At 42.9% G+C, this 144,179-nt stretch overlaps 1 protein-coding gene across 1 annotated transcript; it reads right to left on the reverse strand.

Moving 5' to 3' along the window:
- Positions 1-4,342: 4,342 nt before the first annotated feature.
- LOC126252735 (solute carrier family 22 member 7-like) lies at positions 4,343-96,029 on the reverse strand. Its single transcript, XM_049953638.1, has 9 exons — positions 95,988-96,029; positions 85,482-85,741; positions 67,605-67,847; positions 44,231-44,388; positions 41,352-41,520; positions 35,835-36,056; positions 19,596-19,810; positions 15,878-16,065; positions 4,343-4,531 (listed from the first exon to the last, which is right to left on the reverse strand). Exons 1-9 carry the CDS (start codon positions 96,027-96,029, stop codon positions 4,343-4,345), a joined length of 1,686 nt encoding a protein of 561 aa, XP_049809595.1.
- Between the last annotated feature and the right edge of the window lie 48,150 nt (positions 96,030-144,179).

Here is a 144,179-nt window from a genome sequence, read left to right on the forward strand (position 1 = left end):
CATGAAATTAATGTACTATAAGCAGTTGTTCTTTAAACCCATGTCATTTATGAATGTGATTACATATACTCTACTTGTTTCATAATCTTGATACAGCTGACTCATGACGAATGACGTTACACATCTTCATTTGTAGCAATAACTCAAAAGCAAATATTGTTATTAATTATAGAACCCAACGCAATGCATTGCTAGCACAAAAATATGCTTTGCAACTGGCAAATGAATGCCACTGATTAATGTAATAAGATGAACTATGAGGACAATGTTTACTATAATTAGATTAATTATGCCATTTATTAACTCATTTCAATGATGACTTCTGATGGTTTGTAATTAGGCAATGAGTGCCATTGTTCTCTGTAAATGACTTGTGATGGTTTGTAATTAGGCAATGAGTGCCAATGTTCTCGGTAAATGATTTCTGATGGTTTGTAATTAGGCAATGAATACCAATGTTCTTTGTAAATGACTTCTGATGGTTTGTAATTAGGCAATGAATGCCAATGTTCTTTGTAAATGACTTCTGATGGTTTGTAAGTAGGCAATGAATGCCAATGTTCTCTGTAAATGATTTCTGATGGTAATTAGGCAATGAATGTCAATGTTCTCGGTAAATGATTTCTGATGGTTTGTACTTAGGCAATGAGTGCCAATGTTCTCTATAAATGATTTCTGATCGTTTGTACTTAGGCAATGAGTGCCAATGTTCTCTATAAATGATTTCTGATGGTTTGTAATTAGGCAATGAGTGCCAATGTTCTCTGTAAATGATTTTTGATGGTTTGTAATTAGGCAATGAGTGCCAATGTTCCCTGTAAATGACTTGTGATGGTTTGTAATTAGGCAATGAGTGCCAATGTTCTCTGTAAAGTTACTCATGAACATTGTTCTGTAATACTACGTACATGGTACAGAAATGTTCAATGACTGGGCAATGAGTGCGACCCATTACTAGTGTAATTCTCAATGAAGACTAGTATGTGACTTAATGTCCTTCACCTTCTAACCTAATTACCTGGAATTACTGCAATATCCGTTTGTCCTGTATATCCTCATGATCATGGAGCACTATATTTGGTTTTTGCACTAATTCTACGTTGCTGTAACAGACAAGAACGTGGTGTTGACACGACATGCTGTCCACCACAATGAGTGATGAGATGCTATTATGGTCCCACTGTTTGGTGTACCTAATGTACTACCAAAAGGATAACATGGAATATTACTATGGCATTTCAGTGTCTTGGCTACGCTGATTAATACTTCTGGGAAAAGAACTTTATTGCCTCACTTGGTGTTGTGCTTCTGTAGAAATATATGGACTTTCAGTGCGGCTGCGTGCAACCTAAAGTGCTACAACCATGACGCAATCCTTCCCTTTCCTATCCTAATTCTTGTGACATAGTAAAAAAAATCATTTTGTTATTATGATTTGTATTTATGGCTTATACGTTTTGTCATTTAAAAATACGTTCTGAACTACAGTGCATGTGCACTTTTGTCATTTTGTTAACATGATTTCTACTCATTGCATATATATTTTTTGTGATTTGCTGACATGTTCTGTACTCATTGTATATATATATTGTCATTGCCTGATATGTTCTGTACTCAGTGCATGTGCACTATATTTACTTCATGTTCTACACCTATATATTTGTATATTCTGTGATTGTAAAGTTAGTTAGTTAAGAAAAAATTTGTTGCTCATGGCAAGTCCAAATGAATCACCATCGCTGCCAAATTTTTGCCCCCCCCCCCCCCCCCCAGTGGAGGTTTATGAAACACGTATGTATTCATTACCAGCGATGGCGAGGCATGACAGAATCTCTGACCAGAGAGTTATTTATCGTTGCTAGTCTGCGCTTGACCGCGCGTGTCGACAGTTGGAGAGTAGTAGCAGTCTGGAGCAGTTGTGTGTAGCGAGTCGGCAGGAGTTGCGAGTTGTACTCTGTCTTTAGTAGTCTATCGGCAGTTGTGTGTAGCGAGTCGGCATGCGTCCGCGGTGTGCTCTGCCCACGAGTCTGGTCAGGAATGTGGTGGACGATATGTATATTATTGTAGAAGGTAATGAAGCAGCATTGCGCTCAGCTAATAACGTATGTTAATTGTAATTAATTTGTTCAAAAAATGCCCCAATAATAATTTCTCTATAAAGTAATTTTTTTAAAGAAAAATATTCATTTCAAGTTAAATAATATTTCCTATGCATTCCCTCCAAGAATCAAAATTAAATATACGCCAGCATTGCACAGAGCTGTGCCGAAAAATAAGAGCAGATATAGACGCAGTTTTACTGAGGTAAGAATTTATCAGGTTTAATTGTTTCACAGGTCCGAAGGTCAGCGTTGCTGCCCTTATATGATTTATCAGGTTTAATTATTTCTGTTAGGAAGTTACATTTCCTACATGGTTCATTAGTTAATTGACATTATTGTGGTTTTTGGTCAATTTTCATTTATCAATTTTGTGGGGAGTTTAAGCTTGGTTCCATTTTGCATTTTTATTATTCACTTTTGTGGAAAGACAACATTTGGCACACATTTTTATAATCATTGATTTCAAGATATTTTGTGGGGAGTTTACATTTGCGCAATTTTTATTCTTTAATTTTGCAAGGAGATTACACTTGGCTCATTTTATTATTCAGTTAATATTGACTAACTTTATTGCGGGGAGGTTACAGACTTCATTTCATTACAGGTACAGAAACAGTAGGTGAGGGGAAGACTGTTTCCGAAAAAATGTGGGAGTCAAGAGATGGGGGAGAGGACCCAGAAAAGTGGTAAGGGGCTGCGAACTGCAGCGCTGTCATCGAGAGCAAGAAGAGAATTCTGCGTGGCCGAGCGGTTCTAGGCGCTACAGTCTGGAACCGCGCGACCGCTACGGTCGCAGGTTCGAATCCTGCCTCGGGCATGGATGTGTGTGATGCCCTTAGGTTAGTTTGGTTTAAGTAGTTCTAAGTTCTAGGGGACTGGTGATCGCAGAAGTTAAGTCCCATAGTGCTTAGAGCCATTTGAACCATTTGAAGAGGATTTTGTTAAAGCTGGAAGGATGGGTAGATCTCTGGGCGAGATTTCCTGGGCGCGTTGTGGGAGGTGATTAAGTTTTGTTGGAATAGGATGTGGCGAGCATGTTGGTGTAACAGGCGGGGAGGGGGGGGGGCAGGGGGAGGGGGTAGTGGACGGGTACAGCGGGCGAGGCGGGTTGCATAGCATTAGAGTATTTTTGGAGTTAGTGTTAAAGTCAAAAGTGCGGGGGGGGGGGAGGTGGTATGAATGCAGACGACGTTAGCGTAAGAGGATTAGTCGTCTGATTAGGCCTTTGTTAGATGAACATCAACAAAAGCAAAACGAGGATAATGGAATGTAGTCGAATTAAGTTGGTTCATGCTGAGGGAACTAGATTAGGACATGAGACACTTAAAGTAGTAGAGGAGGGAGTTTTGCTATTTGGGGAGTAAAATAACTAATGATGGTCGAAGTAGAAAGGATATAAAGTGTAGACAGGCAATGGCAAGGAAAGCGTTTCTGAAGAAGAGAAATTTGTTAACATCGAGTATAGATTTAAGTGTCAGGAAGTCGTTTCTGAAAGTATTTGTATGGAGTGTAGCCATGTATGGAAGTGAAACGTGGACGATAACTAGTTTGGACAAGAAGAGAATAGAAGCTTTCGAAATGTGGTGCTACAGAAGAATGCTGAAGATTAGGTGGGTTGGTCACATAACTAATGAGCAGGTATTGAACAGAATCGGGGAGAAGAGGAGTTTGTGGCACAACTTGACTAGAAGGAAAGATCGGTTGGTAGGACATGTTCTGAGACATCAAGGGATCACCAATTTAGTACTGGAGGGCAGCGTGGAAGGTAAAAATCGCAGAGGGAGACCAAGAGATGAATACACTAAACAGATTCAGAAGGATGTAGGTTGCAGTAGGTACCGGGAGATGAAGAAGCTTGCACAGGATAGAGTAGCATGGAGAGCTGCATCAAACCAGTCTCTGGACTGAAGACCACAACAACAACAACAGGAGTGCAATATGTAGTTTTAGTCTATTGTGAGGGTTTTTTTTTTTTTTGGGGGGGGGGGTAACTCAGTAGGTGCTGTTTCCATGTCAGTTTATTTTGGCGTGTAGCATTTACTGGATAGAACGGCCATCAATTATAATCTAATCCAGGTCAGGCTTAATTTTCGTGAAACTGTTTACAGATTAGAAATAGAGCTCGAAGTGCACTGTTATTCGTTCATAGCAGGCCGAGTAAGTCAGGCGCGACGTCAGTAAACAGAACTCGAAGTTTGCCAGCATCGCATTAACATTCCTTCTAAACTTCTGTAGATGTTTTATCCCTTGGCGTACTCTGGTGTCGGTTTGGGTTTCCAGCTCCAGTAAGGCTGTCCTCTGCCAAAGACGGCACCATCCCTTAACGTCTCCGGCAATCGCTGAAGCGCAGATTCCGGCAGGAACGACACGGAAAACGCTACCACCAAGTTCAGGGCTGCGAGGATGGCGAAGGGAAGTCGCTTGTCGTCCTGTGAAAGGAAAAGATATTTGTAAGTAGTGAGAATGAAAGACACCAATCACAGATATGTTTCCACGTGAATTATTACGAGTCTAAAGCCTCCTTGCTAACCATCCAACAGAAAGCCCGCACCAGACTGATATTACAAAATATATTAACTGGGAAAAAAGGTGATTGCACTCCTGCTCTATCCTCCACATGTACCATGATCTGACCTATAGTTTGCTATGCCAGTGTTGCACAGATGTACTCTCCACCAACGTTCTATTACTCGCTCTAAATGCTTGAGCGTCATGCACTCTGTTCTCCCTTTCAACACCTGTTTAGTTTCCCTCTACCCCCTCATCAAATTCCCACCACTCCTAACATACAATGAACACCTAATCAGATCCTAAACTATCTGCAAACTAGACTTCAACATTTGTATACTCTCTAATTTGCAATCCTGCTACGCCTTCGCGCCTACATCGACATACAGTTCGATCCATATAAACATGAGCTACTTTAATAACTTAGAACTTCTCAACCAATAATGGCACACATTTGCAATTTTAGGAGATGATAAATACCATACATACATACATACATACATACATACACACGAGGGGGGACCCAAAAATAACCGGAATTTCTTTCTAGAAAGCATATACTTTATTGTTTTCAAATACAACCTTAATATCCTTCGAAGTACTCTCCATTAGCATTAATACACTTGTCCAAACGTTCATTACAGTGTTCGAAGCACCTTTTAAATTCGTCCTCTTTGATACCTGCTAGCACTTTCATGATATTGCGTTTTACGTCTTCCACATCCGCAAAACGCTTCCCTCTCAAGTCTCTTTTCATCCTCGGGAATAGGAAGAAGTCCGAAGGTGCTAAATCCGGCGAATGGGGCGCGTGGGTCAAGGTAGTTGTCTTCGTTGAGGCCAAAAACTGGCGAACGCTGAGAGCCGTGCGCGCGGGAGCGTTGTCGTGATGCAGGAACCACACGCCAGAATCCCACAAAGCCGGACGTTTTCGCGGCAAACTTCTGCGAAGCCGTTTCATAACCTCCAAATATAATTGTTGGTTTACTGTCTGGTTTTCAGGAGAGTAGGATCCCTTTGACGTCAAAAAAACAGATCAACATCGTTTTCACATTCGATTTCACTTGTCGAGCTTTTTTTGGTCGAGGTGAGCCAGGTGGCTTCCATTGTGATGACTGTTGTTTACTTTCTGGATCGTACCCATAGCACCGTGACTCATCACCGGTAATGATTTTGTTGAAAAAATGTGAATCATCTTTGAAAGCGTCCTTCATTTCGAGACAGGCTTGAACGCGACGATCCCTTCGATCTCCGGTAAGAAGCTTCGGTACGAATTTTGCTGCCACTCTTCACATCCCCAAATCGATGGTCGAGATGCGCTGAATTGAGCTCCAGGACAACTTGGACAAGTTCTCGAGTTGGTCGATTGTCCTGCGTCGATCTTCACTGATGAGATCATGGATTTTGTCGATGTTGTCTTCGCTTTGAGCAGTTGAAGGTCGACCGGAATGGGGCTGAACTTCAACCACTATTTCTCCCTTTTTAAAGCGAGAAAACCATTCGTACACTTGCATTTTACTAAGAGCATGGTCTTTGTAGGCTGTCTGAATCATCGCAACAGTTTCTGCTGCTTTCTTGCCGAGCAAGAAACAAAACTTCACTGCCACACGTTGTTCGTAAGAACTAGCCATTTCCTCGTGTCACGTCTGCACTGCACGCACACTCAAAGAACTGCCAAAGAAACCACACTTCTCATTGTTTGGTGACGCCGCGTGGCAGAATGACTCAGCAGAGCTCCTGCTACAACCCTCTGGCGGCGCAACCTGCTACTACAAGTACACGGTGTGCAGCATTACGATTCCTGTTACTTTTGGGTCCCCCCCCCCCCCTCGTACATGCAAAATCCTCACAGCAAATGCTGGAAGTGCCCTTCACCAGCAGAGATGTGCAAGTGCACTAGTGCATTCTTTTCACTGTATTCCGTGCATTATGTGAAATGTGACCTCGCTAGTAGTGCTTACTTCGTGTGCCTTGGCCGCACGAAGTTATGCAGTCGTCCGTGGTCTATGACTGTACACTCAGCTTTTAAGATACCGCCACAAGCGCGGGGAAAAGTGGGGGGGGGGGGGTGTCGGTTGTTCGGTCATCATAGACACTTGTTACAAGTTACATGGAAGCGCTAGGCGTGCGGCACGCTGCTCCATCTTGTAATTAAGCTTTTATAAGTTCGATGTCACCCAGCTGCTCCACAAATGTACTGAAGATGTCTGTATAAACTGTACAGTCTTCAGTCATATCAAAGAAAATGGGGCCAGCATTCCTGGAAGCTGACATTGAGCACCACACACCGACCTTTTCATCATACAGTGGTTTTTCATGGATAATATGGAGGTTAACACCATCCCAGTATCGACTGTTTCGTATGTTGATGTAACCTGGAAGATGCAACCATGCCTCATCTGTAAAATAACGTATGCAGAGGCTGAACCATCGACAGGTACGCATTCTTTTCACATGATCTGTTTCTTGCACGTTTGCAAGAAGTGCACTCTGTATGCTGGCAATGCCGATTTCTTCGGAGCTCTATCCTGGCTTTGCCGGCCGGAGTGGCCGAGCGGTTCTAGGCGCTACAGTCTAGAACCGCGCGACCGCTACGGCGCAGGTTCGAATCCTGCCTCGGGCATGGATGTGTGTGATGTCAGGTTAGTTAGGTTTAAGTAGTTCTAAGTTCTAGGGGACTGATGACCTCAGAAGTTAAGTCCCATAGTGCTCAGAGCCATTTGAACCATTTTTTATCCTGGCTCAACGACGAAATGATTTCCTTGGAGAGTACTTCAAGCGTCTTTGAACATTATCAATAACCTCTGCTTTCAACGACTGTTTATGCTCGCAACTGACACTCTTTATTCCATCAGTTGTCTACAGCTTTCTTACGATTGATAAAATTGCTAGATTCGCTGGAACATCGCGCAAATTGAATTCTTTCTGGCTGTTGTAACCAATGTACTTTCACAATAGAAACTCGTTCTCGAAGTGTGTAATGCATCTTCCTGCCAGTTAAAGTCTGCGAACGAATCACTGATTTGCTCGAACTACGCACTCACTAGACTTCACAAACCGTGACCAACGAGGCTACCAGCGAACTAACACGAGCCGAGCAAGCGCGGCATAACGCCGGACGAAGAACAACAAGCGCAAAAACGAAGGTCAACTTGCCAACAACGGGCGGTAATTCTAGTTGTCCCAGACAACTTCCCCGTATTTACGATCTTTTGGAGGAAGGAGATCAGATTTACGAGGGCAGTTCAATAAGTAATGCAATACTTTTTTTTCTCGGCCAATTTTGGTTGAAAAAACCGGAAATTTCTTGTGGAATATTTTCAAACATTCCCGCTTCGTCTCGTATAGTTTCATTGACTTCCGACAGGTGGCAGCGCTGTACGGAGCTGTTAAAATGGCGTCTGTAACGGATGTGCGTTGCAAACAACGGGCAGTGATCGAGTTTCTTTTGGCGGAAAACCAGGGCATCTCAGATATTCATAGGCGCTTGCAGAATGTCTACGGTGATCTGGCAGTGGACAAAAGCACGGTGAGTCGTTGGGCAAAGCGTGTGTCATCATCGCCACAAGGCCAAGCAAGACTGTCTGATCTCCCACGTGCGGGCCGGCCGTGCACAGCTGTGACTCCTGCAATGGCGGAGCGTGCGAACACACTCGTTCGAGATGATCGACGGATCACCATCAAACAACTCAGTGCTCAACTTGACATCTCTGTTGGTAGTGCTGTCACAATTGTTCACCAGTTGGGATATTCAAAGGTTTGTTCCCGCTGGGTCCCTCGTTGTCTAACCGAACACCATAAAGAGCAAAGGAGAACCATCTGTGCGGAATTGCTTGCTCGTCATGTGGCTGAGGGTGACAATTTCTTGTCAAAGATTGTTACAGGCGATGAAACATGGGTTCATCACTTCGAACCTGAAACAAAACGGCAATCAATGGAGTGGCGCCACACCCACTCCCCTACCGAGAAAAAGTTTAAAGCCATACCCTCAGCCGGTAAAGTCATGGTTACAGTCTTCTGGGACGCTGAAGGGGTTATTCTGTTCGATGTCCTTCCCCATGGTCAAACGATCAACTCTGAAGTGTATTGTGCTACTCTTCAGAAATTGAAGAAACGACTTCAGCGTGATCGTAGGCACAAAAATCTGAACGAACTTCTCCTTCTTCATGACAACGCAAGACCTCACACAAGTCTTCGCACCCGAGAGGAGCTCACAAAACTTCAGTGGACTGTTCTTCCTCATGCACCCTACAGCCCCGATCTCGCACCGTCGGATTTCCATATGTTTGGCCCAATGAAGGACGCAATCCGTGGGAGGCACTACGCGGATGATGAAGTTATTGATGCAGTACGACGTTGGCTCCGACATCGACCAGTGGAATGGTACCGTGCAGGCATACAGGCCCTCATTTCAAGGTGGCGTAAGGCCGTAGCATTGAATGGAGATTACGTTGAAAAATAGTGTTGTGTAGCTAAGAGATTGGGGAATAACCTGGTGTATTTCAATGCTGAATAAAACAACCCCTGTTTCAGAAAAAAAATGTGTTGCATTACTTATTGAACTGCCCTCGTATATGGATCGCCCTCTATTTCACAACTGCAAAATGACCTACGAACTGACTACGTTAAAACTGAAGCTCAACATACTCACTGAAAATACTAACGAGGAGAGGCCATGAAGTTTGGCTCACAGATTTACTTCAAACTTTGTGTGTCTTTAGGAGGCCACTAAAACAACAAAATGAGAGAGTAGCTAGATGTACTATTGTGGAAATTCCGAGAAAATCTCAAGAGAATTTTTACGCATCGATTATGTAACTGATGTACATGTACGAAGGTGCTGGTCGTTCGAATTCGTGGTAGTCAAGTGATTAGCGTTCGAGCTTCGAAGACGAACATGTATGAGGCGACGATTCGGCTCCTGCTCAGACTTATTCGTTATTCTATTTTTTTCATCACTGGTCATATTACTTAACTTATATGACATTTGAGAGGTAATGTAACTAAAAAAACCAAGTGTATTTCCATGGAGTTTTAGTATATTTCATGTTATTTGACTACATAATAACTTTAATTACATTCCATTGTACATCAACAGCTTCCAGCACCGATATTTGCGAAAATGTCGCGTTACGCATAGTTTGCAACCAAACTATCGCAAGAAAGAGAAATGTTTCAAAATGTCAACGAGGTATGCTTTTCCTTAGAAACTCTGAATATTCCCTGTAAATGCTGGAAAACTGAATTCATTCGAAGTAGTAGATACCATTTCAATTTGTTTTCCACGTCTGTATGACAAACACCATCCTGCAACATGTGATCTCGAGAGCACATCCGACGAGTAACTGTACATTACTCTTGTATTCCGACTCATTGTGATTTACTATATTAGTGACTGTGAATAACTTCATTCGCATCATTATTTATCGAGTTTTGTCTAGGCTTTCCAAGCCCGTACCCCGTCGTTGAAAATTTAATTAAAAATAGTAAATAGTCAAATAACATACGAAATTCACAACAACTTCACGAAAATGCACGTGGGATTATTTTTTTCATTATATTAGCTCTCAAATGTCATATAAATTAAATAATTTCACGGGTGACAGGAAAGACATAGATTAAGAACTAGCAGTCACTGTAGCTGGATTCGAACCGTCGCCCCGCACACGTCCTTCTTCCTAAGCGCGAGATCTAACTACTTTTTTTTTTTTTTAGCTCATTTTGTTCGTTGCAATAGTTCGAGGCGGGAGTCCCGCGATACTCGCTCAAGTTCGTCGTTGGTCCATTCACTCTGTTTTTTTTTCTTTTTTATTGCAGAGGGCAGCTAACCCTCTGTCCAAACACGCTGAGCTACCACGCCGGCTGTACCATTTGCCCACGATTAGTTCTTTCCGCCAGCATTTTCGCACAGGCACATAGAGGCGTAAAACTTCTCTTGCGAATTTCTCGGAATTGCCAGGATAGTGCACCTTACTCCTTGTACATTATGTTTTTTTAATGGCCTACCGAAGTTGTACAAAGTTTGAAGTAAATACGTGATCCCAACGTAACGGCCTCTCCTTGTGAAACCACTCCCAGACATGACAAGAAAACTCTAGACAGCGTCGAATTCACGGTAGTGAGACGAGTTCACTACAATTATTACCACATCCATAAAATTATTATTAACATTTACACTATAAATTGCAATAAATAACAAATGACAAACATATGTAATATATCCATGTTACACATACTTACGTAGATCTTGATGTCAACTAGAGAATGACCTATTTCCAGTATTATCCAACAAATGCACAGTTATAAATTATTTATTGACCGTTCCATATACGGGTGCTAAAACAAGTACCCAGTGGGTATAATTGGGTGCTAAAACAAGTACCTGGTGGGTATAATTATAGTGATGGTGTTCCAAGAGCTGCAGTGCAGGTTGTAAACGTCGCTGGACGCTGAAACATCGTAGGTACGTACATTAATCGCTGAGCTTGCAAAGCATCCAGAAAAAAAATATACCTGTAGTTCTACTTTCTGCCACCAGTTGAAAATATGGCACTGTAAGCAGTCAGAATGTGAAATGTCTGTTGTTTCGACGTCAATATGCTGTACGTCGCTAGGCGATGCGTGTTGATTTCTTTTATGAAGTGGTAATTGGTGTAAGGGGTATATGAAACGCAGTGGCCGTTGAGAAAAAGACGTACACTGCTGGTAAAGTTGTTTTATCACAACGACAGAAACAACATCGCTGCAGGGTGAGTATATCACCGATAGGAACAGCTGTGAAGAGGCCCCATGATAGTAAATGGGCTAAGGAATACGATCAATTAACTTGAAGAAACAGGTGAACAATGGTGGTGCAGATGGGAAAGGGAAGCAGCCCATTCCCATGGCAGTTGTTGATGAAATGCAGCACTCGCTTTATTAGCATCCACCGCTCAAGTTATCACATAAATTCTCTCTTCCCTGGCCAATTGTTCTAAAGATTTTGCAGCGCATTTTACAATGGTATCCCTACGAGATACAGAATGTGCAAAAAATGAAGCTCCAAGATAGGCTACAACGTCATGACTTCGCCCTTCGTTTTGTGGCATGCACAGAACTGGATGACATGTAGTCCAGTAGAATTTCTACAAGAGGTTTTATTGTTTTAATGGCTGCGTTTGTGTACCAGTATGACTATCCTAGGTTTTCCCCCTCGACGGAGCTGTGGAAAAGTGGCGGGGGGCAAAAATGTACCCGAAAAAGGGGTATTTTTTCGGTTTTGTGATTATATCTCGTAAATAACTCACAATATCGAAACCGTAGTGGAATTAAAAATTGTAGGGCATGAAATTCTGCATTGAATGAGACCATCCGCATATTTTTTGTATCACCCGTTTCCACAATAGTGCTCTTCATAATTGGACCAATTTTACAAGTTCATGAATGTGGCTGGTAAATATTCTTTCCCTGCACCTACATCACATTCTGGCTGCTTGTAGCTCCATATTTTCACCTGGTGGCGGAAAATGGAACTATTATCTTTTTAGCACACTCCGCGAGCGCACCGGCTGATGGATGCACCTACAATGTTTCAAAAAAATGGCTCTGAGCACTATGGGACTCAACTGCTGAGGTCATTAGTCCCCTAGAACTTAGAACTAGTTAAACCTAACTAACCTAAGGACATCACAAACATCCATGCCCGAGGCAGGATTCGAACCTGCGACCGTAGCGGTCTTGCAGTTCCAGACTGCAGCGCCTTTAACCGCACGGCCACTTCGGCCGGCTACAATGTTTCAACGTCCTGTGATATACGAGTATATAGCCAGCACTGCAGCGCTAGGAACACTGCCAGTTCAGTTATGACCACCCAGTATTTCCCCAAATGTACAGAATTCCAGTACAGCTGAACTATCAGGCGATGTACAAACAACTCGCTGAACTTCAGGAAAATACACTCCTGGAAATTCAAATAAGAACACCGTGAATTCATTGTCCCAGGAAGGGGAAACTTTATTAACACATTCCTGGGGTCAGATACATCACATGATCACACTGACAGAACCACAGGCACATAGACACAGGCAACAGAGCATGCACAATGTCGGCACTAGTACAGTGTATATCCACCTTTCGCAGCAATGCAGGCTGCTATTCTCCCATGGAGACGATCGTAGAGATGCTGGATGTAGTCCTGTGGAACGGCTTGCCATGCCATTTCCACCTGGCGCCTCAGTTGGACCAGCGTTCGTGTTGGACGTGCAGACCGCGTGAGACGACGCTTCATCCAGTCCCAAACATGCTCAATGGGGGACAGATCCGGAGATCTTGCTGGCCAGGGTAGTTGACTTACACCTCCTAGAGCACGTTGGGTGGCACGGGATACATGCGGACGTGCATTGTCCTGTTGGAACAGCAAGTTCCCTTGCCGGTCTAGGAATGGTAGAACGATGGGTTCGATGACGGTTTGGATGTACCGTGCACTATTCAGTGTCCCCTCGACGATCACCAGTGGTGTACGGCCAGTGTAGGAGATCGCTCCCCACACCATGATGCCGGGTGTTGGCCCTGTGTGCCTCGGTCGTATGCAGTCCTGATTGTGGCGCTCACCTGCACGGCGCCAAACACGCATACGACCATCATTGGCACCGAGGCAGAAGCGACTCTCATCGCTGAAGACGACACGTCTCTATTCGTCCCTCCATTCACGCCTGTCGCGACACCACTGGAGGCGGGCTGCACGATGTTGGGGCGTGAGCGGAAGACGGCCTAACGGTGTGCGGGACCGTAGCCCAGCTTCATGGAGACGGTTGCGAATGGTCCTCGCCGATACCCCAGGAGCAACAGTGTCCCTAATTTGCTGGGAAGTGGCGGTGCGGTCCCCTACGGCACTGCGTAGGAACCTACGGTCTTGGCGTGCATCCGTGCGTCGCTGCGGTCCGGTCCCAGGTCGACGGGCACGTGCACCTTCCGCCGACCACTGGCGACAACATCGATGTACTGTGGAGACCTCACGCCCCACGTGTTGAGCAATTCGGCGGTACCTCCACCCGGCCTCCCGCATGCCCACTATACGCCCTCGCTCAAAGTCCGTCAACTGCACATACGGTTCACGTCCATGCTGTCGCGGCATGCTACCAGTGTTAAAGGCTACGATGGAGCTCCGTATGCCACGGCAAACTGGCTGACACTGACGGCGGCGGTGCACAAATGCTGCGCAGCTAGCGCCATTCGACGGCCAACACCGCGGTTCCTGGTGTGTCCGCTGTGCCGTGCGTGTGATCATTGCTTGTACAGCCCTCTCGCAGTGTGCGGAGCAAGTATGGTGGGTCTGACACACCGGTGTCAAAGTGTTCTTTTTTCCATTTCCAGGAGTGTATAATACTCCGAGGATTGTAAATCTTCTTTTTCCATCCCATCCAGGGCAATAGGACAGGTTTAAATTCTACATCGCCAGACAAACTTGATGGCAATGAAGATGTGATCCTTATTTTTTTACGCTGGTTTATGAAAAGTATCAACGAGAGAGAAATACATCTAACAGAAAGGTATCGTTATTTTTTGGAATTTATCCGTCGCATTGGACCTATCGTCTAAACTTTTACAGTTTTTGTCTCAAATTCGTTATTATACTGGTTGAAACCTTACAACAAAGTGATCACACTTGCTTTGGATTTTCTGAGACATATTTGATCTGTCGTTTTGATTTCGTCACATTTGGTATCAGATTCATCGTCAATGCAGACCATTGTTTACCTCATGTTAAGGGAATGTAAGCGACAATATTTGCATCAATCTGCTATATCTATATTTATATGAACATCTCAAAACGATATTGTGGTGCCACTCTCCCCTCCTACAGTTCAGAATGGCGCTCCGGCAGAATTACTGCCGAAATATCTCGGAATGGACTCGAATACAGTATCTCTGATTTTAACGCAATGTTTTTTTTTTTCACGAGATTTACACTGTCTTATCAAAAGTATTCCGACACCTATAAGTGGAAGTTAATAATGGATGTGTCCCCCTTCGCTCTTATCAACAGCATGATTTCTAATGAGGACACTTTCAATGAGCAGTTTGAACGCCTGTGGAGGAATGGCACTCCATCCTTCCTCAATAGCCGAAACCAGACAAGATCTGGAGCGAAGTCCAAGTACTGTCTCATCCCAAAAGTGATGTGTTGGGTTCAGGTCCGGACTTTGAGCAGGCCAGTCCATTTCAGGAATGATTCTGCCTACAAACCATTGCTTCACAGACATTGGTGAATTGTCATGTTGATCCAGTCATCGTTTCTGAACTATTGCGCTAGTGTACACCGTATACAATGGTTTCCTTAAACGCAGTAAGGGGACCACACCATAACCACGGAAAACGACCCCCCCCCCCATATCTGGTAGCACCACCTCCTCCATACTTCTCTGTTGGCATTAGACATTGACGGCAGATAATGTTCTCGAGGAATTCGCCAAACCCGAACCCTCCCATCGGATAGTCACAGAGTATAGCGTGATCCATCACTCCAAATTACTCGTCTCCAGTCATCGAGTGCCCAGTGGTGTCATTCTTTACACCACGCCGGGTGTCACTTAGAACTGAATATGTAAATAGATGGATTATGAACACCTGGTCGACAACTGTATTCCATTCTTTTGACTCCATATGTGCAGTCACTGTGCTAGCTGTATTGCTGAAATCACTTTGAAACTCCCAAGTGAGTACTTCCACCGATTTCTTTCGACCACCCTCCATAATGCTCGATGGTCCCTGTCCATCAGTATATGAGGTCTGATCTGTCTGATTTTGGTTTAGCTGCGATTGTTCCTTCGCGTTTCCACTTCACAATCACATGACCAACAGTCAACGTAGGCAGCTTTAGAGGAGTTGAAATGTCCCTGATGATACGCTACTCAGGTAATAGCCAATGACAGTCCACGATCGAAGCACTGAACTCTTCTGAAAGTCAAATTCAGCTGTTACTGTTTCTCTGCTTACAACACAAGACTCCTCGCCTCGTTTTATACTGGCGCGTCTGCATCTCGTGACATCTAGTGGTCAATTTCGCTTTACAGACGGGTGTCCCGATAGTTCAAATAGTGTGCGTCGGAGGAACTAATGTTGCACTTGGCGCTTCTTCGATCGTGTGCTCTCGGAATTTTAACATACCTCTGTATGGTCCAAAACATCTCTCCTGCAGCGTCTGCGACGGAATTTGGATGAACAACCTTGTACTCGAGCAGTAAGGCTTATTTTTCCACCTACTGATGTGCAACATCTTACATTTCACGTACCATCAAAGCCAGGTAGGGCAGGGAAGACATGACAACCCCGGCGATTGCCCACTCGACACTGGTTGCGATCTGCCGGAGACACGTGGGGTGCACCTCGATGCTCTGCAGGTTCGCCATGCCCAAGTTGGCAACGGTGCTGAACTGCATCAGCATGGTCGCCATCACGATGCCTGGACCCGCGATGTGCGCTGCACAAAACGGGAATTTTTGTATGTTCAGTTCTGAGAAAGAGACATACGAGGGCAGTTCAATAAGTAATGCAACACATTTTTTTTCTCGGCCAATTTTGGTTGAAAAAACCGGAAATTTCTTGTGGAATATTTTCAAACATTCCCGCTTCGTCTCGTATAGTTTCATTGACTTCCGACAGGTGGCAGCGCTGTACGGAACTGTTAAAATGGCGTCTGTAACGGAGGTGCGTTGCAAACAATGGGCAGTGATCGAGTTTCTTTTGACAGAAAACCAGGGGATCTCAGATATTCATAGGCGCTTGCAGAATGTCTACGGTGATCTGGCAGTGGACAAAAGCACGGTGAGTCGTTGGGCAAAGCGTGTGTCATCATCGCCGCAAGGTCAAGCAAGACTGTCTGATCTCCCGCGTGCGGGCCGGCCGTGCACAGCTGTGACTCCTGCAATGGCGGAGCGTGCGAACACACTCGTTCGAGATGATCGACGGATCACCATCAAACAACTCAGTGCTCAACTTGACATCTCTGTTGGTAGTGCTGTCACCATTGTTCACAAGTTGGGATATTCAAAGGTTTGTTCCCGCTGGGTCCCTCGTTGTCTAACCGAACACCATAAAGAGCAAAGGAGAACCATCTGTGCGGAATTGCTTGCTCGTCATGTGGCTGAGGGTGACAATTTCTTGTCAAAGATTGTTACAGGCGATGAAACATGGGTTCATCACTTCGAACCTGAAACAAAACGGCAATCAATGGAGTGGCGCCACACCCACTCCCCTACCGAGAAAAAGTTTAAAGCCATACCCTCAGCCGGTAAAGTCACGGTTACAGTCTTCTGGGACGCTGAAGGGGTTATTCTGTTCGATGTCCTTCCCCATGGTCAAACGATCAACTCTGAAGTGTATTGTGCTACTCTTCAGAAATTGAAGAAACGACTTCAGCGTGTTCGTAGGCACAAAAATCTGAACGAACTTCTCCTTCTTCATGACAACGCAAGACCTCACACAAGTCTTCGCACCCGAGAGGAGCTCACAAAACTTCAGTGGACTGTTCTTCCTCATGCACCCTACAGCCCCGATCTCGCACCGTCGGATTTCCATATGTTTGGCCCAATGAAGGACGCAATCCGTGGGAGGCACTATGCGGATGATGAAGAAGTTATTGATGCAGTACGACGTTGGCTCCGACATCGACCAGTGGAATGGTACCGTGCAGGCATACAGGCCCTCATTTCAAGGTGGCGTAAGGCCGTAGCATTGAATGGAGATTACGTTGAAAAATAGTGTTGTGTAGCTAAAAGATTGGGGAATAACCTGGTGTATTTCAATGCTGAATAAAACAATCCCTGTTTTAGAAAAAAAAATGTGTCGCATTACTTATTGAACTGCCCTCGTACATTTTCATGCCAGCAATAGACTGAGCTATCGTATTAATGTTTTGATCTTTCCCTGGAACAGCGATTAAACAGGAACACCACAACATTACTCTAACACTGCAGAAGATACGTTTGTGCACCATGTCTCTCAATTTTGCAAACTTTGTTGGTGCAGTTTCGGTTTTAGCTTTTTGTATTACTGTACTTCTGAGGTAGACATGTAAATCCAGCCTGACATGCACATACACAGGTGGGAAAGAACAGCTGAAAAATACACCCAACAAGTAATTCATGATGTATGCAACTCCTTTTGACCCTTTACTTCATTTTTCTACAGTTTTCAGATGTATGTTCATAATTTAATGCTAACAATTGAAATTTGATCAGTACGCTTTTGCTAATCAAATTTCAAATCCCATTTTTCTTAAATGGTTGGATTCCTTTGTTGATATAATACAGTTTGTTCGAAATTGCTGAGTATTTTTGTTTACATTTACATTATATTCTGTCTGTGTTATTGACAGCATGGTATTATATTTTTGTGTGGATAGTTTACACTAAAACCTAAAATTAAAGCTGGTGCACGATTTTACTTCCTCTCCTGTTTTACTTCAACCATTTTCGCTTTTGCTAAGTGAAACTACAGTTACTTCATGTTTTTAAAAGCTCCAAACGCTGAGTTATAAGGACTTAAAGGTACCATAACTATGTTAAAATGAATAGTGTGTTCACTGGACTAGGCAATTAATTGATAAGTATGCAACCCATAAATTTATTATACGTGTATCGCAACACATTATGCAATTTAACAATAATGAGTGGAAGATACTATCTTTAAATGCATTTCTGACAAGTGTTGGGTACATTGCAAATAAATAAGCATATGATTCAATAATGTATGAATAATATAAATTCTGCAGATATTCTAAAGCATTTTCAATATTAAAAAAGATACAAAGGCATCAATAGTAACATTTATTCCTCGTAATCTTTTTGTGTGGTTCTATAATACTTGATCCCAATTTTTCCTTTTCAGCACACATAGTAATAATGTGTGTCTATAAATCTAATTACTTACTGTCATATAACATGTAATGTATCTTTTGCATCTTTTGACAGTAAATGGTCTTTGCATTTGTTAATTAAAGTCAACCCTAAAATAAAATGAGTTCCAGTTTTGAGATGTTATCTAATAAAACTGATTGATTTTGAGTATGCATCTCAGATGACTGTCATAGCATATTGTGTGGGGTGGTCCTTATTTTCAAAGAGGTGCATATTACAAGAAAACTTCATTTTATTATGTGTGATCATTTACTGTTGGTTACTAACAAAATAGTACTTAACTTGTAAAGTAGAATAACTATTGATCATCTCTTGTAACTGAATTTCTTACTTTTTCTTAAGCAACCACTTTATGTGTAATCATAGTAAGCATATTATTATTTGTTTTTGTACATTTTCTCAGCAAGGATTTTTGGGTTGAACCCATGTTTCTGGCCTTGTATTTAATTATGAACTTACAATGGTCTCCACTTTCAAAACAGATTAAATCATGTTGTTATATATTGTGCTGACATCAACAGTTACTTTCAGAAATTCTGTGATCCCCTGATACTGGACCAGGAAATTATAGGGTAGATTATGGTAAATGAGGCTGTTAATTCGTCTCTATCATGTCACATAGATCTCGTTCCATGTACTAAAGTATCTGTTGCGCAACAAAAGGCAACAAGCAGACATTGTAAACCACTAAGACTACCGCCTAACATCACCAAACAGTTTTTTTCCTATAACTGGTTATGTTTTTACTTTTATTTTTTTCCTTATTTTTGTTCTCCCCCATCGATGAAGCAGCTGAATATTCACCTAGCGATTACTTGCTTCATGATTTAGATTAAATTTCAGTAGACTTGTGTTTATGTAACCGTGATTCATATCATTGGCATTTTGCCATTCTCATGCTGATTAAATTTATGGATTAGCTATATAGTTAATAGCTGTACAGTGTATAAATCAGTATACTTGAGTATTTATTGAGTCAAGTTATGGCAGTATATTGTTTTCTTGTTTGTCATATTGTATCCCCCCCCCCATAAGATCTTCTGTCCCATTCGTGATCAGGCTAGATCAGCAGAGAGGCATGGTCGCAGCTCACCAGTCAGCAGGTAGAAGATGAGTACACAGACCAGTGCAGCCAACAGTGCACTGGCCATGCCAGGCCAACGGCGGCCGAACCTCGCCGCAAAGTAGTTCACCAGGTAGTAGGCAGTGAACTTGGCCGCCCCCTGCGCCACTATCCCCAGGAAAGGGTTCGCGCTCAATCGGCTCACCGCTATCACCGGTGAGTACATTGTCAGCAGGTGTACCGACCTGGTAACGACCAGAAATGCGCACATTATTCCATATCCACTAACAAATCTCAACATGCACAGACTCCTTTAAATGGGCTTATGACACAGTCTTTATTGTAAAGTCTGATTAAAAATTGTCGTCAAGCTATATCTGTACCAAAAGTGAACTTAAAAATACGATTTTACCATCATCATACATAAAGACTTAAAAAACTTGTACATTGGTTTTAGGTACCATTGATATCAGATCCATGTAAAGTGTTCGCAGAGATGAAGGCGAAAAGTAGTTGCGAAGCATCTGTCGTGAGGAATGGACGTATGTGTTGAAGTGCAATTGCCACAGTATTTTGCATCGAAAATGTTGTGATACGTGGCCAGGCAAATTATAAGTGGTCGAGCAAGTATGTGGGCACAGTACATGATCACAAGAAGATTTTGGTAGTAATGAAAAACATTGTGTGGGCCAAATTTATTCAAGCTGCATACTAATCAAGAAGAGCCTATTGTCGATAATGGAACTCATAATATGCGCTATTTTGCACCACAGGCAATGCATAAAGAAGTGAGATCCTGCAGTGTTTCGTAGCTGTGTTATTGGCATGCTGGCATCTTAGTAACTTTTTGGAACATTATACCTTGTTTAGTCAAAGAATGATCTTGTCGAGAGAAACTTCATTGACACTAGTCATTAATCATTAACAGGATGTTTTCTATCACTTAACCACGATTCCAAGAAAGTTATGAGTGAAAAAAATAGTCAACAGAAGCCAAATGTAATTAAATTTACAGTTTATTTTCGACCGAGTGATTATTGCAACAAAATATAGTAGTACCGACAATTGCTAATTAGTATTTCACTACTAATGCAGACAATCAGTTCAAATTAAAAGTGATTTTAATTGAAGTACAGTTTCTGTGATAATAATATGATGGCTTTCATGTAGTGAAAGTAGTTTTAGAATTTTATGTTGCATATTGTAAGTGATATTTTATGCACACGTCAAAATAACTCTTATCAGTGAAAAACAGGTGTTGTGATGAAGGAGTGTTTTTATTGCATATATTTGAAAAGCAGCGAGCTGTAGAGTAAAAAGTAAAGAATAATAAACAGTTTTTAACAGGAAGTATATTTTCAGGCAGACAGCATTCTCGTGAATTTGCGCAACATTTAAGGAGTCAACCGCCCCTTACGTATGGAGAACAATACATCTTTGCCTCACACAGCTCGCAGTAGGTACTATCGATAGTCTAGAGCCGAGTGTGCCAGAAAGTAGTAAATGTTGAGACTCCGGAAACGTAAGTTGTTGACTACTAAACGAGCAGGGTGGATTTCGGCAGGACGGCCGACCGCATTTACTATTGTTTAACGGCTGTTATGTGTCACCCAGCGCCGTGGGTAGTGACCTCCAGCAAATACAGAAATGGCATTAACTGAGTGACATGTTGGTATGTTTAAGTGTTCATTTGCATACCGTTACTACACGATTACCGCACCGGGCACCAACGATTTGGATTGCAGTGAGGATTGCGCAGTCAGTGCTACATGAAGGATATTGGCGTGTGACGATATTAATAGGCGGCCTGTGATGGGTTAACTATTATTATTTTGTCAGGTGAAGGGAGTAACTGTCTCATTCGTGCTGTTTAGACAATATATATAGAACCCTAACAACAAAGTTTGTGCCGATTATTGCTACCTGACATCCAAATTAACTTTGTTGGATTTCATACGAAACAAGTCCCGTTCAAATATTAACGGATCAGCCTTTATCAGTTGCGCACGGTCAAACTATTCTAAACTGTTAGGCTAATACCCACAAGTCAATAACGGTGAGTTCAAAAAGGGAGTGTTTCATTGTGGCGTTCTATGAAAGGACAGTGTACACTTTTCGGACAAATGATTAGAGGAGGAGAATAACAGTAAATGGTTCAAGTCTGCTTATCGCGAAAGAACATTGGCAGTATTAAGAAAATAAGCAAAAGTTTAAATGGTAACGAAAACTTCACATTAGTTTACGTATATACGAACAATTGAGAAATTTCGTGAAAAACCATCTTCGATAAAAGGTACTTTGTAATGGTTTTCATTGTGGAAATCTCCATAAGAAACTTCGGACACTGTAATACGACGTAATTGCAAGATAATACAGCGTTCTAACACTTAATAATTAAAAGCAATTGGCAATATCGGACGACAGGGGCAGTGTTAATGTACTCTATTGTGGAGTACAAGCAGTGAAATTCGTGTGTAAAATAGTGCAACGTTAATATTAACGAGAGACATGGGTAGAAATTATCGCGACGTAACTGATAGCGTATTCATTACAAGGGTGTCAAAGAAGTATTGTGCTGAGACTTTACGCATGAAACCGGCTGTAAACAGTTTTAAAATCGCGAAAATTGATGTGGACCCATAATCTTATACGTAGGCAATAATGCGAGTGGCTAATGTTATTGTATATTGACGGCACGGAGCGCAGCAGCCGTGTCAAAGAACGTCAGTCAAGAAGTAATTCGACACAGCACAAGTTCCAGCCGCGTAAGAGTTTCGACGCCGTAGACATGCTACACCGCGACCATCATGCCGCCGAAGCTGACATCTCGTGGCGAAGTTACTAAGTATCCTGACCGCAGCGCCACCTGGCCATAGATCAGCGAACTTCGACGACAACGTCTATACAGATTACACTGGGTATCCAGCGATGCGTCAGCCAAGTTGCCGCATGGAACAAGCCAATGGCACCGACAGCAGCGGCGGCGACTAGAGGTGGCAAAAAATAACTCTTAGAAATAACCGGTTACTGAGAAGCAACAGTTACTGCTATAACCGCTCACCTGATACTGGCAGTTATTTCAATAACTGCCAATAGTGCCTCGCGGCATCTGTTGACCCGAAGATCATACTATGCTTTCGTGTCAACTCAACGGAGATCTGGCTACGAAGGACAGGGATAGACCATTTTGAGGGCGTTCTCTAGGTCATGGAAATAACTGTGAGACTGCGCGCCATCTGTTAATAGAACTGTGTACTATTTCGTGCGCCATCACTACTTTCAGCACAAACAGTTAAATGAAGTTAATGTAAGAGTGGTGGCTAACAGGGGCTGCAGTACACGCATTGACATGTACAGTCGTTCCGTTGAGCCACCACCTTATTTGTCAATTTAGTTTGGGCAGGTAGTGCAAATACAGTTAGCATAAGGAATTAGAGCGACTGGAAATAACTATGATGTCGAGATTTATCTCTGATAGTTATTGTTATTCACTCACAGTTCTCGTTCTCTGGAAGTAAACGGCTACCAGTAATGTGGAAGTTAGTAACTGTGTTCCTGACTCCAGTTGAAGGTCATACAACCCTGTGATATTTGCAGAGAGGATAGTTACTGGAATGAACAAATATTTTCATACTGCTATGGAAATAGCCGGTGGCCATCGGAGAGGAGAAAGTATAACATAATACATGTGAATATAATACTTATTATCCTCATCATTTGTCAGGAGATTGTCAAAATAAATGAATGTATTACAGTAAACTGGAGTTGCTAATGTTTACAGGATTAATACACTGCCAGAATAAAACATAGTTATGCACATTTAATAAATTTATCAGCTACAGGTACCTGATCTTGACTGCTGTGACCAAGTGCTGTCAAAACTGAAACATAGCAGAATTTTTACTCAAGCTGGTCTAACAGTCCCTGTTAAGATATTCATCTATAGAGTAGAACGAGTTGCCTATCAAAAAGTCTTTCAAACTCTCTGTAAACAGTGCTTTATCTCAAACCAAGTTTTTATTGGTTGCTGACTTGTTAGCAATTTATTGAAACTATGTGTTCCTGAATATTGGACATCTTTTTGGACCAAGGTAAGTGATTTTAGGTCTTTATGTAGATCATTGTTTGTATTCCTAGTACTGATATTATGTATTCAGCTGTTGATTCGAAATACTTGCAACAAATTTCATTAAGGAATAAATATATTAGGAAGCAGTGGTTAGAATACGAAGTTCCTTAAACAGATTTCTACATGTTGTTCTTGAATTTATACCACAAATGATTTTTATTACACACTTTTACATGCTAAAAACTTTTGCTCAGTTTGATGAGTTACCCCAGAATATGATCCCTTATGACATAATAGAATGAAAGTATACAGCTTTTTTTATTTTTATATTTAGGTCTCCTACATCTGACATTCTCACTGCAAATACAGACTTGTTTAGGCGTTTCAGCAATTCTGTGTTATGCCGTTCCCAACTGAATTAATTATTGAGTTGTAATCCCAGAAATTTAACACTGTCAAACTTTTCACACACATGTTGTAGCTGGAGAAATCGAGCAGTTTTCCAAATCTCAACTAAAACTTGGATAGCGTAGAGGAGAAAACGAATCTATCACATTACGTATATTTTTGTATTTAATTACAAGGCCATGTACTTATTCTATTAAGTAAACAGCACAAGAAATTAAGCTTTGAATTCAACCTGCATTATTCAGCTTATTTATTACTTCATACTCAAAAATGCACATTGTTAACATTTAACTTAAACAGTGCTGTGGCGAAGTTCTGCGATTTCTGCTGCAGCTGTGAGGATAATATTTATAATAGCTACTGATAACGTACATACATATGATATGAAACACTAATAATCGTTCAAACATCAAGTGAAATCTACCCGCAGTTAATTAGCTAAGGTTATGACACGATTCGTACAACATTCCTGCCATTTCGCTCTACTCGCAGTTATACTGATAAGTAAACTGATGGATTCCACTTGTGTCGTTATTTAACTGTAACCCCATCGGAGTATTCAGTAGTGAAAAATAACTTTAAATTTATTTATAACTGTTATAATAACGGTTTTAAAAATATAACTGGAACTGTGATAACGGTTACTCCAGCTACCAGTTAACACAGCACGCAATTAATATTGAATTCCGCAGCAAGTATTAGCGTCGTGCAATGAGTCGAGACAACCTGCTGGCGCAATAATAGTTTAATTAGGCTATCTGCAGAGCATATAATCACATTTTGTAATGCTACAAGAATTGTATAGTAATTTTTCCTTCCATTTCGGTATTTTCTGGCTCTGCAGTAGTTTGTCTATGTACGCATATATTTTTTATGTTTTCACCAGCAAGACAGTAGCAAATAGATTTTAAGACTTATGCTGTAGCATTAATTGTTGATTACAGGTTTCATATGTTAATTGGCGGTGTTATTTGATTTTTGATGCTTTGGCGTGAGGTGATGAATGTTACCATTGGTGTTTAATTCAGATAAGTTGGTGAAGTTTTTTATATATCCAGTGCAAACAGGTATTGTTTCTGTTTTGATCTAGTTGAAGTACTGCTGTCATTATTTTGTTTTAATTGTCAGGTGGTCGAGAGTCTTAGGTTACACAAGGGTTAATTTATAGTGTTGCCTGTATGTAATATATGTAACCAAACATGTCTACTGAAATCAAACAGGAGATTCTGGAGGTAGAATCTGGGAAGAAGGAGATAGGACAGGAGGTTAGAGTTGATTCAGGAATCAGTGGCTGTGGATTATCAATAGAAAGCCCATTACCTCATTCCACCAATTACCTCAAGATACCAATTACCTGTAGTAAACATTGTAGTGGGCAGACAGCAAGATGTGCTACTGGCGATATTAGAAAATATTGATGCCAAGATTGAAGCCGCCAATTGGAAAATGGAGGACACTAAGCAGAAAACCAAGGAACACAGTAAAATGACCCAAGAAAAGACTGAAGCCACTGATAAGGAAATCAGAGCCACCAATCAGAAAATCGAGGAAACCAACAGAAAAACCCAAAAAAAGATTGACATTGTCAATGAGGAAATTCAGATGACACTACAAGAGCATGAAAATTTTAAGAGAGAATTACAGAATTATAAGGAATAGGTGAGGAAAGACTGCAAGGAGGGAGAAGGCAGATTCCAGCAGAGCATAAACCTGCTCCAAAAAGATGCAAAGAAGATGGGAGAAGAGATAACTGAGAAAGCCCATGAAGAGGTTCAAAAAGGTAAAGAATTAGGGGGAAAGATCGAAGAGCTAATGCAAAAGCAACAGCAATGTTAAGTAGCTATTTAGAGAGTCGGCAACAAACAGACTGAATTAGCTCAAAATATACAAAGCGCAATAACAGTGCAGAGGGGAGAAGATAACAGGAGGATTGCACAGGACATACAACATTTACAAGGCGAAATCCAACAATTAGAAACGAAAACTGAGGAGATTGACAGAAAAATTGGTTATGCAACACTAGCTATAGGAGAAGGTAAAGTGATAACATTAATGTGTGGTGATAATCGTCATCCACAAGTTCACGTGGGACAAAAATGTAAGCCAAAGGGAGTGCTGCACCTTAAGATTTATATGAAATGGTTGAGAGACATTTTTCCAACACATTTTCGAGACAAAGACAAAATTCAGTTTGCAATAGATAGAATGGAAGATGAAGCTTTTACATGGGGAGTGAAGAAAATAGAGATAGTTAGTAGTTATGAGCAATCTGAAGGACAATTTCTAAAGAAGTACTGGTCAAAGAGCCATCAGCGTGCAATACTGGAGAACCTGCTCCATTGCAAGTCTCTCAATAACTGGACTTCAGAGTACCCCTTAAATGTTGAAATAATAATTTCTGCAACTAAGAGAAGATTAAGTCAGAGGAGGCAAGAAACTTTGTCCAGAAGTCTGATTAAAGATAGAGAAGCCCTGATGGAGATACTAGAGCACACATGTGGGTAAGAGAATAATCAAGCAGGTGAGCAGGGCCAAAAAGAAGACAATTACCAATGGAATCAGTTTAATAATCAATCGTTCAACTGAGGAAGAGGAGACTATCATGGAAGTAGGGGCCATGGAAATCGAAATCAGTTCCAAGGCATTTCCAGAAGAGATGAAAATACAAGGGAATATAAAAGAGAAGGTGGCAAGCGAAGAAATAGTGAGGCCTAAGATCAGGAGGAAAGGAAAAAGTAAACTAGACTGCACTCCTGATGAGGTCCAATCGTAGTCAGTATAAAGATGTATGGGCTAGATGTTGATGTCTTAGTTGACACCAGGAGTGACGAGTGTGCTATATCTCAAAAGCTATATGAACAGGTACTAAATACTAACGCCAGTTTACGAAGTTTTCCCGGAAATGGTGTCCAAATTGCAAATGCTGTAGGTGCCAAAAGTAAGCCCATTAAGGAATAAGCGTTGACTGGGTTTGAAGTAGAGGGAGAAGTAGATAAAGCGACATTTTTGGTGGTACCATGTCTTAACATGGGATTTATTTTAGGAATTGACTGGCTAAATGAAGTAGAAGCAATCATAAATTTCGATGAATGCACAGTGAGTGTAAAAGGATGGGAGGGAGGAAGGAGAGAACTGACCTTGGTAGAAAGTTAGAAGTCAGAACAGTTCTGACAAGTGAATTTGTGTTATGCGGTGGGGCCTACAGAAGAACAACCGGATGATGAGCAAGTATTGATATTCTACAAGGGATTAGCACAAGCAGATCAACCTAGTGAAGATGGTATGGGCAAGAAACTAGAATATGTGACACATTTGGATGAAGAGATTCGGAAGAGGTTACCAGAGATCTCACATAAGCACAGGAAAGTTTTCTCTCAGCGGCCAGGAATCATGAAAGGAGTAGAATGTAAATTGAAAATTAAGGAACACAAGCCTTTCAAAACAATACTGCATCCCTCAGGCTAAATGGTAAGCAGTAGAAGAGGAAATACAAAGAATGCTTGACCTTTGGGTTACTGAGAGAACCGAGACCAATACAATAGTCCATTATTTGTGGTAGACAAGAAAGATGGGAAAGTGAGAATAGTTTTGGATGCACATACAGTAAATAAAATCATTGAACCAAATCAAGACAAGCCAAAAACGATAGAAGAATTAATTCAAAGGTTTCGGGGTGCAAAGATACTTCATAGCATTGACTTGCCCACAGGATACTGGTAAATACCTCTGACCTCTGAGTCATGTCAGTATACTGCCTTCATGTAAGCTGGCAGAAGATATCATTTTAGAGTATAGCCATCTACATCTACATCCATACTCCGCAAGCCACCTGACGGTGTGTGGCGGAGGGTACCTTGAGTACCATATCGGTTCTCCCTTCTATTCCCGTCTCGTAGTGTTCATGGAAATAAAGATTGTCAGTATGCCTCTGTGTGGGCTCTAATCTCTCTGATTTTATCCTCATGGTCTCTTTGCGAGATATACATTGAAGGGAGCAATATACTCCTTGACTCCTCCGTGAAGGTATGTTCTCGAAACAAAAGCCTGTACCAAGCTACTGAGCGTCTCTCTTGCAGAGTCTTCCACTGGAGTTTATCTATTATTTCTGTAATGCTATCACGATTACTAAATGACCCTGTAACGAAGCGCACTGCTCTCCTTTGGATCTTCTCTATCTATTCTATCAACCCTATCTGGTACGGATCCCACACTGGTGAGCAATATTCAAGCAGTGGGCGAACAAGTGTACTGTAACATACTTCCTTTGTTTTCGGACTGCATTTCCTTAGGATTCTTCCAATGAATCTCAGTCTGGCATCTGCTTTACTGACAATTGATTTTAAATGGTCATTCCATTTTAAATCACTCCTAATGCCTACTCCCAGATAATTTATGTAATTAACTGCTTCCAGTTGCTGACATGCTATATTGTAGCTAAATGATAAAAGGATCTTTCTTTCTATGTATTTGCAGGACATTACACTTGTCTACATTTAGATTCAATTGCCATTCCCTGCACCATGCGTTAATTTGTTGCAGATCCTCCAGAATTTCAATACAATTTTTCATTGTTACAACCTCTTAATATACTACAGCATCATCCGCAAAAGCCTTGGTGAACTTCTGATGTTATTCACAAGGTAATTTATATATATTGTGAATAGCAATGGTCCTACAACACTCCCCTTTGGCACACCTGAAATCATTCTTATTTCAGAAAACTTCTCTCCACTGAGAATGACAGGCTGCATTCTGTTATCTAGGAACAATTGGTCTGATAGCCCATATGCTCTTACTTTGTTCATTAAATGACTGTGGGGAACTGTATCAAACGCCTTGAGGAAGTCACGAAACACGGCATCTACCTGGGAACCCGTGTCTGTGGCCCTCTGTGTCTCCTGAACGAATAGCGCGAGCTGAGTTTCACACGATCGTCTTTTTCTAAATCCATGTTGATTCCTACAGAGTAGATTTCTAGTCTCCAGAAAAGTCATTATACTCGAACATAATACGTGTTCCAAAATTCTACAACTAATCGACGTTATAGGTATAGGTCTATAGTTTTGCACATCTGTTCGACGTCCCTTCTTGAAAACGGGGATGACCTATGCCCTTTTCCAATCTTTTGGAACGCTATGCTCTTCTAGAGACATACGGTACACCGCTGCAAGAAGAGAGGCAAGTTCCTTTGCGTACTGTGAGTAAAATCAAACTGGTATCCCATCAGGTCCAGCGGCCTTTCCTCTTTTGAGCGATTTTAATTGTTTTTCTATCCCTCTTTCGTCTATTTTGGTATCTACCATTCTGTCATCTGTGTGACAATCTAGAGAAGGAACTACAGTGCAGTCTTCCTCTGTGAAACGGCTTTGGAAAAAGACATTTAGTATTTCGGCCTTTAGTCTGTCATCCTCTGTTTCAGTACCACTTTGGTCACAGAGTGTCTGGACATTTTGTTTTGATCCACCTACCACATTGACGTAAGACCAAAATTTCGTAGGATTTTCTGCCAAGTCAGTACATAGAACTTTACTTTTGAATTCGTTGAACGCCTCTCGCATAACCCTCCTCACACTACATTTTTCTTTGTGTAATTTTCGTTTGTCTGCAAGGCTTTGGCTATGTTTAGGTTTTCTGTGAAGTTCCCTTTGCTTCTGAAGCAGTTTTCTGACTCGGTTGTTGTACTATGGTGACTCTTTTCTATCTCTTACGATCTTGCTTGGCGCATACTCATCTAATGCATACTGTACGATGGTTATGAACTTTGTCCACTGATCCTCAGCACTATCTGTACATCTGTACTTGAGATAGAACTTCTGTGTTGAGCCATCAAGTACTCTGAAATCTGCTTTTTGTCACTTTTGCTAAATAGAAAAATCTTCCTACCTTTTTTAATAGTTCTATTTATGACTGAAATCACCGATGCTGAAACCGCTTTATGATAGCTGTTTCCCTGTTCTGCATTAACTGTTACAAATAGTTTGGGTCTGTTTGTCACCAGAAGGTCTAATATGTTAGCGCCACGAGTCGGTTCTCTGTTTAACTGCTCAAGTTAGTATTCAGATAATGCACTTAAAAAATTTTACTGGATTCTTTGTCCCTGCCACCTGTTATAAACGTTTGATTCTCCTAGTATATATCTGGTAAATTAAAATCTCCACCCAAAACTATAACATGGTCGGGAAAGCTACTCGAAATATTTTCCAAATTTTCCTTCAGGTGTTCTGCCACAACAGCTGCTGCGCCAGAGGGCCTATAGAGACATCGAATTGCCATGTTTGAGCCTGCTTTAACCGTTACTTTCACCCAAAGTATTTCACATTTTGGACCTCCGTCAATTTCCTTTGATACTATTGCACTTTTTATCGCTATAAACACGCCTCCCCCTGCACTATCCATCCGTTCTCTGAGGTATATTTTCCAAGCCATTTGGGCTTAATGTATCAGTCTTGGAATTTGTTACAGCATTGGACAATATTTTGGGTGAAGAATTACTTAAGAAGTTTACTGTTAACGTAGATCATATATTAATTGCAACTGAGACATGGGAAGAACATTTAGAGCCACTTGAGGGAGTCTTGCAGGCGTTTGAGAAAGCTGGGGTAACAGCAAACTTGGGTAAGTCAGAATCTGGTAAATGCCAGATAAAATTCTTGGCTTCATAATTACGGAAGAGGGTATTTATCCTGATCCAAGTAAACTTGAGACAATTAGGCAATTTCCAGATCTTAAAAAAAGGCAACTGAGAGCATTCGTCGGTGTCTGTGAGTTCTATCGAAAATTCCTGAAAGAACCTGTACTCACTGCCCCCAAATTGAGAACACTTACTAAAGCCAAAATGACCTGGCATTGGAATGATGAATGTCAAGAAGAATTTGAAAGGATTAAAGAAGCATTGTGTAATGCAGATATCTTATGCCATCCTGATTTCTCTAGAGACTTTCATTTGGGAGTGGGTAGCTCAGATTATGGGCTAGGCATAGATTTAAACCAGATCGAGAAAGAAGGAGAGACCGAGGTTATAAAGCAGAAGCTTGAATGCATGGAAAAGGAGATACAGCAGTACGGAGGAAGGGGCACTGTCTATTGTGTGGGTTTTTAAGCGATTTCGTTATTATCTAACAGGATGACATGGAAAGGTGGTCACGGTCCACAAAGCCCTAACATTCTTAATCACAAGTAAACTGAAACACAGCTGCTTGATAAAATTGCATCGCAAGATCATGAATGCAAAGTGATATACAAGCCAGGTAAGTCATGTACCGTACCTGATGCATTATTAAGGCAGCCACTCGATTCTTGGGGAACAGGTGTGAGAGGACCAGAAGACGGAGAAGTTCAGGTAAATTTAGTGAAGGGAGTACAGCATGAAGATTTTGTGAAGAGGTTCTTGAGGAAGATATGTAGAGAGCAGAACCACGACGAAAAACTGAAATTGATCAAGAATAAGTATAGATGTGCTGGTAAAGAAAAGATTAGGATATACTGTTATATCCACCAGGGAACACACTACAAGAGAAAAATAGAGGATGAAGAGAGCTGGAGACTATGTATACCAGAGCATATAATAGACATGTTAATCTGGTACACACATTATAGCAATGCCCATTATGGACGTAAGAAATGCCTTGAGAAACGGAAATTGGACAGAATCTTCAACATATACGCATAAACACAAGTTGCTGAGCACTTGTGACACCTGTCAGAAAACTAAAACTGCCACTGTTCAACATAAAGGTTACATGCATCCAGTCATACCAGAATCAATTAGAGACATCGTGGCAGTGGACCTGTTCAGTCCCTTGCCTGTGGCAAATTCTAGTTGCAGAAAAATTAGCATCTAAATTTGTGAAGTTTTATCCATTAAAGAAAGCAACCAGCAAGGTTATCATTTATAAGTTCGAAAAAGATCACTTTAGCAATGTATGTACACTGAAACGAATCCTACGTGATAATGGATCCCAATTCCGATACAAGAAGTGGGGAGAAATGTTGAATAGGCAACAAATAGAACAGATCGCCACCTGTAGATACAAACTGGTTTCGAACCAGGCCGAACGGATAATGGAGTTAAATCGTTTGTCTCTGACCTATTGTCACAAGAAACACGGTACTTGGAAGGAATACCTGGAAGAATTCGAGTGTACTTGGAACCACCTAACACATGATTCGAAAGGATTTTAAAAAATGGTTCAAATGGCTCTGAGCACTATGGGACTTAACATCTATGGTCATCAGTCCCCTAGAACTTAGAACTACTTAAACCTAACTAACCTAAGGACATCACACAACACCCAGTCATCACGAGGCAGAGAAAATCCCTGACCCCGCCGGGAATCGAACCTGGGAACCCGGGCGTGGGAAGCGAGAACGCTACCGCACGACCACGAGCTGCGGACAAAGGATTTACACCGTGCGAAATCTTACTTAATCAGGAACCTGACTGTTTTTTGTGAGTTGGTGGAATATCCACAAGAAGATAACCTAATTTTGGAAAGGAAACTTGAACTAGTAGAAATGAACCATGAGAGAGAATGTGAAAAGGAGACAGGAAAGACATGATAAATCGGCGAAACCTGTAAGCTACAGGGTAGGAGACCTAGTGTTGGTGAAAGTGCATGCTAAATCCAAGAAGACAGATTTTGAAATACATAAATTTAACCATGTATATGAGGTACCATATAAAATTATCAAGATCGAACACCACAATACTTTGGAGTTGGAATATGCTCAAACCGATGGAGTGCATGGCAAGGAACATATTGAAAATATAAAGAGCTACTATCCATGTGAAGATTGGGGCAATCTGAAGGAGAGAAGTAATCAGGACGATGAAGTAGGGCCTAGACAGCCACAAACATAAGTGTGTAAGGATGATTTTGGTTATTATGTGTGTTTGGAGAATAAAGATCTTGAGAACTTGTGTTCAAGTGTGAGTTGTTGTCTTTTTATTTACTATATTTGTTTCTATTCTGGATTATTGGTTTTCATGATGACAAAAGACTTAACCATATTTAAGGGATGAATTGCATGTAAGAACTGAGACATAGTTATCCTTTATAGTGTGAGAAGTATTAGTGTTTAGAATATTGTAGAGTGTATTAAAATGACCTAGACATGGAGCATTCTATGAACTGTGGGAATAACAGACGCTCAAAAGCAGGAAACACAATTTGTAACAAATGAGAAAGACATTTCTTTAGAGATTTGTCTTGTGATGACCACTCTAACGATAGATTTATGTGTACATTTGTGAGTAGAGATGAAATTATTGTCATTTATCTGCATTTGTATTAAGTAGGTATTAGTCTAATTAGAGATTGTTGTTTCCTGTGATGTGTGGTGCTAATATAGTAGGATTTTCATTGTATTTTGGATAGCAAACCTCACAGAGATGAACCAAAATGAAAATAGTTTTGTTACAATATGATTCAATAGACATGCAGCGTTGTATAGTTAATAAATTGTGGTAGTGAGGCGTTTTGTTATAATCTATATGTGATAGTATTGTTTCAACAAATTACAATTTTTAGTTGTGTCATTCGTATAGTTTGTAATTGAGCTGTAATCTGTTTTGTAGGGGCAGTTTACAACCGGAGTCAGAAGATTTACCATTCAGTTTGTAAATTTCATTGTTCTTGAATGTATATATTTATTCACTTTCTATCACTGTTAACTCTGTCTATGTTCTTTTCTATCTCCAGTTTCAAAGACGTCCATTTGGCATTTGGGGGAAGGTGGGGATGTAAGGGGTGAATTGCCGCTTACGTATGAAGAACAGTAGGTACTATCCATAGTCGAGACCCGAATGCACCAGAAAGTAGTCAGTGTTGAGACTCTGAAACAGTAAGTTATTGACTGCGAAACGAGCAGGGCGGATTTCGGCACGACGGCCGACCGCATTTACCATTGTTTAATAGCTGTGTGTCACCCAACACCGTGAGCGTGACCTCCAGCAAATACAGAAATGGCATTAACTGAGTGACGTGTTGGTATGTTTAAGTGTTCATTTGTGTACCGTGATTACACAAATAACCGCACCGGGTACCAACAATTTGGATTGCAGTGAGGATTGCACAGTCAGTGCTACAAAAAGCATATTGGCGTGTGACGATATTAATAGGCGGCCTGTGATGAGTTAACTATTATTATTTTGTCAGGTGAAGGGAGTAACTGCGTCATCCGTGCTGTTTAGACAAAATATATGGAACCTTAAGAACAAAGTATGTACCAATTATTGCTGCCTGACATCCTAATTAACTTTGTTAGAGTTGATACAAAACAACTCCCATTCAAATATTAACTGATCAGCCTTTATCAGTTGCACACAGTCAGATTATTCTAAACTGTTAGGCTATTATCACCAAGACAATAATGGTGAGTTCAAAAAGGGAATGTTTACAAACATAGCACAGTTTTCATAAAATTTTACTAGTCATTGATTGTTATTGGTGACCACTATGGTAACTAACACCATTGCATTCCAAATTAACATCTTTTGTGTTCATGTCACACTTGTTTTTCACATGTCAGCTAGCACAGGTGGATTTTGTCAAGTTGCTGTTTTGTCTTTGACACACAATATTCAGGTGATTTCAATGACGTTACAGTCAAAAATTTTGCTCATTTTTGGAGCTGGCGACCGTTTTATTCTGCAATTTAAATTCATTCAAAGCATATTATAGCATTTAAAATTATGGCTAACTACAAAGATATTTTAATTTATTACCACTTTTTTACAGTTCGATCATTGTATACATAGTAATAAACACTCTTGCAATAGCAATCAGATTGTACCTGTCTGTACTCTATCACTAAGCATTGATCATCAGATTCGATACCTTGTTTCCACCAACAGTGGAATCTTATAGGCAAATGTCAGAATTAAAACTGATCGGGTGTAACATCAAGCACCAGCACGTCAATCTAGAATGATACAGCAAAGAAGGGCTGAGACGACATCAGCCATAGCATGCTCACTAGGATGACACAATGACAGGAGCAGCCCCTATATGATGAGAATATAAGCGCCACTCTGCATAACCACAGCCCCGCTAGAAGACGGGCCGTGATCAGAACGATTAGCTGTGACTTGTGATCTACACAAATTGCTTGCATGGGAGTTGCAAATAATCAATGTCTTTCGATATATATACGTGTCGCCAATTGCTTACGACATCTCTTTGTGACAAAGGCAACGGTTAAGTACTGTCAATTTAATTTACTGTAGTAAACTCCATTAATAAGATTTGCTTGAGTTGATGTCTAGGTATCCGAGAACACAGCTTCCTAGGCACCCTGTATTAGACAAATGGGTGGACACGATAGAAACCTTACATGCGCAGTACAGTATAGATACGTTATAAGCTGACACATCACATACAGCGCTGTCAGCTGCTGATGTGCTGCTTCTGAATTCCACCTTCACATACTGTCCATGTGACAGTGGCCGCACCATGGCATTGCTAACTGTATTGCTGTATGGAGGCATTAGTCTATAAATAAAGTGCAGATTGCTTGTGCATTGGTAACTCCACGACCGCCACGGTACTGGAGAAAACATCAGACATGCAGCACTGTAGTTAGAAGTTGTCACCTGGTGACAAAACATATTTTTGGTAATTTTTAGCTCTGAATAGACTGCAAGGAAATTACGAAGGTTTCACAAGTTTCGTGACACCTTCGCCTTCCCCTTGAACTAGAAATTTGAAGAGGCTGCAGATAATGTGTACCACCCATAAGCTGCTAGGTTCTAGTAGAACAATGACGAGTTGGAAAATTGTTTGGTAAGTCACCTGGCAACAATGAGGATTACTGTGTTCCTGAAGACATTCCAGCTGGAGAAGATGCCGAGGAAGCCCCTCCTGTCTGTCTTGCTCTTGGCCACGGTCTGGATCACCTGTAAGGCGAACGGGGGCACCGTGGAGCCGTTGGTGGCTGCTATGCGACGCAGAACAGCCAGCGCCTCCTGCTCGCGACCCCTGCACGCCAGCCAGCGTGGAGACTCGGGGAACCAACTGTCACAAAAAAAGTACAAGTCTCCTGTAAGTATTAATCACAGTAGTAGTTGTAGTAGTAGTAGAATATTGGTCCACTTATCAGCTTTACAACAATATTAGAGCTGTCAGCTTAATACAAAGAAAAGACACAATGAAAACTTTACTTATACATTCGGACATTTAAATGGTTACATTTCGAGCTTAACAATAATTTATCGATTGTGCACAATATTCTTTAGTATTTTACTATGTTCATACTCGAAACAAATTAAGCTTAATAGGGAAACGAATGTTCCATTATGAGACACACACATATTCAAAGATTGAAGTGTATAGGATTAACGAAAATTGTAAGGTGTAAGGTGAATTGGAATATATATATATATATATATATATATATATATATATATATATATATATATATATATATATTCCAATTCACCTTACACCTTACAATTTTCGTTATTCCTATGCACTTCAATCTTTGAATCTTTGTAACTCTGAAAAACTGAGTAGATATTCCTGAGTAATAAAATGTATATTCAGATGAGGAAGTAGTGATGGGAACAACTGAGTCAAAGGAATCGATTCAGTTGGTTGTTGGAAAGCAATGCATTGCATTTTGAGTGTGAACATTCCATTGTTATGCCACTATTTAACCATTATTGTAGACTCAACTCTGTTATCACTTGTCGTCACCGTTGTTGTCATCCCGACATCTGATTTTTATTGAGTGCATTGACTAACTATTAGTTTGGCTCTTCATCCACGTTTATGAAGAGGCATTTTCTTAATAGTGAACTCTGTGTTTGGATCAGAATTCCGAAATGCTCAGTGGTGTGAGGATGGAATAAACCTTATGACTGATTAGAAAATGATCCTCAAGACAAAGTCAGTGAGATTTAAAACCTCCGCAAAGATGATTCATAGTCTGAACCTATAGTAATTAAAAATACGAATAAAATTAACAAATACTTGTCGCAAAAAAAGCTTCCAACAATTGAAGTATATGTTTTATGTTCATGTCACTTTAGCATGTACCAAAATAGGATGATTGGTGCAAACCAGAGGAAATAGAGTTTCAGTAAATTAAAATAAAAATTGATTTTTCATTTGGTCCAACATAAATTTATCTTGTAGCACCAGTCATTAGCCAATTAAAACCACCCAAATATCCATATTTAATACCAGAAGGACGAAAAATGCATATTTAAGTAAATGAATACATAGATTTTAAAAATGCTGCATTTTAAGAAATATACTTTTTATTCAGCTTTCCTTGAGATAAATTAATTATTTTTCTCTAAAGTAGTTGGCAAAACTAGTTGTGATTCATGTATAACCGAAAAGAATGCACATAAAATCTCTCAAACCCTGAGACTGACTGAAAACATTAATATGGCTGATGTAACCATCAGAGACTTGTCAGTCAGCTGCCTGACATTAAGTGAAACAACTCAGACATTGAAAGTGAGTGAAAACAGTGATAAAGCTTACATGGTCGCAGAGACTACATTCAATTATTGGTTGTTTCGTTTGACTGAAAAAAACGACTGAACAAAAAAAAGTTGACTGGACAATCGGTTGTTAAAACCAGTTGGTTGTCCCCTAACTACGAGGAAGAAGAAAAATTATTACTATTATCACACAGATCAGCATGCAACATTTTCCAGTAAGAATATGTATTATAGAAAGTATATTGTAGAATGAAGTGGGTATTGTATTATAAATATGTGTTACATTTTTACAAACGGTTGTTCTATGTTGTCTAAATAACCCATTAAGGTATAATAGGAATTATTTAACAAATGGTCTATAAATGTCATATGAAAATTGTTAAAGTTAAATGTGACTCTTGTCCTGTGATGATAGACAGATTGTTGGTGTGATAATTACAAAAATTTTCCTCAGTGTGCATAATAATAGGTTCGAAGTGCTCATGTTCAGCAATCAAAAGAACACACACATCGCGCTAGTGACTGATATGCTACCGAAACGTCGCAGACAGTTTAAGATAATCAGATGTTTTGTCTGTTGTACCGATCGACAGACTGACAGAACCGATCGACAAACGGCCACCAAGACAGTGTAATAGAGGTGACAGAAGTTGAGAAATCGAGAAATCGGAGTTTACACCAGTCAGGGCCAATAAAAAGCAGAGTGCTCAACATAGCGCAGCATGCCTTTGCTGGAAACCTTATCAGTAAACGCCCCAGTCGGAATTGACGTGTGGAACAAACACATACTCGCTGAGGCCCACAATCGGATCAGACACCCACTGGGTTGGACACCGCCTGCCAAAGTGTGTTTAATCTGATGGGACGGTGTACCAGTAAGTGACGCTAGATTCCCAACCCTCCGGGACCAGGCGTAACATTCTTCCAGGACAGTTTTAGCCCATCAAACACGACTTTCACACTTGTTGCCTAGGCACCTCACGCCTACATCAGACAAACGATACTTGAAATCATATGGACTAGATAGTGCGACTGCATTTCGGTCACACTGCTATCTGTAAGATAAATATTTCTTTTAAAATACAATTAAAGGGTTTTTACCCATTACAGTTTGTGAAATAATTACAAAATATTAAATTTTTATGTTTTATATTGAAAGGACGGGGACCAGAGCGACCACCTTTACCGAAAACCAGCGCCCGCTAGAAGACACTATTTTCGACCACTATTAATGTAAATGTAAAAAGAAAGGTATAAAAAAGTTGTATGAATTGAACTTTTACGATCACCTTTTGGTGTTGCAGTTCTTCTTATTCCCGTGCTTGCTAAGAAAGTTGGGTGACGAATTCCTCTTTATGCAAGCTACCTTTGGAGTTTTGTTTTACCCAGACATGTTTCACCGCTTTTTGTGCTATCTTCAGTGGATTATTTTGTTTCCTTTCTCACATGAAGCTATTGAATGTTAACGTTGGTAGCAGCGAGTCTGCTACACAATCTGCAACTTGTCATGGCTTTGATATTTTTGTCCCCTTTGTTTGTGGTGTGGTAACATGCTGATATCTACCACTTTTGCCATTTCACAGGAATTTTCTGCGATTTTTCGAACTTGCTCAGTATTTTCGCCGCCATACTAAGTTGTAGGTTGTGTAGCAGCATAAATATTCAATAGCTTCATGTAAGAAATAAAATAAAGTAACCCACTGAAGATAGCACAAAAAATGTTGAAACATGTTTTGGTAAAACAGAACTCCAAAGGTGTCTTCATAAAACGAAATTCCTCATCCAATAAACTTTTACAATATTCAGTTACCGTTTATGTTTCGTCCCTAAAGCTTGTTTCTAGTTTTACTTAACATGGATCACGAAAGCAGAACATTGTTACCGAGTTTATAATACTGCAAAATCTAAAAATAAATATTTTATCTTGCAAACGTGAAGAACTTAAATTATATGAACAACGTACTTCACCAAATATTCAGTTTTTGTCTTTGAGAAAAGTAAAACTCAGAAAGTGAAATAAGAGTGTTTTTATAAGTTAAGAGATCCACAACGCCAAAGAGCATGAGCTAGGGCTAATCGTCTGCATATTATGGAAGTACCTCAAGCACAAAATATTGACAAAGGTTCAAACAGTACAAATTTTATTTAAAGAAAGGAAACGGTTGTACATCAGAGCAGACTAAATCAGAGACTACAAATTATCAATTTAATAAATTTTTTGAATTTGAACATCTCTGGGATTAATTATAAAACACAGCACTGTAGTACTGAAAAGAAAACACTGCTCTAATGCTTTTTTTATTATGTCATACTACAAATTGTAAAACTATCGTAATTGTAATAAAAATTATCAGCTAACAAAGAAATATTATACATACTGTAGCCAAATATATGTGCAAGAAATATGATGTTCGAGGGTTGCCAACATACAGTATCGTAAAACAAGGCGTATCATGGTAACTATCAAGTGATCCATCCTAGGAAAGAAACTGGTCTAGATGGAATTCAAACCCAGCTCGTAAGTACATCATTATAATATTTTACAAACATCAAGAATGCTATCCTCAAACATTGGTATTTCCTTGCACGTTGGAAACTGGGCAAGGTCCTGATGTTCAGTAAGTCAGGGAAAGACGACTCCATCCCACAAAATTACAGGCTGTGCTCTTTCAGCAGTGTTCTTGAGTAAATAATTCAGAAACATCTCACTGGCACTGCATCAGTGTCCTGAGCCCAGACAAACTCCAATTCCAGAATCACCTCGCCACAACACAATTTCTCTGCACAACACGCGACAATAATAGAAAAGAATCAGAGGCACTGTTTTCCTTGACCGCCGAACGTATTAGCCATAACAGCTTTATGAGCAAACTCGCTAGAATTCCGCACAGGTTCATATGTGCCACGCACTCACAGGGGCTTCAAGAGATTCGGGGTAAACAATCAACACTACATGGTAAACAGGAGGGAGCACCTCATGGCAATATACTGGAGTTCCACGCGTTAAGCCTCCACGACAATGTGATAGCAGCCATCCACACCAATGACATAGCTACCCTGGCACAGTACTGGAAATTACCAAACACCATCTAGGCATACAGACAGGATTGAAAACTCTCAGGCATTCGTTGGAGAAATGGTGAGTTTAGTAAGTAGAAGTTAATTCTGTTTACAAGTAGACCGCACCGCGTCCCCTCCCACACACACACACACACACACACACACACATATATATATATATATATATATATATATGTACAAGCACAAACACATATACGTACAAGCACAAACAGTGTAGATAAATCACATTACACAAACATTTTTCTGTGAGAATTAGCTACCTTGGCGTTAAGTTGGACTGGAGGAAATTGAAACCAGAGTTTAAGTCAGACTTTTCTAATTCTACCCCATGCTCAACTGCCAAAGTGCACTGAATGGCAGCATGGCTAGTACATGTATGTAACTCTCATTATAAGGCTGATGATGTATGTAGGAGCAGTCTGGGAATACCGAACACCAACAGATCTTCAGACCCTGCACTTGATTAATTGCGAGCAATGTCCCACGACACACACACACACACACACACAACAACGGACCACTCGACTGGTCAGTGATATGAGACACTCGAAAGCTCTAAGTAGCTCGCTATGTGCTTCGCATCACACCTTTCTACTGTACATGCTTCTCGCACAAAAATAATCTGTGGTGAACTTCTGTTCTTGCACAAGACACGCTGACTAAACACAAGCTGTACATTTTCGTCGTCCTTTGTTCATTCATCTCAAAAACATAAAATTTTCTATTCATTGCACCTTTACACATCCCCATGTATCGTTTATTTTGCGTATATTACCTGAAGAAGAAGAATAGTATAAAACAACTGAGGGCAGCAAACGAGAGGGAATAGTTCCAATTGGGCAGCGCCCAAGGCACCAGACCAGCAAGCATCATTCCAACGGCCATGCTGCAGCACGCATAGCGGTTGACTGCAGTGCGGTGCTTGATATCAGTCAGCTCCAAACCTGAAACACGAGAAATCATCCTCAAATGCTTTCAGTATTACGTATCAAATAACACAGACTTCACTTCAAAAATGTTTCAGAGGATATTCTATACTGCAATTGCAGGACAGACAGCATAGCACTATGTATGGTTCCACAGTAAATAACTTATAATGAAAGCCTAAAACTGTAAACGAGCAGTGTTTGCTAGGCCAAGCCACTTTTTCTACTCCATTGTAGTACGAATGGTGTTGTTGTTGATGTGGTCATCAGTCCAGAGACTGGTTTGATGGAGCCCTCCATGATACTCTATCCTGCGCAAGGTTCTTCATCTCCAAGGAACTTCTGCAGCCTACATCCTTCTGAATCTGCTTAGTGTATTCATCTCTTGGTCTCCCTCTACAATCTTTACCCTCCACGCTGCCCTCCAATACTAAATTGGTGATCCCTTCATGCCACAGAACATGTCCTACAAACTGATCCCTTCTTCTAGTCAAGTCGTGCTACATATTGCTCTTCTCCCCAATTCTATTCAGTACCTTCTCATTAGTTACACGAACTACCCATCCAATCTTCAGAATTCTTCTGTAGCACATTATTTTGAAAGCTTCTATTCTACACTCCTGGAAATGGAAAAAAGAACACATTGACACCGGTGTGTCAGACCCACCATACTTGCTCCGGACACTGCGACAGGGCTGTACAAGCAATGATCACACGCACGGCACAGCGGATACACCAGGAACCGCGGTGTTGGCCGTCGAATGGCGCTAGCTGCGCAGCATTTGTGCACCGCCGCCGTCAGTGTCAGCCAGTTTGCCGTGGCATACGGAGCTCCATCGCAGTCTTTAACACTGGTAGCATGCCGCGACAGCGTGGACGTGAACCGGATGTGCAGTTGACGGACTTTGAGCGAGGGCGTATAGTGGGCATGCGGGAGGCCGGGTGGACGTACCGCCGAATTGCTCAACACGTGGGGCGTGAGGTCTCCACAGTACATCGATGTTGTCGCCAGTGGTCGGCGGAAGGTGCACGTGCCCGTCGACCTGGGACCGGACCGCAGCGACGCACGGATGCACGCCAAGACCGTAGGATCCCACGCAGTGCCGTAGGGGACCGCACCGCCACTTCCCAGCAAATTAGGGACACTGTTGCTCCTGGGGTATCGGCGAGGACCATTCGCAACCGTCTCCATGAAGCTGGGCTACGGTCCCGCACACCGTTAGGCCGTCTTCCGCTCACGCCCCAACATCGTGCAGCCCGCCTCCAGTGGTGTCGCGACAGGCGTGAATGGAGGGACGAATGGAGACGTGTCGTCTTCAGCGATGAGAGTCGCTTCTGCCTTGGTGCCAATGATGGTCGTATGCGTGTTTGGCGCCGTGCAGGTGAGCGCCACAATCAGGACTGCATACGACCGAGGCACACAGGGCCAACACCCGGCATCATGGTGTGGGGAGCGAAATCCTACACTGGCCGTACACCACTGGTGATCGTCGAGGGGACACTGAATAGTGCACGGTACATCCAAACCGTCATCGAACCCATCGTTCTACCATTCCTAGACCGGCAAGGGAACTTGCTGTTCCAACAGGACAATGCACGTCCGCATGTATCCCGTGCCACCCAACGTGCTCTAGAAGGTGTAAGTCAACTACCCTGGCCAGCAAGATCTCCAGATCTGTCCCCCATTGAGCATGTTTGGGACTGGATGAAGCGTCGTCTGACACGGTCTGCACGTCCAGCACGAATGCTGGTCCAACTGAGGTGCCAGGTGGAAATGGCATGGCAAGCCGTTCCACAGGACTACATCCAGCATCTCTACGATCGTCTCCATGGGAGAATAGCAGCCTGCATTGCTGCGAAAGGTGGATATACACTGTACTAGTGCCAACATTGTGCATGCTCTGTTGCCTGTGTCTATGTGCCTGTGGTTCTGTCAGTGTGATCATGTGATGTATCTGACCCCAGGAATGTGTCAATAAAGTTTCCCCTTCCTGGGACAATGAATTCACGGTGTTCTTATTTCAATTTCCAGGAGTGTATAAACTAGTTATCGTCCATGTTTCAATTTCATACACGGCTACACTCCATACAAATACTTTCAGAAAAGACTTACTGATACTTAAATCTATACTCGATATTAACAAATTTCTCTTCTTCAAAAAGGCTTTCCTTGCCATTGCCATTCTACATTTTATATTCTCTCTACTTCGACCATCATCAGTTATTTTGCTCCCCAAATAGCAAAACTCATCTACTACTTTAAGTGTCTGATTTCCTATTCTAATCGCCTTTACACTTGGTGTGCGTGATTTTTCAGAACCACTCGTGTATTATTTATTACAGGTAGCTTGTCATCTGCAACCAAACAAAATTTCTCATCAACATAGTTTGGTTGCAGATGACAAGCTACCTGTAATAAATAATACACAAGTGGTCCTGAAAAATCACGCACACCAAGGTATTAACAAAAAGAAATGAACTATTGTTTGAACTAAATATCCACATAATTTTGTAATCATTTAGTAAAAATGTTCACATTGCAGAATAAATAAAACGGAAACGCACTGATGATGGCACAGTGGTGCAGAAACATGTTTGGGTACTGAGAAAAAACGGTGTTTTGCATAACTGGCGGACCTCACATACAAGAGTTCTGGTTTAATATTTCACTGCATTGGATTGTTGCTGAGATTGTTGTGAAAGTTGAATCTATCTTTTTAACACTTACCAACAGACAAGACAGATTCTGTCAAAGGCCCAGCCGCAGCTGACACGAGGGATACTGCCAGGATGAAGAGCGGCAGCACGTGTGGAGACAGCACGACCAGCAGCCTGCTGACCACGTGTGCTGACAGGCACAACAGCTGCTGGGGGCGTCGGCCGTACCTGTCGTCAGCAATAGTCAGCTCAACCTGCATCTCAAGGTGCTGGGCAATCCAGCTAGCAGATAAAGCCCGGTCGCAGGTTCGAATCCTGCCTCGGGCATGGATGTGTGTGATGTCCTTAGGTTAGTTAGGTTTAACTAGTTCTAAGTTCTAGGGGACTGGTGACCTCAGATGTTAAGTCCCATAGTGCTCAGAGCCATTTGATAAAGTCCCATGATCATGTGCTGACACTTATTATCAGAAATATTCCTTTTATTTGTTGATGAACTTTGTGCTTGGGACAGAAAAGATCAGAAACTGGAGTAACCGTGATCTTAGATGGTTTACAAGTGACCGTTAACCGTATCGACACTATGCCTGTACGCCATATGGGCGCCCGTGTATTGGCTGTGTGGACGGCGTCCTTACCCCATACGGGCACAGCTTTTTATCCGCTGAAATGTGTTTCCCCACGTACTATGCAACTCCGACTGTAGGACAGCCGTAGCAGTTCGTATTTTATCCGCTAGATGCAGCAGGAATCGATTTACAGGTGTGCCTTTACTGAACACATTGTAGGTTCAAATGGCTCTGAGCACTATGGGACTTAACATCTGAGGTCATCAGTCCCGTAGAACTTAGAACTACTTAAACCTAAGGACATCACACACATCCATGCCCGAGGCAGGATTCGAACCAGCGACCGTAGCGGTCGCGCGGTTCCAGACTGAAGCGCCTAGAACCGCTCGGCCGCACTGCACATTGTAGGAACATCAGAAGATACTACCAGAAAGGGCCTGCGAGCAACCTTCAGAGCAAGGAAGTTTTTTTCCTTTTTAAAAAATAATAAAACAAGTGTATATTCCAGGCTCAAATGGAAAAATAACGGGATATACATTGGCTCTCCGCAAAACATCAGGCAACCACCAAAGAGATTTCTGTATGTTCAAAAGAATATTTTACAAGAACAATAGAGCCAAACATTATCGTAATCTGACGTGGACAAGACTAGTGTAGACTGTGTCATTCAGCTTCACATCTACTGCCCATTCGCAAGAAAAACAATGAAGTGGCAAAAAAGCTTCATTCACGTTCTCTTAATGTCTGCTGTATTGGTTTTATTTTGTACAAGGATGTTACCGAGCAGAAGATATCTCTCGTGGAATTTTTAAAACGAAGTTTGCATAGACTTGTTAGCTGCGTGAGCAGACATTCGATCATTGGAAGCAACACCAGCCACCAGTGTAGATAGAAATTTTGGTCGTCAACTTCCAGAACAACAAAGGAAACGCCACGCGCATCAGTAAAGTTTCCTTTGAGAAAGGAAAGAAAGAGAATGGCAAGTGGATAATGAAAGAAACCAGATACTGGTACAAAGACTGCAGTGTCTAACTTCATGTACCACCACGTGTGTAAATTACGTATGAATTACAAGTCATCATTTTTTGCCGTACAATGTGAAGTAAATATGCAGTTGTGAAGTTATATTTTTATTTTTATTTGTGAACGAATGTAAAAGTTTTTCGAGGGAGGAGGGGGAATTTTTTCGTGTTCTTGGAAACCCTAATACAGGGTGATTCAAAAAGAATACCACAACTTTAAAAATGTGTATTTAATGAAAGAAACATAATATAACCTTCTGTTATACATCATTACAAAGAGTATTTAAAAAGGTTTTTTTCACTCAAAAACAAGTTCAGAGATGTTCAATATGGCCCCCTCCAGACACTCGAGCAATATAAACCCGATACTCCAACTCGTTCCACACTCTCTGTAGCATATCAGGCGTAACAGTTTGGATAGCTGCTGTTATTTCTCGTTTCAAATCATCAATGGTGGCTGGGAGAGGTGGCCGAAACACCATATCCTTAACATACCCCCATAAAAAAAAATCGCAGGGGTAAGATCAGGGCTTCTTGGAGGCCAGTGATGAAGTGCTCTGTCACGGGCTGCCTAGCGGCCGATCCATCGCCTCGGGTAGTTGACGTTCAGGTTTATACCAACGTTTAATACACCACCTATCAGGAGGTTTAACACCATACTTCGTTCGAAATGCACGCTGAACAACTGTCGTCGATTCACTTCTGCCGTACTCAATAACACAAAAATCTTTCTGTTGAGCGGTCGCCATCTTAGCATCAACTGACGCTGACGCCTAGTCAACAGCGCCTCAAGCGAACAAATGTACAACTAAATGAAACTTATAGCTCCCTTAATTCGCCGACAGATAGTGCTTAGCCCTGCCTTTTGTCGTTGCAGAGTTTTAAATTCCTAAAGTTGTGGTATTCTTTTTGAATCACCCTGTATGTCAGTACTAATGCCAACACACACACACAGATATATATATATATATATATATATATATATATATATATATATATATATATGTATAAGGTACTACTACTGTACTAAATGTACCTGTACATAATAAAACAGTATTGCAATTACTGTTCTGCTAACTTACATTCCCCACGGATGAGTAGCATTTCTACCTTCTCTTCATTCGCGTGCATTCTACTCACACAACTCTCCAACCGACGTTGGTTGACGGAATGACGGGTGTGCATTCTACTTATGTCCTCTGTCAACGTCAGCACGTGGATGTGTTCCATTACCTCGAGTACCTCCACTAAGCGCTGGGAGCGTCAACGCCAATGTTGTGTTATATAATTAATAACGTTGTGTTTCAGTGAATGTTACACTGTGATACATTTTTGAATAGGTCTTTAGGAAGGGAATTGAATTACCGAATAAAAGTACAGGGTATCATTTAAAAAAGTTATATCGTTGTTCATATCTTTGTAAAAAACAAAGCTACATCAAAGGCAATCATGCCGATTGATGTCTCCCTGACGGCTAAAGAACATTTGCTTGAAACATTTTGTAATTTCCATGTGGACAAACAGTTATTTAGGATGGTGAAGATAAATGGGACACACTGTATATAAAACCAAGCGTATTTCCTAAACTGTAATGTATGGGGTTTAAAATGATGTATATATACAGTATGTACCTCTGAGATGCTTCATTAATGTGTAATTATTCTTTAAATTTACAATATAATCGCCAGTTCATCTGAAGACCAGAGTTATCAGTGCTGAATGTGATAAATGTAGTTACAAAACGCCATGCACGAGGTGAAACATGAATGAAGAAGAGCTGAAATGGGTCAGGCGTTGAGGCGTGTGACCCGTTTCATAAAGTAGACACTGTTAATGAGAAAATAATTCAATTTCTCACCTTCGTCAGTCTATTCCGTTTCTTCGCTGCCCGTGTTCAACAATACAGTCAGCAGCTCATGGTCTCGTGCTTCGCGATGCTGACTCTCGATCAAGAGGCTCTGTATTCGATTCCTGGCCGGGTCGGGGATTTTCTCCACTGGACACTGGGTGCGCGTGGGTTGCCCTCAAAATTATTTCATCATCTTCGATGCGCAGGTCGCGAAAGTGGCGTCGAATAAAAACAAATACTTGCGCCTGTTGGCCGAACTTCCCAGAATGGTACTTCCGGCCAACAGTGCTACACGCACATTTCATTTCAACGAAAATACACAGAATACCCAGTGAAGCTTACACCTGTAATTGCACTGATGGGCCAAAGCATTATGACCAGCTGTTCAATAGTGTCTTGATCTCCCTTTGGAGCGCATACATCAGCGATTGTGCGTGGCATGGATTTGACCGATAGCATCCCAAATATATTCCATCGAGCTCATGCTCAAAATGAGTTCACAATCATGCTTCTCAAACCACTGCAGTATGATTCTGGCCTTGTAACACAGACAGTTATCCTGGTGGAAGATGTTGTTCCCATCCGGGAAGACATTAAGCGTGAAGGGATATAGGTGGTCCACAGCACTAAACATGCAATCCACATCTGTCATAATACCTTCGACAGTGCCACAGGACCCATGAAAACCCAGATTAGTGTCCACTATAGCATAATACTGCCTCCACCAGCCTGCATCCATGAGACGGTGTGTTGAGGATGTTGATGGAGTAGCTTGGGAACACATGGAGGTCACCTACTAGTACAGAGAATCCATTGAAAGGTCTCTGTTGGATTCCTTTCATGTTACTTTCTTAAATATGTTGTCATTTACGGCATAAATTCCTCTTCTAAATTTACTGTGGTGTTTCTATCTGGGAGGAGACTGAGCTGTGAAACGTCTTACTTTTACACATAAACAAGAACGAGCTGTCACACTACTACACTTTAAAACACAGTTTATATGTAATTCATGTCAGACAGTCTCATACGGAACCTACATCCGCTTTCTTTTATATACTGTATATGATAAGATACTGTCATCCCCCTTCCCTTCTGTGTGAGAGGATGAATGAGCAAATGTATTTCTAGTTGCATGCTTGAGGGTAGCAGACAAGCCTGTCTGCTAGAGAACCGTAGGACCAACGTCGGAACTGGTAGCTACGCGTTCTAAAAGCAGAGAGGTTTCTATTCTTAGTATGGTCCTGTCCGTCCCTTGTCATGTTAGTATAGGAAGCTGCCCCTCTGGCCACTTCCGTTTGTATTTGTGAGCCACCCTCAGGAAGGGACCAAGTCAGTCTGTCCGCGGCGAGCGTCTGAAGTGGTAAGATCTCCGGCTAAGCACGTGTCTGCTAAGTCCGTAGGACAATGGATTTCTTAAGTGCAGCCTAACTGAAAATTTAATCACCTTTATTTCAGGTTTAGCTCTAAAATATCTAATGTTATCTTAAATTGCTACGCAGTGTAATTCGAGTGTGAAGTTCAGAATATATTCCGGTAGTTGCTTTGTCATTACTTTGTGAGTAAAGTGGAACCACGTGTTGATCAGTAACTCTAACTAAGATCATCAATCTTAATTGCAAATGTGTGTGAGATTATAACGTCTCGTCTTGACAATATTTTTCAATATAGCAACTTTTCTTTATGTTCAACCCACGTGGGGTGTACTTTGTGAGGCCGGTACCACGTGCTTATACAATTGTTTGACCTATCAGGTTAATAGTAAGACGATAGTAACCAGTTCAAGGTTTTTCTTTTGTAAATTGCTTTTCGATCTAATTTATTTTAATTATCAAAATTATTGTGGAGTTACACGCTTTGTGTAAACCAAGTTGACCACATGTAGCATGTGGTGTAATCATCAAAGTAGCCCTCAGCTATTCTTTTCGGGAAGATTTCACAGAGAGTTAGTATGAATTTAGTATACCAGTGTGTGGTAATTACATGACGGACAGGATTGTGCTACGAACGTAACTTCTTTGGGTGAAAATTGAATCGGTTGGTTGTGGTTAATTTCCTCTTGCATATGTTTCAACGTTCTTCATGTGTTATTTTATGAATGCAGTGTTGTATGCAGTCTCCCAATCTTGGCTCCATATTTGATGTGTTCTGTAAGATTACAATCTCACATTTTCACAATCCTAAATAAGGCACCAGCTTAGTTACGACTCAAGTTTAATATGCTGAAATTTCAATGATCAATGTTAAAATAAATTTCCAAATATAAACTGATTTATTTCTTTTTATTTAAATTCTGCTTTATATATATATATATATATATATATATATATATATATATATATATATATATATATATCACCGGTTGTCGTATGACTATTAAAAGATTATAATTAATGTTAGTCTGGTTGGGAATTTGGTAAGCTAGACTGGATACCTGGTGAAACAGTTGCGCAGTAATGCAAGGTTAACTTCCTCAGACAGCTCACAGCTTTTAAATCGCTTTTATTGTCTATCAGCACCGCTTTCAGAACAAATCAAAGCAACAACGTTACACATGGCGACCCTGCTCTGTGATTCCGCTAGACTCTGGAATCTCTGAAACGTTAGATTGCGAGCGTTGTATAATCTTAATTTTTTTTCCCTGCAGCGCTCGTAGAACTTCTGCGTTGTTTCTGAGCAGACTTTCCAAAGATTCACGGCGTTGTTGAGCGGCGTTGTGTTGTTTGTCTTGTTTTGTTTTCTATATTTGTGTGTTTTATATGTATGTGTTTTTCTTCTTGCTTGTAAATTGCACTGACTTCGATCAAAGATAAAAATTTGTTTTGCGTGTGAAAAAGTGCATACTAGGTTGGGTACCTTTCGTGTGACTGTCGTAATTTTTGGGGGATGCGTTTATTCTGATTAGCGTGTTGTGTACCGGGTATAAATTGAACTAATGCAGACAGGTAACCAAGCTAAGAGTAGGCGGTCCAACAACTTAAGCAACATGGACCAAGGGGGTAATTTGATTTCGAATATTAACGCGTCGGACGGTTCCGAAAATGCATTGGGGAATACTTCAGAGGAAATGCAAAACAGGACGAACGGGCTCACATCAGAGCCAGAAATTAATTTGCCTCCAACTAACCAAATTGATTTGGCAGAACTCATGAAAGCCTTATTGCAACAAAATAAAGAAAATGCAGAGAAATCTGAAAAATCGATCCGCAAGCTATGCGAACAAATGACGCAGAAATCTGAAAAAGCGATCCGAGAGCTAGGCAAACAAATGACGCAGAAATCAGAAAAATCGTTCCGAGAACAATAAGAATCATCCGAAAAATCGATCCGAGAGCTAGGCAAACAAATGACGCAGAAATCTGAAAAAATGGATCCGCGAGCTAGGCCAACAAATAGACGAAAAACTAATCCAGCAGACAAATAAAGTCGACAAGTCGATGCAGAGAGTGTCCGATGATATCTCACAAAGAATAAACAATCTGGCAAGTGAAATAAAAAGTGATATTATGAAAGAATTAGGCCGTACATTTGAACAAATCGATGACCGTCTGCAAGCCTTAGAACAGGGCAAGCGGAGTCGCGATGCGGAACCTAAAGAGATTGAAGAACAGCTACTTAGGAATTTCCAAGCGCTGAGAGAAGAATGCCAAAGAGAACACCACCAGGTACTCTCGAGGGTCCATGAGGCGGAAACGCATTGTCCCACGTCCGTTAGCAACACAGTAGCGGACAACAGTCAAGCGATTCACGCACTGGAACGGCAAGTAGAACAATTGAAGCAGACTGGGGCGGAGGACAACAGACAAATACATGATAAGATTGCAGCATTAGCGGACATCATAGGCACGATGAAGGTGACGGAGAGCAATAACAATACTACACAGGTAGCGGCCGCAGAAACCGAAGAAGTGCGTTCGCTTCTTAGATTTCGGAAGGGACAGTTCGAAGTGAAAAGGCGGCACAAAGCTGTAACAGGCGAATTACAAGAACACGTGGCGCATCTGGAAAACCGCATGGCGTGTGATTACGAACTCGCCAATAGCACTAAAAATAGCCGTACGAACAGTGCAGAGAGGGACTCCGGCCACGAAGGAGATTTTGACGACAGGGAAGAATGTATTTTGAGGGGCAGACATGAGAAAAATAGAAACATTCAAGGGCCTCGCCGGGAGGAAATGCGGGGATTTGATTTTTAAGCATGGCATAATTATGCTGCCAAATTTGAACCAGTCTGGTTTCGGCAGCCCAGCACGCCTATTCGACCACATGCTGCAGGCAAATCAATTTCTATACGGCCCATACGGGCCTGCAGAACTAATTAGGATATGCATCACCAAATTGCCGATTCACTTGCGCCACGTCATTCTTGCGGGACGATGCAAAGAGGACGTGGAAACGTTTAAGACACTTCTCCAAGAGTTAGAATATAATACAGCAGAATGCCCGCCTAATCAGGCACAAAGTTATTACGGGGCACAGCAGCGCGATCGCAGTTGTGGCCGTAGTACTAATCAACAGCGTGACTGGTCGTCGAGACGCGAACGGAACAATAATCAGGACCGGCCGTATAGAAACTGGGGTAACAGTCGCGAACACAGGTGGAACAACGGAAATGATCGAGGACGTGGACAAGATCGTGAACGCTACAGGTACGGCAACCAGAATCGATACTATGATGAATACGGTGGGAATAGGACTGTAGGCGGAGCACCTCATGATGTTGAAATTCGGCCGGCTAACCCTAGACATAATCCAGCAAATGGAAATGAACAAAACCGGCAATGACAAACGATCAGCGCAGAAGGCGCCCAATCGGAACAAATGTGCGAAATGGCAAATGAGTAGAAAGGACAGTGAGGAGTAGAGAGGACGGTGAAGAGAAACAATCGATTAGTTTACATTTGTAATAAATGCATTTCGAATAATATGTTGGTAAAAATAATGATAAAGATGATTCTATGTGATTGATTGAAGTGATGTTTTTAGTTTTTTTTCTTTCCTTGTGCAATTAGGATTTAGGATGGTTCAAATGTGAAGATAAAAGGTTTCTTTGTGAACGAGTGAAATGATGTTTATGGTTTTCTTGTGTAAATTGAAAAGAGTCGCTCGTGAGAGAAGCAAGATCTGTGTTGAATTAATGGAAAACCCAGGGGAATATCCGACCTGTGGGTATTATGGGTCTGGCAAACCCAGGTCCCCAGCTGTTAGTAGCCTTGTTTCCGATTTTCTGCTTTCAGTGCTACTATCTATCTATTACTATTCTATATCTGTCAGTATAAATGAGGATCTCTTACTATATTATGCGTGCTGTATGAATATTTTAAGATAGGAGAACTCTGAGAAAGGAATTAGTAAGTTTAGAATCTTGAAAACAGGATGCGATAATACGATTGTTTAACCATTGGCTCCCAATATGCGATGATATGTTAATATTGATGATACATGTCTTTTTTGTTCTTTATAGCTGAGTATGTAAAGCGCTGTCTGTGAATTTCGTCAGTATATTGATTCCATTCAAGGTGAAAGAAGAATTGTGGTTTGTGTAATTTACGTGGCCCTGAAATATTATTGTGGTAGTCAAATACGAGCAGTTTTTTCAGTAAATGGAGAATGGAACAGAAATATGGATCCTTTCGGTAGTCTTGATTGATGTTGAGCCAAAGCCTGAAAAATTATTCTGCGTTAATACTTGTCCTAGAAAAGCGACATTTATGTGTTTTGCTGATGCTGTGAGCATTACAGCTTACTGTTTTCGCTGGTGCGGGATGCACTGCAGCCTATATGATTTGTACTGAGGAAATTTCCCTCTCAAAGGTAGAGGAAGATTAAATAATTTTGATTATGAGACCGAAGGAAAGCTTGGTTTAAGGTAATAAGGATGAAGCAAAACATTTGTCATTTAAACTACAGGAGGATTCGGATATTTTGTGTCTGTTGTAAGTTCAATATGTTAAGATGAAACTGTTTTACAGAATAGAAGAGACTACAATTTTGCCATTCATGAGAAATGAATCCAGAATAACCACCACAGGCGAAATAACTGATTTAGAAGCGAAAGGTAACTTAAAGAAGGAACGAAATTGGAGCAAAATGGGTAAGAAAATGTAATATAACCTGTAGGATAAAAAAATTTTTTACCGTTCTCAGAGTCATCTGTGTGATTAATTCTTGTGATAACGTAATTTTACAGGAAATTGTCTTACTGTTTTATGTTTGAATATATGAGTATGATAAATGTATAACTGCGAGTCTCTTATCAGGTGTGTCAACTGATATAAATGTTTTGGCGTGTAAATAACCATTGTTCTTTTTACTATGTATGTTTAAGGAAAGTTCCTCCATATGTATCATGTGACAAGACATATGCCACGAGCGTCAAAAAGAGGACGAATTAGAACAATGTTGTAGTGGTATAAACACGGTGTTTAAGTAGCATTGAAGTAGCCTGTTGGATTAACTAGTAGTGGATTGAAGTAGAATTTTGAGTAATTCATGTTTATGGGTAGTTAGTTTGTAGAATAGTCAACAGGTGTGCATGTGTGTGTGTAAATAACATTTGAACCCTATGCTGTCCTGACCTATACGTCCACAAGGCATAATCCTATTCATTTTAGTGAATTAATAAGTAGCATTTGATTTCTTAAAACGCAAGTGAACCACATTAGTGATGTGGATTTAGGTATTATATTGTCAGTTCGTTTAATTTTTATTTTTATACTGTCAAGTCATTTCACTTTTATTTTTTATGTTGTCAAGTCATTTAACTTTTATTTTTATATTGTCGATTCATCTAACTTTTTTATTAAAAAAAATTAAGTCTCACTTTTGTTCTTAAAAATTGTGAAAGACAGTACTAAGTGGTATTATGTATGACATTTTGTAATCACATAACTATGATGAACAATTTCTGTGAATGCAGTTGAGAACGTGAAAGCGAACCGGCTAAACTCTTACGAGACAGCGGGAGCAGTGAGGAGGAGGGCTAGTTGTAAACTGGCAGGTTTCCTAGCAGGACACAATGTCAGCCGGGCCACTTCGGGAGCGCGGTCGACCACAAAAGAAGGGTTCGTGGCAAACACTTTCCCTTGCGCCTGGAGCTAATGGCTGGCCGCACCAGTGCGACCCTTCGTGGAGGCGATGGCCTGAGATGGCCGAGCGGTCCACCGCGCGGAAATGCATCTGCTGGCAACGCACCACACGCACGCGACCGTGACGAGACGGCCGCGGTGAAACGACCGAAGACAGGGGATAAAGGGGCGTGGAGCCTTTTGACACGTACTGTCCAGAGAAACTTGCAGACGTCAACGACGCCTATCGACATTTCCTGACGGATGCCCACTGTCAAGCGACAGCAAATCATAGTTCGATGTTCTCTGGTAGCTAAGGGTGGCACAAAGAAGAGCCATTAAGTGTCATCCTTGCCCAGGAATATCAACCTGGCGTGTCAAACGAGGATACCGCACGAATTTGACAACACAAACATGGAACCAAATCGAGATGTACGTGACACGGGCCACCAAGAGAAACTTCATGAGAGGGCAGAGACGGCGGGATTGCACGCAACAGATGGACAAAAATCCCTACTGACAGCTGCGGCGACGAACCCCCCCCTCCCCTTATAGTGTGCCTCAGAACAGTGGAACTACTGAGTGTGTCAGTGAACAGTGATTATACGGTTCTTAGTTCAATGCATATACGTGTGTTTCTGTCAGAGAAACTTTGACTCGTGTGTTTTGCAGGGGTTCGATTTATAGGTGTTTATTAGACTGACTCTTGTATTTTGCAGGTGTTCTGTTTATTGTTTTTTTTAGACTTTGACTCTTGTATTTTGCAGGTGTTTTATTTATTGGTGTTTTTTTTTAGACGTTGACTATTGTACTTTCAGAGCTGTTTTATTGATCAATGTTTGTTCTTGTGTGATGTATTAGATTTGTGATATTTATTTTCGTAAATTCATTCCTGTGGCATTGCTTCGTTTATCAGTCAGATAGCTATTCATTCTCATTGGACTGTGATCGATTAGCCTTTGCATGGGGCATATTTATAGTGAGGAACCCCATAAGGGTAACAATCACATAATTAATTGTAGTTTCAGTATAATGACACAGTGGTCATTGTTTGCTAACTAACTGAAATAGAGTGATTAAATTAGTGCCACAAAGTTTTTTTAGTTCTACAAATTATTAGTTTTATAAGATATAGAATTTTTTTGCGATAACAACTTCGTAAAACATGTTTTTTTCTCTTATCATTTTTTTGCTTTTGCGGATTGTGCATTGTAATGTTCTGCTATATAATACTGACGTTATTTTCATGGTTTTTTTTTAAATTGCTGTGGTTCCTTTGCTATTTTCATAAATTTTACTTGTTAATAAACAGTCATAAATTTCCCTGTGATCAGTTGGCTCTTGCAATGAGCAAATACTGGTGAACTCCATAAGGGTAACAACCAGAAATTGTTTTCGTATTAATGACACAGGGACCATTGTTTTTACTTGCTGACCGAATTAGTTCTACACTATCTTTTAAATAGGTGTTACAGATTGTTTTTTTTTTTTCTCTCTGAAATTGGTAGATTCTAAAGATGTGTTGAAATTATTGTGTTTTAGCAAGTAGCTGGTGACCTTTTGCCTTTTCTTTACATTTTTGGTTTAAGTTGGGTGTGAGAAGCCTGCGTGGGAATGTCCTAGCATGGCCAGAAAATTCCCTGCACAGTCTTTTCCCGTAGCGTTGGGGTTATGAAAGGTCTCTGTTGGATTCCTTTCATGTTACTTTCTTAAATATGTTGTCATTTACGGCGTAAATTCCTCTTCTAAATTTACTGTGGTGTTTCTGACTATCTGGGAGGAGACTGAGCTGTGAAACGTCTTACTTTTACACATAAACAAGAAAGAGCTGTCACACTACTACACTTTAAAACACAGTTTATATGTAATTCATGTCACACAGTCTCATACGGAACCTACATCCGCTTTCTTTTATATACTGTATATGATAAGATACTGCCATCCCCCTTCCCTTCTGTGTGAGAGGATGAATGAACAAATGTATTTCTAGTTGCATGCTTGAGTGTAGCAGACAAGCCTGTCTGCTAGAGAACAGTAGGACCAACGTCGGAACAGGTAGCTACGCTTTCTAAAAGCAGAGAGGTTTCTATCCTTAGTATGGTCCTGTCCGTCCCTTGTCATGTTTGTATAGGAAGCTGCCCCTCTGGCCACTTCCGTTTGTATTTGAGAGCCACCCTCAGGAAGGGAGCAGGTGAGTCTGTCCACAGCGAGCGTCTGAAGTGGTAAGATCTCCGGCTAAGCGCGTGTCTGCTATGTCCGTAGGACAATGGATTTCTTAAGTTCAGCCTAACTGAAAATTTAATCACCTTTATTTCAGGTTTAGCTCTAAAATATCTAATGTTATCTTAAATTGCTACACAGTGTAATTCGAGTGTGAAGTTCTGAATATATTCCGGTAGTTGCTTTGTCACTACTTGTGAGTAAAGTGGAACCACATGTTGATCAGTAACTGTAACTAAGATCACCAATCTTAATTGAAAATGTGCGTGAGATTATAACGTCTCGTCTTGACAATATTTTTCAATATAGCAACTTTTCTTTATGTTCAACCCACATAGGGTGTACTTTGTGAGACCAGTACCACGTGCTTATACAATTGTTTGACCTATCAGGTTAATAGTAAGACGATAGTAACCAGTTCAAGGTTTTTCTTTTGTAAATTGCTTTTCGATCTAATTTATTTTAATTATCAAAATTATTGTGGAGTTACACGCTTTGTGTAAACCAAGTTGAGCACGTGTAGCATGTGGTGTAATCATCAAAGTAGCCCTCAGCTATTGTTTTCGGGAAGATTTCACAGAGAGTTAGTATGAATTTAGTATACCAGTGTGTGGTAATTACATGACGGACAGGATCGTGCTACGAACGTAACTTCCTTGGGTGAAAATTGAATCGGTTGGTTGTGGTTAATTTCCTCTTGCATATGTTTCAACGTTCTTCGTGTGTTATTTTATGAATGCAGTGTTGTATGCAGTCTCCCAATCTTGGCTCCATATTTGATGTGTTCTGTAAGATCACAATCTCACATTTTCACAATCCTAAATAAGGCACCAGCTTAGTTACGACTCAAGTTTAATATGCTGAAATTTCAATGATCAATGTTAAAATAAATTTCCAAATATAAACTGATTTATTTCTTTTTATTTAAATTCTGCTTTATATATATATATATATATATATATATATATATATATATATATATATCACCGGTTGTCGTATGACTATTATAAGATTATAATTAATGTTAGTCTGGTTGGGAATTTGGTAAGCTAGACTGGATACCTGGTGAAACAGTTGCGCAGTAATGCAAGGTTAACTTCCTCAGACAGTTCACAGCTTTTAAACCACTTTTATTGTCTATCAGCACCGCTTTCAGAACGAATTAAAGCAACAACATTACACCATGTTCAACAATGTGCGCTATATGGTATGCTTCAAAACCTTGTGTCTGCACCACCATTGTACTCTGTCTTCAGATCTCGCGCAGATCGCTGCCCATTCTTTTTCATGGGGAAGCTTCCGATGATGAAGATTTTTGGTTTCTTGGGTCGCTCAACTGCGCCTGTACAAATTCCCAACCTTTGCTCAGCCCAATCTCGCCGCTGAATGATGAGGACAATACAAACACCCAGTCATCTCGAGGCAGGTGAAAATCCCTGACTCCGCCGAGAATCGAATCCGGGACCCCATGCTCGGGAAGCGAGAACGCGACCGCGAGACCACGATCTGTGGACACAAGCCTCTTACCTCCAGTTCTGTGACAAGGTACGGACAATCGAAACCTTGTCACCTACTCATGGTTCTACAGTCATCATTCATTTTCTGTAGATACAACAGTAGCACGTGAACAGCTGACCGGCTACACCATTTCAAAGATGCTCGTTCCCAGGTATATTGTCATAACAGTCTGCACTTTGTTGAGCCACGTATCACAGTGGATTTCTCTATTTGCGCCCCACTTATACTGAGGTGACAAACGTCATGGGATGCCTCCTAATATCATGTCAGACATGCTTTTCGGCAGTGTAGCGCAGCAACTCTACGTGGTATTGAATAAAAAAGTCGTTGTAAATCAACTGTAGAAATACTGAGCCATGCTAGCACTATATATATCCATAACTTCGAAAGTGTTGCCGGTGCAGGATTTTGTGCACAAACTGACAATCAAGAACAATTGTGGCCCAGTCACATGGCACATTGTGATCCGTAAAAATTCCATCGTTGTTTCGGAACGCGAAGTACATGAAAGGCTGCAAATAGTCTCCAAGAAGCTGAACACAACCATTTCCAGTCAATGGCCGGTTCAGTTGGATCAGAGGGCCCAGCCCATTCCATGTAAACACAACTCATACAAATATGAAGCCACCACCGTCTTGGAAAGTGCATTGTTGACAAGTTGGGTGCATGGTTTCGTTGGGTCTGCTCACACTCAACCCTAACATCACCATTTACCACCTGAAATGAGGACTCATCTCACCAAGCGAAGGTTTCCCAGTCGCCTACGGTCCAACTGATAATGTCGTTACCCCATGAGAGCCACTGAAGGTGATGACATCATGCTAACAAAGGCACTCGCGTCAGTCGTCTGCTGTCTTGACCCATTAACGCCAAATTTCACCGCACTGTCTCAACGGTTGCGCTCGTCGTACGTCCCACACTGATTTCTGCGATTATTTCACGCCGTGTTGCTTGTCTGTTAGCACTGACAGCTCTACGGAAACGCCGCTGCTCTCGGTCGTTAAGTGAAGGCCGTCGGCCACAGTGTTGTCCTTGGTGAGAGGTGGTGCCTGAAATGTGGTATTCTCATCACAGTCTTGGGACCTCGGAATATTGTAATCCCTAACGATTTCCGTAATGGAATGACCCATGCGTCTATTTCCAACTACCATTCCGCATTTAAAGTCTGTTACTTGCCGTCGTGCGTCCATAATCACAGCGGATAATTTTCCACACTATCATCTCTGGACAAATGACAGTTTCGTCAATGTTCTGACCTTTTATACCCAGTCTATGTGATACTACTGCCATCTGTATGTGTACATAACGTACGCCCACGACTTCTTTCAAGTCAGTGTACGAAAAATCGGTAAACTTGTTCGACACTTTCCTTGTCAACTCCTGTTAACTCAGACACTGCTCTGATTGTTGACAACGGCGAACGTTGTCGAACAAGTTTACCGATTTTTCAATGTTTGCATCAGTTTTTGCTGACAATGGTCTGCCAGTGCGAGTGTCATCACTGGTGTCTTCGCGGCCATCTTTAAATCGTTTAAACCACTCAAACACTTGTGTTCGCGATAAACAATCATCGCCGTACACTTGTTGTAACATTACAAACGTTTCACTTGCAGATTTTCCTAGTTTGAAACAAAATTTGATGTTAACACGCTGTTCTTTCTGTACACTCAACATTTTCCGATGCACAGACAAAACGTCAACTACTTAAAACAGACGCCACGGGCAGACTGAGTGCAGGAGGCAGATGAAACTCGAGCAGTAGGCGGAGCGAGAGTCACGTGACAGGCCACGCGACTTTCAGCCTTATTGCATTCGTTTTATTGTTTCACCAGTACTAGTCCGGATTTTTTCTAGCCACACCTCGTATGTGTGAGGGGACTCGAAAACGTAGGTTACACATTATTACCGCAGGTCCAGTAGCTTATGTTGAATTCTGCACTAAACTTCGAAGTGACTCAGATAAATGACAGTATTTTGCCACATAGTCACCAAATCTCTGCACACAACTGTCGGAACATTTTACCAATCGTTCAGTTCCTTGACGATAGAAATCCTCTCCTTGGTCCTGCAGTCATTCAAGAATCACTATGTGAAAGTTCTCTCAGTTGAAAAATCTGCCTTCCCCCTCTCCCCCCCCCCCCCCAGACGTCTTTTCAGCTTGCTGAAAAAGTGGAAAGATCTGGACTTCTCGGTCAGCATCGCCCATGTCTGGGCGGCGTTGGTCAAATTTTTTGCGGCATTTCCTTGCTGCTGGGCGAGACATTTCTTTTGGTCCATATAGTGCCATAATTTAACAATGAATCTGTATGCAATTTAGGCCTTTTGCGTACGAGATTCGTCCTCTTCCACGTACTTGAACTTTGGAGAAAATTTCTAGATGTCGCTTCAGTTCCATCGTACACTGTGATGCATCTGTTACCCGTACTGAAGTACAACTTGTAAGCGTACTGTCATATCGCTGGCTTAGTTGTGGAGTATCTTTGCGGGCAGCCGCGTCTGTAGAGGGTCGAGCGCGGGACACGGAACTGTTGTGTTGTGTATAGCTCCGTATGTGAGAGGCATTGTTAGTATCGAAATTGAAGTGTTGCTACAAGTACTATTACAGTACAGCGATAAAATAAGCAAATGATTCAGAGGAAAGTGCGACAAAAAGTATTTAAAACATAAGCAGTGCCGCCGATAACATATTTGTGTATCCTCTCGTTGCGTGTCGTACCGTACAGCATCAATCATCCGCACCGTGTTCGGTCTCCAAGAATGAACTAATGTGAATGAGTAATACTATTTACCACAAAAGAGAACATTTAAGTGCCAGTGTCTTGTAGCGAGATTGAGGGACGTGCGTTCGATCATCGCGTTCCCCATTATCAACAATCAGCCGCGCCGCGACGGTTACGCGCACGCTCGTACAAGTGAGAACTGAAAAATTAATTTTACGAACAGCGTTATATCATTACTAGTGTCAAGGAGGACTGGCACCAAATATCTGTGTGTGCGTGACGAGCGTGAGAACTTTCGTTCGATCATTCGGCTTCCGCATCATCAACAAACACCAGCGCCGTGTTCGGTACGCGTACGCTCGTCTCAGTAATATTGTGGACTGGTAATCATCCATTAATTGGGATAAACAGTTATGAATTAGCATGTAGACAGTTCAACCTGCCATTTCCCTTAATCGTCTCAGAATATAGATGTTCATACCAGACGTCGAACAGTGGTGTCTTTTAATGCGGAGTGGCTCCCCTGACTCGCTTGCATATTTCGATAGATAATTTCAGGCAAGCCAGCTGCGGTGTGGAGCAGAACAGTACGACCGCCACGTCGATTATCAGGTACGTGGTGTGAATAGGGCGCACCGTCACGAAACGAGAAGCCAGTTTAAGAACGAGAGTACCCACACCCTTTTGTACCCCCGGGCGTGTTACAAACCCTAGATCCATGAGACATACCACTTCCGAAATCGCTAGAGGATTCAATATTACAAGATCTACAGTGCCAAAAGATGCCGAGGGTAGCAAATTTCAGGCGTTACCTCTCACCGAGGACAATGCAGTGCTCGACGGCCTTCACTTAACAACCGAGAGCAGCGGCGTTTGCATGGAGTTGTCAGTGCTAACAGACAAGCAACACTGCGTCAAATGGCGACAGAAATGAATGTGGCACATGCGACGAACAAATCTGTCAGGACAGTGTGGCGAAATTTGACGTTACTGGGCTGTGGCAGCAGGGCCCGCGAACACATCGGTCGGATCCTAGATGACTGCAGAAAACAGTGGGCTGGTCAGATGAGTCCGGGTTTCACTTGGTAACAGCTGATGGCAGGGTTTGAATGGGACGCAGACCCCATGAGGCCGTGGACACAGTTGGCAACAAGCTATTCGTGACTCCATAATGGTGTGCGCTGTGTCTACATGGAATGAACAGAATCCGCTGGTCCAACTGTACCAAACACTGACTGGGAATGGTTATGTTGGGCTACTTGGACACCATCTGCAACCATTCATGGACTTCATGTTCCAAAACAAAGATGGAACTTTTATAGATGACAGTGAGCCATGTCAGCGGGTCACAAAATGTTCGAGATTGCTTTGTAGAACATTCTGGACAGTTCAAGCGAATGATTTGGTCACCCAGATAGCCCGACATGAATCCCATTTATGGGGCTTAGTCGATAGGTCACTTCGTGCACAGAAGCCTTCACCAGTAACCTTTTGGCCGTTACGGAGGTCTATAGAGGCAGTGTAGCTTAGTATTTCTACAGGGGACTTCCAACAACTTGTCGAGTCCATGCAATGTCGAGATGCCCCACTACACCGGGCAAAAGGAGGTCCGAGTCGATCTTAGGGGGCATCCCATAGCTTTTGCCACCTCACTGTGTAATTATCGCCATGAATCTCGTCATTCCCATTAGCCCATTAGCTACAAGCCATAGAATTCCGTGGATAGATTTGTCTGTCGAACTCAATGACAGCGAGCGAATTATGGGCACATATATGCGTCACAACCACTTGCGCATATCCTGTTACCATCCTCTGGCTATACAACTGACTTACCCAGTGAACTACAGTGGTACATACAGCTCAACGTGAACCCGCAAACCACGGTGCAATTACGCATATTTTGTATATGCAGATCACTCCCAGAAGAGAAAAGTATCAGATAAATATTTTAGGACTGACCAGGTGCCAAGCCCATGCCCTTTGAATCAGTAGTATGGCTCTCAACCACTGAACGACCGAATCTCACAAATGGATATTAATAGCGTATTAATGCCGTTAAATTAAAATTAGGTGATAATATCATGGACTGTGTAACAACAATATAAATTTAAAGGTTTAAAATTATCACCTGAAGTGAAATGAACAACAAATATGCGCCCGCATCTCGTGGTCGTGCGGTAGCGTTCTCGCTTCCCACGCCCGGGTTCCCGGGTTCGATTCCCGGCGGGGTCAGGGATTTTCTCTGCCTCGTGATGGCTGGGTGTTGTGTGCTGTCCTTAGGTTAGTTAGGTTTAAGTAGTTCTAAGTTCTAGGGGACTTATGACCACAGCAGTTGAGTCCCATAGTGCTCAGAGCCATTTGAACCAACAAATATGCTAGTAATTGCAATATTTGAAGCCTCTGAAACCTTGTCATTAGGCTATCGACCAGTGCTGCCCTCGACACCCATTGGTCGTGATTGTTCCTATCCCCTTTCTGACCTTAATCGAGACGGACGATCGACCGTCTTTGACTGGATCCCAGGTCACATCGGGGATCCCAGTGAACGAACATGCTGACCTGTTGACTAAGTTAGCTATCAGGATGACGACTTTGGAGTTGGGGGTGCCAGAACTGGGCCTGCGGTCGACTCTCCACAATCAGTTGAACACTGATTGGTGTGCCCTGCTTTCTCCGTAAAGACTGCGAGAAATAAAGGCGATCACGGTCATGTGGCTGTCTTCCCTTCGTGCTTCTCACGGAGAATCTGCCATTCTCTCTCAGCTTCACATTGGCTACGCTTGGCTCACCCAAGGCCACAGCCTATGGCGTGAGCATCCACCCCACTGTCAGTGTGGTGCCAATCTGATGGGTGCTGAGTGTCTACATCCTACTGGAATGCCCTAATCTGCCCTCGCCCCCCCCCCCCCCACACACACACACAGACACAGACACAGTGAAACCCTAAACTTATTGATATGCTGCCTCTGGTGCTAGCGGATGACGTCAGAGTCGCTGATCTGGTTTTAAATTTTAGCAGTGAAGGTGGTTTCTACTCGTCTCTGTGGCCTCGTCAGTCATTTGAGGGGTTGGGGGGATTCCCGGTCGCCTGCTCCGACCCTGGGGGTACGTGGCTGCCCCTGATCGGTGGCTCAGCCTGGCTTTTGGCCTTCCCACATTTCAAGTTCTTATTCTTTTACTCGTATGTCGTTGGTTTACTATCTCGTCGTCGCTGCTTTCCTGAGGTTTTATAAACTTGTCTGTGTTGCTAGTTTCTGTTGTGATAACAGAGTGAGAGTAAAAGCCAGTCGCATGCAGAGGGGGCATCTCCCACCACATAACATATTTTGGGGGCCTCCAACTACTGTCTGGGCGGAGCAATACACCCACTTTCTCCCATCTATCCTTCACTCACTTCTACTTGCTTGTATCTCTAAATTTTATTGATTCTCAGTTACAATGGGTTCGTCAGGATTTGTCTTCCGTGTCTTTCCTCTCTGAGGAACCACCTGGCTTGACACATATACGATGGAGCGACTGATAACCTCGTAGTTTGGTCTCTCAAACTCCATCAATCCAAGGGACATCACAGTAAAATCAAAATCAATAGCTGGTTATACAATAAAAATCTTTGTAAGGATTTAGTTTCTAATAACATAATGGAGCACATCAAACAAATTTTTATCCACATTAAGAAATCGTCAGTTGGTACTGCCCTAAAGTTCTGGTTATGATTAAAGAACATGAACAAACTTTATTTACATATAGCAGGAAAAAATGAATCGAAAACTCAAAATAACTCTTTCTACCTGGAAATAAATATATGTTATGAACAGCTCAAGGGAAATAAGAGGACAACTAAAATTATAAATTTACAAATACATCTTGCATAATTATTGTATATATTATATTTCCTTATAGAACAGAGTATGGATTGGTAGAAAACAATTAATGGCAAAACATTTTATTGGCTGTGATCCAGCAACTATAAGCCATTTAATTACAGGACGTATATAAACCCATTACGGTTGCACTAAATTTTGTCAACTGACTACGATTTCAATTGCACTAGGGCAATCTTCCTCAGAAAAAAAGTTACATGGAATACATGCAATCACACCATGGTTTCTGTTTGGCGAGAGCACTTTTGCTCAGACGTTTTAAACCATGGTGTAATTATATGTATTCCATGTAACTTTCTATTCTGATGAAAATTGCCCTACTGCAATCGAAACCGTGGTCAGTTGACAAAATTTTGTGCAACCGAAGTGCGTGTATATAAGTCCTGTAATTTAATAAAAATTGATTCTACAACACACTGTCACAGTGCAGTATATGCTACTGTCTTAAATGTTAGGTCAATGATGTGTAATATTAATCTACTTTCGGCTTATTGAGCTCAACTTAGTATTTATTATAGAAAAGTGTGAAGGATAGCTGTGTGTGTGTGTGTGTGTGTGTGTGTGTGTGTGTGTGCGAGTGTGCGTGCGTGCGTGTGTGTGTGTGTGTGTGTGTGTGTGTGTGTGTGTGTGTGTGTGTGGACACAAAAACGAGCTGTTAAATTCTTATGCAACTAAACCCTTAAGTAGCTTTGGCTTCTACACTCCTCGAAATGGAAAAAAGAACACATTGACACCGGTGTGTCAGACCCACCATACTTGCTCCGGACACTGCGAGAGGGCTGTACAAGCAATGATCACACGCACGGCACAGCGGACACACCAGGAACCGCGGTGTTGGCCGTCGAATGGCGCTAGCTGCGCAGCATTTGTGCACCGCCGCCGTCAGTGTCAGCCAGTTTGCCGTGGCATACGGAGCTCCTTCGCAGTCTTTAACACTGGTAGCATGCCGCGACAGCGTGGACGTGAACCGTATGTGCAGTTGACGGACTTTGAGCGAGGGCGTATAGTGGGCATGCGGGAGGCCGGGTGGACGTACCGCCGAATTGCTCAACACGTGGGGCGTGAGGTCTCCACAGTACATCGATGTTGTCGCCAGTGGTCGGCGGAAGGTGCACGTGCCCGTCGACCTGGGACCGGACCGCAGCGACGCACGGATGCACGCCAAGACCGTAGGATCCTACGCAGTGCCGTAGGGGACCGCACCGCCACTTCCCAGCAAATTAGGGACACTGTTGCTCCTGGGGTATCGGCGAGGACCATTCGCAACCGTCTCCATGAAGCTGGGCTACGATCCCGCACACCGTTAGGCCGTCTTCCGCTCACGCCCCAACATCGTGCAGCCCGCCTCCAGTGGTGTCGCGACAGGCGTGAATGGAGGGACGAATGGAGACGTGTCGTCTTCAGCGATGAGAGTCGCTTCTGCCTTGGTGCCAATGATGGTCGTATGCGTGTTTGGCGCCGTGCAGGTGAGCGCCACAATCAGGACTGCATACGACCGAGGCACACAGGGCCAACACCCGGCATCATGGTGTGGGGAGCGATCTCCTACACTGGCCGTACACCACTGGTGATCGTCGAGGGGACACTGAATAGTGCACGGTACATCCAAACCGTCATCGAACCCATCGTTCTACCATTCCTAGACCGGCAAGGGAACTTGCTGTTCCAACAGGACAATGCACGTCCGCATGTATCCCGTGCCACCCAACGTGCTCTAGAAGGTGTAAGTCAACTACCCTGGCCAGCAAGATCTCCGGATCTGTCCCCCATTGAGCATGTTTGGGACTGGATGAAGCGTCGTCTCACGCGGTCTGCACGTCCAGCACGAACGCTGGTCCAACTGAGGCGCCAGGTGGAAATGGCATGGCAAGCCGTTCCACAGGACTACATCCAGCATCTCTACGATCGTCTCCATGGGAGAATAGCAGCCTGCATTGCTGCGAAAGGTGGATATACACTGTACTAGTGCCGAAATTGTGCATGCTCTGTTGCCTGTGTCTATGTGCCTGTGGTTCTGTCAGTGTGATCATGTGATGTATCTGACCCCAGGAATGTGTCAATAAAGTTTCCCCTTCCTGGGACAATGAATTCACGGTGTTCTTATTTCAATTTCCAGGAGTGTATGTACGAATAAGATTATCTTTTGCTTTTCTCTATTTATTAACATAAATCTCTAGTGTGTGTGTTGTGGCTTATGGGCGCTCAACATCGAGGTCATCAGCGCCCTGACACACATTAAAAGGAACGAATGTGGAATAAATGTCTAGTACTACTGAAAACAAATCCATGGTGCATTAACAAGTAACTGACTTGACCACAGTGCCAGCAGAAAAAGACACAATGCGGAAATGCAATGTAGTGCGTGTGACATATAGGAACACGTCGACGACAATGATAATGTACTCTTATTATAGTGATTGCAACGGTAGCGACTTGTGAAGAATGTACCACGTATTTGCCGTTATTGAAAAACCGATCAAAACTTCTAAAAATACCTCAACTTCTTATTTACTAAAAATAATCAGTTTGTCTTTTCGTGAATTAATCCAAATTATTAAGTGATTCATGATGGGTGAAACCAGCGATAAAAAAATAGCTACGCACATGTCTCCTATGTAGCCAAACAGTAACCCCAGGGCCACTCCAATAATCTGTGAGTAGAACAAGACGTCATTGACGGCCTGCCGGTTGTCGCAGACCCAGTTCATCTGTGACGTCACCGTCAGGGAGAACCAGGTGTCGTCGTACTCCCAGCCGTGCTGGCACTTCACAGGTTCCCTGCTGCCGCCGGAGTCCGTCACATCGCTCTGGTTGTACATCAGGCACTTGCTGAGCGAGGCCCCTTCCCTGTAACAAGGAGGAAATAGCGGTAGGGCATAAGAGAGGAACTCACTGCGTACTCATGTGACGCGAAAACAGTGGAAAACTAAATATCCGAAATAATTACATCCAGACAAGTAGAGAGATTCTTGATATTACTGAAGAACTTTTTGTCGTGTCATATTAACACGCGACTGTTTCGTGACCTTGAATTGTCTCTATACGCTGTGAAATGCACAAATGTTTTGAACAGTGGCACATGCGAAAATGTAAATGTACGTGGGCAGAGATGGGTACTAGCTTGGGTAGCCACAAGCAATTGAACGTATTTTCTAAGTACACAAAGTCTTAATATTAGCCTTGATTCTTTTTTTTTTCAGCCCTCGTACACGATATTTTTCAGGGGAGCTTAAGAACACGCCTGTAGTAAATGGCCTTTCCATTGTGATTGAGTTGATGGAGCAAGTTCAAATTTGTTGCAGCGCAAGCACCTAACCAGAAGCCGAAATATAATAATGGACGAACACGCCACGACGAATAGTTCCTTAGCATTGGGAGCAGCATCATTCCTTCTGCACCGATGTACGTATCTACTGGACGACATGAAATTTATGACTCAGTTTGCTGACAGATGTCTGAGAAAAGTTCCAATAGGCATTACCGGAGAAAACAAAAGTATTTCATATACTGACCTAGAAGGGAAATGTTACATGATGAAGCACCATTCCGATGTATATGAGACTGTGGAGATGTTCATCACATGACGAGTTGATAAATGATTAAACTTTTATTCCTTCGGGAAATGGTGTAAATTATCAACATCAGTATGAGGTGTGACACCCGTGGGCCCCAAGACACACTTGTGTATATCGTGTTGTGGAAGCAAACAGCCTCCTAATGTGGCCTTGGGGAACCTCTTGCCATGCCTGAAACACATGGTGGGTCAGTCATAAAAGTTGCTGGCTAGAGGCCCGTAGGAAGTATACTTCTTCTACATCTACAACTACATCTACATGAATACTCTGCAATTCACATTTAAGTGCTTGGCAGAAGGTTCATCGAACCACAATCATACTATCTCTCTACCATTCCACACCCGAACAGTGCGCGGGAAAACGAACACCTAAACCTTTCTGTTAGAGCTCTGATTTCTCTTATTTTATTTTGATGATCATTCCTACCTATGTAGGTTGGGTTCAACAAAATATTTTCGCATTCGGAAGAGAAAGTTGGTGACTGAAATTTCGTAAATAGATCTCGCCGCGACGAAAAACGTCTTTGCTTTAATGACTTCCATCCCAACTCGCGTATCATATCTGCCACCCTCCCTCCGCTATTACGTGATAATACAAAACGAGCTGCCCTTTTTTGCACCCTTTCGATGTCCTCCGTCAATCCCACCTGGTAAGGATCCCACACCGCGCAGCAATATTCTAACAGAGGACGAACGAGTGTAGTGTAAGCTGTCTCTTTAGTGGACTTGTTGCATCTTCTAAGTGTCTTGCCAACGAAACGCAACCTTTGGCTCGCCTTCAGTACAATATTATCTATGTGGTCTTTCCAACTGAAGTTGTTCGTAATTTTTAACCCAGGTACTTAGTTGAATTGACAGCCTTGAGAATTGTACTATTTATCGAGTAATCGAATTCCAACGGATTTCTTTTGGAACTCGTGTGGATCACCTCACACTTTTCGTTATTTAGCGTCAACTGCCACCTGCCACACCATACAGCAATCTTTTCTAAATCGCTTTGCAACTGATACTGGTCTTCGGATGACCTTACTAGACGGTAAATTACAGCATCATCTGCGAACAACCTAAGAGAACTGCTCAGATTGTCACCCAGGTCATTTATATAGATCACGAACAGCAGAGGTCCCAGGACGCTTTCCTGGGGAACACCTGATATCACTTCAGTTTTACTCGATGATTTGCCGTCTATTACTACGAACTGCGACCTTCCTGACGGGAAATCACGAATCCAGTCGCACAACTGAGACGATACCCCATAGGCCCGCAGCTTGATTAGAAGTCGCTTGTGAGGAACGGTGTCAAAAGCTTTCCGGAAATCTAGAAATACGGAATCAACTTGAGATCCCCTGTCGTGTTTGAGACGTTCCCTGTAGGTGACAAATCAGACGACTGGTCAAGCCATTCAGAGATTCGTACATTTGTCAAAGTGTTTATGGTCGGAACTGCAGTGTGGGGTCTCGCATTGTCCTGAAACATTGGGACCCTGATCATTAAAATTATGACAACATGATTTCAGACAATGGAAAATCCAGGATGGAATGTAACAATACGAGAGAAGGAACGTTGCTACTCACCATATAGAGGAGATGCTGAGTCGCGATAGGCACAATAAAATGATTTATACAGTCATAGCTTTCGGCCATTAAGGCCTTTGTCAGCAGTAGATACACATACACGCACGCACGGACACACACTCACGCAAGCGCAACTTGCACACACGTCTGCAGTCTTAGAGAGCTGAAACTACACTGACAAGTTTAGTTTCAGCTCTCTGAGACTGCAGACGTGTGTGCAAGTTGCGCTTGCGTGAGTGTGTGTGTGCGTGTGTGTATGTGTGTCTACTGCTGACAAAGGCCTTGATGGCCGAAAGCTACGATTGTGTGAATCTTTTTGTTGTGCCTATCGCGACTCAGCATCTCCGCTACATGGTGGGTAGCAACTTTTCTTCTCTCGTATTGTGACTATTTATGGTACAAACTGGCGAGCATTCACGCCCTCTTCAGCAATCAGACCTGATGTTCACATCTAATACCCCTGCATACCGTGATTCCAGGAACCGGAGGGATATGGCTCTTGAAACTCGCTGCCACTCTCCCCCACTCTTACCTCGCCCCTCTCGCCCTACTTGCTATGACGTGTATGTATTCTTAGTCAGCAAGGTCTAAGACGAGTCAAGACCTGTTCTAAATCTAAATGGCATAATCGGAAGTGACAACATGATTATGTAAGGGGGCGAGGCTGGGCTGAGTTGTGTGAATCTCCTTACATTAAGGTCCCAGACAAGTCGAGACTTGTTGATGTATTAAAACTTGGAGGTTTCTTATTTCTCATTTTACAGAGATGCGGGCTGAACACGCATCAGGTTGATGTCAGAATATGACAGCAGTGTACTCGCAGACTGCCAAGAACAATTACAGAAGGAATAGCCTATAATGATTAGGGCGTTTCGGAATAACTGTCCCCTTAACTTTTACGTTAATTTTAAACACATGTTTTCTTTGTGTAAACCAGTGTTGCTAAAGGTTTCAATATGAAATTGACAGCAGCAAGGGAACCAGTAGTTTCCGGGCGGCAAACAAGAAAGAGGTCTCTCTGTAAAAATGTGAAGTGTTAATGTTTCATTTGCCATATTTGAATGACCGCCATAAAAGCAATTTTGGTTGTAAGGAACAGAGAAGCGTGACGTCAGCACACTCTGTAACGGAGACGCGTCAGTGGCGCGGGGTCTTTTGTGCCTCAGCTGTGGTCCCGGCCTGGGTAGTGTGTTCGGAATAGGCAGTGCTGGAGACAGCTTTTGTGCGACGTATAGGCCGCTCCGTGTGTGAAAGACCAAGTTTTATGCTGTGCGTTGAACTCTTAACTTAATTCATCATTGACGGGTGATAGTGTAGTCAGACTGCGAAAACTCTACATAGGTGTCAAGACACTGAAGCACCCTGAACTATTACATTTTGAAGTGTCGCCATGTGCTGCTGTGAACAAAACTCTTTTTAAAGCAATTGGTTGCTAACTAGCGGCGCTAAAGACAAATTAAATAGACATTGTTTGACCGTTTTATTACCGATTTTCTATGAGTGCAGAATTAAATGAGGGCCTTTAATTTCCGATTTTTCTGTTGTTTTGGCGCTTCCGGACATCGAAACTGAGCGCCCGAGTGTAATGTTTCCGTGGTATGGTAGTTCTCTTTGTTCAGATAAGATGTGCTGCTAGCTTCACTGCACACATACGTGACTCTTGCTAACGGACTGTTCTTGTTAAAACTCTTTCTATCTTATTTCTTCTACTGTAAGACGGCCATTTACAAATGAATTCTACTTGATTTGTTAAAATAAACTGGGTTTAATTTCAACAACTACTTGTCGTCCCCAGTTACTTAACTATCCTACATTATTAATTTTACATTGCTGGCTCTTAAAATTGCTACACCAAGAAGAAATGTAGATGATAAACGGGTATTCATTGGACAAATATATTATACTAGAACTGACATGTGATTACATTTTCACGCAATTTGGGTGAATACATCCGGGGAAATCAGTACCCAGAACAACCATCTCTGGCCGTAATAACGGCCTTGATACGCCTGGGCATTGAGTCGAACAGAGCTTGGATGACGTCTACAGGTACAAATGCCCGTACAGCTTCAACACGATACCACAGTTCATCAAGAGTAGTGACTGGCGTATTGTGACGAGCCAGTTGCTCGGCCACCATTGATCAGACGTTTTCAATTGGTGAGAGATCTGGAGAATGTGCTGGCCAGGGCAGCAGTCGAACATTTTCTGTATCCAGAAAGGTCCGCATAGGACCTGCAACACGCGGTCGTGCATTATCCTGCTGAAATGTAGGGTTTCGCAGGGATCGAATGAAGGGCAGAGCCACGGGTCGTAACACATCTGAAATATAACGTCCACTGCTCAAAGTGCCGTCAATGCGAACGAGCGGTGACCGAGACGTGTAACCAACGGCACCCCATACCATCACGCCGGGTAATACGCCAGTATGGCGATGGCGAATACACGCTTCCAATGTGTGTTCACCGTGATGTCGCCAAACACGGATGCGACCATCGTGATTCTGTAAACAGAACCTGGATTCGTCCGAAAAAATGACATTTGGCCATTCCTGCAGCCAGGTTCGTCGTTGAGTACACCGTCGCAGGCGCTCCTGTCTGTGATGCAGCGTCAAGGGTAACGAAGATGACGTGCTACAGGTGTAGCAATTTTAAGGGCCAGTAGTGTATTTGCAGATGTCGCCGTATTCTGTAATTACCATCACCTTCTAGATAATTCAGTAAAATCTAAGGACTCTACAGCAAGTTGATAGAAGGGACGTAAACGAAGCACTGTGTAACGACCTTAAGACACATTATTGAGCCTAAAACCTACGACGTTGCACGTTTACCCGACCCTCTATTAATTCTAACGCAACTTTCAACATTAATTCTATTAGTCGAAGCTGCTGCTGGAGTTGGCTTAGCATCTCCATGATGCTTTTGCGTTACTGAATTTATAACGAAATGTGCTGCTCTTCTTTGGATCTACTCTGTTTTCTGTATCCATCACATCTGGTGCACATCGCAGACTTGTGAGTAATTTTCAAACATCTGTGGGACGAGGGTTTTGTAAGCAATCTTTTTATAGGGTGGCTGTACTTCCTAGATCTCTTTCAATGAATCTGGCTGTCGTTTCCCTTATCTGCGATTAGTTTTCTATTGTCGCTCCGCTTTAAATCGCTCCGTACTCTAACTCCTAGATATTTTATTGACGTAACAGCTTCCAGTGATTATTCTGCAATCGTGTAATAATACAGTAATTTACCTTTCTACCTATTTATGCACAATAGGTTATATTTATTTACGTTCATGGTAAACCACCAATCCTTCCAACAAACGTTGATCCTCTAGAGGTCTTCCTGCATTTCGCTCCAATTTTCTAACGTTGTGTCCTTCCTGTACACAACAGCATCATTCACGAAAAGCCTCATGGAACTTCTGACGTTATCGATTAGGTCATTTCAATATAAGATGGGGGCGGGGGGGGGGGGTGTTTTAACTTGAGATAACTCAGTATCTGTAAAACGACGCATCGTACGAAAAAAATGTTCTTGTTGAAAAGTAAACATTAGTAAGGCTGTGCTACAACTGGCCACCTCCTAACCACACTTCATGCATGGATCGGATCAACTTTCTATTTTCAGATCGGATATCCCCATTTTTATTACATATTCGGATTATTATGTGGTGTTTCCGTGGTGTGGGAGTAGCGTCTTAGATTAGTAACCACAACGTGCTCGGTCCCTTATTCGAAACTCGCCACCGTTTAAATTTTGATTAATAATCATCACTGGCGGCTGAAGACTTCCGGCATAAGAAGTCACCCTCCTTCTCCCAACGGCCTTGTCAAAGGGGCCGGAGGAACGGACAGAGGTTCAAGGCACCCTCCTGGCTTTGGGATGGGGAACTTCCCCTAAAGGGGGAAGAATCAGCAGTCATCAACGGCATGAGGATGAGGAAGGTGATGGAAACCACTGCATTTCAGACACATGACGTGTATCCACAGGACATGTGGCCTGTAATTAAAAGGGTCATGATGATCTCTCTGTTGGCAAAAGATTCCGGAATACTCCCCCATTCGGGTCTCTGGAAGGGGACTGCCAGGGGAGAGGTGACCGTCAGAAAATGATTCAATGACTAACGAACGGATAACGTTCTACTAGTCGGGGCGTGGAATTTCAGATGTTTGAACGCGGTAGGGAAGCTAGAAAAGCTGAAAAGGAAAATTCAAAGGCTCACTCTAGATCTAGGAGGGGTCAGTGAAGTGAAGTGGAAAGAAAACAAGCTTTTCTGGTCATATGAGTATAGGGTAATATCAGTAGCAGGAGAAAATGGTTTAACGGGAATAGATTTCGTTATGAATAGGAAGATAGGGAAGAGAGCGTTTTACTGTGAACAGTTCAGTGATAGGGTTTCTCTTATCAGAATCGAGAGTAAACCAACACCAACAACGTACTTCAAGTATACATACCGACGTCGCAAGTTGAAGGTGAAAAGATCTAGAAAGTGTAAGAGGATATTGAAAGGGTAATACAGTACGTAAAGGGAGATGAAGATCTAATAGTCATGGAGGACTCGAATACAGTTGTAGGGAAAGGAGTAGAAGAAAAGATTACAGGAGAATATGGGTTTGGGACGAGGAATGAGAGAGGAGAAAGACTAATTGAGTTCTGTCATAGATGTCTGCTACTAATAGCAAATACTCTGTTGAAGAATCAAGAGAGGAGGTGGTATATTTGGGAAAGGCTGGGTAATACTGGAAGATTTCAGTTGGATTACATCGTGGTCAGACAGAGATTCCGAAATCAGATACTGGATTGTAAGGCTTCCTCAGGAGCAGATATAGACTCAGATCACGATGTAGCAGTGATGAAGAGTAGGTTTAACAGATTAGTCAGCAAAAATCAATACGCAAAGAAGTGGGATACGAAAGTACTATGGAATGACGAGATACGCTTGAAGTTCTCTATGGCTGTAGCTACAATAGTAAGGAATAGCTCAGTAGGCAGTACAGTTGAAGAGCAATGGACATCTCTAAACCTGGCAATCACAGAAGCTGGAAAGAAAAAAACTAGGTACAAAAAAGGTAATGCAAAGAAACCAAGGGTAACAGAAGAAATACTTCAGTTGATCGGTGAAAGAAGGAAGTACAAAAATGTTCAGGGAAATTCAAGAATACAGAAATACAATTCGCTGAGGAATGAAATAAATAGGAAGTGTAGGGAAGTGAAGGCGAAATGGCTGCATGAAAAATGTGAAGAAATCGAAAAAGAAATGTTAATTTTAATTTTAATAATCAACAGCCTCAGTTGCACCGTTTACCTAGAATTTACCTAGGTTTCAGTCGGAGTAACCCAACATTTTTCAGAATAACAGCAACTATCCAGAATGAGATTTTCACTCTGCAGCGGAGTGTGCGCTGATATGAAACTTCCTGGCAGATTAAAACTGTGTGCCCGACCGAGACTCGAACTCGGGACCTTTGCCTTTCGCGGGCAAGTGCTCTACCATCTGAGCTACAGAAGCACGACTCACGCCCGGTCCTCACAGCTTTACTTCTGCCAGTATCTCGTCTCCTACCTTCCAAACTTTACAGAAGCTCTCCTGCAAACCTTGCAGAACTAGCACTCCTGAAAGAAAGGATACTGCGGAGACATGGCTTAGCCACAGCCTGGGGGATATTTCCAGAATGAGATTTTCACTCTGCAGCGGAGTGTGCGCTGATATGAAACTTCCTGGCAGATTAAAACTGTGTGCCCGACCGAGACTCGAACTCGGAACCTTTGGTAGAGCACTTCCCGCGAAAGTCAAAGGTCCCGAGTTCGAGTCTCGGTCGGTCACACAGTTTTAATCTTCCAGGAAGTTTTCAACAGTAACTATCGTTTGTCCATAGTGGACATCGTCAAGCTATAAATTATCGTCAGACTGTAAAAACTTATCTGAAACTGCCTCTGCCCCACTTCGCGACCGCGATGCGGCAGCCACGAGTGCTGTACTGGTTGGTTGGTTTGGGGAAGGAGACCAGACAGCGAGGTCATCGGTCTCATCGGATTAGAGAAGGACGGGGAAGGAAGTCGGCCGTGCCCTTTCAAAGGAACCATCCCGGCATTTGCCTGGAGCGATATAGGGAAATCACGGAAAACCTAAATCAGGATGGCCGGACGCGGGATTGAACCGTCGTCCTCCCGAATGCGAGTCCAGTGTGCTAGCCACTGCGCCACCCCGCTCGGTGCTGTACTGGAACTGACCGTAGCGACGTGAGGCCCGCCTAGGCGGACACAATACCTTGAGCCTGCGCATAAACTGTGTGATAGTTACTTGTTTGGACAAGACGCGAACCTAACTCCTGACCTTGAATTTACTAGTAAAGTGGAGTAAAAGGTATAGCTGAGGAAAAGGGCGTATATGTTAACCCGTGCAGAACATACTTAGATCGACTGTCTTAACATTTATGAAGTATTGATTGGTCATGATATGAGGAAGACATCACGTGCTTACAAGGTATCGCCTAGCTAGGAAAATTTTGTGCTTAAGCACGAAGTTTAATCACCTAAAAAGAACTTAGGAGTGGGAAGGATAATATAAAGCCAACATCGTCGTTATTATGACTAGGTCTAGAAATTTTTAAGACGTAACTGTTAAGCGCTTGCTTACCTATGGTTACAACGCATGAACATCCTATTGACTTAGCACACAAATGGTCATGATTGAACATATGAACAAGTCTATATCTAATCTGTAACATCCGGCAATACGGGCCATATAAAATAGATGGTCATTATTCAAGATTAGTATATTTGACCTGAAATGGTCTAGAATCAAGTCAAAAACTAATGCAAGTGCCTGATTGGGCTTCTTGGCGAAGTTATGGTTATGAGTTGCAGAAAACACTATAGTAGGGGGTAATGTGGCGGCAATGGGGTACTCAAATTGCCTTCTTGGAGGTGATCCACACACATACTGTAAAAACTGTGTGTGGACCACTGCCATAATAATTCTGGCCTGGTGACCACTGCCATTGAACTTAGGGAGTGACAGCGGAAATATGCTCAAAGTTAAATCTGTACATCGAAGAAGCAATGATGGAAATAAAAGAAAGGTCCAGGAATGGAATTAAAATTGAACGTGAAAGGATGTCTATGATACAGTCCGCTGATGACATTCCTATCCTCAGTGTGAGTAAAGAAGAATTACATGATCTCTTGAATGGAATGAGTAGGAATATGGATTGAGAGTAAATTGAAGAAAGACGAAAGTAATGAGAAGTAGCAGAAATGATAACAGCGAGGAAATTAACATCAGGATTGATGATGATGAAGTTAAGGAATTAAAGTACCTCGGCAGCAAAATAGCCAATGACGGACGGAGCAAGGAGAACATCAGAAACAGACTAGCACTGGCAAAAAGGACATTCCTGACCAAGAGAGGGCTACTAGAATCAAACATAGGCCTTAATTTGAGAAAGAAATTTGCGAGAGTGTACGTCTGAAGTACAGTATTGTATCGTAGTGGAACAAGGAACAGAAGAGAATCGAAGCATTTCAGATGTGGTGCTAAGGACGAATGTTGAAAATTAGGTGGACTGAAAAGGTAAGGAATGAAGAGGTTCTGCGCAGAATCGAAGAGGAAAGGAATATGTGGAAAACACTGAGAAGGAAAAGAGACGGGATGATAGGACATCCGTTAAGACATCAGGTAGTGATTTCCATAGTGCTAGAGGGAGCTGTAGTTTGCAAAAACTGTAGAGGAAGCCAGAGATTGGAATACATCGAGCAAATAATTGAGGACGTAGCTTGCAGCTGCTACTCTGAGATGAAGAAGTTGGCTCAAAAGAGGAATTAATGGTGGGCCGCATCAAACGAATCAGAAGACTAATGACAAAAAAATTCATATTACAAGCAAAAAGTATGTACATTTTAGCCAACCATTGTTGTCTATTTGTGATAGGTGGCGCTGCCGTGACATTCCTTTCACTCGTATTCTGTTCGTTAGATGTCTGTATCGAAAGGCTTCCGAAAGTCAAGTAACATGCCTTAGATAGTATTAACGGTTTTCTTACGCTTCCTTATGGACACCTAATACCACTTTACTTTCTGTTCAACTTTCACGGTCCAATACAACGTATTGACTTCTATTAATTAAAAATTGTTCGACCAGTTACATATTTGTGAGGATACTCCGTAAGGTTGTATTTTGGTTCTCAGTCGACCATATGGTCCAGTCACGAACTCCTTTCGGAAATCTGTCGGAATAGAAGCAGCTGTGTCACTAGTTTCACAGCTGTTCAAAGGTGAGCAACGTTTAGCTGAATGGTTTTGGCTGAAGTTGCCCTGGTTCTTTCATAAATATGTCTTTTTCCTCCAATCACGTCACAAACGACATGTGATGATAACGGGCGTCACAGTCCATTTTGCTTCCATATCTATATTGTGTTTCGACTTGGATTCTACTGGTGGCTTGAATAATAGGTTTTCTCGAAATTTCCTCAGGCCACTAGAGGAATCCTTACGTCAACTCTGCCACTTAGCGATATCTTCCTTCTTGTCAACCTGACCGATTGGTGCGCGTCTGAAGTTGTTGTTGTCAACAGCACGATAAGAAAAAAGGAAAATCACTGAAAGCGTACTTCTTGACATTTTGTAATTGTTTGTTTCCTCTTGAAGCGGTTCCCGACTGAACACTGCTCGAGGTAGTGGAAAGTTTAGAGCATTGTAGTTGCATTCGAATACGACTTCTCACAGAAGCTAAGTTAAGGAAAGATAAACCTACGTTTATAGCATTTGTAGACTTAGAGAAAGCTTTTGACAATGCTGACTGGAATACTCTCTTTCAAATTCTAAAGATGGCAGGAGTAAAATACAGGGAGCGAAAGGCTATTTACGGTTTGTACAGAAACCAAATGTCAGTTACAAGAGTCGAGGGGCACGGAAGGGAAGCAGTGGTTGGGAAGGGAGTGAGACAGAATTGTAGCCTATCCCCGATGTTATTCAATCTGTATATTGAGCAAGCAGGAAAGGAAACAAAAGAAAACTGTGGAGTAGGAGTTAAAGTCCAGGGAGAAGAAATTAAAACTTTGAGGTTTGCCGATGATATTGTAATTCTGTGAGAGCCAAGGGCTTGGAAGAGCAGTTGAACAGAATAGACGGTGTCTTGAAAGGAGGGTATAAGATGAACATCACCAAAAACGAGGATAAGGAAATGTAGTGATGCTGAAGGAATTAGATTAGGAAATGAGGCACTTAAAGTACTAGATAAGTTTTGCTATTGGCGAAGCAAAATAACTGATGATGGTCGAAGTAGGGAAGATATAAAATGTAGACTGGCAATTGCAAGAAAAGCGTTTCTGAAGAAGAGGAATTTGTTAACATCGAGTACAGATTTAAGTGTCAGGAAGTATTCGTATGGAGTGTAGCTATGTATGGAAGCGAAACATGGACGTTAAAAAGTTTTGACAAGAAGAGAGTAGACGGTTTTGAGATGTAGTGCTACAGAAGAATGCTGAAGATTAGGTGGGTAGATCAAGTAACTAATGAGGACGTACTGAATAGAATTGGGGAGAAATTTGTTGTATAACCTGACTAGAAGAAGGGATCGGTTGGTAGGACACATTCTGAGGCATTAAGTGATCACCAATTTAGTACTGGAGAGAAGCGTCCAAGATAAAAATCGTAGAGAGAGACCAAGAGATGAATACAGTAAGCAGAATGAGAAGGATGTAAATTGCAGCAGTTACTCGGCGATGAGGAGGCTTTCACAGGATAGAGTAGGATGGGGAACGGCATCAATTCAGTCATTGGACTGAAGGCCACAACAACAACAGTTGCATGACATGGCGAAGGTTCAAATTCCCATCCAACTATCCGGGTCATGGAAGAGATCAGATGGTTTAACTTTTTGTCGACGACGAGGTTGTTAGAGACGTACTGATTAATGGTATTATGGAAGAAAGGGGAAGGAAATCAGGCTTAGCCTTCCAAACGAACGATCCCAGATTTTGTCTTGGGTGAATTAGGGAAATCACAGGTAACCTAAATTTCTATGACCGGATAGAGGTCCATCTTCCCAAATACAAAGGGCCTTAAAAAAGTTTTGACAGTCGTCTCTAATTTTTTTTACTTTTTTCAGGATGAGAATGAAATTTTTTGTAAACATACTTGGAACATTTAGCTATAAGTTGGTGTATAAAAGTATTTTCTTTTGTTTGCAGCTGAGCCATAATGGACCGTGGAGTAGATGTCAGGTTGCGACAGAGATTATATTAGATTAGATTAATACTTGTTCCATAGATCATGAATACGACACTTCGTAATGATGTGGAACGTGTCAGGTTAATAAAAGATGTCTGTAAAAGATATTAAATTACACAAAATATTGCATGACACTAATGTTTAAGTTGGTTTTTTTCCCTCCCTTAATTTATATCTCAAAATTCAGCCAATGAGTAGAAGGAGTTGTCATCTAGAAATTCTTTTAATTTATTTTTAAATGTTGGTTGGCTATCTGTCAGGCTTTTGATGCTGTTTGGTAGGTGACGAAAGACTTTTGTGGCAGCATAATTTACCCCTTTCTGTGCCAAAGTCAGATTTAACCCTGCATAGTGAAGATCATCCTTTCTCCTGGTGTTATAGCTATGCACACTGCTATTACTTTTGAACTGGGTTGGATTATTAACAACAAATTTCATAAGTGAATATATATACTGTGAGGTTACTGTGAAGATCCCTAGATCCTTAAATAGATGTCTGCAGGATGACCGTGGGTGGACTCCAGCAATTACTCTGATTACACGTTTTTGAGCAATGAATACTTTTCTACTCAACGATGAATTACCCCAGAATATGATGCCATACGAAAGCAGTGAATGAAAGTAGGCATAGTAAGCTAATTTACTGAGATTCTTATCACTAAAATTTGCAGTAACCCTAATAGCATACGCAGCTGAACTCAGATGTTTCAGCAGACCATCAATGTGTTGCTTCCTGTTTAACCTCTCATCAATGGACACACCTAAAAATTTTGAAAATTCTACCTTAGCTACAGACTTCTGTTCAAAGTCTATATTTATTACTGGAGTTGTGCCATTTACTGTACGGAACTGTATATACTGTGTTTTATCAAAGTTTAAAGCGAGTCCGTTTTCTGAGAACCACTTAATAAATTTGTGAAAAACATCATTTACAATTACATCACTTAGTTCTTGGTTTTTGGATGTTATTACTATACTTGTATCATCAGCAACGGTCGGTGATGGAGTTCCTCTTCAAGGACGACGATGACTCCGCCACATCGATGCACAGGAAGTTGCTCCCTGTTTGTGGGGAGGACACAGTGGATCGCAGCTGTATCCAGCGGTGGTTCCAGAGGTTTCAAGAAGGTGATTTCTCTCTACTGGACAATCCACAATGCGTTAGAGCATCGACGGCAGTGAGTGACGTGAATAAGGAGACCATTGATCAAATCATCCAAAATGACAGATGTGTGACGACACGACAGCTTGCTGAAATGACTCGTTTGTCATTGGGTAGTGTGGTATCACAGTCACTAAGGTACAGAAAAATATGTGCACGTTGGGCGCCTAGATTACTGACAAGAGAAATGAGGAAAAATGTGTGCGAGGGTCCCATGAAGACCTTTACTGAAGAGTGGAAACAGTGTTACCCAGGATGAAATACGGTTGTTTCTGTCCGAACCTGAGAGCAAAACCCAATCCATGGAGTGGCGTCATCCGGGTTCCCCTCAGAAGAAGAAACCAAGACTTTCACGAACAGCAGACCGAAAGGTGATGACCTCCTTCTTCTGGGATCAGTGTGGTGTCATTTTCATTGACTTTTTGGAATCTGGCTCCACAATTAACCGGGACCGGTACTGTATGTCATTGGACAAGCTGCGACGTGACATCAAGACCCACAGACCACAGCTTCGGGGTCAGCTCATCAGATTACACCATGACAATGCCAAACCCGATACAGCCCTTATGACGCAGGAGAAAATCAGGAGAATGGGTTGGAAAATTGTTCCTCATCCTCCCTACAGTCAGGACTTGTCTCCCTCTGATTCCTACCTCTTTGGTCGTCTGAAGGACCACCTGAGCGGTAAAAAGGTTTGATGGTCAGAAAGATCTTATTTCCTGTGTCAAGCGATGGTGTAAAAGTCAATCTCCAGAATTTTACCGAAGTGTATTTACATCATGGAAAGAACGTTGGGCCAGATGCGTCGCAGCTGATGGAGGCTACAGTGAGTAGGCTAAAAGATGTAAACTACTGCGCATGAGCAGCGCCTATTGGACGCAGGGGGTCCGACAGCCGATCAGTTCCAATCATCCCTCCAGGAAGGAGGTACCTGGTTCGTGTTGTCTGTAGTTCAACCATGGATAGACGGTTCGATCGCGTCCAGATTGTTACTTTGTACCAGGAAGGGCTCTGAACAATGGAAGCGATGTTGTTCGGTCATGGAGGATATACAAAGAGACAGGAACTGTCGATGACATGTCTCGCTCAGGCTGCCCATGGGCTACTACTGCAGTCGATCACCACTACCTACGAATTATGGCTCGGAGGAACCCTGAGAGCAATGCCACCGTGTTAAATAATGCTTTTCGTGCAGCCACATGACGTCGTGCGGAAATTCACCCCCGACGTCCATGGCGAGGTCCACCTTTGCAACCACGACACCATGCAACGTAGTACAGGTGGTCCCAACAACATGCCGAATGCACCGCTCAGGATTGGCATCACGTTTTCTTCACCGATGAGTGTCGCATATCCTTCAACCAGACAATCGTCGGAGACGTGTTTGGAGGCAACCCGTTCAGGCTGGACGTCTTAGACACACTGTCCAGCGAGTGCAGCAAGGTGGAGGTTTCCTGCTGTCTTGGGGTGGCATTATGTGTGGCCGACGTACGCCGCTGGTGGTCATGGAAGGCCCCATAACGGCTGTACGATACGTGAAAACCACCCTCCAACGGATAGTGCAGCCTTATCAGCAGCATATTGGCGAGGCATTCGTCTTCATGGACGACAATTCGAGCCCCCATCGCGCACATCATGTGAATGACTTCCTTCAGGATAACGACATCGCTCGACTAGAGTGATCAGCAAGTTCTTCAGACATGAACCCGGTCAAACATCGCCTGGGATAGATTGAAAAGGGCTGCTTATGGACGACGTGACTCATCAACCACTCTGAGGGATCTACGCGGAATCGCCGTTGAGGAGTGGGACAATGGTGAACCCCACCATTCCTGACTTTTTAATTGTTATAATTTATGTGATAATTTGAATGGTTATTGAGTGTTGAGTATTATTATTATTATTCACAATGACTCTGCGCTATAGTTACCCTCCGCATAAAGTTGTTTGTAAAAGGAATTTTTCTGAATCTATCTTCGTAATGAATGGTCTAAACTGCTTTTCAGTAATGGTAGTGCTTGTTTTTGTGCGTACGATGGTCAGACAACGTTACATTAGAAGTATCCTTACGGGTGAACTCATTTTTAAATTTGGAGATTAATGTTCCCACTTTCTGTCTGCTGTTTTCATTTTGGACACTAGACTGTTGTGCGAACAACTACGCGGAAGATCTGTATCCAAACGTGGCCTTTACAGTGTGTCATTGAACCGTAACTTCTCTGGGTTTTCTGATAGATTTTTCTCCAAGATCTGACTGAAAAGCCGGCCGGAGTGGCCGTGCGGTTCTAGGCGCTACAGTCTGGAACCGAGCGACCGCTACGGTCGCAGGTTCGAATCCTGCCTCGGGCATGGATGTGTGTGATGTCCTTAGGTTAGTTAGGTTTAATTAGTTCTAAGTTCTAGGCGACTGATGACCTCAGAACTTGAGTCGCATAGTGCTCAGAGCCATTTGAACCATTTTTTGACTCTGAAAGTAGTTGCACCCTTTGCACATATCCCATGTTTCTAGTAAGCAAGCTGCGCCAACAGTATATTACTTTTTAATATTGAAAGTGCAACGTTTTCTGTTTTCGCTACATATTCCGAATGATAACGTTAAACCAGGATTGGTCTGTGCCATGTTTTATCATTTTATGCCGTACGCACACCTATAATAAGCTGTACTTCCTGTGTTTCACCTTCCATGGAATTAATAGGCAACTGTAATAGATGAAAGCCAAAATATGAATGATAGTATACACAATGGTGGTGTAATATCCTAGAACATTCATTAATTATTTCTCAAACAGGTTTTCGGCTGATACGTGATGTTCAAATGTGTGTGAAATCTTACGGGACTTAACTGCTAAGGTCATCAGTCCCTAAGCTTACACACTACTTAACCTAAATTATCCTAAGGACAAACACACACACCCATGCCCGAGGGAGGACTCGAACCTCCGCCGGGACCAGCCGCACAGTCCATGACTGCAACGCCCTAGACCGCTCGGCTAATCCCGCGCGGCTGATACGTGATCATCAGGTACAAAGTTACAAGTATGTGATACAGTGAAATTTTGTTGGATCAAATACTTTAAACTAGTTCATCTACAGATTATCTCCATTTCCGGAGTTAGGTTTAGGAATAAAACTTCAGGGATTATTTGAGTGTAAATGCGATGTACGACTATTTAACCAAGGTAAAACATGTTACACATTAGCTATATACGAATTACAACAGTTGTTCATAGAAGAAAATAAATTAAACAGTAAAATTCGTTTACATATTCCAAAGATGTGGCTGAAAAAAATTATTTTGTCTTTAATAGCTCCTACATTACAAACAGATAAGTTGTAGTAGAGAAATTAAGCAGATGAGCCAGTCATCTGTGATTATACAATGTATTTTTTCACACAACATGAGAAATTATAGTAACTGAAATGGAGGAAAATGGGGCGCGTGAGTAAGGGGAGGAATTTACAACATGGCCTGGACGGGGTTATGAGTAACACCTGCAATTAGTAGTGGGGAGTAAGCGAGCTGCGCCTGGTCATTCAGTACTAAGCTTGGTCTGATAGACACATGTTCATTAAGTTAATTTACCTGAAGAATGTTCGTCCTCCTTCCTTTATTTTATCTTAGTTAAATAATCTTATACCGCATTTACACTGAAACAGTCCCTCTTGTTTTACTCTTAAACTTAAGATTAACATTTTTCATCTCTGGAAAGTGAGATACTCTGCAGATGTACTAGTATAAATATCCAATAAAACTTCACTGCACCAGCTACCTTTGTACCTGATGATTGCATAAAAGGGAAAAACCGATTTGTGAAATAAATAATAAATACTATAGAATATTACACAAGTATCGCGTGTGTTTTCATCCATAAAGTATTAAAGATTCTACCAAGAACCGACGGAACATTCGATCGATGAAAGCTAAAGTATTTCCCACTACAAACCTCGGTATGGTGAGGTTCTTCCACTCCTCAATCGAAAGGTTGGAAAGTTCCCTGCCAGGGACGTAGCACCAGTGATCAGGAGTCTGCATAGCCAGGTAGAACATGTTGACACTCATCAGGTCGAAGCATGAGGCAAAGCAAACGAAAACGATGTTCAGCCTCATCTGGAACTTCCCCCTGGACCCAATGGCGTCCAGGACCTCCTCGAATGCTGGAGAAGCCTTTGTTTTTGTATTGCATTCTGGGATTCCAGTCCTCTCCTGAAAATGAATAACGAAACAGCGGTGTTACTATCGTCCTCACTGACAGGGAGCGGTTATGAGTCCCCACCAAGACAGGCAGACATTTATTTTTTGTTTGTGCCTACAAAACTTATTTACCTGCAGCATCAGGCAGCGAGTGCCACAGTCTGCTGGTAGAGCATGTGGGCAATAGTTTTTTGTGTCTGTAGAGTTATCTGGTCCTGTTTCCAATTACCACAGCAGCAAAAGTTAGCAGTCTCATTGACCCTAATTTATTTCGACAATATTTCAATTAGTTTTTATGTTTTGTGTATAATCGCTCAGTCCATTTCATTGCTTTTTTCTCTTACAGTTCTTTGTTGTTGAATTCAGTTCCTATGTGCATGCGATTCACTTTTGTCAGTATTGTGTGTTTGAGATATTACTAGTACGTCCAGTAGCATGCATGCTCTGTGAGTTCAGTGTTATGTCGTTACGATTTCGAGATTAACAACGAATGTGCAGTAATACAATCTATGACCAAAAAAGTAACGAAAATAGAGGAGTGACGCACCTAGGAGAAACTATCCAAATGGTATGGAAATTAGTAGGTATGGTGTACATGTGCAGAATGCAAGCACACGGGTCATTAGAACTTCAGAGAAACTGGATGCTTTATTCAAGAGAATGAGCTTCACAAATTGAAAAAGTCAATAACACCATGGCCCACCTGTGGCCCTCATGCAAGCAGTTATTAGGTTGATGCATAAGTTGGTAGCATTTTTCTGTAACTTTAATGAACGCAACATGTAACCTCCCCCTCACTTATCGACCTTAATGACAGTGAAAAATTAAACCGCATGTACCTAATGGAAATTTGGGAAAAGCAATCGTCACCGAGGTTAATTTGTCGGTAAAGAGGGAGGAAAGGGTTACATCTAAATGAAAGGAAAAATGCAAATGGTGGAAATTAATTTTGAAATAGGGGTAAAGTTAATAAAGAAAGTAAATGTGCGGCCGTTACGTTAACAATCAACTAGCGGTAATTAGATATTTGAGATTTGGGGAAAATTACGGTCGCCAGTCCTAAGGACAATTACTATAGTAACTGGAAAAGAAAGATTATTACACATATAATTAGCACTAGAAGCGTGGCAACTGAAGGTTGACAAGTGTAGTGTGAAAACTGAAAGTTTGTCAGAAGTAATAAATTTCGCTACACTCTGACTTAATTTATCAAAAGAATTAATAAAACCGGAAAATCGAAAGTTAATTTAGTGACTGAAGTTAATAGTGAGCTTTCTTTCTGAAGCACATCGAAATTCAGTAAAATACGGTTAGTCTTGGACTACCTCAACAATCATTTCAAAAGCTACTTGAATCTACGCAATTTAGAAATAAGAGATTTAACTTTGAACTTGAATTAAATGATTCTGAACAATTAACAATAGTAAAATTTAGTACGTACCAAGCTGAGCTGCAGTCACAGGTAAGCTAAAATATGGTAACAAAACTAGCACTCTTAATTTGTGTTTGTGTAATCTAAGTATTGTAGCCAGCTATGAATACTTTAACTGAACTTTGAAATTAAAGCAGTGAAATGGAATTATGCTGGCGTTTGAATTTCAACGACACTCGGGTTCATTTCGGAAAAGGAAGGGATCCTGCTTGGTAATGCAATTGGGACAATGAGCAACAAAGGTTCATGCTAAGTAGCTGTAATTTTGTGATGCAACAATTTTAAAAGTTTGAAAAGCTGAGGTCTGCCATACAGTTCTAAAACTTTACGTGCTTCCAGTCTTCCTTGTTGGTTGATTGAAGGTTTGAAGCCGTCGATCGAGGATGTGGCGACAGTCACTCATTGTCGGCCGTCGCTGTTGCAGAAGCTGGATGTTGGCGCGGCTTCTTCTCGACACGGTCACCAGACGAAACGGGCTCTTGATGTGCGCCAGCTAATGCTTCCCGTCCGCGACACCATGTCAGAAACTATCATCGCCAGTCGAGCGCAATTACATGCTGCCAAACCCCGAAAGCGCGGCAACTCGCGGGAGCTTCACGCCACACACCTGCTCCACTCGCTACTCCAGCCAGACTCTCTCATGCTCTGCCCGCGCTCCACGCGGCAGAGTTAACACTACCAAAGATCCTAAACACTTTCGTTCTCCACACGACCTATCGATTTATTCGTTCGATAGTATAGTTTTCCCTAGTCCAGACCCAGCGTAAAAATACAAATAATCTTTACACAACAAACCAACATAAATGCATATATATATATATATATATATATATATATATATATATATATATATATATATATATATACAAACAGTAAAACAATTACGATATATAAAGAGACAAAAACGTCATATCTTGAGGTAACAAACCAAGGAAAAAAAATTATAGTACAATAGATGGAAATAGGAGGATATGCATTTCCGGCGTTACAAACAGACACACATAACACACATAACCAAGTTGTTAATAAGACACTGTGCAAGCTGGTGATGGCTCCATACTCCTTCGTGATGAATTGCCTATAAAACTGAGCTACTCGCTATGAGTTTGGTTTTGGTGCACAGTGATCATACATCGCTTCTTGCAAAATGTAGCTAAGATATTGAATAATTCTTTGAATTGGGAAGAGAATTTATATCTATCTCCAGTATCGAGAAAATAATTTATCGGTAGTACAGTGAGATCTGCTTGCACATTAAATGATAAAGCCAGAATAAAATATTCGTAACGTGCATCGTATTTCCTAAACGATTTGAAACATCAAAACTAGATGTTAGAAAATGATAGCATGCAAAGAGGAAGGTATGTTTCCACGTTTTTAATATTCGAATCTTCCTTATATACCACGATATGTAAGTAACTATGGATTTTTTCACTGGAATAACGTAATTTTTTGAGGTCGTCGATAGCTGATGAATTAATAGCCTCATTTGTTGAAACAGCTGTCGTTTTGGGCAATGCCTGTCTTCCCACATGATACAGCTTTATAAAGCGCATTGCTCTAATAGCGTCTCAAAGAGAGAACTCATTTTACTAAGATCAACGCACAAGGTCACAGAACATTTGGCTTACAGAACTTTACAACTGGGCCTATTACTCAGATCAGTGAGCTCACGATGTTTAACGTAGAGCGTTTTCCGCTTCGACTAGCGAACTGTCCATCCCTTCCTCAGATACACAGCAACCATTAACAGTGGGCTCCGTCATCATTGCCTGCCTTGATGCATCTTTCCCCACTTTGAGCTTCCAGTTGTACGCATCTGTCGTTCCACATGTTCCTAGGCTCACAATGCAGAGACAGATCACAATATAATGTGTCTCTACCTGTCTTAGCGTGGAACTGCTATTTTTCTCCGCTGCTTCTTCTTCAAGTGAACATTGTACGATTCTTTTTGGTTAATAGTGCTAAATCAACCAGCCTGGGAAGGAGACATCTGTTGACAAAATGAATGTGGTTACAAATATAGCGATTGTGCTACGTTATATGTGAATAGGCAGTAGGAGGCCAATACTGGGTTTGAATACTTCTGACAAACTCGTTTTCAGACAACACGTGTCAGCCTTCAGTTGCCATGGCTTTAGTGCTAATTATATGTGCATTAACCTTTTTTTTCAGTTATTATAGTAGTTGTCCATAGGACTGGCGACCGTAAGTTTCCCCAAATCCCAAATATCTCATTAACGCCAGTTAATTGTTAACTAACGACCGCACATTTACTTTCTTTATTAACTTTGCCCTTTTCCAAATTAATTTCCACCATTTTCATTCGCATTTTTGCTTTCATTTAGATGTAACACTTTCTTCCCTCTTTACCGACAGATTAACTTCAGTGACGATTGCTTTTCCCAGATTTCCATTAGGTACATGCGGTTTAATTTTACACTGTCATTAAGGTCGATAAGTGAGGGGGAGGTTACAACTTCCGTGGGTGTCTGTCGGACAATGCACAGTAACCGTTCATAATGACAACTCCAAAAAATGCGATAGTGCGTAACGCAGCAAGTTTCTACGAGATGACATTCGTTGCAGTAAGGCACGCAGCCTTCTAGTACGGTGGATGCAGGATGGCTTTTTTTTTTTTTCGCTTTGCTCACAGCACAGCTGACATTGCTTGCCGTGAGAACTGCATAGCATGACATTCAGTCGATGTGAAGGTTCTTACCCTCTACGAATCTAAGTAATCCATATTAGTTATTATCCGATTTTGTTCAAATTTGGTACACAGCCCTTTGTCATTAATGGAATGATGCTGTCAAAATTTCAGATTTTTATTTATTATAGTTATTATTTATAACTATTATCATAGTTATTATTTATTATAGTTCTGAATTACCTAAAAGTCCTAAAGCCTACACTTGTTTTTTTAAAACCAAGTTAGGAACAATAACAGATTGACTTTCATTATCATTTGAAGCCATTCCAAAGTTAGCAGTGCATAAAAATCAATTTATTAGGATTTTTTTAAAAACTTTAGTCACTGCATTAGGTAATACAAAAATCGGTCAAAGTTATTATTTGATTATATTTTTCCGTGTAAATGCGTGAGAATGATTGAGAAAGTGTATGTGGGAGATACATTAAAATTTAATATTTCGTTTTACATAAAACCTTGTAATAACGAACCGTGGGAAAGTTACGATGCAACCATGATTCAGGTGACGTATGTCGGTGTGTGCTTGCTTTTGTATAAAGGACCCACAATGGAAGTTAGAGGCAGAATAAGTTTATTTATCAATTTGAAGAATATTTCGCACTTCGTTTATTTTGATTAAACAAAATACAAGAATTTGAAGTTTTGCTGACATTAATTACTATCGAATTAGTGATTGGATAAGGCAAGATTTGCCGCGATAATGATCTGGAAGGAACGTTCTGATTGGTCGTTTAGATCAACAGCCGATCAGAATTACGCTGTTCCCACGCGAAAAGAGGAGTGTGCAGAGAGGAGAGTATCTCGAGAGTCGCTTGCTAGACGGTCTATGGAGAACACGATGTCAGATCCCTCCATAAAAATACTCTGTAATGTGAGGAAATAGTGATCTAATTTCGGTTCGAACATATCGTGGCTGAAGCGACTGGAGTTACGAACAATTCGATGAAGGTTTGGTGTTTCTAAATTAAATAGTTTGAGAGATATGAGCGTGAGAGCTTTCTGGTCGTAGTAACATCTCCGCGTGGCGTGTTTCGTGCTGTGCACGGAATATTTTGGCGAGCAACTCTTACGAAGAAGACCACTGAAACGACCGAATGTTTAACTCGCCAATAGTTGTGGGTCTGTGACTGGTAGAACGTGATAATTAGTCGGGTCGGACTTACTAAAATTATGGCTGCTTTTCTAGTGAATATTATATATTATACAGACGTTTTACCATATTAAATACAGACTTGATAGCCATTTCATGTGTTTCAGTATGAATAAAATGCAGAGTTAATCTAATTTCAAACGCATTTCTGCAAGTAGACTGAAGATCTCGAACGCCCGATTTTTTATATCATGAACTTGCAGGAACTGACTTTCAACAAGGGTTACGAGGCCTCTGTGTGGTAGGTATTAGGTGGTGGTTTCATCAGCGCTGCTTTACACTGCCCAACACCTATATGCTGCTACAGAGTGAAGGGACATGGGCAAGAATATGGTCGAGATAGGTGGACTGGACGATAGCGATAACAAAAACGCAGACGACCGACCCCGTCTGGCCGCAAGTGGTAGTATGCGCTGATGGTGTATTACTTGACGAACAATATGCAGTAAATCTGTCAGCCTTAGAGTACACAAAGATATGATGTGAACTGATTTTAAGTGGGCTGCAAAAACATCAACAAAAGAGTAATAATGAGCATTTAAAAACCATTACAGTACAATGGGGATCTCAATAAAAACATAAACCCACACATAAGCGATAGGTGCATCACTAACTGTACAGGAGAAAAACTGCATCAACTTACTGCTCTGTGGTCCTTTGCTTTCTATGCTTTCATTTTATAACATACTGCAAGAATTTAAATGCTCGAAGATAACCTCAATAGTACCTAAAACCTGGCAACTCAGCTGATAACCCTAAGAGATATCGAAGAATGGCCCTGCTAAGTGTGACCTGCAAGCTACTTGAACGACTAATCGGTAATAGACCCAGTACAAGATTACTTGAGACAGTCCCAGTTGAACAAGCAGGCATCCGGCCAAAACGAAGTTGCATAAATAAAATTCTGTTACTCTCCACCTCCAACGAGCCAGGATTTCAAAGTAAACTTAAAAACCGCAGCTGCATTCATTCACCTTTCGATGGGCAACAATACAGTCCGAAGAGAAGTGATATATTCTGTACAAGCTTCTTCGCGTAATTCCTTGCAAACCAACATCTCGACTAATCAACAATATGCTAAACGACCGAGTGTTACAAGTAGTCTTGGTATACAACATCAGATCTCCAAGTAAATCAAAAGAGATTTACCACACGGATCAGCTCCTGCTCCATTTCTCTTCAGTTTGTACAAAACAGACATGCCAAAAACAAAATCAAGGAAGTTTGGTTACGCCAACGACTAAATACTTTCAACAAGGTGTAGCTACAACTAACAGTCAAAAGCAGTTCTAACAGAGATCTAGTTGTTCTGTGAAAGAACTTTCCCAAATGGTGACTCCAATCTAACGCCACCAAAACAGAGCATTCCTGCTTTCACCTAATTAATAAACTCACCAGAAGAAAACGCAACATACAATTTGAAAACACTACACTTGCAATACAACCCCCAAGCATCTTGGGGTAACCCCAGATAGACCGTTCTTTTTTGGAGATCATCTATCAAAAATACCCGAAATACTGAAAACGAGAAACAACTTTATCCAAAAGATGTGTGTCACAACCTGGAGAGCATCGGCTTCCACCCTACGTTTCTCTGCTCTGAGTCCAGTTTTCTCAAGCGACGATTATTGTGCTTCAGTTTGGCTAAGTAGTCCATATGCATAAGAAACAGACGTCCAGCTAAATAACACAGTGAGAATGATTGCTGATGCCATTAGTCAACACCTACGGAATGTCTACCAGTACGAAGCCACATTCCATCCCGTCGACTACGAACGAGTACAAAAATATCTGGGATAATAAAAATCAACCAATCCATCAAGATACTGGTGACGCAAACCACAACTGATTTTGCTCTCCATGACTACCACCTAAAATAGAAAAGGTCGCTGGGAGGGATGAGTTGCACCATACCAAAGTATGGACTCAAGAATGGACTAGATAACAATATAATACTATGACGTGTATCATCCAAAAACAGAGATTTAACTTGCCACGCAAAACACGGTCAATCCGAAACAGAATTAGAACTCAGCATGGGAGATGCGCATATTTTTTACAAGAACTGGACGACTGATTGCTGCGCTCCATAATTTGTAAGACACACTTTAGTTCTACATCTACATCTACATCTACATCTACATACATACTCCGCAATCCACCATACGGTGCGTGGCGGAGGGTACCTCGTACCACAACTAGCATCTTCTCTCCCTGTTCCACTCCAAAACAAAACGAGGGAAAAATGACTGCCTATATGCCTCTGTACGTGCCCTAATCTCTCTTATCTTTGTGGTCTTTCCGCGAAATGTAAGTTGGCGACAGTAAAATTGTACTGCAGTCAGCCTCAAATGCTGGTTCTCTAAATTTCCTATGTGGCGATTCACGAAAAGAGCGCCTCCTTTCCTCCAGAGACTCCCACCCGAGTTCCTGAAACATTTCCGTAACACTCGCGTGATGATCAAACCTACCAGTAACAAATCTAGCAGCCCGCCTCTGAACTGCTTCTATGCCCTCCCTCAATCCGACCTGATAGGGATCCCAAAAGCTCGAGCAGTACTCAAGAATAGGTCGTATTAGTGCTTTATAAGCGGTCTCCTTTACAGATGAACCACATCTTCCAAAAATTCTACCAAATGAACCGAAGACGACTATCTGCCTTCCCCAAAACTGCCATTATATGCTTGTCCCACTTCATATCGCTCTGCAATGTTACGCCCAAATATTTAATCGACGTGACTGTGTCAAGCGCTACACTACTAATGGAGTATTCAAATAATACGGCATTCTTTTTTCTATTCATCTGCATTAATTTACATTTATCTATATTTAGAGTTAGCTGCCATTCTTTACACTAATCACAAATCCTGTCCAAGTCATGTTGTATCCTCCTACAGTCACTCAACGACGACACCTTCCCGTACACCACAGCATCATCAGCAAACGGCCTCACATTGCTATCCACCCTATCCAAAAGATCATTTATGTAGATAGAAAACAACAGCGGACCTACCACACTTCCCTGGAGCACTCCAGATGATACCCTCACCTCCGATGAACACTCACCATCGAGGACAACGTACTGGGTTCTATTACTTAAGAAGTCTTCGACAAATATTTCGCAAAGAAGTGTTCTGCACATATTGCATGTACGCAAATTCCATTCACATCACTTATCGTTGACATCAAGAACTACATGAGGAAGACTTTTAAAACCGCTTGAACATTTGCAGTTGGATACGACAACAACTAACAGCCTATGATGATTTTATTTTACAGATAATTTTCTCTGATGAATAAACTTTTACGAATGGCAGTCAATTGAATCGGCATAATGCGCGTTATTGGTAAGTAAAGAATCCCCATTGGCTGAAGCAAACTGAGCGTCATATGTGAAAGAAATTACACCAAAAATGTCGACAAAGCAATTGCGTTCCGGAGTCTTTTTTGCTATAAAACCGGTTTCGTATTGAAGAGTTTAGAACGACAGCCTGTCTATCTCCTGAGGTCCTGATCTGATGGGTATTTCTTGAAATATTTTTAGATTTCCAGAAGTCTTTCGATACCGTTCCTCACAAGCGTCTCCCAATCAAACTGCGTGCCTATGGAGTATCGCCTCAGTTGTGCGACTGGATTCGTGATTTCCTGTCAGAAAGGTCACAATTCGTAGTAATAGACGGAAAGTCATCGAGTAAAACAGAAGTAATATCCGGCGTCCCCCATGGAAGTGTTATAGGCCCTCTATTGTTCCTGACCTATATTAACGACATAGGAGACAATCTTAGTAGCCGTCTTAGGTTGTTTGCAGATGATGCTGTCATTTACCGTCTCGTAAAGTCATCAGATGATCAAAATGACTTGCAAAATGATTTAGATAAGATATCTGTATTGTGCTAAAAGTGGCAATTGACCCTGAATAAAGAAAAGTGCGAAGTTATTCACATGAGTAATAAAAGAAATCAGCTAAAGCGATAAGTCACACAAATCTGAGGGCTGTTAATTCAACTAAATACTTAGGGATTACAATTGCAAATAACATAAATTTGAAAGATCATATAGATAATATTGTGGGTAGAGCAAACCAAAGACTGCGATTCATTGGCAGAACACTTAGAAGTTGCAACAGGTCTACCAAAGAGACTGCTTACACTATGCTTGTCCGCCCTATTCTGGAGTACTGCTGTGCGGTGTGGAATCCGCATCAGGTGGGACTGACGGATGACATCGAAAAAGTACAAAGAAGGGTAGGTCGTTTTGAATTATTGCGAAATAGGGGAGATAGTGCCACAGAGATGATACGTGAATTGGAGTGGCAATCATTAAAACAAAGGCGATTTCCGTTGCGACGGGATCTTCTCATGAAATTTCAATCACCAGTTTTCTCCTCCGATTGCGAAAATATTCTGTTGGCACTCACCTACATGGAAAGAAATGATCATCACGATAAAATAAGAGAAATCAGGGCTCGCACGGAAAAATTTTAAGTGCTCGTTTTTCCCGCGTGCCGTTCGAGAGTGGAACGGTAGAGAGACAGCATGGAGGTGGTTCATTGAACCCTCTGCCAGGCACTTTATTGTGAATAACAGAGTAATCATGTAGATGTAGAAATATTAACATTCTTAAACAGTTTTTAACACAATTTGATTTTTGTCGATTACAGCGCTATCTATAACGCACTGAAAAAAAAATTACTGCAGAAGTTACGTATTTTTCCGAGAGAATCAGAATCCTCAATAGAAAGTAGGCCCCCTCCCTCTCCCGCGCCTTGGGGGTGGGGCAGGGGGGTGGAGTTTGGTGTCATTGCAGGTCCCTCTTCGAGACGAACAATTTTTCTTTTTGATCTGATTTGCAGTTTTCCAAATAATACCAAAACAGTTTCAATTGCCTCATCGTGTATAGCTGTGTAAATATATAATGCAGGGTGCGTTTGTTGTTTCGTAATTGGGCAGAAGTTTCACAGTACCTCTAGTGCTTGCAGTTCGCCGTTGCCGATGTCTGTCTCCATCCCTGCACAAAGACTTCCGTTCAAGAGGACAGCACGTTCGCTCACTGGGACAGTTTGTGACGCAGGAGACTGGAGTCCCGTATCACAGCAACTGCTGTCATACTGGGTATCTGCTGACGTCACCTGGAATAGGAAACCTGTTTCTCGTTTGCAACTGTGAGGAAATAACACAAGCGATGAAATTCATGTCTAATGGGTATATGAGTAACAAATGGACGAAGATGAGACGCAACTAACTCTCTGACAAGTCAAGAGGATCATAATTTATGAAGACAAATGTTTTCATTTTGAGGCTGCTTATGCTGTAACCACAGATGGCTGTGAGCACCCGAGAAGAACCAGACTTGTTCGACAGCCCACCCTGCCACTTTCGCGAAGAACAAAAACAGATGACAGAGTGTAGAACATTATCAGGATTCTTTCTTAACACAATACACATTCAAAACTGGAAGAACTTAATTCCCAGTAAATTCTTACTGCCAAAACAGATTTAATGTATTATTTTTACAGCCGGCCGGAGTGGCCGAGTGGTTCTGGGCGCTACAGTCTGGAACCGCGAGACCGCTACGGTCGCAGGTTCGAATCCTGCCTCGGGCATCGATGTGTGTGACGTCCTTAGGTTAGTTTGGTTTAAGTAGTTCTAAGTTCTACGGGACTGATGACCTCAGAAGTTAAGTCCCATAGTGCTCAGAGCCATTTGAACCATTCTTTTTTTTTTTATTTTTACAACTGTGAAATCATCTGAAACGTCCCCTTTTGACAATTTTACTAGACTGTGCTTAACCTGACACACAATATTTATAGCGCAACGCAATCTGACTTTCCACACACAATATTTTGTTAACGCAACGCAATCTGACTTTCAAAATTCTCTACAAGAGAATGGCCCTGACTAACATTAACCTGTACCTTTCACAAATCACTTACCTCACAAAAATCTTCGCTGCTCAAGCTACTGCAATACAGCGAGCGCCACTACTGCCAGCTAAATAAAAGATTCAAACTATGGAAGGCACTAACTACTGATAGGGATAGTTAGCAAATGAAAGATATTAATAGAGAACAAACAATGTATTTACCTTGATATCATGACAAATTACAAAACTCCGCCATCTCTCTCCCCACATCCACCACTGCTGGCGGCTCACCTCCAACTGCGCAACGTTACGCGCTGTTCACAGCCAGCTGCCTAACACTACAATGGTTGAGTATTACAACAATGCAAAGCAGCCACAGACTGCACACGGCACAGCCGGTGATTTTCATACTGAGGTGGCGTTACCAATAAAAAAACCTAAACAGCCTACTTACATAGCCCCCATGCTCCCCACAAAAAATTTTACAAATTGGGTTGGGCAGTGGGCAATACATATTTGTTAAAATTTTTCATAATCGTAATTACAATAACAAATAAATAAAATGCACACACTTATTGATACAATGTTGGTCAAAAGCTAAAATTTTCTCACAGTCCCTAAAGACAGTCCTGATCATTCATCACATTGCAGTGTTTTTCTCAAAGTCTGAGCAGTAAAAGACAATGCACACAGACGTAGTGGATTTCCATGCAGTCTTGAAGAAGTAGTGTTGTCCTTCCAACGGAAAGACAGTGCTGACTCTTGACATGCTGACAGGTAATGGGCCACAACAGAGCAAACCCACAACAGAGTCAGTCGAAGTTTTGAAGAGTATTGGTGTGTAGGTCATCACAGAGCAGACCCACTGTAGTCCTGGTAGAGATTACGGTATTGGTGGGCCACCAGAGGTGCAGACCCACTGTAGTCCTTGTAGAGATGGCTAGCAGCCATCTGTTATGACTGTGCAGGTACACAATCACCATTGAAGAGTCTTGCGGATAATATAGCAAGTCCATAACCACCACTTGTGCACTCACAAAGTTTTTGGAATTGTCCTTAGAACCAGCAATGCTGTTATCCAGTCCCTTGCTGAATTATTAACACACGTGCAAACACTAACAGTCCCTACTTGTCACATATTGTCCATATATTATGACCAACAAAAACGTGTGCAGTGAAATGTAACTTACAAGTTACTTAATTTGATGACCTGGTGTCAATTACAATTTTATAACATAAGAATACAATAACAACGGTATAAAATACATCATTAAAAACATAATAATACAGATAACATTTGTAGGAATAGGGGCTTTACAAAAGAATAGAAATAAACAAATACATCAGTGTTACAAAAATAATGACATAAGTAGATACATAAAGATCAGAATAACTTTTGGAATATCAACTTCCACATGAGCATTAAAACAAAACAGAACAAATACTGTTTAAACATGTTTACAAAGTAAATAACATGGTATTAGAAAAATTCTACAACATAGGTCTTATCAGATAAACAACTAAAGACAGGAAGTACACAAATACACAAGGGAACACAAACACATAGTGGGATAACACAAGGAAAGGACAGGGTTTCTTTTACTGCAGTATCTTGCGAACAAAACTTTTTTTGTTCTTGGAGATCTCCCTTCGTTCCTCATTATTTCCAAAAGTCCTATCTGTACCTCTTTTCTGTATTCCAACCATAATTCTTTCAAAATAAATATGGCTCATTGTACAATACTCATTTTGGCCCTATCTGTTTCTTGCGGCTTCTCAATGCATTTCTTCCAATTCATCATAGTTAGTTTCTTATATAGTCTACCCCCTCTTAAGCTAACTTAAATCTACTGAGCTCAGATATATATACCAAGGGACGAGGCAATGCAGCATCACATAAAACAATAAACTTCAATGACAAATATTTCAAACTGGCAAAGCAAGCTACAGTAAATCTAAATTACCAAGCAATTCAACATTACAACTAATATGAGGCAATGCGCAGCAAACAATAAAATAATCATTAGTAAAACTGGCTTAACAGCGTAATACAAAATCAAATTCAGTAACATTATGCCTGGCAAACAGCAGAAGCAAAAGCAATAAATTATATCTAAACATGACAACGCTCAAGCAGAAAAATATTACAGTAAAGACAACAATGCAGACAAGGGAAATGTATATTCACATCTTAATGACTATGTAATTAAAGTGGTGCACCACAACAACTTATTGTAAAAAAAATATTACCATATACTTGAGAAGAAAATTATGTGTGCAGTTACTGTTACTAGTCCCTTCTTATTGTCCTTTCCTTTCCAAGTGCTCCCTTTTTTTTTTTAAGAATGTGGATTACAAAATTATTATTTAATAGATCTGTAGACAGAAAATATTTATATTAGTACATCTATAAAATTTTATTTTAACCAGTGCTGCAGTGCAGCTAGAAACTAGATATTAAACAAAATGGGCAAAGCAAGGCGTGAAACGTCATTCACTAGCCATATGGCATTTCTCTCAATTAGCACGACAATAGCCGTGAAATGTTTCTCATCGTTTTCAATTTCGACCCTGTCGTTTTTGCAATGCTTTCTACAAAGGAATGTCAGAAGCGAGGTTAATGGCCTCTCCCTTTTTTTTTTCTACCTGTGCCGCTGGAAGGCTAATGGCTTTTTTTTTTCGGGCGGCTGTCGCCCAGGTGGGTGCCCGCGACGCATTACGTGCAGGTGGTCACTGAACTTTCTTACCGAAATATTTACGACAGCAGTTTCCGCTACGACAGTCTCACATAAAAATATTTCACAGGTCAAGAATTAGCGTTGCAAATCTGTAGAAACAAAATCTTATTGATATAACAGTGTCCAAAAAAATTTTCGTCGGCATTGTGATACATTCACGCATTTACACACATTTCACAACTCTTAAAGTACGATTCTTGGTTTCCAACAACCTTTATCACAAATCAGAGTCCCTAAATCACTATTCATTACTCCTTACCTTATTACACATATACAAATTCGTCGACGCTTCTTCAATATTTCCTGTTAATGAATACGTAGCATAATCAAATAACTCATATAGCATCAGCTTCTTGACCATAAACATACCTCAGCAGCATAATACACATCGTCGTCGTAAAAATAACATCATAACACCTCAGTCAAATCTCAAAATCGTCGTAGCTTCCTCCAATAATTTCAAAACCTAGAAAAATTCTCTGCTCATTTCAGTAGTGTCATCTACCTCAAACGTACTTTAAAAATCATGATCTCATACCAAATACATCATTCAAAGCTCTCATAGTATCACAATGGTTCCAAAAAAATATGAACAGTTTACAAAGTACAGACAAAATACAGTTTCATAAGTGTGAAGTTATCCAACTGTGTAATTACGTAAACATCTGTCACTGATGTAGCAAAATAAATGTTTGTCTCTCTCAGGTAAATAATCAGATAGCTGTGTAATTCTGTGTTAGAGAAATATGGTACCGACGTGTAAAGTTGTATAAGCAAATACCATATTAGCTAGGGCTCCTTGTGCGTGCCAAACACATGGTACACAAAGTAAGCGTGTACCCCCCTGAGGATAAATGTAATTATACCCTCAGGTGTTACAAATTACAGCAATGGAATGAAATGTATGATGGAAAACTTTCTTTGCAATTCAAAAATATTTAAAAATAAATGTTTTAAGTACAAAATTAATCACTCAAATACGTGTCCTGTAGCGCTAAACTGTGCGTCATGTTGTAAGATAATCTCTGTGGAAGTCTCGTAGTTATCGTCCTCCGAAAGCTAAGTTCTACAGAAGTCAATGTACTTACCTGATGATACACAAAAGTGAAATGCTTTGCGTATAGATATCTTAGTTATTACGCTTATTGTTGTGATGAAGAAAGTACTGTACTGTAACGTATTGTTGTGCTACGAAAAAGGCTGTCTCATTGTTGCTATACCACAAAAGTTACTACTAAAACATGTTTTAATTTCTTGAATAATGCCGAAAAACTGTGCAGATATAAAACAGATACACCGCAAAAGCAACATTGTAAATTGTCACTCATTAGTAACGTCGTGATAAAATCCTGTAGCTGTCACATAAACTAACCACTGTGTCATCTAGTATCTCTCAGAAAGCACTTTAAATCCAGAATGTATTTTCAAATAAACCAAAATGTTGCATTAAAATCTCAAGTTAAAAATGCACATTATCTCTCAATAAACGGTGTTACATGTGAAATGTGGTGTAAACCTTTGCTCATCCTAGTACGCAGAGTTTCAACTTTAACGCAATTATCAAGTGGTATACGTCGGTAAAGAATACTGGAATTTTTCTCAAGGTTAGCGTCTGTGTTATTTTTCTCGGAGCCAGCGGGCGCACGCGGCTGCCTGCTGTGCGAGTCATTGTCTGTTTCTTTGCTGGCGCGCGTCGTTATTCGGATTAGGAGACCGAACTTCTACAAATTCGCCTTGCCGAGAGGGCCCAGCTCTGTTTGAATCCCGCCAGTTCTGATGCAATTCAGGTCTGTCGTTACGATCACATCGTCTGTCGTCATGTCGGTAGTTTCTGTGGTTTCTTTCTTGTCGGTTAAGTGGTGGAGAATTTCTCCCTGAATCGTAACTGCACGCTGGACCGTTGCGTCTAAAGTTATTCTGTCCCTCGTAATAATAATTGTTTTGGTTCCCATATTGTCTGTTTCTCTGATTGTCTCTGTGATAGTCATTACCGCGGAGAGGTGATCTTTCCCTGTAATTATTACTACTCTGCCAACGGTTGTTATACGGGTGGTGTCTGTTTCGGTCACGATTTGTGTTGTGAGAATAGCCTTGTCGCGTCCAGTTATTATTTCTTTCATCGCGGAATTGCGACGGATGTGATCTGTAATTGTTGTGCTCGTGCGTTCTGCGATTGTCAGTGTCAATTTCTAGTTCTTGTAAGAGTCCTTGAAATGCTTCAATGTCGTCTTTGCAACGTCCTGCCAAAATAATATGTCGCAAATGTTCAGGCAGTTTGATTAAGCAAATGCGGATGAGTTCTGAGGGGCTGTATGGGTTTGACAAGTACTGATTCTTGTGCAACATGTCTTCAAAATATTTCACAAGACTGGAGAATTCAGATTGTTCGAAATGTTTCATCATTATGATGCCATGTTTTACTCGGTCTTGTGTGGCTTGAGACCAATATGCTGAGAGGAAGGCATGGTAAAATTCTCCTTCACTATGACAATCGTGAATGACCGAACGCATTCTTACAGCTGGTTCATTCTCTAAATAGCCACACATAAATTCTAATCTGTGTTCTAACGACCAGTTAGGGGGAAAACAATGAGAGAATTGATGGAGCCACGCTTGTGGATGAATGTCGTTGGCAGAATTTTTAAACGTTTTGAATTTACGTGTAGTAATGAACAGCTTATAGTCAAAGTCATCATGTCGGCGAGTCGCATATCGGTCATTATTACGTCGTTTCGGCGGTTCCATCTCAAAATTCGGTGTGCCTTGCCAATTTCTGTCATAATTTCCGAAGTGTCCTGTGTTATTATTTTGTGGCTGTTCCATATTGCTAAGTCCCTCTTCCCGTATTGGGGCGCGAGTGTCCTCCGAAATACGTAATTCTTGTACTACCTGTGTCAGCTGATCTTGTACTTCGCGGATTTCTCTTTGGTGTTGCGTATTAATTTGATTCTGATTTTGTTTGAATTTCCTAATTTGTTCGCACTCTTCTGTGTCATTAAAGACTACCGGTTTTGTGTCATTCAGATTATCATCTACCTTCGTAGATAAATTATTTAGCTGATCCGAAAGTTCAACTACTTTCTCTGATAATGTACTAATTTCCTCCATGTGTCTTTCTACTGTGTCTTTTAAGTTTTCCTGGGTTTTTGCAAGTTGCGTAACCGAATCGGTAGATGCAACTGAGTCAAATTTAGCTTGCAAGGTCTCATGATTTTCATGAACAGTAGTTTGCAGTTCTTTTATGGCTACTTCGTGATTCTGTAGTGCATTTTCATGCCGCGAAAAAATAGGTTGGAAATGCTCACAAATTTGTGTTTTTACGTCGTTACAGACTTTTTGACATTTCGATTCAATGTGATGTAACTCATTAGTTAAATCCTCACGTGTTTGTTCAAGAGTTTGCTCCAATGAGTCTAACTTTTGAAGCTGTTGCTGTGTTTGACTCTGATTTTGTTCCATTTGTTTCTGATTTTGTTCCATTTGTTTCTGATTTTGTTCGATTGTGTCTAATTTTTGAAGATTTTGTCCCATTTGTTTCTGATTTTGTTCGAGCGTTGTGTCTAACTTTTGAAGCTTTTGTTGTGTTTGTCCCATTTGTTGTATTAATTGTAATAACAATGCACTGGTGTCTGGAACATGTTCCTCAGTGCTTTTCGGCAGTGAATTTGCACCGGAAACATTCACATTTTGACAAGCAGAAAATGTGTCTTGACTCATTTGAGAAAACGGTGAGGACCCAAATCCTGAATTCACAGCATTTGCGAGATTGTTTCCTGTCGTTTCGGATTCCTGAGGCGAGCTGTCGCCGACCGATCGATCGATAATGCTTCCCTGTTCTCTAATTGTTTCGCTGTCTACACCATTGTTTGCAGCCCGATCCATTTCCCTATGCACAGCTACCAAATTATTACTTTGAACATCTGTTAATTCATTACACAGTGGTGCTGGCAAGCTACGCTCGTCGTCACTATTATTTCTCAGTTTGCTTTGGAGCCTAGTGTTACGTTTTTCACACGCCATTATTGTCACAGTATTTCACACGACAACACAGAAAAACACAATTTGAAGAGCAAAAATAAGAAAACACATTAACATAGCACTGAAAATAATATCTAGTTAATTGCAAGCGCAGCTGCGAAATACTTGCTGCAAATCTACATGCATGCCACAACTGTTTTACTGTACAACAATGAAAAACTACAACTACAAAGGAAATTCTCTCTATAATTACGCGCTAGCAATAAACAAAATCTACACTAATTACACAAACTACAAGGAAAAAATCAGAAGATTCCAGGTTCGAATCCTGGCAGGGTCGCCATATGAAACGTCCCCTTTTGACAATTTTACTAGACTGTGCTTAACCTGACACACAATATTTATAGCGCAACGCAATCTGACTTTCCACACACAATATTTTGTTAACGCAACGCAATCTGACTTTCAAAATTCTCTACAAGAGAATGGCCCTGACTAACATTAACCTGTACCTTTCACAAATCACTTACCTCACAAAAATCTTCGCTGCTCAAGCTACTGCAATACAGCGAGCGCCACTACTGCCAGCTAAATAAAAGATTCAAACTATGGAAGGCACTAACTACTGATAGGGATAGTTAGCAAATGAAAGATATTAATAGAGAACAAACAATGTATTTACCTTGATATCATGACAAATTACAAAACTCCGCCATCTCTCTCCCCACATCCACCACTGCTGGCGGCTCACCTCCAACTGCGCAACGTTACGCGCTGTTCACAGCCAGCTGCCTAACACTACAATGGTTGAGTATTACAACAATGCAAAGCAGCCACAGACTGCACACGGCACAGCCGGTGATTTTCATACTGAGGTGGCGTTACCAATAAAAAAACCTAAACAGCCTACTTACACATCTACACAGAAATCCTGCACCAAACATGAAGAATTCATTCACGTATACGAGTTATACTGTATTTATTGCTATTGTTTCATCTGAAACAGCAATTCACAAATATTTACAATTTACTAGAAAAGCGACATCACATTGCAACCAACTTTCTCATCCCTAACCGAGGTAGAAATGGTGTCGATACTTGCTTGGTTTTCTATCATGTCAGCGGCGCAATTCCCACTACTTTTTAGTTCTGCGTGACGATTAACGATTTGTAAATTTCCTATAGAGTGGTGTAAATAAGTTTGTCATCTACAACTACACATAATGTTACGTGGTACATCGAGTTAGTCAGGCTCCATCTCTCCCACAACCAAGTGCAGTTGAGGACAGAAAGGCCATGAGTGTATTTGAGGGAGGGCAGGTGGGGGGGGGGGGTGATGAAATGATAGGCTGCAACACGAGAGCCCCAGCATCTATAAAACTAGCAGATCGTAAGACACTTTCCCTATCGTTATTACGGTAATTAAGCTCCCAACATCACACAAATCTTCACCTAACATCACAAAGCTTTCGAGCACGTAAATGCGTTGCAGATACGGTATCCATAATTGTCAACCAAAATCATTTCCTTTTAATTACTGCACTGCAGCTCGGTCAGACCATTCTTACGTCAATAAACATTCTCAAATTTTTTGCTTGCCACTCATATACTCATACACGGCGTTCCATACACAGCGTCCTGCCAACGTTCTCCAAAAAGATACGTAGTACAGTTGTAAGGTTTTCATATGTTTTCTGACGTTGTAAATATTTCATCTTTACTGTACTGGGGCAAAGAAGCATGAGCGCGCTGCACGAGTAGTAGATAAAATCCTTGACTCAGTGTTTAATGTAATCTATGGTGCCCTTGATCGCCAGACAATTGTACAACGCTAGGGCATTCTTATTTGAGGCATTGTAGCGAGCAGTTGTCTTTTAGAGAAGCAGATCTGATATTTATGAGTCTTGGTGAAATTATTTGTGATACTTAATTACGAAGGTGAAAACTCATTTGTAAAGATATTTTCTTGAGTATATGGATGGAGAAGATTTTTGGAGGAATATTTCAAGATAACCAATGCACGCGCAAGAAAGAAATGTTTGTTTGTCAGAACTGTTAATTGAAGGAAATCTTCGTCCCTTAAATAACTAATGATATTCATAAGTGTTAATTTGATCTCTTTGCTTTCATTACCTCACAAATTACACAATTGGTTTAAATGTCAGTAATTTTTTAATGAAGGAATTTCGTAATTATTATAGTCACCTATGTTGCACACTCTTTGTTAACAATAATCAGAGTTTAATTTTTCAAGAAAGATTTTCTTTTAAGTAAAACCATCCTCCAGTGTTCCTAGTAAAGTTTTAAATATTACGTCGTGTGTGCATTGCACCTTACGCCACACGCAGCTATAGATTGTTTCCGACCCACACGGAAAAATTTAATGCTTAGTAGCTTATTTTTCTTTAGCTGCTCTATTTGCTGATTTCAGTTGGCTTTCGAGAACATCAGTACACTAGATACAAAATAGCGTGTTGAGCAAAAGGTAAGCTACTTTTCGTACAGAGTAGATCTCACTTTGCATTGTTGTGAGCAAACGGTACATAGCCAGAATTTTCAGGTGGTGTGCTAAGTAAGCAGTTTAACTTACAGTGAACAGAGAAGGTAATCTTAAACAGATATTTTCTTCCGAGCTGAGCAGTATTTTATTTTGCGGTTATTTCAAGTCAGACATTGCACTTCATGTTACGTAACTTTCATAACGTACTTCAGTATTAGTACAGTTCCATAGTTTTCACTGAGTACACAATTAGTTTCTTTTGGGATTTAATTAGATTCACTTTCGTTATTTAAAATTCAGCATTTTCTTTTGGGATTTAATTAGATTCACTTTCATTATTGCAAATTTAACATTTCACCGAGATAAAAGTTTTGTTTCACCACACGGTTCACAAGTCAGTACAGGGCAACTCAACAGTCAGTATTTCTCAGTCGTTGAATAAGATATCTTAAGGACACGTTAGACGAGGAGAAAGTTTTTGGAAACGGATATTCAGTATTTCATATGTAGATAAATTACATATAAAGCTTATACAATTAACGTTGAACCTCATATATTAATCTGCGACAAACTGGAAGAATTTCATATTGAAAAATGATCCAAAAGAAGAATCGTTGAATAAAGTTCTCAAAACCAAATATCCTTTCCAGAAAGGTTACTTAATATTTTCCACCGATTCGACACTCCTATGCAAAAAATGTTTATGGTGAGAAATCTTAAGGACACATTACACGAGGAGAAAGTTTTTGGAAAAAGATATTCAGTATTTAATATGTAGATAAATCATATATAAAGCTTACACATTAACGTTGAACCTCATATATTAATCTGCGAGAAACTGGAAGAATTTCATATTGGAAATGGTCGAAAAGTAGAATCGTTGAATTGAGTTCTCAAAACCAAATATCCTTTTCAGAAAGGTTATTTAATATTTTCCACCGATTCGACATTACTATCCAAAAAGTGTTTATGGTGAGAACATTTTGACTACGCTTAAAGAGAGAAACAAATAAGAAACACGATATTTGGTACCTACCTAGTTGCACGTAACACTCCTGTTCCTAATGATGGCGGTGGTGACCTATCGACACACAGATTCCAAGAGGCAAAGAAGGCGTAGAGCAGCCATCTTGATTCATCACCGCACATCCACCACCCACAACTCTCTTTGATTGGCCAGAACTGAGACCGAAGCGAGCAAACCTTACGCGAAGGCGCGACGAATAGTATTAAGACCAGGGTGAGACGTCCCTAGAAGCCAGGCAAGCAACTTTCATGGAATGATCCTCAAATCAGTCTTACACAATTCGCGTTAAATGCGCTGGCGATTTCTTTTCTTTGAGGTGGAGGTGGTCTGCAATGCGCTGTACACGATGAAACAGACGTTTATTATCGAACAAGACATCTCCGTATCTCTTGCCGGCGAAAGAAAACTGCAGAAATACCAAGGGACACCGTGCACTCATATGTAAACATCCACTGTACAACAATGGCTCCAATACGCACCTAAGCATTGGCTCCTAAGCGAGCAGGACGCACCGTCTCGTTTTCGACTCACTCTTGCGCAGTGGACGGTGTAGAACTGTTACCGGGAGGTTACGCGACTTTCCACCGCTGGCATAATCCACGGCAGTAAAGTGGTGTGTATGTGTTACAGTCGGCTGCCTGCAAACTGGGGCACAAAATGGTACGTGACACACTGAAAGAAAAAGGTACCGTGTTCGGACGTGCACGTGGCCACACAATGAATAAATTGCCCGATTTGTTTACGTATCTACGGTGACTGTGCTATGTGTCTCGAAGAAATGTTGTACTATCGGTAGCCGTGTAACACGAGGCAGGAACAATGGTGGCAGAAAGGTCCTAACCGACAGGCACCCGAGGAAGCGTGTCAGTGACAACGGGCTTGAATTCCAATATGAAATGCTGCTGTCGGTGAATGCAGGTCCGTCACAACCGGTTCGCGAGCGAGCACTGTGAACGGAACAGCATGCAATGAACACTGGGTCTGGTACCTCGCAAGAGGGCAGTGCTCACAGAGGCACATAAAACGGCACGAGTTCTGCTCGTCAGTGACCGCAGAGACTGGACAGCAACTGACTGACACCGATCTAAACTGGTGCTAGGGACAGGATTTCCTGTGGCGTTATTTTCAAATTTTCTGAAAATTACTTCAAGTACACTACTGGCCATTAAAATTGCTACACGAAGAAGAAATGCAGATGATAAACGGGTATTCATTGGACAAATATACTATACTAAAACTGACATGTGATTACATTTTCACGCAATTTGGGTGCATAGATCCTGAGAAATCAGTACCCAGAACAACCACCTCTGGCCGTAATAACGGCCTTGATACGCCTGGGCATTGAGTCAAACAGAGGTTGGATGGCGTGTACAGGTACAGCTGCCCATGCAGCTTCAACACGATACCACAGTTCATCAAGAGTAGTGACTGGCGTATTGTGACGAGCCAGTTGCTCGGCCACCATTGACCAGACGTTGCCAATTGGTGAGAGATCTGGAGAATGTGCTGGCCAGGGCAGCAGTCGAACATTTTCTGTATCCAGAAAGGAACGTACAGGACCTGCAATATTCGGTCGTGCATTATCCTGCTGAAATGTAGGGTTTCGCAGGGATCGAATGAAGGGTAGAGCCACGGGTCGTAACACATCTGAAATGTAACGTCCACTGTTCAAAGTGCCGTCAATGCGAACAAGAGGTTGTAACAACAACGACGCTGTACTATTGTACATACTGTATAAGTAAATCTTTTTTCTTCTGATTTTCGATAAATTAGTGCCATTGCTTACACGTCTCGGTCACCTCTTGTTCGCATTGACGGCACTTTGAACAGTGGACGTTACATTTCAGACGTGTTCCGACCCGTAGCTCTACCCTTCATTCGATCCCTGCAAAACACTACATTTCAGCAGGATAATGCACGACCGCATGTTGCAGGTCCTCTACGGCCTTCCTGGATACAGAAAACGTTCGACTGTTGCGCTGGCCAGCACATTCTCCAGATCTCTCACCAACTGAAAACGTCTGGTCAATGGAGGCCGAGCAACTGGCTCGTCACAATACGCCAGTCACTACTCTTGATGAACTGTGGTATCGTGTTGAAACTGCATGGGCAGCTGTACCTGTACACGCCATCCAAGCTCTGTTTGACTCAATGCCCAAGCGTATCAAGGCTGTTATTACGGCCGGAGGTGGTTGTTCTGGGTACTGATTTCTCAGGATCTATGCACCCAAATTGCGTGAAAACGCAATCACATGTCAGTTCTACTATAATATATGTGTCCAATGAATACCCGTTTATCATCTGCATTTCTTCTTCGAGTAGCAATTTTAATGGCCAGTAGTGTATGTACGAAATAGTGGAAAAGATGAACAGTGTAAGCTTACCAAATAATCCAAGAAAAGCGATTTTAACGTTTTAGCACCAGCTTATATGGGCATATAATTGACTTGTTGATCTTCATTGTTGTTGGATGTGTGAAGCACAGCAGGTGGTAAGTCAGAGCTTATGTACACCCCTAACCCACCTCCTCGTGTATTACACGTGTCATGTGTTAGAAAGATGTGGCCAACCAGATTTACCAAACTTGCTGGAGTACTTGGTTTGAGCCAGGTCTCAGCATAAGTATTACGTGGGTGTGTGTGTCTTGAAGTATAGGACAGAACTCGCCGAGCTGAGCTGTCAGAGTGTGGCCATTTGCGTGTACAATGTGGAGCTTAGTACGTTCAGCTTCACAGCGTACGAGGATGCCGCTGCAGTACTTTAGTAACTTAGAGTCGGCGCTGGCGAGGGTACAAAGAAAGCGAAGCGCACAGAGGGGACTGTGGGTTCCCGGAACTGAAAGCAGTAGGTACCTTCGAGAGGGGGTGGGGGGGAATGGGGGAGGGGGGGAGAGGAGGTTTCGAGGCCAAGGCCAGCAGGCATTGCAGTAGTCGTTAAATAGCCGACAGGTGAAAGGAAAAGAAACTTGAAACTTCCTGTCAGATTAAAACTGTGTGCCGGACCGAGACTGGAACTCGGGACCATTGCCTTTCACAGGCAACTGCTCTACCATCTGAGCTACCCAAGAACGACTCACGTCTCGTCCTTACAGCTTTACATTCGCCAGTACCACGACTCCTACCTTCTAATCTTCACAAGCTATCCTGCGAACGTAGCTCAGATGGTAGAGCACTTTCCTGCGAAAGGCAAATGTCCCAAGTTCGAGTCTCGGTCCGTCACACAGTTTTAATCTGCCAGGAAGTTTCATATCAGCGCACAGTACACTGCAGAGTGAAAATCTGATTCTGAAAAGAAACTTGCTAAACAGAGCTAGAATTGTCTGTGTGGTGTCACCGCCAGACACCACACTTGCTAGGTGGTAGCTTAAATCGGCCGCGGTCCATTAGTACATGTCGGACCCGCGTGTCGCCACTGTGTGATCGTAGACCGAGCGCCACCACACGGCAGGTCTAGAGAGACGGACTAGCACTCGCCCCAGTTGTACGACGACGTTGCTAGCGACTACACTGACGAAGCCTTTCTCTCATTTGCCGAGAGACAGTTAGAATAGCCTTCAGCTAAGTTAATGGCTACGACCTAGCAAGGCGCCAATTGTAACAGTGCATGTATCTTACGAGTCTCATTTGTATAGTCAAGAGAGATGTATCACAAGGAGTGATTAAAAGTTAAGTATATTCCAAAGCTACGTATTTTCTTTATAGCAGTCATAACGTATCCTGTTCCAGACTTGACGCCAGTCGGCGTGTGTGTACGCGTGCCTTTCGGCTCCCTTCTCAGTGTGGCGTAGCTAGCTTGTTATGCCACAACAGATTGGCGACGAGGATTAAAGGATCGTGTTCTTTCTACTTGCTTTGCTCTGATTTATTTGTGTCATGGCTTCGCCACAATCTCCAGATGTACTGTCCGAATTTTATCGCTTGCAGAAACAGCAGACGCAGGCGTTATTGGATGCCCTGGGACAGCTCGTCCAGGGTCAACGTGCACTGCAAAACGATGCGGCCGCCGCCGCTTCATCGCTACCACAGCCACAACATGCAGTTGCACCGGCCTTCCGTAATTTTGATTCAACCCAAGAAACGTGGCCAGAATGGTCCCGACAATTTGGATTTCATCTCGCCGCCTACAGAATTCAAGGTAATGAGCGGCAGCCGTTTTTGCTTTCTTGCGTCGGTGTGTCCACCTACCGTGTGATAGTGAAATTGTTTCCCCGACGCGACGTAGCAACTCTGTCCTACAAAGAAATTTTGTCTGCTTTAGATGCCTATTTCAAAGAAACAGTCAATGTCGTTGCAAAAAGGTATACGTTCTTTCGTACAAAACGTACGGCCGGTCAGACGAATAGGGAGTGGGTTGCAACTTTGCAAGGCCTTACTAGGGATTGTGATTTTCAATGTGAATGTGGACTCCCTTATTCAGATACTATGGTGCGTGATGCAATTGCACAGAACGTTTCTGATGTTCACATACGGGAACAGATTTTGAAACTCGTTAATTCCTCCCTTCAACAAGTGATAGACATATTGGATAGGCAAGACACACTTGACTTTGGTCAGGAATCATTTGCAACTTCGCCAGCAGTGTGTCACATTAACCGGCCCGCCGGGCGCGCAGCACGGGACGCTAAACGGCCCTCGCGCACGTCCGCGCAGCTGCGGCCTAGCTCGCTAACACGTGTGCCGCGTAAGCTTGCCAATGCCGTGCTGAAATCATGCCCGCGGTGTGCAACTAGACATTCGCGTGACAATTGCCCGTCACGCCAAGCTATTTGCTTTTACTGTCATAAGAAAGGACATGTTAAAAGTGTTTGCCAGAAAAGGCTTAGATCAGACAATCACAACAATTCTAGGCCCTTTGCTTCGCACCGGAATCGAACCCAGGACAATCAGGCTCGTGGACCTTCGTCCATGGACATTCATGTCGTTAATTCCACCCTGTCCAGTGCCTCTTTATCTCACAGTGACTGTGTTAGTCCCGCACATACTTTGTCTAACAGTGACTGTGTTCGTCCCACAAAAAGTGTGCGTCGACGTCGCCGGAAATCCAGTGAAGTCGCAAGTGCTTCTGTACCTGTATCAGTTCAAATTGCACTTGAAAGTCGCTCTTGTCGTCAGCAGGACAATAAACTTTTTGTAGACTTAGACTTTGAAGGCAAAGTGATACCATTCCAGCTCGATACCGGAGCTGCAGTCTCATTGCTCAATCACGACACGTACAAACAACTGGGCAAACCTCCGTTGCGTGCCGCAAATGTTCAGTTAAATAGTTACTCAGGACAGAAAATACCTGTGTTAGGACAGTGCACTCTTCTTGCAACATACAAGGGACAAACAAAACTTGTGTCATTTTACGTTCTTCGTTCTTCTACTGCAGTGAACTTGTTTGGTTTAGATTTATTTCAATTGTTTAACTTGTCTATAGTAAATCAGGTCCTATCAGTGAATCAGACTGTGCCTTCCGCCAGTGTTTCTCGTCTTTGTGAAGAATTTGCAGACATTTTTGCACCGGGCCTTGGTTGCGCTAAAAACTATGAAGCACATTTGGAACTGAAAGTTGAAACGTCCCCTTTTAAACAATTTTACACGACTGTGCTTAGACTGATACACAATATTTTTAGCGCAACGCAATCTGACTTTCAAAATTCCCTACAAAAGAATGGCCCTGACTAACATTAAACTATACCTTTCACAAATCACTTACCTCACAAAAATCTTCGCTGCTCAAGCTACTGCAATACAGCGAGCGCCACTACTGCCAGCTAAATAAAAGATTCAAACTATGGAAGGCACTAACTACTGATAGGGATAGTTAGCAAATAAAAGATATTAATAGAGAACAAACAATGTATTTACCTTGATATCATCATATATATAGCAGTTCATGACAAATCTCAAAACTCCGCCATCTCTCTCCCCACATCCACCACTGCTGGCGGCTCACCTCCAACTGCCCAACGCTACGCGCTGTTCACAGCCAGCTGCCTAACACTACAATGGCGAGTATTACAACAATGCAAAGCAGCCACAGACTGCACACAGCACAGCCAGTGATTTTCATACAGAGGTGGCGTTACCAATAAAAAAACCTAAACAGCCTACTTACACAGTGAACGCGCAACCGAAATTTTTCAGAGCGCGCAATGTTCCCCACGCATAGCGTGATGAGGTCGCAAGAACATTACACGATTTAGAATCTCAAGGTGTAATTGAACGTGTGCAGGCTTCTCTCTGGACCTCACCCTTAGTAATTTTGCCAAAACCTTCCGGAAAACTGAGACTTTGTGTGGACTTCAAGGCAACTGTGAATCCACAACTTGTGACTGCATCTTTTCCTTTGCCCCGCCCGGAAGATCTTTTTGACAAACTGTGCCCGGGAAAATATTTTTCAAAGTTGGACCTAGCAGATGCGTACTTGGAAATACCGGTGGACGAAGAATCCCAGCGCGTATTGGTGGTTAACACGCATCTTGGATTGTATCGATTCAAAAGACTGCCATTCGGGTGTGCATCCGCCCCTGCATTGTTTCAGCAATATTTACAAACTGTTTGTGCGTCGGTCCCTACTGCTGCGAACTATCTGGACGATATTGTGATCTCCGGCAAGACAGAAGCCGAACATTTAGCCAACCTCCGCACATTATTTCAGGTATTGCGGCAAAATGGTCTTCGCTTGAGGAAGGACAAATGTGTGTTTTTTGCTCGTGACTTACCGTATTTGGGGCATGTCATTAATGCCCAAGGCATACATCCGAGTCCAGAGCACCTCCGTGCCATACAGGACTTGCCTTCGCCACAGAATGTGAAGCAGCTGCAGAGTGTGCTGGGAAAAATCAACTACTATCATCGCTTTCTGCGCAATGCTTCTTCCATTTCAGCTCCGCTTCATCGCTTACGCCGTAAAGGTGTTCCGTTCGTCTGGACGACGGAATGCGAACGCGCCTTTCGCCACTTGAAATCGGCGTTGCTTTCAAATACTTGCCTTACGCCATTCGATCCCCAGAAACCCCTTTTGTTGATGGTAGATGCATCGGATTTCGGGATCGGTGCTGTGCTTGCGCACAAAGATGGATCGCATGATCGTCCTATTGCCTTTGCGTCCAAATTGCTTTCATCTGCGCAAAGAAATTATTCACAGATCGAGAAAGAAGCTTTAGCTCTCGTGTTTGGTGTTACTAAGTTCCATGATTTCTTGTATGGTCGTCACTCTGTGCACAAGAGTACTGAAAGTAAGGTTAACGGAATAAAAACAGAGTGTACTAGTAATGGTGCTAATGATGAGTAGCAACAAAAACATGACAGTAAATTGCTAAAAAAATGGAGGTAAGACGAAACTCGGTACAGTAGTTGACGTAGTTCATAAGATACAATGACAAACGGGAATTAGTAACGAAATAAAACAAAAGAATTAACATATGAGTTAAGCTATGATAACAATATAAACACACACTGTAGCAGCACCAAGAGTTGACATGTTCTCAGTTCCTAAAGCACAGGCTTTGAGTTCATTTACATTGCAAATTGATCTGTTTTCCATTTTCGATCTTCACCATTATCCTGCTATTGTTTTATACCACAAATCTCGAAATCACACTGTTCAAAATGTTTAATCTTTCAGAGGCGAGATCTCTCGCATCATCAGACCTGACTTCGCGAGTTTCTCCTTTGCTCTGAAGATTTCAGATCTACAAGACGAATTGCACTATTATTGCTCTAGGTTTTGTAGATCCTGGTGTCCTACGTCCCAGTCCACGACTTCTGTCAATGTGGTACAGTGCCACCTGCAGGCCTAAGTTCTCGCAACAAGATTCGCCACTAATTTGTCCGTGTTCTCTGTGCTATTCTGTTGAATTCCGTACGGTCTGAGATTATCGCATCTCTGATGTTTTTCGAGTTCGTCAGACTTTTAAATTGTACGACTAACATATCTGGCAAATTACCTGCGTTGTGATGCAGCTTGTTAGACGGAATATGTATTACGCTGTATCTCGCAGTTGTACGGGGCTTGCAGTGGTGAAAGTTTATTTTGTGCTCTGAAAAAATTAATTTCTTTGTGAAGCTAAGCATCTGTACTCTTACAGTACGTGAAGTCTATTTATAGTTTGTATAGCAGATAACTAGACTTAGTATTAATATAGTGTAGAAACATTTAAAAGCACCCAAATAAGTTTAAAATGTATGGCGTCGTTTTATACATCGCGCAACCATTTTTTTATGTATGTACATTTTAAGATAATGTTCGCTATATATGGTTTACAGCTGATTCGATCTGATAATTGTGCTGCTATATGTGTTGCCAACTGTAAAAATGTAAATGTTCATGTTTCGAAGACCGAATTCCGCACATTTTATTATTTCATTTTATTTAACCACGAAGCGAAACAGGTTATGTTAAATCTACAATTTTCAAATATTGTCTAACTACACTTCATGTGATTCATCGTTCTACTAAACATGTAATCATAACGTACAGACAGACAGAAATACAGACGGATAAGAAGAAAATTTATGTGATATAATTACAACTAAGAGTTTTCGGATTTGTTCGATTACTTATACCGTGAAACCTTGCTTTGAGCAAAATTTTATGATTCTTTGTCAGCGGGAAGTACCCTAAGGGTTTTGGTGAGTGAGTTTACGACTACAGTTATATGTGACATAAATGGCGTATCTGTTGCATGAATTCACTCAGAGCCCTAAATTCTTTACACAGCCAAGGGAACGTAAACCGTAGTGTGTGACATAAATTTCAGCTTGATACCTCTACCTGTTCCTGAGAAAAAGAAGTCTTAACTGTCGGACAGTGAGACAACAAACCGATCCTATAACGGCTTTGTTTCCACCGACTGGCGTACAGAACCCTAAAAGAGAGTGGACAAAGACATTTATCTTCTTTTAGCCGAATAAAAAGGTGTTTCTGCATTTATGGGAGCCCAAATTACGCAAAAACACTGATATTTATCACTGATAAATATTATTATCATTATTAACAGCAGTTTTATCAAATTGTCACTTTTCTTGCAAGATTACACTTTTTTCAAATAGCGGAACCTAAGAATTATGGCTTATTGTTCCATGAAAACATGGCGGTGGCTATTGATGCTTTTCGAAATGGTAATGCTGGCATAAACGTAATTCGCAAGACGTACTGTAAATACGCTAGGCATACGACGGTTCAAATGGTTCAAATGGCTCTGAGCACTATGGGACTTAACAACTGAGGTCATCAGTCCCCTAGAACTTAGAACTACTTAAACCTAACTAACCTAAGGACATCACACCCATCCATGCCCGAGGCAGGATTCGAACCTGCGACCGTAGCGGTCACGCGGTTCCGGACTGAAGTGCCTAGAACCGCACGGCCGGCATACGACTTTCCAAATCCACTTTGAGGAGGAGGGTGAGAACAACGCTGCCCTCCAATACTAAATTGGTGATCCCTTGATGCCTCAGAACATGTCCTACCAACCGATCCCTTCTTCTAGTCAAGTTGTGCCACAAATTTCTCTTCTCCCAAATTCTATTCAGTACCTCCTCATTTTTTATGTGATCTACCCATCTGATCTTCAGCATTCTTCTGTAGCACCACATTTCGAAAGCTTTTATTCTCTCCTTGTCCAAACTATTTATCGTCCATGTTTCACTTCCATACGTGGCTACACTCCATACATATACTTTCAGCAACGACTTCCTAACACTTAAATCTATACTCGATGTTAACAAATTTCTCTTCTTCAGAAACGCTTTCCTTACCATTGCGGGTTTACATTTTATATCCACACTACTTCGACCATCATCCGTTATTTTGCTCCCCACATAGTAAAACACATCTACTACTTTAAGTGTCTGATTTCCTAATCTAATTTCCTCAGCATCACCCGATTTAATTCGACTACATTCAGGGCGGGCCTGTGTGGCCGAGCGGTTCTAGGCGCTTCAGTCTGGAACCGACCACTTGGGTTTCAAATAGCACAATGAGACCGTAAAGTTCGTCTTCAAGCTCCACAAATAGGCCTATATCATGCTGATATTTCTTCAAACCATCATGTGTTTTCGCCCTTTTCCATTATACTCGATTTGTTGTTGTTGATGTGCATCTTATATCCTCCTTTCAAGACTTTATCCATTTTGTTAAGTTGCTCTTCCAGATCCCTTGCCGTCTCTGACAGAATTATGTAATCGGAAAACCTCAAAGTTTTTATTTCATCTCCATGGATTCTAATTCCTACTCCAAAATTCTTCCTTTGTTTTTTTTTACTCCTTGCTCAGTATACAGATTGAATAACATCGGGGATAGGCTACAACTCTGTCTCACTCCCTTACCAACCACTGCTTCCCTTTCATTCCCCTCGACTCTTATAACTGCCATCTGGTTTATGTACAAATTGTAAATAGCCTTTCGCTCTCTGTATTTTAGCCCTGCCACCTTCAGAATTTGAAAGAGAGTATTCCCGGCCACATTGTCAAAAGCTTTCTCTAAGTCTACTAATGCTAGAAACGTAGGTTTACCTTTCCTTAAACTACCTTCTAAGATAAGTCGTAGGGTCAGTATTGCCTCACGTGTTCCAACATTTCTAAGGAATCCAAACTGATCTTCCCCGAGGTCGGCTTTTTCCATTCAATGATGTTAGAGACGAATAAATGTATCAATTTGAGCTAAGAGTGCCTGATTCGGAAGCGAACAAGTCGAAAGGTAAAAGCGAAATCATTATGATACCTCTGACACTGCTGTCGTTGCTAAGAATGTAGGGTAGGCAACTTTCAGAGGTGGTAGTTGCACCAAGACAAGAAAAAATGTCCAGTAAACATGGCCTCTAAAATGCATACCCGAGGGGCTGTGAGCACTTGGCCATCTTCGCTAGTGTGAAACACATCTCCTCTACTGATCAAGCGCTCATACCTCTTATGTATCTTAGAGCGCATGTTTACTAGACATTTGTTATTGCTTTGGTCCATACCACCACCTCTGAAAGTTTCGTATCCTACAATCTTAGCAACAACAGTACCAGTACGTATATTGCACTGTCAGGGGTAGCAAACGTTTTTCGTCTATAACTTTCGACTCGTTTGCTTCCGATACTTACCTCAAATTGATACATTTATACTTTTCCATCAGCCTAGAAATTCTGTGACGTCATCACGGAATCAGCCAGTATATACACACATACACAGCACTACGTACAGCCGACGGCGCCTATAACTTTGACGCTCCGTAGCTTCGCCGAATGACGATTCCAGACATCTACATCTACATCTACATTTATACTCCGCAAGCCACCCAACGGTGTGTGGCGGAGGGCACTTTACGTACCACTGTCATTACCTCCCTTTTCTGTTCCAGTCGCGTATGGTTTGCGGGAAGAACGACTGTCAGAAGGCCTCAGTGCGCGCTCGAATCTCTCTAATTTTACATTCATGATCTCCTCGGAAGGTATAAGTAGGTGGAAGCAATATATTCGTCACCTCATCCAGAAACACACCCTCTCGAAACCTGGCGAGCAAGCTACACCGCGATGCAGAGCGCCTCTCTTGCAGAGTCTGCCACTTGACTTTGCTAAACATCTCCGTAACGCTATCACGCTTACCAAATAACCCTGTGACGAAACGCGCCGCTCCTCTTTGGATATTCTCTATCTCCTCCGTCAACCCGATCTGGTACGTATCCCACACTGATGAGCAATACTCAAGTATAGGTCGAATGAGTGTTTTGTAAGCAACCTCCTTTGTTGATGGACTACATTTTCTAAGGACTCTCCCAATGAATCTCAACCTGGTACCCGTCTTACCAACAATTAATTTTATATGATCATTCCACTTCAAATCGTTCCGTACGCATACTCCCAGATATTTTACAGAAGTAACTGCTACCAGTGTTTGTTCCGCTATCATATAATCATACAATAAAGGATCCTTCTTTCTATGTATTCGCAATACATTACATTTGTCTATGTTAAGGGGCAGTTGCCACTCCCTGCACCAAGTGCCTATCCGCTGCAGATCTTCCTGCATTTCGCTACAATTTTCTAATGCTGCAACTTATCTGTATATTACAGCATCATCCGCCAAAAGCCGCATGGAACTTCTGACACTATCTACTAGGTCATTTATATATATTGTGGAAAGCAATGGTCCCATAACACTCCCCTGTGGCACGCCAGAGGTTATTACTTTAACGTCTGTAGACGTCTCTCTATTGATAACAACATGCTGTGTTCTGTTTGCTAAAAACTCTTCAATCCAGCCACACAGCTGGTCTGATATTCCGTAGGCTCTTACTTTGTTTATCAGGCGACAGTGCGGAACTGTATCGAACGCCTTCCGGAAGTCAAGGAAAATAGCATCTACCTGGGAACCTGTGTCTAATATTTTCTGGGTCTCATGAACAAATAAAGCGAGTTGGGTCTCACACGATGGCTGTTTCCGGAATCCATGTTGATTCCTACAGAGTAGATTCTGGGTTTCCAAAAACGACGCCGGCCGCGGTGGCCGAGCGGTTCTAGGCGCTACAGTCTGGAACCGCGCGACCGCTACGGTCGCAGGTTCGAATCCTGCCTCGGGCGTGGATGTGTGTGCTGTCCATAGATTAGTTAGGTTTAAGTAGTTCTAAGTTCTAGGGGACTGATGACCTCAGAAGTTGAGTCCCATAGTGCTCAGAGCCATTTGAACCATTTTTTTTGAACCATTTGAACCAAAAACGAGATGATACGCGAGGTAAAAACATGTTCTAAAATTCTATAACAGATCGACGTCAGAGATATAGGTCTATAGTTTTTCCTATCTGCTCGACGACCCTTCTTGAAGACTGGGACTACCTGTGCTCTTTTCCAATCATTTGGAACCTTCCGTTCCTCTAGAGACTTGTGGTACACGGCTGTTAGAAGGGGGGCAAGTTCATTCGCGTACTCTGTGTAGAATCGAATTGGTATCCCGTCAGGTCCAGTGGACTTTCCTCTGTTGAGTGATTCCAGTTGCTTTTCTATTCCTTGGACACTTATTTCGATGTCAGCCATTTTTTCGTTTGTGCGAGGATTTATAGAAGGAACTGCAGTGCAGTCTTCCTCTGTGAAACAGCTTTGGAAAAAGGTGTTTAGTATTTCAGCTTTACGCGTGTCATCCTCTGTTTCAATGCCATCATCATCCCGGAGTGTCTGGATATGCTGTTTCGAGCCACTTACTGATTTAACGTAAGACCAGAACTTCCTAGGATTTTCTGTCAAGTCGGTACATAGAATTTTACTTTCGAATTCACTGAACGCTTCAAGCATAGCCCTCCTTACGCTAACTTTGACATCGTTTAGCTTCTGTTTGCCTGAGAGGTTTCGGCTGCGTTTACACTTGGGGTGAAGCTCTCTTTGCTTTCGCAGTAGTTTCCTAACTTTGTTGTTGAACCACGGTGGGTTTTTTCCCGTCCCTCACAGTTTTACCCGGCACGTACCTGTCTAAAACGCATTTTACGATTGCCTTGAACTTTTTCCATAAACACTCAACATTGTCAGTGTCGGAACAGAAATTTTCGTTTTGATCCGTTAGGTAGTCTGAAATCTGCCTTCTATTACTCTTGCTAAACAGATAAACCTTCCTCCCTTTTTTTTATATTCCTATTAACTTCCATATTCGGGGATGCTGCAACGGCCTTATGATCACTGATTCTGCGCTTACAGAGTCGAAAAGTTCGGGTCTGTTTGTTATCAGTAGGTCCAAGATGTTATCTCCACGAGTCGGTTCTCTGTTTAATTGCTCGAGGTAATTTTCGGATAGTGCACTCAGTATAATGTCACTCGATGCTCTGTCCCTACCACCCATCCTAAACATCTGAGTGTCCCAGTCTATATCTGGTAAATTGAAATCTCCACCTAAGAATATAACATGTTGAGAAAATTTATGTGAAATGTATTCCAAATTTTCTCTCAGCTGTTCTGCCACTAATGCTGCTGAGTCGGGAGGTCGGTAAAAGGAGCCAACTATTAACCTAGCTCGGTTGTTGAGTGTAACCTCCACCCATGATAATTCACAGGAACTATCCACTTCTACTTCACTACAGGATGAACTACCACTAACAGCGACAAACACGCCCTCACCGGTTGCATGCAATCTATCCTTTCTAAACACCGTCTGTGCCTTTGTAAAAATTTCGGCAGAATTTATCTCTGGCTTCAGCCAGATTTCTGTACCTATAACGATTTCAGCTTCGGTGCTTTCTATCAGCGCTTGAAGTTCCGGTACTTTACCAATGCAGCTTCGACAGTTTACAATTACAATACCGATTGCTGCTTGGCCCCCGCATGTCCTGACTTTGCCCCGCACCCTTTGAGGCTGCTGCCCTTTCTGTACTTTCCTGAGGCCATCTAACCTAAACAACCGCCCAGTCCACGCCGCACAACCCCTGCTACCCGTGTAGCCGCTTGCTGCGTGTAGTGGACTCCTGACCTATCCAGCGGAACCCGAAACCCCACCACCCTATGGCGCAAGCCGAGGAATCTGCAGCCCACACGGTCGCAGAACCGTCTCAGCCTCTGATTCAGACCCTCCACTCGGCTCTGTACCAAAGGTCCGCAGTCAGTCCTGTCGACGATGCTGCAGATGGTGAGCTCTGCTTTCATCCCGCTAGCGAGACTGGCAGTCTTCACCCAATCAGATAGCCGCCGGAAGCCAGAGAGGATTTCCTCCGATCCATAGCGACACACATCATTGGTGCCGACATGAGCGACCACCTGCAGATGGGTGCACCCTGTACCCTTCATGGCATCCGGAAGGACCCTTTCCACATCTGGAATGACTCCCCCCGGTATGCACACGGAGTGCACATTGGTTTTCTTCCCCTCTGTTGCTGACATATCCCTACGTAAAAAATTGATCTACTAGGTTGCCTCTGCAACCTCGAGAAGTGTGTAACATGGATTGTCAAACACCTCGCATGTAAATGTAAACGTAAAATGGTATGGCCGTTTGATGTTGTGTAGATAGGCAGCCGTTGGAGACTGGCGATAAGAACGTTTCACAGTACCTGCAGCGCCTGTAATTCGCCGTTGTGGATGTCCTGCTCCATCTCTGCTGAGAGAATCCCGTTCACGGAAGTCACGCGTGTGTTCGCTAACAAACTGCGACGACAAGTGCCGAAAGTTGCTGAAGTACGTGTTACTACTACTGACTCAGCTGCGGTATTTCGTACCTGCTGACGCCACCTGAAACGGGACACCAATTTCTTGTTTACGTTCGTGGGGAAACAACACAGCCGATAACATTCGTGTTACCGGGTACTTGAGTAACAGCTGGACGAAGGCGAGACAGGTCAAGATCGTGAAAATTTATGAATACGTGTGCTCGCTTTTTAAGGTTCCTTAGGCTATAATCACAGATACCTGTGGTGTTTGAGTAGAGTCGAGAATTCATCTATAGGCCACGAGTAGGTTACTAACAAATGGTTATTTCAGTCCAGAATATGAGCAGGGCTGTTTGTTAACGTATTACACATTCAAGGTGGGAGGAACTGAAGTACGAGGGCAGTTCAATAAGTAATGCAACACATTTTTTTTCTGAAACGGGGGTTGTTTTATTCAGCATTGAAATACACCAGGTTATTCCCCAATCTTTTAGCTACACAAAACTATTTTTCAACGTAATCTCCATTCAATGCTACGGCCTTACGCCACCTTGAAATGAGGGCCTGTATGCCTGCACGGTACCATTGCACTGGTCGATGTCGGAGCCAACGTCGTACTGCATCAATAACTTCTTCATCATCCGCGTAGTGCCTCCCACGGATTGCGTCCTTCATTGGGCCAAACATATGGAAATCCGACGGTGCGAGATCGGGGCTGTAGGGTGCATGAGGAAGAACAGTCCACTGAAGTTTTGTGAGCTCCTCTCGGGTGCGAAGACTTGTGTGAGGTCTTGCGTTGTCATGAAGGAGAAGTTCGTTCAGATTTTTGTGTCTATGAACACGCTGAAGTCGTTTCTTCAATTTCTGAAGAGTAGCACAATACACTTCAGAGTTGATCGTTTGACCATGGGGAAGGACATCGAACAGAATAACCCCTTCAGCGTCCCAGAAGACTGTAACCATGACTTTACCGGCTGAGGGTATGGCTTTAAACTTTTTCTTGGTAGGGGAGTGGGTGTGGCGCCACTCCATTGATTGCCGTTTTGTTTCAGGTTCGAAGTGATGAACCCATATTTCATCGCCTGTAACAATCTTTGACAAGAAATTGTCACCCTCAGCCACATGACGAGCAAGCAATTCCGCACAGATGGTTCTCCTTTGCTCTTTATGGTGTTCAGTTAGACAACGAGGGACCCAGCGGGAACAAACCTTTGAATATCCCAACTGGTGAACAATTGTGACAGCACTACCAACAGAATGGCTGGCTCTGAGCACTATGGGACTCAACTGCTGAGGTCATTAGTCCCCTAGAACTTAGAACTAGTTAAACCTAACTAACCTAAGGACATCACAAACATCCATGCCCGAGGCAGGATTCGAACCTGCGACCGTAGCGGTCTTGCGGTTCCAGACTGCAGCGCCTTTAACCGCACGGCCACTTCGGCCGGCGCACTACCAACAGAGATGTCAAGTTGAGCACTGAGTTGTTTGATGGTGATCCGTCGATCATCTCGAACGAGTGTGTTCTCACGCTCCGCCATTGCAGGAGTCACAGCTGTGCACGGCCGGCCCGCTCGCGGGAGATCAGACAGTCTTGCTTGACCTTGCGGCGATGATGACACACGCTTTGCCCAACGACTCACCGTGCTTTTGTCCACTGCCAGATCACCGTAGACATTCTGCAAGCGCCTATGAATATCTGAGATGCCCTGGTTTTCCGCCAAAAGAAACTCGATCACTGCCCGTTGTTTGCAACGCACATCCGTTACAGACGCCATTTTAACAGCTCCGTGCAGCGCTGCCACCTGTCGGAAGTCAATGAAACTATACGAGACGAAGCGGGAATGTTTGAAAATATTCCAAAAGAAATTTCCGGTTTTTTCAACCAAAATTGGCCGAGAAAAAAAATGTGTTGCATTACTTATTCAACTGCCCTCGTATTACAATTTTGCTCCTAGTAATTGGTTACTTTCAAATTAAATTAAATTTTTTTGTTTTTCTAAAAATGAAATCGTCTCCAGAGAAAGACTACAAGAAAGATGAAGAACTCAGTCTTGTATTCGATATACAGGGAATAAGCAAAATAATGTGAATACCTCTGCTTACTTGGGAATGGTTTGTTAAGGGGCTGGAGCGCCATTTGGCAGTAATACGGCTGCGATACTTCTTGGAAATCCTGGCATATGATGATTGTATGGTCTCCAGTGGAATGTTATGCCATTCTTCGATCGGAACCTCTTCTAATTCCTGTAGTGACGAGGGAGGCGGAAATCTGCTCCGGAGTCTGCCCTCCAATACCGCCCAAAAACTTTCGGTAAGGTTAAAAGTCAGCACACTTTGCTGAGCAGGGAAGACGCTGTAGTTTAGTTGCATGCTCCTGATACCACGGTTGTACTTTTCTAGCTGTGTGAAAGGGTGCATTATCGTCCTGAAATATTGCATCATTGTTTGTGAACAACATTTGAATCATGTGGTGCACCTGATCACCTAAAATGTTCACATAACCATTGGCTGTAACACAGCCTTTGAGAGTAATGATGGGCCAGCAGAGTACCATGATGTAGCTGCCCACACCATCACACTTCCACCTCCATGCTTAACCGTTGGAATCAAGCAGACAGTAATGTAGGCTTCTTTTGGCGTTCTCCATACGTAAACCCGGCCCGATGTTGGAAATAACGAGAACGTTGAGTCGTCGGACCATACGACATGTGTCCACTGTTCAGCCGTCCAGGGTTTATGCCCCCGACATCATGTTTTACTCTGATTTGCGTTGGTTGTCGTCACTAATGGTTTCGGTATACCAGCTGGTCCGTGAACATTCGCTTTATGGAGTTCTCGACGGTCAGTGTCGACAGATACGGGGTGTCGAAGATGACTACTATCGAGCTCTGCAGTCAGGTTAATCGCTGTAGTTTTGTGTTGTTTCGACACAATTCGTGTTAACGTACGACGATCTCTATCATTTAGTTTTGATTTGCGCCAGGTGTTACGTTTACACGATGATGTCTTTCCATGTTTTATTTAGGCTGTCATGTATGTTGGAACAGTTGCTCTTGAAACATTCAATAAGCTGCCTTGACTTCTTGCTGCCTTGGCTTTCTTAGATGACGCGGTAGGTATTTTCGGCTTTTGACTTACGAAATTCATAACCTAACGTCAAATCTTTTCTTGACAGCAATATGCATTTCACCTCATTCAAGAGAAAAAACAGAGCGTGTATTAAAAGAAATTACACTTGACGACGGGCCCACAGGGTCCGAAATGCATCGTGTACTTCATGAAACATGAAAAGCTGTGACTGATTGCGTTTTTCAATGCATACTTCCAGGGTATTGAATACAGTCACGATTGAAGCTACAGAATATGGATGAAATTTAAAGAGAACTACGAAGTATTTCTTCACGAATAAGATGTAGTGTATGTCACTGAATCAGTGAGGTTCAGCTGTTTTTACCATCATTTCACGGTAATGCATGTCTCTTGGTAGTTTATTAATGCAAGAAATGCCAAAATATTATAACTGTTTCCGTAATTAAGTAGATAAATATCTAAAAACAAACATAATCCTTACGACGCGTGTGAATGCATTCTCGCCGCTTGGAGCGCCAGCGTCGCGCCGGCTGTGAAACGGTAACTACTTTCACAGCAGGGGGTGTCGCGACTGAATGATTAGACTGTTTTACTATTCTGAGCCACGCGAGAGATTATTAACGTTATCAGAGAGGAGTGAGTGTGTTTCTTGGTGGGGGCAGCTGAGTACTCGAAGCCACACGAGAGCGGCTCCTTTGCGGCAGAAGTAGGCAGAAAGTTGCCAACACGGCCACTGTGTGTGTGTGTGTTTGGCTTTGACCATGCAGGTGTATAATATTGAATGTGACTCAATACCACGAGTTCCTCCTTCCGTTTCTGCGGCCCCCGCTAGAGTGGTCGCCCGGAGGGCTACGGCCCATGCTCCACTCTCCCCTTCGCCTTCCTCGTCATCGTCTTCCCCGTCGCCTTCGCCATCGCCCTCACCGCCTCCGGCGCCGCCTCCAGCACCGGGACCTGCCACTCCCCGCCACATTCCAGTCGCTCCCATCCCCCACACCTCCTCCCTCGCCGTCAAGCGCCCCAGTGGCACCCCTGCCTCCTCTATTCCCAAAAAGGCTCCGCCTCGTCCCCCTTCCCCCACCCATGATGCCATGGATGTCTCCCCGCCCGTCCCTGCCCCCTCCTCCTCCTCCTCTACCCCCTCCTCCTACCGCTACCTCCTCTCCCGTCCTGATCCCTCCCTTCTTGAAGCCCAGATCCTCACGCTCTTCCTTCGCCCTAATTTTCCTGGTGCCCCCATCTCCCTCCTCACTCCTCGCCGTGATTCGGTGCTCATCTCCTCCCCCAGCCCTACCCTCCACACCGACCTCGTTTCCCGCATCCCTGTCACCCGCTTTGGCCCTAATGCCTCCCTTACCCCTGCTCCTTCCCCACCTCTCTCCCGCCAACCCCGAACCCCGCGTCGCCCGCCGACCCTCACTGCCGTGATCACTTGGCTCAGTCCGACGATCACGGTGGAGGAGGTGTTGGCGGAGCTTCAGGCACATCCCCATCTGGAGGTGCGTGCGGTTTGTCGCATACACAACGCTGCCGGCCCCACCCGCCTTATGCGGGTCTTTTCCGAGCACACCCCCTCTGTAGACCGTCTCCTGAAGGAGGGTGCCCTCGTTTTTAACCGACATTATAAAGTTGACCCCTCCCGTTCCCCTCCTCAATCCCTCCGCTGCCAGCGGTGCTTGCGGTATAATGCGCACCCGACATCTGAGTGCCGCGAGGCCCCCACCTGCCCGCACTGTAGGCAAGCCCACTTTTTACGGCAGTGCCCCAATCTCCAGTCCCCCCCTCCTGTAATACCTGTAACTTCCCTCATCCTACCTACTCTCAGAAATGTAAGGCCCGACCCCCTCCTACCACTCCCGAACTCACCGTTCCTGTCTGCCCTCTGGACACCCCACCCCTCCCAGCAATTCCCTTCGCCCACCCCCTACCGCTGAGGACATCATCAGATTCCTCACCGTCGTCCTTCAGAATGTTCATCCTTTTCAGCGCCCGCACACCCTCCAACAGATCTCCCTCGCCGCCCGTTCCGTTTACCAACTCAAAATGTACGCCACCTACTCCAACAACCAGGCCCATTTCACCTTCTCCCGTCTTGACACCGTCATTTAAATCCCTGTCATGGCGCGACAGCACCGTATCCTTTTCAACAACATCTGCTCCCTTCCCGCCAACAAGAACCAGTTGTTGCACACCCTTGCCACCCACCACGTGGATGCCTTCCTCCTCAATGAAACCTTCCTCCAACCCCACCACACCATCCACACTTCGCCCTACCTCCTCCACCGCTCCGATAATCCCCTCCCGATTGCGTGTGGCGGAGTTGCCATTGGTCACCACCGCCAGATCCCCGTTCGGCTCCAACCTCTCCTTCCCGACCCCACTGAACACCTGATCCTTAGTCTCTTCTTCCCCGGCCTTACCGTTACCTGTGCCACCATCTATGTCCGCCCTAACGCCCCTATTCCCATCGACTTCCTCTCCCACATTGACCGTACCTTCTCCTCCTACGTGATCGCCGCCGACCTCAACATCCATAGTCGTTCCGCCGCCCAGTTACGGCGGTGGCATCGGTTCCTCTCCTCCCTTCAAGGCGACCTCATCCCCATCCCCCAGCACACCCTTCCCGAATCCAACTACACTCCCGATGTTATCCTTTCCTCCCCCAACCTCCTTGGCCGCATAACGGTGGATGTCCTGGAGCCTATTGGTAGCGACCATCTCCCTGTCCTCCTTACCATTTCAGACGGTCGTCGCCCCCGCCATGACCATCGTAATGACCCTCCCCCTAACTACTGGAATGCCTACCGGGATACCCTTTCCACCCAGGTCGATCGCCACCCCTTCACCTACCACCACCCTGACGATGTCACCCATGCCGCCTCCTTTCTCCAGCAGACCTTGTCTGAGGCCGTGGAGACCCACGTCCCTACTGTCGCCGTCCACCCCCACCATCCTACCTTACCCCCACAGGCCGTCCTCCTCCTCCGTGAATCCCACCTTCCTCCGCACATGTGACCCGGACACACTACGATGCCACCGGCAACTCCAGCGACACATTCGTAATTTGCTCGCTGCTAAGAAACGCTGGGACTGGCGACAGACATGCACCCGTTTAAATGCTACCCTACCTATCAACTCGTCCAAGTTCTAGTCAGCCTTCCGTCGCCTTACCAGAACTAAACCCTCCCCCTACTATCCTCTTCTCCATGATGATCACCCCTTCCCTGACTCCCTTAGGAAGGCCAATCACTTTGCCTCCTACCTGTCCGATGTGTTTTCCATCCCCGATGATCCCCAGTTCGATTACTCCCTCTTCCCGGATGTCCACAATCGAACTGACACCTCTGTCCCTCCCCTCGCTCCTGGTTTCCAGTACTTGGACAACATTGCACACACGGAACTCAATGCCCCTATCACTACACCGGATCTCATTGCTACACTCTGCACGAAACGCAACACCGCTCCTGGTCACAATCGTGTCACCTACCGTCGCCTTTGTGAAGCTCCTGTCTCTTTCCTCTCCGTCCTGGCCAGGCTCTACAATGTAGTCCTGTCCACCGGTTACTACCCCGACCTGTGGAAAACCTCCCGTATCCTGATGTTCCTTAAACCTGGCAAACCGCCGTCCGCTGTCTCCTCCTACCGTCCCATCAGCCTTACCTCGGTCTTCAGCAAGGTCCTGGAATCTATCCTCACCCGCCGCATCCACCAGCATCTCCACCAGTACCACCTCCTTCCCGTTACCCAGTGTGGCTTTCCGCCGTCCTTCTCTTCCGACGATCTTCTCCTTCACCTCACTCATCTCCTTTCCGACCAGCTTAATTCCCGCCGCTCCGCAATCTTCCTCTCCCTGGACCTCAAACGAGCTTATGACCGCGTACGGCATTCCGGTCTCCTCTTCAAGCTCCAAACCTTCGCCCTTCCCATTAACTACGTCCGTCTGATCGGCTCCTTTCTCTCCCACCGTCCTTCCTACATCACCATCCATAACACCGACTCCTACACCTTTTTCCCCTCCGCCGGTGTGCCCCAAGGCTCCGTCCTCTCCCCCCTTCTGTACCTTTTGTATACGGCGGACATGCCGCTGCTGTCACTCCCCGGCCACCTCTTCCAGTTTGCCGATGACACCGCCTACCTTGCCATTGCCCCCACCCTGCAGCGCTCCCAACACCTTCTCCAATCCCATGTTGACCGGTTCACCGCTTGGTGCAACCAGTGGTTGCTCAAGGTCAATCCCTCCAAAACCCAGGCGATCATTGTAGGCAAAACCACCCCTTCCTTCCGCCTCCTTGATTTCTATCTCACCATCTATGGCCGTCCTATCGCCCTCACTCCCACCCTCAAGTACCTTGGCGTCACCCTCGACCGTCGCTTCTCCTGGACTCCCCATCTCTGGACAATCCAAGCCAAGGCACGCTCCTGACTCCGTCTCCCCAAGCTCCTTTCCGGCCGTACGTGGGGTCTGGACCCCTCCAGCATCCTCCACACCTATAAATACACTCCTGGAAATGGAAAAAAGAACACATTGACACCGGTGTGTCAGACCCACCATACTTGCTCCGGACACTGCGAGAGGGCTGTACAAGCGATGATCACATGCACGGCACAGCGGACACACCAGGAACCGCGGTGTTGGCCGTCGAATGGCGCTAGCTGCGCAGCATTTGTGCACCGCCGCCGTCAGTGTCAGCCAGTTTGCCGTGGCATACGGAGCTCCATCGCAGTCTTTAACACTGGTAGCATGCCGCGACAGCGTGGACGTGAACCGTATGTGCCGTTGACGGACTTTGAGCGAGGGCGTATAGTGGGCATGCGGGAGGCCGGGTGGACGTACCGCCGAATTGCTCAACACGTGGGGCGTGAGGTCTCCACAGTACATCGATGTTGTCGCCAGTGGTCGGCGGAAGGTGCACGTGCCCGTCGACCTGGGACCGGACCGCAGCGGCGCACGGATGCACGCCAAGACCGTAGGATCCTACGCAGTGCCGTAGGGGACCGCACCGCCACTTCCCAGCAAATTAGGGACACTGTTGCTCCTGGGGTATCGGCGAGGACCATTCGCAACCGTCTCCATGAAGCTGGGCTACGGTCCCGCACACCGTTAGGCCGTCTTCCGCTCACGCCCCAACATCGTGCAGCCCGCCTCCAGTGGTGTCGCGACAGGCGTGAATGGAGGGACGAATGGAGACGTGTCGTCTTCAGCGATGAGAGTCGCTTCTGCCTTGGTGCCAATGATGGTCGTATGCGTGTTTGGCGCCGTGCAGGTGAGCGCCACAATCAGGACTGCATACAACCGAGGCACACAGGGCCAACACCCGGCATCATGGTGTGAGGAGCGATCTCCTACACTGGCCGTACACCACTGGTGATCGTCGAGGGGACACTGAATAGTGCACGGTACATCCAAACCGTCATCGAACCCATCGTTCTACCATTCCTAGACCGGCAAGGGAACTTGCTGTTCCAACAGGACAATGCACGTCCGCATGTATCCCGTGCCACCCAACGTGCTCTAGAAGGTGTAAGTCAACTACCCTGGCCAGCAAGACCTCCGGATCTGTCCCCCATTGAGCATGTTTGGGACTGGATGAAGCGTCGTCTCACGCGGTCTGCACGTCCAGCACGAACGCTGGTCCAACTGAGGCGCCAGGTGGAAATGGCATGGCAAGCCGTTCCACAGGACTACATCCAGCATCTCTACGATCGTCTCCATGGGAGAATAGCAGCCTGCATTGCTGCGAAAGGTGGATATACACTGTACTAGTGCCGACATTGTGCATGCTCTGTTGCCTGTGTCTATGTGCCTGTGGTTCTGTCAGTGTGATCATGTGATGTATCTGACCCCAGGAATGTGTCAATAAAGTTTCCCCTTCCTGGGACAATGAATTCACGGTGTTCTTATTTCAATTTCCAGGAGTGTAGCTCATCCGCCCTATCCTTTGTTACGCCCATCCGGCATGGATCTCCGCCCCCCCCTACCTTTTATAAATCCCTTCAGATCCTTGAACACCATGCTCTCCGCCTCGCCTATCGCATCTGTCTCCCCTCCCCCACGCTGATCCTGTATGATCTCATCCCCTTCCCCCACCTCCTCCTCTTCCTTGAAAGGATACGGATCCTGTACACCTCCCGCAAACTCGATCCTCCTCATCCGCTTGTCTCACCCATCCTCTCCCACCCCCGCCCACTGCCGCGCCTGTATTCCCACGTCCCACCCGGTCTCCGTCTCTCCACCCTCCTCACCCTCTCCCAAGGTGGCTTCCGCCAGCTCCCCCTCCCTGATGATGTCCTCCTCCCTTCCATCTACCCCTCCTATCAACTTTGATCCCCCCACTTCCTGTGTCCTTTCCTTTAGGCACCCTCCCTTCCTTTCTCTTTCCTTTCCCCAATCCCCTCCCTCCTTCCCTCTTCCCCCGGGCTTCCCCTCCACCTTCCTCCCTTCCCCCTATTTCCCTGCCCATGGCATCTGCTCTCCCCTCTCCCTCTACCCCCCCCTCCTCCGCTCTTGGCAGGTCCCCGGACTCGTACACGGTTAGTGAACATTCGCGCGCCGGAGATCAACGCCTCGTGTTTCTGTGTGTGCCGTCGTTTTGTGCTTAAGTGGTTCAGTGTTATTCGTTTTGTGCACCTACGTTCACGTGTGACAATTTTCGTCTCTGTCTGTGTCCCAGTGTAGGAACAATTTTATCTTGGACTCTACGCCCGTGAACGGCACCTTGTATTTTAAAAAGTGTTTGTCTCCGTTTATATGTCCACCATGTTTTTTCTCTAAATGTCTTCATTTGTATATTTGTGTTTCTCTGCGGCCAAAGAGCGGCGTAGTATGCTGCTGCAGGCCTGCCTGTAATACAGGTTTCAAAATAACAATAAAGAAAAAAAAAATACCACGAGCAAAGCGAAGTCCGATGGCTGAAGGAAAAGGCAGTTTTGCGATAACTGGTGTTTGGTACATTGTAGGGTCGCAATTTAAATACCACAAGCGACAACGAACATCACTCACGAAAAAATTGAATTACTATTATTTACTAACAGTCCGTTGTCCAAGTGGTGTATTTGAAAACTAAAGTTGAATACAACAAAAATTATTGGACACAAGCAGCGGTCATTTATGGAGGGTCAGAATACCATCGGCAACGTGACACGGTGGTTATCACATTGCGCTCGTATTAGGGAGAACGACGGTTGAAATCCGCGTACGGCCATCCCTATTTAACTTTTCCATGATTCGTCAGTAGGAAAAGGGAGAGAAGGAAACATAGTAGGTGAATATGGATTGGGGGGAAGAAATGAAAGAGGAAGCCGCCTTGTAGAATTTTGCACAGAGCACAACTTAATCATAGCTAACACTTGGTTCAAGAATCATAAAAGAAGGTTGTATACCTGGAAGAATCCTGGAGATACTAATAGGTATCAGACAGATTATATAATGGTAAGACAGAGATTTAGGAACCAGGTTTTAAATTGTAAGACATTTCCAGGGGCAGATGTGGATTCTGACCACAATCTATTGGTTATGAACTGCAGATTGAAACTGAAGAAACTGCAAAAAGGTGGGAATTTAAGGAGATGGGACCTGGATAAACTGAAAGAACCAGAGGTTGTAGAGAGTTTCAGGGAGAGCATAAGGGAACAATTGACATAAACGGGGGAAAGAAATACAGTGGAAGAAGAATGGGTAGCTCTGAGGGATGAAGTAGTGAAGGCAGCAGAGGATCAAGTAGGTAAAAAGACGAGGGCTAATAGAAATCCTTGGGTAACAGAAGAAATATTGAATTTAATTGATGAAAGGAGAAAATATAAAAATGCAGTACATGAAGCAGGCAAAAGGGAATACAAACGTCTCAAAAATGAGATCGACAGAAAGTGCAAAATGGCTAAGCAGGGATGGCTAGAGGACAAATGTAAGGATGTAGAGGCTTGTCTCACTAGGGGTAAGATAGATACTGCCTACAGGAAAATTAAAGAGACCTTTGGAGAGAAGAGAACCACTTGTATGAATATCAAGACCTCAGATGGCAACCCAGTTCTAAGCAAAGAAGGGAAGGCAGAAAGGTGGAAGGAGTATATCGAGGGTTTATACAAGGGCGATGTACTTGAGGACAGTATTATGGAAATGGAAGAGGATGTAGATGAAGATGAAATGGGAGATAAGATACTGCGTGAAGAGTTTGACAGAGCACTGAAAGACCTGAGTCGAAACAAGGCCCCGGGAGTAGACAACATTCCATTAGAACTACTGATGGCCTAGGGGAGAACCAGTCATGACAAAACTCTACCATCTGGTGAGCAAGATGTATGAGACAGGCGAAATACCCACAGACTTCAAGAAGAATATAATAATTCCAATACCAAAGAAAGCAGGTGTTGACAGATGTGAAAATTACCGAACTATCAGTTTAATAAGTCACAGCTGCAAAATACTAACACGAATTCTTTACAGACGAATGGAAAAACTGGTAGAAGCCGACCTCGGGGAAGATCAGTTTGGATTCCGTAGAAATACTGGAACACGTGAGGCAATACTGACCTTACGACTTATCTTAGAAGAAAGATTAAGAAAAGGCAAACCTACGTTTCTAGCATTTGTAGACTTAGAGAAAGCTTTTGACAACGTTAACTGGAATACTCTCTTTCAAATTCTGAAGGTGGCAGGGGTAAAATACAGGGAGCGAAAGGCTATTTACAATTTGTACAGAAACCAGATGGCAGTTATAAGAGTCCAGGGGCATGAAAGGGAAGCAGTGGTTGGGAAAGGAGTGAGACAGGGTTGTAGCCTCTCCCCGATGTTATTCAATCTGTATATTGAGCAAGCAGTAAAGGAAACAAAAGAAAAATTCGGAGTAGGTATTAAAATTCATGGAGAAGAAGTAAAAACTTTGAGGTTCGCCGATGACGTTGTAATTCTGTCAGAGACAGCAAAAGACTTGGAAGAGCAGTTGAACGGAATGGACAGTGTCTTGAAAGGAGGATATAAGATGAGCATCAACAAAAGCAAAACGAGGATAATGGAATGTAGTCAAATTAAATCGGGTGATGCTGAGGGGATTAGATTAGGAAATGAGACACTTAAAGTAGTAAAGGAGTTTTGCTATTTAGGAGGTAAAATAACTGATGATGGTCGAAGTAGAGAGGATATAAAATGTAGACTGGCAATGGCAAGGAAATCGTTTCTGAAGAAGAGAAATTTGTTAACATCGAGTATAGATTTAAGTGTCAGGAAGTCGTTTCTGAAAGTATTTGTATGGAGTGTAGCCATGTATGGAAGTGAAACATGGACGATAACCAGTTTGGACAAGAAGAGAATAGAAGCTTTCGAAATGTGGTGCTACAGAAGAATGCTGAAGATAAGGTGGGTAGATCACGTAACTAATGAGGAGGTATTGAATAGGATTGGGGAGAAGAGAAGTTTGTGGCACAACTTGACTATAAGAAGGGATCGGTTGGTAGGACATGTTTTGAGGCATCAAGGGATCACAAATTTAGCATTGGAGGGCAGCGTGGAGGATAAAAATCGTAGAGGGAGACCAAGAGATCAATACACTAAGCAGATTCAGAAGGATGTAGGTTGCAGTAGGTACTGGGAGATGAAGAAGCTTGCACAGGATAGAGTAGCATGGAGAGCTGCATCAAACCAGTCTCAGGACTGAGGACCACAACAACAACAACAACAACATGATTCCCTAAATCACTCCGGGCAAATGCGAGGATGGTTCCTTCGACAAGGCACGGCCGATTTCCTTTCCCATCCTTAAAACATTCCGAGCTTGCGCTCCGTCTCTAATGACCTCGATGTCGACGGGACGTTAAACCCAGTCTTCCTTCATTCCTTCCTTCCTTCTTTCCTTCCGTACCATGACAAGAGGCGAAATTGTTGAGGTTCTCATGGTCATTTGTTGACATATTACATGTTGGCTCCCGTGTCAGGATCTTCAGCCGACGATTGTTTATCAATATTGTGACGTTACGCCAGCACGAGTGGCTGACATCCTCAAAGCTTCGCCCTCCACTGCTGGTGGACGGATTGGAGTCGAGCCCAGGGCCGCAGGCTATACACTACTGGCCATTAAAATTGCTACATCAAGAAGAAATGCAGATAGTAAACGGGTATTCATTGGACAAATATATTATACTAGAACTGACATGTGATTACATTTAGACGCGATTTGGGTGCATAGATGCTGAGCAATGAGTACCCAGAACAACCACCTCTGGCCGTAATAACGGCCTTGATACGCCTGGGCATTGACTCAAACAGAGCTTGGATGGCGTGTACAGGTACAGTTGCCCATGCAGCTTCAACACGATACCACAGTTCATCAAGAGTAGTGACTGGCGTATTGTGACGAGGCAGTTGTTCGGCCACCATTGACCACACGTTTTCAGTTGGTGAGAGATCTGGAGAATGTGCCGGACAGGGCAGCAGTCGGACATTTTCTGTATCCAGAAAGGCCCGTACAGGACCTGCAACATGCGGTCGTGAATTATCCTGCTGAAATGTAGGGTTTCGTAGAGATCGAATGAAGGGTAGAGCCACGGGTCGTAACACATCTGAAATGTAACGTCCACTGTTGAAAGTGCCGTCAATGCGAACAAGAGGTGACCGAGACGTGTAACCAATGGCACCCCATACCATCACGCCGGGTGATACACCAGTATGGCGATGACGAATACACGCTTCCAATGCGCGTTCACCGTGATGTCGCCAAACACGGATGCGACCATCATGATGCTGTAAACAGAACCTGGATTTATCCGAAAAAATGACGTTTTGCCATTCGTGCACCCAGGTTCGTCGTTGAATACACCATCGCAGGCGCTCCTGTCCGTGAGGCAGCGTCAAGGCCGTTGGGATCCAGCACGGCGTTCCGTATTACCCTCCTGAACCCACCGATTCCATATTCTGCTAACAGTCATTGGATCTCGACCAACGCGAGCAGCAATGTCGCGATACGATAAACCGCAATCGCGATAGGCTACAATCCGACTTTATCAAAGTCGGAAACGTGATGGTACGCATTTCTCCTCTTTACACGAGGCATCACAACAACGTTTCACCAGGAAACGCCGGCCAACTGCTGTTTGTGTATGAGAAATCGGTTGGAAACTTTCCTCATGTCAGCACGTTGTAGGTGTCGCCACCGGCGCCAAACGTGTGTGAATGCTCTGAAAAGCTAATCATTTTCATATCACGGCATCTTCTTCCTGTCGGTTAAATTTCGCGTCTGTAGCACGTCATCTTCATGGTGTAGCAATTTTAATGGCTAGTAGTGTAGAAACACGCCTACCAACGTTATGTCGCGCAGCTCCTGCTTGATGTTGCGTTTTCTTTTTCCATCAATGTACACTCCTGGAAATGGAAAAAAGAACACATTGACACCGGTGTGTCAGACCCACCATACTTGCTCCGGACACTGCGAGAGGGCTGTACAAGCAATGATCACACGCACGGCACAGCGGACACACCAGGAACCGCGGTGTTGGCCGTCGTATGGCGCTAGCTGCGCAGCATTTGTGCACCGCCGCCGTCAGTGTCAGCCAGTTTGCCGTGGCATACGGAGCTCCATCGCAGTCTTTAACACTGGTAGCATGCCGCGACAGCGTGGACGTGAAGCGTATGTGCAGTTGACGGACTTTGAGCGAGGGCGTATAGTGGGCATGCGGGAGGCCGGGTGGACGTACCGCCGAATTGCTCAACACGTGGGGCGTGAGGTCTCCACAGTACACCGATGTTGTCGCCAGTGGTCGGCGGAAGGTGCACGTGCCCGTCGACCTGGGACCGGACCGCAGCGACGCACGGATGCACGCCAAGACCGTAGGATCCTACGCAGTGCCGTAGGGGACCGCACCGCCACTTCCCAGCAAATTAGGGACACTGTTGCTCCTGGGGTATCGGCGAGGTCCATTCGCAACCGTCTGCATGAAGCTGGGCTACGGTCCCGCACACCGTTAGGCCGTCTTCCGCTCACGCCCCAACATCGTGCAGCCCGCCTCCAGTGGTGTCGCGACAGGCGTGAATGGAGGGACGAATGGAGACGTGTCGTCTTCAGCGATGAGAGTCGCTTCTGCCTTGGTGCCAATGATGGTCGTATGCGTGTTTGGCGCCGTGCAGGTGAGCGCCACAATCAGGACTGCATACGACCGAGGCACACAGGGCCAGCACACAGCATCATGGTGTGGGGAGCGATCTCCTACACTGGCCGTACACCACTGGTGATCGTCGAGGGGACACTGAATAGTGCACGGTACATCCAAACCGTCATCGAACCCATCGTTCTACCATTCCTAGACCGGCAAGGGAACTTGCTGTTCCAACAGGACAATGCACGTCCGCATGTATCCCGTGCCACCCAACGTGCTCTATAAGGTGTAAGTCAACTACCCTGGCCAGCAAGATCTCCGGATCTGTCCCCCATTGAGCATGTTTGGGACTGGATGAAGCGTCGTCTCACGCGGTCTGCACGTCCAGCACGAACGCTGGTCCAACTGAGGCGCCAGGTGGAAATGGCACGGCAAGCCGTTCCACAGGACTACATCCAGCATCTCTACGATCGTCTCCATGGGAGAATATCAGCCTGCATTGCTGCGAAAGGTGGATATACGCTGTACTAGTGCCGACATTGTGCATGCTCTGTTGCCTGTGTCTATGTGCCTGTGGTTCTGTCAGTGTGATCATGTGATGTATCTGACCCCAGGAATGTGTCAATAAAGTTTCCCCTTCCTGGGACAATGAATTCACGGTGTTCTTATTTCAATTTCCAGGAGTGTATAATATGCAGCCGGCGGCTCGAAGCCTGTCGCCACCAGCAATGGAAGGTTGTCTTTGATGATGACGGTCACTAGTGCAGGCGAAACGTCAGAGATACCCTTAAGCAAACGTCAGCCGGAGCTCCTTTGGCGAAAGTCAACAAGAAATACGTCTGAGACAAAGGAGTTTCGGAAATAATGTATCTGTAACCAACATCTTAGAACGAACAGGTCCCTAATTTAACAAGCTCTACTTGCTTATCTGACGATAATACCGAATGAAGTGGCACTAAGTGATAGGAAGTAGGTACAAATAACTTTCTTGTTCATTTCGTGCGATGCTCAAAATTTGGACACGAAACGCGAATGTTGATGTAATTACGACGCTAACTCACATTTCGGGGTAAATCAACATTACCAATAATACAAGATATAATCTCCATATAGGCGAGATGCTGAGCCGCGATAGGCACAATAAAAAGAAAAAAAATCTTTTTATTGTGCCTATCGCGGCTCAGCATCTCCGCTATATGGTGAGTAGCAACTTTCCTTCTCTCGTATTGTTACATTCCATCCTGGATTTTCCATTGTTTGTTTTGAAGGTATAATCTCCGTGTGTCCAGTTTCATCGACAGTAAAAGCGTTCTGTACAATATTTCGACGATTCCTGACAAACTTAGAAAATCACTCTACCCGTACTACTGCAACACAAATTCTAGTCAAGAACACTACCCGTGAAAAGCAATCAGTTACTTTAAAAAATCTGCAATATTTTCTTTCGTGGCCTTAATTCTTCAAACTTCCTACAGGGACACTTTTCTTTCGCACGGAAGTAGCTGTATTCGTCCGGAATTTTGTCGGCTAAACCCAGCATTTAATGACGTGTTTGTTTGTATAGCCAGCCCAAACTGTAGCATATATTTCTTTTTTTATGATAACATAGTATGTAGTAAAAAGTTGGAAAGACAAGTAACAATTACGAGATTGTATCAGTTACACTACACAACACCTGCTTTCTCCACTCGTTCTTGCAAGCTGAGTATAACTACCGCGTTATCTTCGCAAAATGTCACAACAGCTGTCACCTTAGAAAACCTGTTTGTTTCTTTTGCTTTACAAATAATGTTACCTGGCTGTATCTGAAAGGTTCCTGCATTTCAAAGGTGTCTTTCAGAAACAATCAAAACTCAAGAGAGCGTGTTCTCTCCAAGTGATACAGCTGTTCTCTCAGGCCATCCAGGATTACGTAGTCTGGGCTATCCCTACAACGAATGCTCTGGTGGTTCCTTAGAGTATAATTCTGGAGCGGATCCAGGGTTTAATTCTGGGAGGCGGGGTCGCAGTTTTTGCAATAAAATAATAAGAATACGAGGGTAAGTCAATTATTATCCGCAATTTAGTTATATTTTTGTTTATTTTGGTAGTACTGTCATTTTACGTTGATGACGCATGCTTTGTTTATTTGTTGTTGTATCTTTGCAATTTTAAAGCTGCTAGATTAGTTTCGTTATCGCTGCCGTGCTGTTAATCATGGCTGCTCCGCTGTCTATTTGCACCAAAGAAGAGCAACGTTCAGTGAAGGCATATCAGGGGCCGAAATTCATCGAAGACTTTCGGTACAGTCCGGGAACAGTGTTTTGCCACAACGGAGTGTTTAAGAATGGATTGAAAAATTCCGAAATGGTCGCTCAAGTGTTACACACGACGAAGGAGCCGGACGACCGTTTACCGCCACAAATGAAGAAATCATTCAGCGTTCACGTGAAATGAGTCTTTTAGACAGACAATTAACTATTGACGAAGTGGCACATCTTCTGCAAATTAGTCACGGTTCTGCCTACGAAATCATCCACAACAGACTTGGGTTTCATAAAGTTTGTGCAAGATGAGTCCCAAAACAACTCACACAGTTGCATAAACAAACGCGCTTGGACATCTGCAAAAAACATTTGGATCGCTATGGTAACGAAGGGGACAACTTCTTAGACAGGATCATCACTGGTGGCGAAACATGGATCCATCATTACGAACCGGAGAGTAGACCGTAGAGTATGGAATGGAAACATGCAAATTCGCCGTGCAAGAAAAAATTCGAGACCCAACCGTCCACAGGAAAACTGATGCTTACGGTTTTTTCGGACGCACTGGAACATTATGAGGAAAGGGCCACAACAATAAACAGTGTACGTTACTATGAGATGCTTACTGCCAGACTAAAGACTGCAATTCGAAGCAAACGCCGAGGATTGCTGTCAAAAGGCGTTGTGTTGTTTCACGACAATGCCCGACCGCATACTGCTGCCCACACAGCTGAAACGCTCCAGAAACTCAAATTTGAAGTACTGGATCATCCTCCATATAGCCCCGATCTTGCCCCTTCTGACAATCACTTGTTTGGTCTACTCAGGCATAAAGGGGCCGTCGATTTGCCTCGGACGAAGCAGTGAAAGAAACGGTCCATTACTGGCTCACAGCTCAACCGAGAACCTTTCTTTATGAGGGCATCAGGAAGCTTGTACAACGATGGATCAAGTGCCTTGAAACGCAAGGAGACTATGTCGAAAAATTTTGTTCTTGTAAGTTTCCTATTTGATTACAATATAATTTTATAACTACTTTGCCGGTAATAATTGACTTAGCCTCGTATTTTTACGTTAGTAATTGGTCATCACTTTAGCATACCTTCCTAGAAATCGCAGTTTAGAGAAATATAGCATTTGTCCGTAAATTTGACAGGTATATGTGTCACAAAATATATTTAAGAACCATAATAAACTCACACAGTTGTTGTTGATCTGGTCTTCAGTCCTAAAAGTGGTTTGATCCAGCTCTCCATGGTAGTCTATCCTGCGCAAGTCTTTTCATCTCTGCATAACCGCAGAAACCTACATCCAGTTGAACCTGGTTAATGTACTTAATCCTTGGTCCCCCTCTGGAATTTGAACCTTTCATATTTCCCTCTGTCACCAAATTCAAGATTTGTTGATGTGACCGGATGTGTCGTATCAATCGATCCTTTCTTTAGGTCAAGGTAAGCCATGCATTTCTTTTCTCTCCATGTCGATTGGGTACCTGTTCATTAGTTACCTGATCTAAACATCTCATCTTCTGCATTCTTCTGCAGGTCCGCATATCAAAAGCTTCTGTTCTCTTTTTCTCCTAACTGCTAATCGTTCACGTTTTACTTCCGTGCAAGGCTGTACTCCCGGCAAATGCTATCACAAAATAATTTCTAACAATAAAATTTATAAATTCCTGTTTTGAATAAAGTTCTTTTCTTACTGCTGCCAGACTGCCATTTATATCTTCTCTACTTCGGCCATCGTCACTTATTTCGACTCCAAACGTCAAAACTCGTCTAGACTTTTAGACTCCCATGTTCTAATCTAATTCCCTCAGCAACAACTGATTTAGTTCGACTACATTCCATTACTCTTTTATTAATTCAGTTGACATTCATCCCTTACTCTCTTTTCAAAACACTATCCATTCCGTTCAACTGTTTTTTCAACTCATTTGATATCTCTGATAGAATTAAAGTGTTATCGGCAAAGCTCAAAGTTTTTTTTTACTAGGCGCGTTCAATACGTAACGCAACACAATTTTTTCTTAGCCAATTTCGGCTGAAAAAAAAAACGAAATTTATTGGGGAACACAGTGGAATATTCTCGCTTCAGCTCCTACGGTTTCATCAAGTTCCGCTAGGTGACGTCTGTAACATAGGAGCGTTCCAAGCAGAGAGCTATCACTGAGTTTCTTTTTCCGGACACCCAGAGCGTAATACATATTCATCGGCGATTGCAGAATGATACGAAGACCTGGCAGTGAACAAAAGCACGGTGAGTCGTTGGGAGAGGCGTCTGTTCTCATCGCGACAAGGTCGCTCAAACTTGTCCGATATCCCGTGTACCAGCCAGCCACACACAGCTGTGACTCCTGCAATGGTGGAAGGAGTGCACACTGTCATTCGAAGGGGTCGACGAATCACAGTCAGAAACCTCGCTGCACAACTGCATGTCTGTGTTGGCAGTGCTGACACACTCTTCCACCAGCTGGGGCACTCAGAGGTGTGTCCCCGATTGGTTCCTCGCCGCCGAGTACGAGGTGCATTCAAGTTCTAAGGCCTCCGATTTTTTTCTCCGGACTGGAAAGAGATAGAAACATGCGCATTGTTTTAAAATGAGGCCACGTTCATTGTCAATACGTCCCAGAGATGGCAGCACCGTACGGTAGATGGAATTTTACCGCCAGCGGCGAGAATGAGAACTGTTTTAAATACTTAAAATGGCGACGTTTTCCTAACTTGAACAGCGTGCAATCATTCGTTTTCTGAATTTGCGTGGTGTGAAACCAATTGAAATTCATCGACAGTTGAAGGAGACATGTGGTGATGGAGTTATGGATGTGTCAAAAGTGCGTTCGTGGGTGCGACAGTTTAATGAAGGCAGAACATCGTGTGACAACAAACCGAAACAACCTCGGGCTCGCACAAGCCGGTCTGACGACACGATCGAGAAAGTGGAGAGAATTGTTTTGGGGGATCGCCGAATGACTGTTGAACAGATCGCCTCCAGAGTTGGCATTTCTGTGGGTTCTGTGCACACAATCCTGCATGACGACCTGAAAATGCGAAAAGTGTCATCCAGGTGGGTGCCACGAATGCTGACGGACGACCACACGGCTGCCCGTGTGGCACGTTGCCGAGCAATGTTGACGCGCAACGACAGCACGAATGGGACTTTCTTTTCGTCGGTTGTGACAATGGATGAGACGTGGATGCCATTTTTCAATCCAGAAACAAAGCGCCAGTCAGTTCAATGGAAGCACACAGATTCACCGCCACCAAAAAAATTTCGGGTAACCGCCAGTGCTGAAAAAATGACGGTGTCCATGTTCTGGGACAGCGGGGGCGTAATCCTTACCCATTGCGTTCCAAAGGGCACTACGGTAACAGGTGCATCCTACGAAAATGTTTTGAAGAACAAATTCCTTCCTGCACTGCAACAAAAACGTCCGGGAAGGGCTGCGCGTGTGCGATTTCACCGAGACAACGCACCCGCACATCGAGCTAACGTTACGCAACAGTTTCTTCGTGATAACAACTTTGAAGTGATTCCTCATGCTCCCTACTCACCTGACCTGGCTCCTAGTGACTTTTGGCTTTTTCCAACAATGAAAGACACTCTCCGTGGCCGCACATTCACCAGCCGTGCTGCTATTGCCTCAGCGATTTTCCAGTGGTCAAAACAGACTCCTAAAGAAGCCTTCGCCGCTGTCATGGAATCATGGCATCAGCGTTGTGAAAAATGTGTACGTCTGCAGGGCGATTACGTCGATAAATAACGCCAGTTTCATCGATTTCGGGTGAGTAGTTAATTAGAAAAAAAATCGGAGGCCTTAGAACTTGAATGCACCTCGTAACATTGTTCCACTCTTTTCTGAAGTACTGCTTTCATTTCATATCCTTTGACTCTTAATGCTGCAGTCTTCTTTCTGTACAAGTTTTAGATATCTCTTCACTCCTTACACTTTGTCCCTGCTGTCTTAACAATTTCAATGAGTGTGTCCCAGTCATTATTTTCAACAAAGGGTTTGCCTTCAACTAAACTACATTCCAAAATACATCTACGTCTACATGGATACTCTGCAAATCCAATTTAAGTGCCTGGCAGAGGGTTCATCGAACCACCTTCACAATTCTCTATTATTCCAATCTCGTATAGCGCGCGGAAAGAATGAACACCTATATCTTTCCGTACGAGGTCTGATTTCCTTATTTTATCTTTGTGATCGTTCCCCCCTATGTAGGTCGGTGTCAACAAAATGTTTTCGCATTCGGAGGAGAAAGTTGGTGATTGGAATTTCGTGAGAAGATTCCGTCGCAACGAAAAACGCCTTTCTTTTAATGATGTCCAGCCCAAATCCTGTATCATTTCTGTGACACTCTCTCCCATATTTCGCTATAATACAAAATGTGCTGCCTTTCTATGAACTTTTTCGATGTACTCCGTCAGTCCTATCTGGTAAGGATCCCACACCGCGCAGCAGTATTCTAAAAGAGGACGGACAATCGTAGTGTAGGCAGTCTCCTTAGTAGGTCTGTTACATTTTCTAAGT

The sequence above is a fragment of the Schistocerca nitens genome, chromosome 4 (genome assembly GCF_023898315.1).
Source record: "Schistocerca nitens isolate TAMUIC-IGC-003100 chromosome 4, iqSchNite1.1, whole genome shotgun sequence".
In the NCBI taxonomy this organism is placed as follows: Eukaryota; Metazoa; Arthropoda; class Insecta; order Orthoptera; family Acrididae; genus Schistocerca; species Schistocerca nitens.

Bases quoted from the DNA above. Each gene is read 5' to 3' on its own strand.
- LOC126252735 (XM_049953638.1), bottom strand. From the start codon at position 96,029: ATGGAGACAGACATCGGCAACGGCGAACTGCAAGCACTAGAG. The intron at 44,389-67,604 runs GTGCGTAGCTAT...TGCTGACGACAG, and splicing joins TTTGGCTACATAGGAGACAT to GTACGGCCGACGCCCCCAGC. The intron at 4,532-15,877 runs GTACGTGAAATG...TTCCTTTCACAG, and splicing joins TGCCCTACCTGGCTTTGATG to GACGACAAGCGACTTCCCTT.